The following is a 140,111-nucleotide window of genomic DNA, read 5'->3' as shown; positions in this document are numbered from 1 at the left end:
ATGCTAAGAAGGTGACAGACAGGAACGAAAGGCCAGCTCCTTAATTATGGGCACAAACCGTCCAGAAAGATTTTGAGACTTTAACTTTCTAGCCGCATGTACCGTTTTGATGAATGAGTGCAATGTGTTAACTTTGAAGGACGTTTTTTTTATTGATTGCTGCTCTTTTCAATTATGCATATCTGTTTATGCCCATTTCCTTGATTAAATGTGTTTTTTTTATCACTGGTATTAAACTGACTACGACTGTCTATGTGTGCGTCAGTCGCGAGACTATACGTATACATCTGCTGTCTTTTAACCTACTGATTTGTTTTAAACGAAGCTAGAACAGCCCACATCACTAGACAACTGAAATTTTAACTGTATGCGTAAACTTTTGTTCCTTACTCTGAATCTGAGACGTGCTATGAATTTTCGTCAGTGCCTCTTTTGCTCTAAACGAAAACGGCAGCGGTTGACAGAATACTTGGAATATCCACCGAACAGTTTGCCATGCACTAGCGTCAGGTCGCGCTATACCTGCTTACAGCTTTCAAAGGCACACTGCATAAAATGGTACATATAGTTTTGTGAAAAATTTAGAGGCAAAAAGTGTTGATGTAGGTGCACCCGAAACTTCATTCGACCGTGCGCGATAGCACTGACGAAGGCGCGCGCGCACTCGCGCGCACGCGCATTATTGACTATTTTTTGCTCATACATGATAAATCAGACACTGATTACGGCTTCTGCCTATAAGCCATAAGGGGTGAAGCATCAGGACCTGCCGGTTGCAACCGATCGATGCGGGCGGAGCGAAGAGCGAGCGCGCGTTTCCCTTGCGCGTGAGAGCAGCAGTGGGGCGGTGGCGACCCCACCGAGGCGCGGAGGGCGGTGGAAACAGACCCCATTGGAGAAGCCGTAAGAGAAGAGAGAAGCGCTCTCTCCCTCGAGACCGGCCGTGGCAAGAGGCGCCCATTTTCCTTCCGTTCGCGCCACTAGAAAGTATTCTAGTTCACTATAGTTACTAGCTTCGCCCAGAGAGATGTCCTCGGTGGCGGTCACGTGAACTAGCGGCGCTGCAGTCGACTCTTGCTTCTAGCCGGGAGCGTCGTCTGCTATGAAGCATGGAGCGGCCGGCATACACGTAGCTGTTTCGTGCTATCGTTGCAATCTACACGGCTGCAGTGCAGTTATAACTACATTATGGCCGTTTTGGCTTCGAAGGCATGCATTACCTGAGAAAACGCGATTCTATGATGCAAAATTTAATGCCGTGAAACAAGTGTGACAGCGTTGCCAACTTGCTCGCCAGAACCAGCGTTCTAGTAACGTTGTCTGCTCTTCGGCTTCATTTCTTTTTATTACGCGATATCGTGACGCGCAAGTCATTTCGTATTAAATTATGACGTAGCCGTTTACTGTGCAGCGTTCAGCGTGCTGTCATACAAATTTTTCGTTCGCTTCTTATTTAGCATCCACCTTCTTTTCCAGTTTCAGTCCAATTTGGGACAGCGATTCAAGCCGCCAACATGTGTGCCTCCAATTCTATGCCGTTCACGGCAAACGTAGGGTTTGCGCCTAGAAGATGCAGTGTCTTTACCTAGCTAAAATTAAAAAAAAAATTTGGAGGACGCTTAAGCTTCGCCTTTAAAAATGGAACGCGATAGCACAAGAGACATCGTAGTGCGCCCGGCACTGGTAGACGCAACCGCTTTCATTACACTTCTCTCAAGAGCGAGCTCATGTTCCGACGCTTCATGATTGGTTGATTGAAACTTTCATTTCCACCGATTTAGGAGGCCCCCTACTCCCCGCTCCTGGCACGCAGGCCTGAGGAACGGGGGCTGGAACCTCCGCGACTAAGGACTGGCGAATATACATTGGTTATTCGCGGCCTCAGCCGCCAGGCGGACGGCTTTTTGCTGGTCAGCGGGGACGTCGCTTTGCAGCACTGTCTCCCAGGCTTCTCTACTTTTAATGTTGTCTCTCTAGCGCCCGGAGACTCAGGCCATTCCCAAAGTATATGGTCGAGGGTCCCCCTCGCTTCGCAGGCTCTACATTTATAATTTTTTCTCTCATCTATCTGGGTGTGAAACAACCAGACAGGGTTCGTGATGATGATGATAACAACTATTTTTCCACCAGATAAGGAGGCCCCCAATTCCCGCCCCCAGCACGCAGGCCTTAGGGACGGGAGCAGGGACCTCCGCGATCAGAAGCAGGCAAAGAGGTCTTGGCTCTTCGCGGCTTCTTCCGCCAGGCGGATGGCTTGTAGCTGTGGAGCAGGGATCTCGCTCCGCAGCAGGGCTTCCCAGGCTTCTCTACAATTTATATTTGTTTTAGCCCCTGGGGAGCTAGTGCATTCCCTAATTATATGGTCGAGGATCCCTCTCTCCCCACAGTGCTTGCATTTATCGTTTCTCCTATCGTCCATTTGGACATAATATGCCCAGACCGGGTTTACAATGTTCCCAGCTTGCAGGCGCCGCCATGCGACTGCCTCCATATTGTTTAGACTTTTATCTGGTGGTGGAACCAGTCTCCTGCTTAACCTGTAATTTTGAAGAATCTACGTATGATTTTGCAGACGTTCGTCCATGTTCCGGCAATCGGGCGGCTCCACAGTTACCCAGAAGTAGAGAGCTCGTGCTAACTCGTGGGCCGCTTCGTTTCCAAGAACGGACGTGTGTGCAGGGGTCCAAATTAGGCGAATTTTCCTGTTTAGTCGTCTACTGGCCAGAATCCTTGCCGCTTCCGGCGAGACCCTACCCTTTCCAAAATTCCAAATAGCCGTTTTGCTATCGCTGATTATAAAATTGGCTTGCGTTCCGACGCAAGCGAGTGCTATTGCAACTTCTTCAGCCGTTTCGGCGTTGCGGCTTCTAATGGTGGCGGCTGATACCGGGGCACCTCGGCCGTCGACCACCGAGGCGACCGCCTCCCCCGTTTTGCCACTTGCTGCATCCACGTACGCAACCGACTTACTGTCCATCGAATCGAAGCGTCTGATCAGTGCTTCTGCTCTCTTCTCCCTCCTCTCTGTGTTGAATATGGGATGCATGTTACGAGGGAGGGGGGGAATGATTAATTTTCTCGGCAGTCCTGTGGGATACTTGATTTTTCCCGTAGTCCCCTATCTGTCTGCAGGCCTACCATTTCGAGTATAGTTCTGCCCGTGGTCGTTCGACTTAATATTTCCAGCTGCGAAACTCTAACAGCCTCCGCTATTTCGTCCCAGCTATTGTGCACTCCCATAGAAAGGAGCTTCTCTGTGGATGTGGTAATTGGTAAGCCCAGGGCCCTCTTTATGCACCGTCGAATGGGAGAGTCTAACCTCTTCTTTTCTTCCGACCTGATATTTAAGAACGGCGTGGCATAGCTCACGCGACTTATTACGTAAACTTGGATGAGTTTAAGCAAGCTTCTTTCCTTCAGGCCTCTTCCTTTCAACGCGATTCTTCTAAATATTCCAATGGCTTGTGTGGCGAATCCCTCTAGCTTTCTGATTGTTCCATCATTATATTGACGCGTATAGAAGACGACGCAAAAGATGACATCGGAGACGACAAGCGCGAGCCTGGAAGTGAAAGAAGCTTGAACGCAAGACTTGTTCTGGTCGACCATTCAAACCATCTCTCGCTAGGTTCTCCTTGGTGTTCTACCGAGACTTGACACTGGTGGAGCGCGCTGGGGTATGCATAGGACTCCTTCCGGCAGTCCACAGCGGATCCCAAACATCGACACGCCTGTCCATCGTGCTAGCCGCCGCCTTCTAGGCCTAGCGCCGGAGTACAGCCATCTGCCGAACGACTCCTCAAACGCCCAAGTTCCTCAGACCTCCAAAGCCATGGCACATACCAACCCTACGCCGGTGACTCTACAGAACACCAAGGTGCCAGAGTGCTTTCGCGGGGAAGCGTTTGAAGATGTGGAGGACTGGCTCGACCAGTTTGAGCGAGTGGCCAAGATAAACCAGTGGAGCGCAGACCAGAAGCTTTGTAATGTTTATTTTGCCCTTCAGGATAATGCTAGGACGTGGTTTGAAAACCACGAGGCCAGCTTGTCCACATGGGACGACTTCCGCTGCCAGCTGGTCGACACTTTCGCGAGAACTGACCGACGGGACAATGCGCTGCGCCTGCTTGAAGTGCGCATCCAGAAGCCAAATGAGAGCGTGGCTATGTTTGCGGAAGACATGGCTCGCCTTTTTCGCCGTGCCGACCCTGATATGAGTGAGCCAAGGAAGCTACGGCATCTCATGCATGGTGTCAAAGAACAAGTGTTTGCCGGCTTGGTACGCAACCCACCTAAAACGGTGAGAGAGTTCGTTAAGGACGCTACTGCTATAGAGCGAGTCCTACAAGACCGGTGCCGCCAGTACAACCGACCCGTTAACTGTGCTTCGACGACTGCGGCGGCGCTGAATGCAACCGATAGGACCGCTCTTCGAGACCTCATTAGGGAAATTGTTCTTGAGGAGCTCCAGCGAATCACGGCTACGAAGGCTCAGTCATCACAGGCCCTCGTGGAAACCGTCAGGAATGAAATTCGGTATGCCTTATCACCGTCTGCACCATGTAACCAGTCTCACCCCGTCGACAACGCGGCAGCTGTTTCGGAGCCATACCACGCTCCACAACCGGTCAGCTTCACGGCCGACGTTCCTGCACCTTACCACGAGCCGCAACATGAGAGCTATGCCGCAGTCCTTCGTCGCCCGCCTCCAGACCACGCCCCACCGAGCTCATCGAGCCGTCAGGAGACGCGACTCTTCCATGGAGCTCAGTGGGCGCCTTCCAGGCGCTTTCAACCACGCCGAACTGACAGGTGGCGCAGTTATGATAGCCGGCCACTCTGTTTCTACTGCGGACAGCCTGGCCACGTGTATCGGTATTGCCGCTACCGCGAAGAAGGGCAAGCCTTTCCGCCTGCTTCTGCTCGCCAACACTTCAGTGCCGACACTGCTCAAGTCGAGGACGACCCTCCGGTCAGCAGGGAAAGCAAATCCCGGGGCTTCCGCCGCCGCTCCTCACCATCACCACAGCGTTATCCTTAGCCGATGCGCCGTAGCATTGCTGACGTTAGCGGACAGCGGTCCCCGAGCCCTCACCGGGGAAACTAACAGCCGCAACCTCGCGAGGGGAGGTTGCAACGAGTCGAAAAGTGCCAAACCCCTCACCACCGCCGCAACTGCCGACACCTTGTGCTTCTGACGCCGCTGTTAACATTAACATTGATATCGCCGCACTACCGCCGAAAATGCCGCCTACATTACCGCCGAAAATGCCGCACCAGATGAGCAGCCCCGACGACGAAGCTGACAGCGCCGACCTTGCTGCACTTCCGCCGCAAATGCCGAAAAACACGAGCAACCTGGACGAAATTGTTAGTGCTGACCTCGCCGTTTCTATTGACGGGCTGGAGGTACATGCTCTAGTGGATACCGGAGCGGATTTTTCAATTATTAGCCAGAAACTGGCTGATACGCTGCGTAAAGTAAGAACCGAATGGACTGGGCCAGTAATTAGAAGTGCTGGGGGTCAGCTACTGGCACCGACAGGGAAGTGCACTGCCCGGATAGGAATAGGAAACGCGGTGTTTGTTGGCAGTTTCGTTATTCTGCCTGACTGTTGCAAAGACCTCATCTTGGGCATGGACTTTTTGCGCCTTCATGGGGCTGTAATCAGCATTCGAGATAGCGTCGTTGCCTTCACCAAGAATCATGGAGACCTTGGTTATGCGGAAGTACCACTGATGCCCTTACGCGTCGCCAAGGAGACGGTGACATTACCTCCGCGATCATGCTCTCTTGTTCAAGTGAAGTGCGACGTGGCGCATACCGGCGATGGAATCGCCGAAAGGGCAGCCACCCTGGTACTAAGCCGAGGTGTTTCTATAGCTCGGGGGCTAGTCAACTTGACCGATGGACAGACCGAAGTGCTGTTGACAAACTTCAGCGACGAGCGTCAGCAAATTCCGAAAGGCACAACTGTGGCCTTTTTCGACAGCATCCTAAATGCGCAGCACTGCTTCTCACTGCAACAGGAAGGGTCAATGTGCAAGACGCCCGTAACCATCGTCGATGTGAGTCCAAATTTGTCTTCTTTAGAACGGGACCGCCTTTTGGATCTCATTGATCAATTTCGAGACTGCTTTGCTTCCGAATCACGGGTCGGCCAAACGCCCTTGACAAAACATCGAATCATTACGGATGACTCGATTCGCCCGATTCGACAAAATCCTTACCGTGTGGCTCCGAAAGAACGTGAAGCCATTCAGCGCCAGGTGGCCGAAATGCTTAGAGACGACGTTATCCAGCCGTCACAGAGCCCCTGGGCTTCCCCCGTGGTGCTTGTTAAAAAGAAGGACGGCAGCTTACGATTTTGCATAGACTACCGCAAGCTCAACCAAGTGACTAAAAAAGACGTGTACCCTCTTCCTCGCATCGACGATTCCCTTGATTGCCTACGAAATGCACGTTACTTCTCATCAATGGACTTGAAAAGTGGATATTGGCAGATAGAAGTAGATGAAAGGGATCGGGAGAAGACAGCATTCGTCACTCCCGACGGATTGTATGAGTTCAAGGTGCTTCCGTTCGGTTTGTGCTCGGCACCAGCAACATTTCAGAGGCTGATGGACACGGTGCTCTCGGGACTTAAGTGGCAAACATGCCTGGTGTATCTTGACGACGTGATTGTGTTTTCGGCCACATTTGAAGAGCATCTACGCCGTTTGCTAGCTGTGTTTCAGGCCATACGATCTGCAGGCCTCACCCTAAAACCCGAGAAGTGTCACTTCGGTTACGAGGAGCTGCAGTTCTTAGGCCACGTCGTTAGCCAAGAAGGTGTCCGGCCTGATCCTGAAAAGCTCTCCGCAGTCGCCAAGTTCCCAACACCTACGGACAAAAAGGCATTGCGGCGCTTCCTGGGTCTTTGCGCCTATTACCGTCGGTTTATTGCTGGCTTCTCACGAATTGCCTGGCCATTAACTTCGTTGACGCGTGACAACGCTGTCTTTAGCTGGGGTGAAGAACAGCAACAAGCTTTTAATGAGCTGCGGAGGCGTTTACAGACACCACCTGTTCTGGCACACTTTGATGACGACGCCCCTACACTGCTTCATACGGATGCCAGCAACGTGGGCTTAGGTGCTGTGCTGGTGCAGCGCCAGGATGGTGTGGAAAAAGTAATTGCTTACGCCAGCAGGACCCTATCTAAAGCGGAAGCGAACTACTCGACAACCGAAAAAGAATGCCTTGCAGTGGTATGGGCGGTTATGAAGTTCCGCCCTTATTTGTACGCTCGCCCCTTTGAAGTCGTCAGCGACCATCACTCTCTCTGTTGGCTGACGAACCTAAAGGACCCTTCAGGGAGACTCGCGCGTTGGAGCCTTCGATTACAAGAATTTGACATGACGATTATTTACAAATCTGGAAGGAAGCACACGGATGCTGATTGCCTTTCCCGAGCGCCGGTCGAACCTTCCGCTATGACCGATGAAGGCACTGCGTTTTTAGGTGTCGTAGATGACGCAACGCTTTCCCAAAAGCAGCGAGAGGACCAGCAATTGCTCCCTCTTATTGATTTCTTGGAAAAGCGAACTACGGTTGTGCCTAAGATTTTCGCCCGAGTAATGCCTTCGTTCTTTATTCGCAACAACGTACTTTACAAGAAGAACTTCCGCCCAGGGGGAAACAGTCATTTACTCGTCGTCCCATCAGCTCTCCGCAGTGAAGTTTTGCAAGCGTGTCACGACGAGCCAACCGCCGGTCACCTAGGCTACACCCGCACTTTGGCTAGAGTACAGCATGGATACTACTGGCCAAAACTGCCGGCGACAGTGAAACACTATGTACGTACGTGCATAGACTGCCAGCGCCGTAAATCACCCCCTGTAAAACCAGCTGGCCTACTCCACCCTCTTCAAGTGCCAACGACACCTTTTAAACAAATCGGTATGGACCTCCTGGGACCATTTCCGACGTCCACAGCCGGGAATAAATGGATAATTGTCGCCACCGATTATTTAACCCGCTACGCGGAGACCAAGGCTCTGCCAAGGGGTACCGCCGCTGAAGCAGCTCGGTTCTTCGTTGAGAACATTGTCCTGAGACATGGCGCTCCGGCACTCATTATAACAGACCGAGGAACTGCATTTACGGCCGAACTTTTGGAGACCGTTCTCCGCCTCAGTGGCACCAGTCATCGTAAAACTACAGCCTATCACCCCCAAACCAATGGGTTGACGGAACGTCTCAATAAGACCATCGCTGACATGCTTTGCATGTACGTCGACGTGAACCACAAGAATTGGGACGAAATTCTTCCCTACGTCACGTTCGCCTACAATACGGCACGCCAAGACACCACTCGTATGACACCATTCAGCCTCCTTCACGGGCGACCAGTAACAACTATGCTGGATGCAATGTTGCTCCCGAATGCTGACACCGATGATCTCAATCAGGACGCCGAAGAATTCGCTCAACGTGCAGAGGAAGCTCGACAACTAGCGCGTGTGCGGATCAAAAATCAGCAAGAGCTTGATGCACGACGCTACAATCAGAGACACCGACATGTCATGTACGAACCTGGCGACAAAGTATGGGTCTGGACTCCTATTCGCCGCCGTGGACTCTCCGAAAAACTATTGCGGCGATACTTCGGGCCCTATGTTGTTCAGCGACGTTTAACCGACGTCACTTATGAGGTGGTGCCAGACAAGGTGTCAACATCAAAGCGACGCCAGCAACAAGCAGACGTCGTCCACGTTGTGCGTATGAAGCCCTACAACTCGGACTGACCTCATCGAGACGATGCTTCCTGAGGAGGGGGGCAAATGACGCGTATAGAAGACGACGCAAAAGATGACATCGGAGACGACAAGCGCGAGCCTGGAAGTGAAAGAAGCTTGAACGCAAGACTTGTTCTGGTCGACCATTCAAACCATCTCTCGCTAGGTTCTCCTTGGTGTTCTACCGAGACTTGACAATATCCATTTTCCTGAATGAATAGTCCTAAGATTCTGATTTGATATACCTTTGGAACTGGTTTTCCTTCTACTTTAATGTCAAATTCCCAGCTGCGCTTGCATCGGAGTGACTTTGGGTTATAGACGAGAGAGAGAGAGAGAGAGAGAGAGAGAAAACTTTTAATGAGCATATAATCAGTAAAAATTCGCAGGAGCTGGGTGGTCGGTGCCCCTAGTCCAGGGCTCCGCTGGCAGCAGCTGACTTGCGGACTAGCTGGATAATCCAGGCTTGCCGGTCCAGGTTGTCGCTGGTCAGGGCCGCCTCCCACTGCTCGTGTGTCGGGCATGGCACTATTAACATTGGGTCAGGTTTGTCCTGGCATTCCCAAAAGATGTGATAGAGTGTGGGGCTTGCACCGCACCAAGGACAGTAACTCGTGTATTTTGTTGGGCTTATCTTATTTAAAATTTGAAGATTAGGGAATGTGTTTGTTTGCATTTTTCTCCAGTCTATAGCGTCCGAGGAAGGAAGGTGTTTGTGTGGTGGTGAGAAAATTCTTTCTAACCGTAGGTGTTCCAGCCTGTCGCCGTAGGGTCCTAGGAGAGGGGTGAGGTAGGGATGGAGATCCGCCCGGTTTGTGAGAGCTCGGGCTAGATCATTCTGATTTTTGCGGCGAGCATGATAGACCCCTACTAGCAGCGTAGTCTACGACAATGTCCGCCGCCGCCTGCAGGCGCTCCTCAATGCTCGCATCACTACCCTGGTTAACCAAGAGATTGATGTCATCCGCATAAATACTGAAATTTAGCCCCACACGACGGACCACGGACTGGGCCGCGGATCGGTCACGTGGTGTCGATCGCGCATGGTCCGGCTAGGTCCGGCCCGCGACAGCATCCACACGGCGGGCCAAAATAGCAGCCGACAAGCCGGACCACGAGGCCGGCCAAAGGTATACGCTATTTACCTTGCCGTTTCGCGATGCGCTCGTTGGACACTGCCTGCGTTTTTCTTACATTATTTCACAATGCGGAATTTGGCGTGCATTTTGGCAATATTCAGGTACTGCCTTCGTCTATAGGGGCTTCATATAAACATGGATGGACGCACCTGTGCAGCCCTAAGAACGTACCTGAGTTGACAGCATTCCACTTAATCCGTTTAATTCCAGACGCAAAGATGATGATCAATAAGGACCACATCAACATACGCGGACGCCTTAACTGAGGACCGAACTTAGCCGCAGTTAACGCGAATAGCACCTCACCACTGCCGCACAGCGCGCTACCGTTGCATAACGAAGCTGCGGTTACAAATATCCTAATTATTTATAACACAGTGAGTGGAGCTGCGTCCGACTCGGGCGTCAATAGCGCGCTCAAGCATCGTCCTACCGCCGCGTCGAGGCGTGCTACGGCAGCGGCGGATATCTCTTGCGCCAGCGTGCGTAGTGAAATAGTCTTTCTTAGAATAACAAGCCTGACATAAAGGCGTATCCGAACTGACCACTTCGTGAGAATCACTGTGATAACAAGCACGTTTCTGCATAACAGCTGCCGTCTGTATAGCGCTGGCTCACCTGGCCTTCTGTACGCTATCTCCGCTGCTAAGGCTTGGCCCATATATAGCCATATCCTTTTTTTTTTTACAAGACAGTAGGTAGACCTTTTTTTTTATTTTTTACACTGGGCAGGCCATTTACAGCAGTGCTGATCAAATCGAAAGCACCGTTCGCGGTGGCTTCGATGCGAAACAATCTAGGCCTAGTGACGACTAGGGCCAGTGCGCCGTCGTCCACCGCACTAGCGGCGGCACTACTCCGGCAAACTCGCGGCATTTGGCGTCGCACTTGTTCATTTGGGAACTTCTCTTTCATGATGTAGCTGGGGCCCGATGTTTTTTGACACTTCTCACTAAACACGCCGCTGTAAAACACTTGTCCGGGACGTGACGAGGCAGCAGTATAAGTAGTGCTGCACGCACCGTGGTGCGCGGTACTCGAAGGCTGCATAAAAACACCGTCGTACGCCACTCTAGACACTGCCTATGTTACTTGGTGCTCTTCAAAACATGCTCGAAGTGCACTTTGTTGATGTGGGCGAGCTCATGCGCTTTAATCGGGCGCAAACGCGCCTCCTCTGTTCACAGACGCCGCCAGGTCAACACGAGGTGTTGGCCAGGTCCGTGGTCCGCGGTCCGAGAAAAATGCCCAGCCATTTTCGCCTGCTCCGGTCCGCGGACCTGGCGCGGACCTCATAAACCGGAAGTGGAACGTCACGTGACGCTTGGTCCGCGGACCAAAACAGGTCCGTGGTCCGTCGTGTGGAGAGCTTCTGGGAGGCCCCTCATCGCCACGTTGAAAAGGAATGGGGAGAGAACCGAGCCCTGCGGCGTCCCCCTGCTCCCTAACTTCACTGTGGGGGACTGAATGCCTTGAAACTTTATGCAGGCAGTTCTGTTTGACAAGAAGTCCTTGATGTACTCATATGTTCGTTCACCTACTCCGATTTCTTGGAGACCGTGGAGGATCGCTTCGTGTTTAACTTTGTCAAAAGCCAATTTGTCAAGTCCAGGCCGAGAATCACTTTGGCGTCTCTAGAACGCGAGTCGATTATGTCGTATTTGAGTCGGAGCATCACGTCCTAAGTGCTCAAACCCGGTCGAAAGCCCACCATACCGTGCGGCCACAGGTCGCGTTTCTCCATAAAGCGCGTCAGTCGTGTCTGGACTACATGCTCCATCAATTTTCCCATACATGAGGTTAGAGAAATAGGTCTTAGATTTTCTAGTTTCGGGGGTTTGCCCGGTTTTGGGATTAGAATTACGTTTGCCGACTTCCACTGCCGAGGCAGGTGCCCTTTAGTCCAAATTTCTTGCATATACTCAGTAAGAGCGCTGATGGAGTCATCATCCAGGTTTCTTAAAATTTTGTTAGTTATCCCGTCAGGGCCCAGGGCCGCTTTTGTTTTTAGTCCTAATATTTCTGCCCTGACCTCCGCCTCCGTGATGGGTGCGTCCAGCTCCTCGTTGGGAGCTCCGTCATACTCTGGGAGGGGGCACTATGAGTATCGCCAATGTACATGTTGACTAGTGCATACATAAATTCCGCGTCTGTACCCTTAAACGCGTGCCTGTCTTTTGATAATCTAATTCCTGACTGGGATTTCTAGTTGGTCGGTTCTAATAGGTGCCTCAGCAGACCCCACGTTCTGAAAAGGCTCATGCCCCCTTCCATCTCGTCGCATCTGCTGCACCAATTCTGTTCGCATAATTTAACAGCATAATTTTCAATTTCTTTATTATGTCTAGCTATCCTCCTTCTAAGATTACGGTTCCACTTTTGCTTCTTTAGTATGCACTCCATACCATGTTTTGCCTCCCACGTGTGAAGCAGTTTGCTATCAACTATCTCCGGGGCATCGTCCCCTTCAAGATTCTTTGTTGCCTCTCCAACGTGACGCATGAGGGTTCTCGTCCATTTTTCTATGTTTGTAATCTTCCTTTCGGCAGCCTTCTCTCGCTTTTCCCTAAATAGTTCCCATTGCGTAACCCTCGGCTGACACACACGGCGCGTCTTTACTCCTTTTTTAAGGATCGAGGCCAGAATAAAATGGTCGCTGCCAAAATTTTGCTCCGAATTTTGCCAGTTCAGATCTTTCACATTTTTGGAGAAGGTCAAGTCAGGGGAAGTGTCTACGTAGACGCTGTTACCCGCCCTGGATGGAAAACTAGGGTCCGTGTGCAAGGTGAGTCCCAGCTCGTGCGCGTCCTCCCATAACTGCCTGCCATTATGATCTTGTTTAGCGTAACGCCATTCCGGGTGCGCCGCATTGAAGTCACCGACTATTAGCAAGGGGTTACTCCCGGCTGTGATTATCGCTTTGCGAAAGAGGGCCCTGAATCTCACCTTTCTCTGCTGTGGCGTACTATATAAATTTAAGAGGAACAGGCTTGGTTGCTCTTTTCATCCCGTAAGAATTTACAATAGCACTGCCTCAATTTCTTTCGAATTGATTTCGTGCATGATTGCAGCAATATTCCTCTTAACCAATGTTGTGACGCGAGATTTCTCACCTTTGTCACTTGAAAAAGATTGGTATCCCGAGAGTTTTGCTGCTTTACCCGTCTCTTGCAGGGCTATAGCTAGTGGTTTCTCATTTAATAGCGTCAAGTACTGTTGCACTAACGCACGCTTGCGTTGGCAGCCGCGACAGTTCCACTGCCACATTAAAGACTCACTTGATGCGCCTCTGGCCATTATGGCGCTGATGAAATTTTTCCTCAGCTTTTTGCTGCCATTCTCTGGTGGCAACTAATTCTGCCCTTTGAAGTTGTGCTTCGCCCGTAATGGTTTGGATCTGGCTTTGAATTTGGTTTATTGCTCTCATAATTTGGGTCATGAAAGATTCAAATTTAGCTTCGATTTTGGCTTCTAATCTTCTGTCTAGTGCCACCAATGGATCAGCGTCTTCCCCTTTGCGTTTCATTGGGGGCGGTCTAGCCGATTCTACAATCATCTTTTCCTCCTCCGGTGCCGCAGGCTGCGTGGAAGTCACAGCCTTAGGGGCCAGGGCAGTTGGTTTCGATACCAATTTCGGCGCTCTATGGGGGAGAGGGACCCAGTACGCGCTTGCCCTTTTGGTCTATGCAACTCTTGAGTGAGCTTATTAATGATATCTTTAAGCTCATCAACTTCTTTCCTTAATGTATAGATCTCCTCGTCCTTCTTATCATTTGCCTGGCAAGCCCCACTCTCAAAGCTTACATTTTGACGGTCCCTGCTCAGGCTCCGCTTCTTCGTCCACGGGTTCTCCGGGTCCCTGGAACTCGATCTCCAGCTGCGTCTGGATCCATAACGCCCCCTGGAGGGGAACTCGACCGGTCGCGCAGCTGTCGCCCTTCGGTAGTCTCCTCCAGCCTCGGGAAGGAGTCGTTTCTGGTGCGAAAGTCCTCGTTTCCACGCTTGACCTTGGAACGACCTCGGTAATTTTGCTCGACGATCGCTTCGACTTGCTGTTGCTGCTGCTTTTGCATGTTGACCTTGCGTTCCCATTTCCTCTTCTTCACCTCGTATGGAACGCGGTAGAGTTCTCGACATTTTTTGTCACCAAGCGGGTGTCCTTTCCCGCACAGTTGACACTTGCACTAACAGAAATGGTCTTGTGGTGGTTGTTCCATGCCACAGCCACGGCATTTCACATTTGCGGGGTCCGGGCAGACGTCTTCGCGGTGTCCGAGTCTGCCGCAGGCGTTGCAAACTTCTTACGGTAGAGAATGCAGTGTTGCGCCACGGGCGTGAGTCTCACCCACCGCGGCACCTCTTTGTCTTCAAACAGTATTAAAACTGTCCTCGAGTTCCTTCCCAGTCTTCGCACCCCCAGGACCGGATGATTACCGTAGACTTGCAGCCTTTTCAAAATATCTTCGTCCGAGAAGGACAAAAGGACTTCAGGTATGGCGCCTTTCCCGCAGTCCTCTGGCATAGCAATGTACGTAAACCGTTCGACTTTTTTCCCCTTCAAACGCGAGGAGTTTCAAGTCGGCGTACTTTCTCTTCCTTTCCGCGCTGACGGTGGCGACAAGAATGGAATGTTGCTTCACATTCAATGAGATGACATCTTCCCCGGCCGCGTCTAGGCTCACGCCAGCCGCCCTAACTATTACGTCAGCCAAATACGCACTTCCGTATTTCATCAGACGTACGAGACCGCCGCGCGGCCTCATTATTATTTTCTCGGCGCCGTCCGGAATGCGGGCAAATTGCCTTTCAACCGACTTTGCCGCCATCTTCCTGCCTGCGAGCTTCTCGGCGGCTCGCTGGCGTTCCATATTGCGTGCCTCGTCGTTCACTAGGGCAGCCGCTTTCCCTTTCTTCTTACTAACGTACCATTGTCCCGACACGTTCAATTCTTCTGGATCTATCTCTGTACCTTGTACGGTCTCTCTCATGGATAAGGCAGTCTCCGAGCGGAGCTTCCGCCGCCGGTGGCTTCTCACCGCTAGGCCTAATCTCAGGCTTAGCTCACTACGTGGCTCGTCGAACACATCAAAGTCCCAAAAATCGTAACGAGATGAGGAAGGCCCACCTTAGAAGAATTGATATCCTCGGCGTCCGTTCGTCGAATATAAAAAATCCGTCGAATCCAACTTGTGCTCGAGCGGCCGTAGTCGATGGAGACCATCGAACGCACCTCCGCCCTAGTGGTGACGTCATCGCTTCCCCTAGTGGCCTCTGCGAGAGAACTTTACGGCTCCAGTTCGCGCGTACAAGCGAATTCCTTCGCTTACAATGCGGCTTGTGAGTCTTCTTTTCTCGGAGGGAGAGTGATTTTAATCCAAACAGTCGATTCACCCTCCTGGGAGAATGTGGCCTTACCTCTAGAAAGATCCACACATAGATTGGTACCACCTCTGCTGAATACGTGTCCAGAAATGTGTCCAAGGGCCCTCCTGCCAGCTCCCTCTGCGGAAAGCTGGCACCAACTCCTTACCAAGCCAGACAGGAACACACAACTTTCACTCATTTCGTGGGCCCAGGATATCGTCCCCACCTGGGGGCCACACAGGACCAATCTGCTCTAATTCACGAGATCTGGGGCAAATAGTTGTTTCTCTCTCTCTTACAATGCGGCTGAGGCGTGCACTGAGAATGGAGGCTCTGTTTCGAATTCTTACATAGAGCAACTTGCCAATGTTGTTGTTATGAACTTTATTTTTCCACCGATGTAGGAGGCCCCCCACTCCCCGCCCCCGGCACGCAGGCCTATGGGACGGAGGCCGGGGCCTCCGCGACTAAAGACAGGCGAAGCGACAGTGTTTCTTCGCGGCTTCAGCCGCCAGGCGGACAGCTTGCTGCTGGTTGGCGGGGGGCTCACTCCGCAGTAGCAGTTCCCAGGCTTCTCTACTATTTATGTTTTCCTTGGCGCCAGAGGAATCAATTGGGCATTGCCAGATTATGTGATCCAGAGTACCCCTTTCTCCGCAGGTTTCGCATTTATCGTCCGCCTTTTCCTCCACTTGCGTGTGGAAAAGCCAGACGGGACTTGGGAAATTCCCAGCTTGCAGGCGCCGCCAAGCGACGGCCTCCTTGTTAGTTAGCGTTCGGTCCGGTGGTGGCAGGGACCTTCTGCTAAGTCTGTAGTGTTCTAAAATTTCCTTATAAGTTTGCAGCCTCTCGTCCATCCCATCGCAATCAGGCGGCTCTACGGCTGCCCGGAAGTAGAGAGCTCGGGCTAGCTCGTGCGCCGCCTCGTTGCCGGGGACGGACTCGTGCGCGGGGGTCCAAATAATTCGAATCTTTCTTTCAAGTTTTCCTTTCTCTAAAATTTTGGCTGCCTCCGTCGAGACCCTCCCTTTTCCAAAGTTCCATACAGCTGTTTTGCTGTCACTAATAACTATGCTGGCTTCCGTTCCAACGCAAGCGAGCGCTATTGCAACTTCTTCAGCCGTGTCTACATTTCGGCTTCTAACGGACGCGGCGGCGGCGGGCATGCCGCGTGCGTTGACGACCACAGCCACCGCCGCCCCCGACTTCCCGCTAGCCGCGTCCACGTAGGCGACCTCCCCCGGCTTCATTTTCCCCGCTTTCTTTGCGAGAGTCTCCGCCCTCTTTTGTCTCCTCTCCTTGTTGTACGTAGGGTGCATGTTTTTAGGTATGGGGGGGGGGGGGGGGCACTATTATATATTCGCGACATTCTCGTGGAATGCCTACTTTGTGGCTTGTTCCTCTATCTGACTGCAGTCCCACCCAGCCGAGGATGGTTCTGCCCGTGGTGGTTCTGCTCAATCTTTCTAGTTGCGCCATGCGCACAGCCTCCGCTAGTTCCGTCCAATTGTTGTGCACCCCCATTTCGAGGAGGCGTTCAGTCGAGGTCGAGATGGGTAGTCCCAGAGCCCTCTTCGCGCATCGTCTGATGAGTGCGTCTATTCTCTGCTTTTCGTCTGATCTAATGTTTAGGAATGGTGTGGCGTAACATATGCGGCTAGTGATGTAAGCCTGCATTAGTTTCAGGAGGCTTCGTTCCTTAAGGCTCCGACCCTTGAGTGCGATTCTCCTGAACAGACCCGTGACTTGCGTGGCGTACGCGTTCAGTTTCTTTACCGTTGTATGGTTGTACCCATCTGCTTGTAGAAACAGCCCCAAGATCCTAATTTGTTCGACTTTTGGCACTATTTGGCCGTCTACTGTATCGCTGATGTTTATCTGGCGTTTACACCTGAGCGCCTTCGGGTTGTAGATAAACAGTTCCGATTTTTGTGGAGAACACGAGAGGCCCCTTTCGGCCGCGTAGGACACCACGGTGTCCGCCGCCGCTTGCAAGCGCTCCTCGATGCTCGCGTCACTCCCCTGGGTGGCCCACAGGTTGACGTCGTCCGCGTACATGCTGAATTTCAAGTTTTCCACTTTCATCAGTTCTGCCGGGAGGTTTCGCATGGCAACATTAAAGAGGAACGGGGACAGCACCGAACTCTGTGGCGTACCCCTGCTTCCTAGTTTGACGGTGGAGGATTCAATGTCCTGAAACTTTATCTTTATCGTTCTACCCGACAGGAAGTCTTTTACGTAGTCGTACGTTTTCTTTCCGACCCCCAATTCTTGGAGGCCAGAAAGAATTGCCGCGTGTTTTACGTTGTCGAACGCCTTTGTCAGGTCTAGACCTAGTAGTATACCATCGCGTCCCTGGTTTCGCTTTCTATGATGTCGTGTCTCAAGCGGAGCATTACGTCCTGTGTGCACAGGCCGGGCGGAACCCTACCATTTCGTGCGGCCACAGGTCGTTAAGCTCCATGAAACGCGTTAGTCGCGTTTGGACTACCCGCTCCATCAATTTCCCTATACAGGATGTTAGAGAGATTAGTCGTAAGTTCTCTAGTTTAGGGGGTTTGCCTGGCTTCGGTATCAAAATTACGTTTGCCGTCTTCCACTGTTGTGGGAGGCGGCCTCTGTCCCATACGATTCTCATGTATTTGGTGAGCGTGCAGATGGAATTATCGTCCAAATTTCGGAGAACCTTGTTTGTGATTCTGTCTGGGCCGGGAGCAGATTTTGTTTTCGGCGCGAACCTCCGCCTCCGTGATCGGCGCGTCTAGGGCCTCGTGTAAGGGTCCTTCGTAATCCGGCCGGGGTAAGGTTTGTGTGTCGCCTACGTACATGTTAATTAGTTTCGCCATGAGTTCCCCGTCCGTGCCCTCGAACGCGTGTCTGGCTTTCGTCAGTCTTATGCCCGACTGAGTTTTCGAATTGTCAGGATCAAGTAGGTGTCTGAGTAGGCTCCACGTATTAGCAAGGCTCATGTTCTCTTCCATCTCGTCACACCTACTACACCAGTTTTGGTCAAATATTTAGGGGAATCCCCCAAGGTGGAGTAGATTTGTAATAAGGGAGTAATTACTCATTGCATCCACCCAAGCGCAGCCATACGGCTACAAAGGAAAGCTATACAGCTTTCTCAGAAACTTCGCAGTTAAAGAAAAATTCGTCCTGATCCGGGAATCGAACCCGGCACCACCGCCTTTCCGGGGCAGTCGCTCTACCGACTGAGCTAACCAGGACGGTCAGCAGATCAGATGGTAGGGCGAGAGCGAATTGATCTATAACTCGAAGTGGGAATGGTGTTGGTCAAATATTTAGGGGAATCCCCCAAGGTGGAGTAGATTTGTAATAAGGGAGTAATTACTCATTGCATCCACCCAAGCGCAGCCATACGGCTACAAAGGAAAGCTATACAGCTTTCTCAGAAACTTCGCAGTTAAAGAAAAATTCGTCCTGATCCGGGAATCGAAACCGGCACCACCGCCTTTCCGGGGCAGTCGCTCTACCGACTGAGCTAACCAGGACGGTCAGCAGATCAGATGGTAGGGCGAGAGCGAATTGATCTATAACTCGAAGTGGGAATGGTGTTGGTCAAATATTTAGGGGAATCCCCCAAGGTGGAGTAGATTTGTAATAAGGGAGTAATTACTCATTGCATCCACCCAAGCGCAGCCATACGGCTACAAAGGAAAGCTATACAGCTTTCTCAGAAACTTCGCAGTTAAAGAAAAATTCGTCCTGATCCGGGAATCGAAACCGGCACCACCGCCTTTCCGGGGCAGTCGCTCTACCGACTGAGCTAACCAGGACGGTCAGCAGATCAGATGGTAGGGCGAGAGCGAATTGATCTATAACTCGAAGTGGGAATGGTGTTGGTCAAATATTTAGGGGAATCCCCCAAGGTGGAGTAGATTTGTAATAAGGGAGTAATTACTCATTGCATCCACCCAAGCGCAGCCATACGGCTACAAAGGAAAGCTATACAGCTTTCTCAGAAACTTCGCAGTTAAAGAAAAATTCGTCCTGATCCGGGAATCGAAACCGGCACCACCGCCTTTCCGGGGCAGTCGCTCTACCGACTGAGCTAACCAGGACGGTCAGCAGATCAGATGGTAGGGCGAGAGCGAATTGATCTATAACTCGAAGTGGGAATGGTGTTGGTCAAATATTTAGGGGAATCCCCCAAGGTGGAGTAGATTTGTAATAAGGGAGTAATTACTCATTGCATCCACCCAAGCGCAGCCATACGGCTACAAAGGAAAGCTATACAGCTTTCTCAGAAACTTCGCAGTTAAAGAAAAATTCGCCCTGATCCGGGAATCGAACCCGGAATCGAACCCGGAATCGAACCCGGAATCGAACCCGGAGCTTTCCTTTGCAGCCGTATGGCTGCAAAGGAAAGCTAAACAGCTATGGCTGCGCTTGGGTGGATGCAATGAGTAATTACTCCCTTATTACACCAGTTTTGTTCGCAAAGTTTTACTGCGTAATCTTCAATCTCTTTGTTATATCTTGCTATCCTTCGACTAAGGTTCCTGCCCCATCTTTGCGACCGGAGACGCCTCTCCATGCCGCATTTTGCTTCCCACGTATGAAGGAGTTTGCTGTCAACCGTCACCGGCGCATCGTCCTCCCGTAGGGTCGTGGTTGCTTTCTCTACTTGTTTCTTAAACGTCTCTGCCCATTGCTCTATGTTTTGGATTTCATCTCCCCATTCGCATTTTTCTCTGATTTGCCTAAACCTGTCCCAATCGGTGATTTTGGGTTTTTTGAGGCGACGCGTTTTGACGCCCTTGCTGAGGGTGAGAGCCAGAACAAAGTGGTCGCTGCCAAAATTTTGAGCTGTGTTTTTCCAGACTGCGTCTCCCGTGTTTTTTCTTAGGGTAAGGTCCGGGGTGGTGTCTGAACAGACGCTGTTTCCCATCCTGGACGGACAGCTAGGGCCCGTCAGGAGGGTGAGGCCGAGCTCATGTATGTCCTCAAACTGTTGCCTACCCTTGGGGTCGTGTCTATTGTAGCCCCATTCTTGGTGGGCGGCATTGAAGTCTCCTAGAATTATAAGAGTATTGCTTCCTGCTGTTTTGATCGCTTTGCGGAAGAGGGCGCGGAAACGTACCTTTCTCTGCTGGGGGGTGCTGTTCACGTTTAAGATGAAGAGACTAGCCTCTTCCTTGCGACCAGTGATAATTTCTATTATTACAGCTTTGATGTCTCGCGAGTTGACCTCATGCTCGACTACCGCTATGTGTCTTTTAACTAGCGTGGAGACGCGGGATGTTTCTCCCCGGTCACCGTGGAATGCCTGATATCCCGATAATTTTGGTAGACCTTTTCCTGTTTCCAGAAGGGCTATAGCTAAAGGTTTTTCTTCGCTCTGCTCTAAGTGCTGTTGCAAGAGCGCTCGCTTTCGTTGGAAGCCGAGACAGTTCCACTGCCACACCAGAGAATCTTCATTTTCACGGCGCCTGTCCATTTTGTTGCATTTGGGTCACAGTCTTTTCTAATGTAGTTAGCCTCTCGGTGAAGGCGTTCTGCATCGCGGTGAATTGCGTCTGCATTTGATTTACCGCACCCATTAATTGGGTGAGGACGGTCTCGATTCTTTCAAATCTTGCTTCGTATTTAGCGTCCAGTCTCCTTTCTAATGCCACCAGCGGATCCGTCTCGTCCCCTTTACGTTTGTGCGGGGGTGGCCTGATTGTTTCAGTAATCATTTTCTCCTCTTCATTATCCCTCGGCTCAGGGCGCGCGACTGCGACCTTCGTAAGCGGGGGAGAGGGCATCTGTTTCTGTACCTGTTTTTGGGGTACCAGTTGGTTCCTCGGTGGTGGAGGGGGGGGGGTACTCTTTTCCATTCTTAAATTTTGAACCTCTGTAGTGAGCGTGCTGAGCATGCTCTTGAGCTCTCGATTCTCTTTTTCTAGTTTTTTAGTTCTATCGTCTGCCTCCCTATTTACCTGGGAACTGCTAACCTGAAGCTTACCGTTTTTCGATCTCCGCTCGGACTGCGTCTGCGTGCAGGTGGTCCCCACGACGTCTTGGGGTCCCTAAAGCACCTGGAGCTGCTGGCAGTGGATGAGTCGGCCAAGGTCCTCGAACTGGAGCGCCTTCGTCCAGAGCTGGATCGGTCCCTGGTACCGGAGCTCGAGCGGCGTCGCGTAGAGTTGGCGGTGGCTCCTTCCTCCAGCCTTGGGAAGTCCCCCTCTTTGGCTGTGAAGTGGTGGCAGTCCTTGCTGTTTGATCTCGATCTCCTTCTTAGTAGCCGGGGGTCCTCTTCACCATTTCTGGTTCTTGAGCGTCCCTCGCGCTCGCAGTTTTGCGTTGCATCAGCCATTTTCAGTTGTTCCTGCTGACCCAGTTTTTTTCTCCCAACGTCTTTTTTGGTGATGTATGGGGTTCTATATATCTCCCGGCATCGCTTGTCGCCGAGGAGGTGATTCTTTCCGCATAGCTGGCACCTCTGTTCGCACAGATGACCTTCTTTCGGGTTTTCCATGCCGCATCCGCGGCACTTTTTATTCGTCGGATCCGGACAGACGTCGTCTCGGTGTCCCATGCGCCCGCACGCGTGGCGAACTTCATATTTCTTCTTGTACAAGACGCATCTTCGCGCCAAAGGGGATAGGTACACCCTGTTACGTTTCTCCACCGAGAAGTGGGACAGCTGACGCGGCCACCGCATAGCAACAGGCAGAACCGCGAGCGGATCGGCCATTTCGACGCCGTTCATCGGCCGCGCAACGCTTCCTCTCGCCGACAAGTCTCAGCGTGTTCCTGCCACGCGCCAAATGTGTGTGCGTGCGTGTGTGTGCAAAAGCTGGCCAAGCCTGGAGATCGAGGGAAAGTGCGTCGCCCTCTCCTGTCTGCAGGAGGTGGAGGAGATGAGGTCGGAACACCTGCGATTGAGTCATTCGTCGTGAACCAACATGTTTGGCTCTCCCTTTCCTGTGAGGGTTTACCCTTTCCCTGTGAACTGGAAAAACTATAAAAAGCAGCGGCCGACTCCGCTGAGATAGAGACTACTTTGACGCGCCGTTGGTACGCCGCTAGACACCAGCTGTGTGAGAGTGTCTGTAATCTCTCCGGGTCAGCTTCTCTGCCCGCTTCTTCATGATGTTGCAGTAAAGGTTGTTTCGTTAAAAGACGCCTTGTCTTTGCTGGCACCTTTGATGCCGTCCACGGAGCCGCCAGGCCAACGCCACCGAGGGGTGCACGCCCAAATGTAACAACTGGTGAACAGCGGTGGGACGACGATGACCAAGCCGTAACCGTGGTTGGAGGGACGAGCCAGGTGATACCGTCATCCAACAACTGGTGAACAGCGGAAAGCGGATAGACGAGGACGACCAAGCAGTGACCGTGGTCGGTGAAACGAGCCAGGCCTGACAGAGGTACAACATCTGGTGGGAAGAGCGGAGATGTCCGAGGCGTTACCCGTGAATCAAAGCAGCTCAGCGGAAAGGCGGGAGCAGTGCAACGAGCCCTGTGTGATGACTGGTTGCCTGCAGCGGAACGACTGCGTTGGATTCTTGGCTGCGAGGTTTGGTGAGTGCGGGACTTTCTTCTACTGAGTTTTGCCAGGCTTTTGTTAAGTAGAGAACAGAGCTGGTAATTGTGTTGTCGTTGTTGCTGGGTTAATTGCAGCAAGGCAATAGTGGGTAGTAGAGAAGGCAGCACTCGGAACAGCCATGAATGTGGATTTGAAGTCGTTGCGCAAACCGAAATTGCTGGAGCTTGCGGAGGAGTTGGGTCTGAATTTGTCAGACAAACTCAGAAAACCAGAAGTGTTAAAGGCTATTCTTGAGTCGAAAGCTGAAGATGACGAGCTTTTGGAATGCCTTGAGATCATTGACGAACGTCAAGAAAAAGAGGAACGTGAACGTAAGGAAAGGCTAGAAAAAGAGGAACGTGACCGTAAGGAAAGGCAAGAGAAAGAGCAGCTGGACCATCAACTCGCTATAGAAATAAAACGTATCGAGGTAGACGCGGGACGCGGTGGTAGTGCAAGTCGGGCTCACGGTGCAGGAGAACGGGAATCGTTCAAAATGAGGGACCTAATGCGGCCGTTTGAGCTTGGAGGGGACATTGGTTTGTTCCTGGTTAACTTCGAGCGAACGTGCGAGAGGCAAGGGTTTTCTCGGGAAACGTGGCCACAGCGCTTGCTCACTTTGTTACCCGGTGAGGCGGCAGACGTAATCGCTCGCTTGGCAAAAGAGGAAGCAGAGGATTACGGCAAAGTGAAATCGAGTCTGCTAAGAAAGTACAGGCTGTCAGCAGAAGCATTCCGTCGGAATTTTCGGGAGTATGAGAAAAACAAAAGTGAGTCGTATACAGAGTTTGCCTACAAGCTTATGTCAAACATGTATGAGTGGCTCAAAGACGAAAAAGCGTATGGTAACCACGATAAGGTTCTGCAGTGTTTCGGGCTGGAACAGTTTTACAGTCGGTTACCCGAGAACGTGCGGTATTGGGTCATGGATAGGCCAGATGTTAGTACGGTGGATAGAGCCGCCGAGCTAGCTGAAGAGTTTGTGACGCGTCGGGCTTGTGGAGCTAAGGGCGGTCAACAGGTGGAATTCGGCTCTAAGTTTGAGAGGCCGAAGTTCAAGTCCTTTAAAGCTAAGGAGAATAAACGTGGTGCGGATGCGAGTCAAAGCAGTCCGGCCGACGATAAAGCGACGGTGGTAACCGAAGCCGAACGGAAAAAGAGGTTCGAGGCAAGGCAATCGCGCGTCTGTTATACGTGCCAGAAGCCTGGTCATTTTTCGGCACAGTGTCCAGAGACAAAACCAAAGATCGTGTTTTTGTCATTATGCCGAAGTGACGAGAACATGAAGCTTCTCGAACCGTACACTCGAGACCTCCTCGTGAACGGGAAACAGTGTCGAGTGCTTCGCGATTCTGCGGCTACCATGGATGTGGTTCACTCCTCTTACGTAGAACCAGAGATGCTCACGGGTGACTGCGCGTGGATCAAACAGGCCGTGGAAGCTCGCAGCGTGCGTTTGCCAATAGCCAAAGTGCTTATTGAGGGACCTTTCGGGGCACTTGAGACAGAAGCGGCGGTGTCATCTGTGCTTCCTCCTCAGTACCCGTACCTATTTTCAAACAAGTCCGATCACCTCTTGCGCGAAAATGGGCTTGTGTTTGGAGAGGGTAGCGTACAGGCCTTGACCAGATCTAGAGCTCGGGAGCTAGCTGCAAAGGCGGTAGTACCGGAGAGGTGGTCAAGCAATGAGAAAGGGTCGAAGGTACAGCACGCTGAGATTAAGACCACGTACGCTGTAGACACAAGTGAGCCTGAAAAGTCAAAGGTACCAGAGTGTGAGACACAGCTTGGGGAAGCGGCCGAGCAATGTGACCGCAGTAGCGAGCCGACCGAGCCTCTAACAGAAGAGCATCGTGTTACCTTGGTCGAGCCACTAGCTGAGACGGCTAGCACAAGCTTAATCGGCGAGAAGTCCGAAGTGACGCCGTTAATCGAGGTGAACTGCATGCCAACCCAAGTAGCTGCAGGAGATACAGTTCCATCAAATGAGTGTGGGGAACTGATAATAGCTGAACCGCCTCTCGAGTTAAATGCAGAAGCTGGTCTAGAGCGTGGCGGAGATGGAAATCAGCTAGGAAATGAGAAAATTTCGGTTTCCGAAATCAGCTGTGTCGTAGAGCAGGGCACACCGAAAAACGAAGTGCCGATCAGGGAAACTGCGCAGCCCGCGAGTTGCGATCACCCAGGACAGACCGACGAGGAGTGCGCGTCCGCTGTAGAGAGCGAGACTTGCGAAGGCGACAGCGAGCGACCAGAGCAGAGTCAGAATCGTTCGAGCCCCAATACCATGCTAGGTTGTATTCGCGAAAGCAACCCCAGTGCGAACGCGGACGTAGCACACATTACCCTCACGCTATCCGAAGCGCCCCAGCTGTCGAATGAGCTTGATCGTGCGCCGGTTAGCGCTGAGCAATGCGGCCCATCGGAGGACCCGTGTAATGTGAGTGGCGAGCCGCCAGAGGAAATGCCTAGCTTGAGGGCTGGCATGAGCGGTTGTTCGGCTTTGAATGAAAGTGAGTCAAGCGATGCAACCGCGGCGCTGCCAGAGGAAATGCCTAGCTTGAGGGCTGGCGTGATCAGTTGTTGTTCGGACATGTCTGGAGGTGAGTCATGCGCTGCTGGCCACGATGCATACGCGGCACCACACTTTGACCACTCAGACAACACCGGTGTCCTACTAGCTCCGGTTACCGCTAGAACGTTAACCGCTAGCTTGTCAGAGATTGCTCAGAAAGAAAGCAGAAGGCTAGTGTTTCAGTGCTGCCGTAGAAAAAAACGGAAAGGCAGGCGCGAGAAAGAATGGAACAAATTGAAGCTATCGCGAAAAAGAAAGCGACTATCCCAACGGCACAAATGCGCCCGTGCCGAGAAAATGCGTGACTGGTGCGCAACCCGTAAGGAGAGGGATAGGTTGTTCATGAAAGTGAGTGATTCATCCTCATGTAGGTATTTGAACAGAAACAGAAAGGTACGGTTGTTCCGTGAAACGGACAGCCGAAGTTTTAGTGAAAGGGCTGATCTCAACGGTAATGCCGATGGCTTAAGTCGGAGCCCATAACGTGAGAAGAAGCCTCAGTTTTCACTTGTTGGTGTTTTTCTTCCTGGCCGAGGATTTTAAACATATTGCATTGTATTATTTTTGTTTGAGAATGACGTTTTTGAAAGCGCGATTTTCAAATTTGTGGACGCGTTCCAAGTGCTGCTAAGCTGCCCTTTAATGTAGATGGGGGCATAAGAGGGAAATAGTCTGGCAAAACTTAGTGAAGTTTGTGCCGTGCTTGCTGGCTGACCAGCTGAGTTTTTAGCGTGGTTGTGATGCTGTAGGTTGTCAGAAATCTCTCCTGAAGACAAGTTGCAGAGTGCCTTGGAAACCCGGACTTGCCAAGGAATTCTTCAGGCTGACTGGCTCAAGAGAAACAGAGTCGGATGACCCCGGCTAGCAGCAACATCCCGATCCCTCCGGACAGCGGATGCAGTCCCCTGCCCTTCGGGATCTCCCTTCCCCGGCGGGGCAGTCTGTTACGTTTCTCCACCGAGAAGTGGGACAGCTGACGCGGCCACCGCATAGCAACAGGCAGAACCGCGAGCGGATCGGCCATTTCGACGCCGTTCATCGGCCGCGCAACGCTTCCTCTCGCCGACAAGTCTCAGCGTGTTCCTGCCACGCGCCAAATGTGTGTGCGTGCGTGTGTGTGCAAAAGCTGGCCAAGCCTGGAGATCGAGGGAAAGTGCGTCGCCCTCTCCTGTCTGCAGGAGGTGGAGGAGATGAGGTCGGAACACCTGCGATTGAGTCATTCGTCGTGAACCAACATGTTTGGCTCTCCCTTTCCTGTGAGGGTTTACCCTTTCCCTGTGAACTGGAAAAACTATAAAAAGCAGCGGCCGACTCCGCTGAGATAGACTACTTTGACGCGCCGTTGGTACGCCGCTAGACACCAGCTGTGTGAGAGTGTCTGTAATCTCTCCGGGTCAGCTTCTCTGCCCGCTTCTTCATGATGTTGCAGTAAAGGTTGTTTCGTTAAAAGACGCCTTGTCTTTGCTGACACCTTTGATGCCGTCCGCCGTCCACGGAGCCGCAAGGCCAACGCTACCGAGGGGCCGCGCGCCGAACCTAACAACTGGTGGCAGCGGTGCGATACCAGAGCCACGCGACCCAAATGTAACAACCCAGCGCGGTACCTTCTGATCTTCGAAGAGGATTAGTATTGTCTTGGAGGTTGCTCCCAGTCTGCGAACACCGAGCACTGAAGGGTTCTCCTTTCTCCTGCGTATTGGTTCAAATAGCTCTTCGTTGGAATAGCGTAGGGGGACGTCGTGCACGACTCCCTTGCCGCAATCTTCAGGCATAGCGGGATAGGCATTTACTTCTATATTTTCGCTGCCGCAAAGAACTACGCGCAAAGCCGCGTACCTTCTTCCACGCTCTTCGCTAGTATTGGCCATTAGTATGGACTGTTGCTTTATATTTACCGAGAAGATGTCGTTTTCGGTTTCCATGAGCTCGATACCGGCGGCGCGGGCGATCGATTCAGCCAGTTCAATCATTCCACCTTCTATTAGGCGGCTGACTCCGCCCCGGGGGCGTATTATTATTTTTTCGGCGTCCTTCGGTATCTGCACGGACTGCTTCTCTACCGATTTTGCCGCTAGCTTTCTTCCGATGGCGGCCTTGTGACCTGTAGTCCGCCGCTCTTCATCTTTGGTTGCGGTTCGCGTTTCCTCTTCGAGGGGCACTACGCGGCCTTTCTTTTTCGTAATAAACCACGTACCCTTAGTTAGCTACGCGGCCTTTCTTTTTCGTAATAAACCACGTACCCTTAGTTAGCTCCGCGGGGTCGATAGTCTCTCCCTCCACCAGCTCCATTGCGTTGCTCATGCTCTTCTGTGGCTCCCGCCGCCGAGAGCGTCTTTCTTCTGCTAGGCCTACGGGTAGGCCTAGCTGTCGCGCGTGGGCCGCCGAAAAATAGGCAAATTAGTGTGCCTACCTCCGAACTTGCGGTCTCCTCGGACTCCACTTCACGTGTGTAGTCGAATCGAGCGGTATAATGCACGCCGTAGGTCGAAACTTGGACTTGAACTGCTGCGTTCGACGGTGCTCATCGAACACGCGGCAGCTCACTCCTGCTGCCTGACCTGGAATCAGCAACTTGCCAACACCGATATGTGACGTAAGCACGATGCGGTGGCGCTTCTATCGCCAGTGTGGTCCGACTGGGGCTGAAAAATAGGCTTAGCGCCCATAGGAATACATGGAAGCGAAATATTCCAAATCAGTTTTCTAATTTCACGGGTTATTTGTGATGTCGTTATTCGGTACAGAGCAACCATGAATGAACTGGAATAGATCGTGGAAGTGTGAAATCTCATTACCGAGGCGAAGTATTTTTAAAACACCGCGAAACGTATCGGGGTTCGCGTTGAGAGGGCGACCCATAGAAATACATTTAAACGAACTTATCCGCAACATTTTGCTCTGTTCAGCAGCGTTGAACCCTTCTCATTTTTTGGTGAACGTCTTGTACGACGCCCCGACGTCATGTTGCATGACACACTACATTCTCTTGCAAGTAATGCAAGTCTGACGACTTGCGGGACCGCTCACAGCACGATAAACCACGGCCGATCAAGAGGGAGAGCGCGCGCTCTCCCTCGAGACCGGCCGTGGATAAAGTGACCGCGCACAGTTGCAGTTGCAGACGACCATGCACCACCCGCTGTCGCTAGCAGACGCTCCGGATCTGGAGGCGGCCGCGGTGGGTATCGCCAGCTACGCTGTCGTCTGCTGCAATGCGCGAATCTCGTTCGGCTCATATTGTCGTATGGCGTTTGACAACTGCTTTTGAAATGTAATTCTGTCTAGCACGTATCACTGGAGCGACAGTATTATCAAGCTTATCTACCCTATGCGACAGCATATCAAACTGTAAGCAAAACTGCGCGATTCGCTACACCCAGCTTGCCTTTTGGCGGTGTCTGGATTCATAACACAGGTTATTCAAGGAGTTTAAAAGTAGACTGCCTTCGTAATGACGCACCATACTTTATCACACACTTCTTCAAAGCACTGGTCAACGTTTAACGACCGGCCACCACTTCTGATGCTCTGCGAAATGAGAAAAATGCTCCGGTAAGTTGTGTTACATGTATTTTTACGGGTCGCCCTCCCAAATCGCACCCCATCATGTTTCGCGGTGTTTTAAAAATACTTCGCCTCAGTAATGAGATTTCATAATTTGACGATCTGTTCTAGGATGTTCATAGTTGCTTTGTACCGAATAACGACATCACAGGTGCCCCGTGAAATGAGAAAACTGCTTTAAAATATTTCGGTTCTATGTATTCCTATGGGCGCTAACCCTATTTTTCACCCCCAGTTGGCTGCGACGCCGCGAGCGCCCCCTTTGTTTGCAAACATGGTGTTGGTCTATACTCATTTTTATTTAATAATCCTTCCGGAACGTAGAAGCGCTAGTGCCAGCCACCTTGCCGAAACGCGCGCGCCTCAAATTGCAGTCGTAGTTCGTCGGCAACATCGTTATAGTGTTCTAGAATTGGGAAGTGTGCCGTCTTCGGCGCGCGGCAATAGGAGCGACGTGGTCGCCAGAGCGATGAAAGGCGTAGGTGGCGCTGTCAGCCGTAGGAGCGCATCACAAGCGCGCGCGCCTCAGAGGAAACGCTCGGGGCGTCTGCTTCTGCGGCTCGTTTCCTGCGTGAATTTTGTTGCATCGCGTTGCTTCTCTGGCTGTTGTACTATGGCGCGTTGTTGAGCGAAGAGCGATGATTGGTCAAGCAGGAAAACACATGTTTGCAGAGAGCACAGTAACAGTTCCGTCCGTCTCGTATGACTCCCCCCCCCCCCCTTTATTTACTGAATGCTCTTTTCCTTCCTTTCGTTCTTTCTTCTTGCTCATTGCGCGCTCTTTCTGCTGCCTTCCCTATTCGAACCCTCCCTTCTTGAAATACACTCAAAGCATGGTTGACTCAAAGCATTGTTTCCTCAGCAACAGCACCGCGGAAGGCCTGCGGGTAACTTTGCAGTCCACAGTCGACCTCGCTGACTACTTATCTGCAAAATGCGGTTTTACATACATTATCACATCGAGACTAAGCCAAGACAAACTAGAAAACCTCTTCGGCATCGTGAGGCAATTTAATGGCTGCAACGATCATCCCACGCCGGCTCAATTTTTAGTGACAGTTAATGCCCTGGCATTTTACAACTTAGCGAAGCCCCCAAAGACAGGAAATTGTAATGCTGAAATTGTAAATGCCTTACTTGGAATTAGCCGTACAAGCGAGAAACCTACCCAGCTTCTTTCAAATCCTATTGATGAGCTTGACCGTTTGGTTGACGTGAGGTAAGGCTCGAGGACGTCGAAGCTACTTTGAATTCCCTTCCTTCAGATGACCACATATACGTCACTAGGCACAGTTCTAGCCGTCTCATAGCTTATATTGCAGGATATGTCGCTAGAAAGTTCATGAAGAAGTCAAAATGCAGTACTTGCTCCGCTTATCTCATTTCAAGCAAATCGTGCGCGGCACAAAAAGAAGAAAATCAATTTATCTCAAACTTCGACCACGGAGGTCTTCTTTATCCGTCTTCGGAGCTTGCAAAGCTCGTGCACACGGTGGAAGAGTCTTTCACGGTTTTTTTTTAGTTCAAGAAAGATTAACGCAAATAGCATGCGTGAATTTGCTTTGTTTTTGCAAAGCACAGATATTAAGTTTGGTTGCCCTACTCATGACAAAGAAATGACACTTAACATAGTGAAGTTCTACGTCCTCGTGCGATTGCGTTTTTATACCAAGTCGCTAAACCAAGAGCAGACCTCTAAACCAGAGCAGGTAAAGCACTTAAAGCTGAGGAGGTGCAAGTAATCGTGTTTGAGGAGTTGAATCATTCTGCCTTTCTCTTGTGTGTTTTCAAATTTAGAAGATTAATTTATTGACAGCCTAGTACAGTTCATTAATATTTTCATATAGTTCTGTACAGTTTTATACGTTTGTACCATATTCTTGCACTAAGTCGCGATATTTTTTTTTTTTTTTCACGTCGTCCATTATGTGGTTTCGTTCATTGCTTTGTGCTCTCATTCATTCATTTCGTTTTGAGTAGGACTGCTAGTTCATATGTATTCGCCCACATTTAAATAAAGTCATCAGTAAGCGCTGGCATAATTTCTGTCTTCAAGCAATCTTCGCATACCTCTATTTACATGTGGCGCAAAAAGTACGCTAGCCTAGCCTAAAACACCATTCACTGCGTTTTCAGTACGTGGAAGCATCGACGGAAAACTTCAGTCTAGCCCGCATAAACCGGTGCATCCAATATTAAAAATTAACATGATCATTGAAATACGTTAGACATTCGTCATTGAAGCTCCCGCTAGTGTTCGAGAAATAAAGCATCCAATACGTTCAGGAAATATATCTTGCCGTTGCTTGTCAGTTCGTCGGCAATCTGTATCTTACATTGCCTGTATTTATATTGCCGTTCCCTGACGACGACCGCTTATTTTGCAGGGAACTAGTTGTTTTGTTCATGAACATAACCGTTTTAATACAAGCGTGTGGGAGCGACACAATTTATTGCGCCTTCGGAGTCCGATTGAACTAGCGGTGACGGTTCACCCAGCTGTCTGCTCCGCGCTCACTGCGCTCCTCCTGCACACAGCGCCCTCTCTTCAGTCATCGCTGAAACGACCAGCTCGCCGGCGGCAGACGGCACACTTCTCAATTCTAGAACACTATAACATCGTTGCCGATCCGAGCCCGCGCGATGAAGATCTCGCAGGCCATGCCCTGTCCATGGCCTCCGAGATCACCTCCGCGCGCACGTTTCTCTCCGGCCGAGCGTAAGTTGGAAAAGGGGCGTGGCAGCGTCTTTCGCCGCACCGCGGCGCTCGCCACCTATGCATTAAAGGCCCACTGTCCACCCTCCGGTCGAAAATATTTTCTTCCCCGGTGACTGTGAGACTTCGCCCCTAGAACGCAAGGCCGCAAAATGTTTTTGAAAAGAGTAACTAATAACGCAGTTACAGCCACCGCAATCACCCGATTCTGTCATGCTTCTCTCCTTCCGTTCCCTCGCAAGGGTTTTTCACTCTCCTGCCCGAGGTCGTCTAGCCTCCGCGAGACAAATTTTCCTTCCTCCTTCGCGTTTGGCGGGAGGTGGGGCGTGGCACTCTGCGAGCGCGAAAAAAAAAAAAAAAGAAAAACGGCCGAGGGAGCGCGCGCCGCTGGATTCAGTCTGGCCGTGGCGAGGGAAAAGCGCGCAGCGAGCGGTAGACACCCATCCTTCTCCCGTCAGTCAGCGAGACGGATTTCATAATTGGACGTCGTTCGCGGTACGTACGTCATTACTGTGGCCCGTCGGACCAGCGCAGGAAACGGGGAAGCTGGCTTCCCAAAGGAGAGCATGAGAGAGCTTTGAATTGTATTTTCGATGCTTTGCGACGCGCGTGTCACTGTAGCATTTTGCACAGACTATCTCCGGTACCTGATCGAAACACTGGGCTCCTTTGCTTTAAAAGGGCCTTCTTCTTCAAAGCACTGGTCAACGTTTAATGACCGGCCACCACTTCTGATGCTCTGCGAAATGAGAAAAATGCTCCGGTAAGTTGTGTTACATGTATTTTTACGGGTCGCCGTCCCAAATCGCACCCCATCATGTTTCGCGGTGTTTTAAAAATACTTCGCCTCAGTAATGAGATTTCATAATTTGACGATCTGTTCTAGGATGTTCATAGTTGCTTTGTACCGAATAACGACATCACAGGTGCGCCGTGAAATGAGAAAACTGCTTAGAAATATTTCGGTGGCCCTGGACAGTGGCCCTTTAAGTGTTCCGCCGCAGCTTGGCGCAAACTATAAAACACTAGTTTCCTCAGCTTGCGCTCGTACCGCAGTCGAGCTGCTAGCTTTACAATGCCACGGGCAAGACGGCAGCGAACAATTTCGCTATCGTTAAAGTACTAATAATATAAGGCCCACATGCGCAAAGTTAGGCAGCGACTACCCGAAGCTGCATGCCTGCCCGAAGCATGCATGCGTGCTCTGGCGCTCTCTGCTGCGGTTCCGCGTCTTTTTTTTTTTTTTTTTTTTTTGTCAGTGTGTATATACACGCCGTACTTTTGCGAGTTCATTAACTCACTAAATACAGTATTTACGAGTGCGGCGACTTGCATAAACATCCATCCCACGAATGCAATTCTCTAAATGGTTCCGCCACACCCACATGATTATTGCTTACTTAGATGCATGTCACGATAGCTATTTTTTTTTCTCGCACGATTTTAAAGCAGCCTTGGAATATCGTAAGCACGCAAGTTCGATAGAGTCCTTACAGAAAACAATTTACATGGGTTTTTATAATATGCTTTACGGCAAGCTTGCGTAATAAAAAAAAGTTCGATAAAGGTGAAGGGTAATCGGGGCACGTTCAGGCACCTCTGCCGTCATATGAGTATATGCGTGGTTTTCGGAAGTGACGCCGTTAAAAACGGATCAGCTTATACGATCGAAAGTGAGGAGAAGCAATTACCTCGTTTGTAAACTACGCGGCCCGCCATAGCATAAATGTGCGCAATTATCACGCGAGTTCCAGCTTATTTCGTGTTTTCACTTGTTTGCATATGCTACAGACTGGGTGCAGTGTTTATTTTTAATTTTTACTCCTATGCCTATACACGCAAAGGGCCAAGCCGAGCAGATGGGTTAATTCAAACGAATTATGATTAGACTATAGAATGGCACTATCATACACGCCTGCCACACTAGTTAGCTATTATTCATTAACTTTCAATTATATGCGAAACTTATCAGAACATTTTTGGCACTAAACATCCGCCTGTTGTAATAATACTAGCCACTTTCTGAACAAAATTACGAGGCAAACACTGCGAGCAATTTAAAAAAGACATGTTTCTTTATAATTACTGAACTTATGAGGTGGAGAAAGAGAAAAACAATATGGGCAAGCACAATCAAGAATTACACACAAACATTTCGTTATTTACACAGTTCAATCACCACATGATGACTACTTGCGTAGTTTTCTATTCGAAAAGATAAAACTCGCCAGACTAAACACGCAGCTCATATATCTTGCTCAGCAGTTTTCTCTTTTTCTTTTTTTTTCCGGTAGGCTGCTTCATAAATTACTATTTTTCCTGGGTTGATAAGCTGTGGCCTAACTTTTCTATGATTATCTTCGTTGTTTCAGTGGCGTGGTCCTTTCTTGCTGCACAAAGCTAGAAGAGAGCACCTCTCGAAGTAAGCGACATAAGCTAGCGACATGCACGCTGCACATGGAATGTAGCGATGTACGCTCCACTGGAATTTGTTATATTTAAAAGCAAGCGCAGAAGCCTTAGGATTAAAAATGGGGAGGAAAACAAATGTATCATCAACAATGTATCGGCTGCAACAAGACCTTGCAGCTGAGAAACATGCATGCCTTTGACCACTCGAGCATACGCTCGTAAAGTTGATTGACTGCCGGCTTCACGAGTGACCGTTAGGCACTCAAAAACTACCACCTACACGAGGTAGTCTTGACGAGTAACTGTCTCACAAGCAAAGAAAACTATCTACACGAGCACAATGCGTAAATTCTAAGTAGAACGGAAAGCATTATGTGAACGCAGCAAGAACATCAACACTCCGCTTCGGTAGTAAACACAACACTTAAATTGTGAAACATTTCAGACACACCTTGCGGTCAGTTTTTGCTGGAAAACCAGCTAAAAATGAAAGGCTACGTGACACGCTCGTAACAAATTTTTCGTCAGTGTACACGCGCAAAAAAAACGAGAGAACCGCCAGCGGAGATACGCCGCGAGCGGGCTGGACGATGCGTGAGTGAAAAACTTTATGAAGTATATTTAAGGGAGGGGGATATGTAGGTGAGGTCCCTAGTCCGGGACTCTAGCGGCTGCCGCTGCTACCCGCGCACGTGTCACGAGGGCCCGTTGGGCCTCTAGTCCAGAGCTGGATAGGGCAGCCTCCCACCCCTCAATTGTTGGCACTGCATTCGGATTATCTGGAGGATTGTGTGGGCAGGTCCACACCATGTGGTGCAGGCCTGCCTTTTCCCCGCAATATTTGCATTTGGGGTCGCAGAACCCGGGGTGTATTGTGTTTAAACGGGCTGGTGTGTTATATGTACCTGTCTGTAGGCGTCGCCATCTGACTTCCTCCGCTTTGGAGAGCCCCTTGGCTGGGGGTGGATATTTTCTGCGAGAGAGTCTGCAGTGCTGTAACCTCTCCGCACACGTCGCCAGAGCGCCGGGATAGGGCGGTGTGGAGGATGGAGGGGTCGAATCCCGGGGGAGGAGAGCTCGGGCAGCGGCATGGGCGCACTCGTTCCCTTCCACGCCTTGATGTCCCGGTGTCCAGACGAGGCATTTGTCTTGTTCGGGGTGTCCATAATTTTTCAATATTCTGGCAGCCTGGGGACATATTCGCCCTTTGATGTAGTTGCGGTAGGCAGCCATAGGGTCTGTTATTATATAGGCGCAGGTGGTATGCGTGGCGGCTAAAGCAATGGCCACCTCCTCCGCCATTTCTATATTGTCATCGCAGATGGTGAGGGCATCAACCAGTTGTTGTTGGTGAATCACAACCGCTGCCATGTACCCCGCTTCTGACTTTGCTGCGTCTACGTAGTAGGATTCAGTGTCCGTCCCGTACTTTTCCTGGATGTATTTGGCCCGCGCCTTCCGGCGCCCTTGGTGGAACAGAGGATGCATATTGCGGGGTAGGGGATTGGCTATGAACGAGTCTGACCACCCGGGCGGTATAGCCTGTTTCTGTACGGGACCTTGCGGGCTAGTCAGGTTAAGGTCCATAAGAACGGTCTGGGCCGTGCGGGTTGCTGCTAGTCGATTTATCTGGGTGGCGCGTTGGGCGGCAAGGAGTTCTTCGGCTGTATTGTGCACCCCTAATTGCAAAAGACGTTCTGTGGAAGTGCTTTGGGGCATCGACGCATTAAAGCCCCTTGATACTTTGAAAGTTACGCCAACGATTGAACTTTGCCGCCGCCGCGCTACCTCCTCGCCTCTTCCTCGCCCCTTGCGCGCCCCTTCGCTGAAGGCCGGCTCTCCGCCCGATTTCCTGAGCGACGATTGGTCTCCCTGCCGTTGCCATTGGAAACCGACGCGCGTCCGGCGTTTTCCTTGTGTTTTCTTTTTCCTTCGCGCCATTTTTCCCCTAGTCTCGGCGAGCGAATACTGCGCGCTGTGCTTTTATTGCAGCGTGCAAGCTCTATGCCGTGCTGTTGCGCGTACAACTGCAGCAAGCGACCTGAAGATGGTTATACGGTATTCATGATATCTCAAGGCAAGCGTGACGGCTTGCGCACGAGTCAATGGATTCACAAGATTAGTCGAAAGACGTTTATTCCTAGAAACAACAGAGTTGTTTGCGACGTCGAGTGCCTTTCTCACTCCCCGTAATAACGCGTCACCTGACGCTGCGTTTTTTATTCCTGCTTGCTGCTCAATATTTTTGCGGCGGCAGCATGTTCATTGTATAAAAATAAGGTTGTCCTCTGCAGCATGCTGAATATTCTGCGAGGCTCCAAGGCTCCATCATTTAACACGCTTCGACTTCTGTACAGTCAGAAACAGGGCGCTATAATCTGCTTTTTGCTGTCAGAAATAACTGGAAAATTACAGTCTCTCGATTGCATTTGTCGCGATTATGCTAGGATCCCTGGCCTCCTTCACTAAAAATCAAAATTCGGGCTTGTAGAGGAGCTAGCCTTTCCAGCTTTTACTTGTAGTGTGCGTCGGTTACTCGGGAGCAATGAATGCTGGCCCTGAAAAACTCTTTGGCAAGTAAACCCGAGGTATTGCGGGTAATCTGCACTAGTTAGGTCGTATGGCATTTTTTTTTTTTTTTTCAATTCTTGAATGTGTCTTGCCATGCTTCGACGCACGCGTGGGTTAAAAAATATGCGTTCGTTTTATCAGGGATACGGCCAATGTGCAGGAGGTGTTCATATGATCACACACGCTTCACTTTGACCATGACTACTAGGCGTTGGCAGGTTACCTTCGCTTTGAAAGCTGGAGCTCTAAAAGCGCGATTCCGCGTATTCATTTATTGCGAGAAAAGTTATCCCATCGATGTCAAATCAGCCGGAATCATTGCATCAATTTTCTGTATTTACGAAACTTAAACAATCAATGATGATTATAGTTATTATGTAAAAATAGGGGAACATTTTGCGAGCAACAATTCTTAACACTGTAACATATTACTCATTTCAATTGTATGCAAGATTTTTTTTTTTTCACCTAGCCTGAGTAATTATCTCATCGCTCTATGTTCTAGCTACATTTCACTGAAGACCAGTTTGAGCCTCCAATATTACAAGAACTCGAAAAAAAAAAACAGACCAAACGCAGTTCCATCAATTTTCTCTCACCGACCTGTCCTGAAGTAAAGGAAGCCTCCTCGACAAGAGACATGAACCTCGCGCTGATAGTAGTCAGTTATTTCTGTGGCTTGCTCTTTTCCCACCTCCATTTATGAGAAAACAAGAAAGTATAAGAATTAAAAGTCAATGTATAGTTGTCTCGTCAGATATTATGAGATAATATTGAGATATGACTGACAACGTAAGTCAATGAAAATTGAAGTATATCAATGGGTCATGGGACGGCATCAGATTAAATAGTGATGGTTATGAATAGTGATAGGTAATGATGGTGACTGTTACGGATAATAATAGTAAATTATAGTAATAGGCCCGGATAGTGAGGTGATAGTGTTCGTTGCGGATAGTGACAGTTACGATAGGTCTCTGGCATTAGTAGATATAGTGATAGATAGGATAGCGATAGTTAATGAATTGGCAGTTATACGCTTTCTCATTTCCGCACGTTGAAGACCTATGTGCACCTTGTAATTTTTTTATTTGATTGTTGCGTTCAATGAAATCAAGCTCTTTTACACAGCGCATGAGACCACAGCATGCTTGCCCCAGAACTTCAGTGTATCGGCAATAGGGCCCACCACTTCTCCCAGTGTACCCTGCTGTCTTTTAACCACACGCGAAGTCAGTGAGGGGCCACGTACTCATCATCATCATCATCATCATCATCAGCCTGATTATACCCACTGCAGGGCGAAGGCCTCTCCCATATTTCTCCACTTAACCCGGTTCTGTGCTAGCTGCATCCACTTGACCCCTGCGAACTTCTTAATCTCATCCGCCCACCTAACTTTCTGCCTCCCCCTGCTACGCTTTCCTTCCCTTGGAATCCAGTTTGTTACCCTCAGCGACCATCGGTTATCCTCTCTTCGCACTACATGTCCTGCCCATGTCCATTTCTTCTTCTTAATTTCCACTAGAATGTCATTAACTTGAGTTATTTCTCTGACCCACTCTGCACGCTTTCTATCTCTTAATGTTACCCCTACCATTTTTCGTTCCATAGCCCTCTGGGTTGTCCTCAACTTAAGTAGAACTCTCTTGGTTAGCCTCCACGTTTCAGCCCCATAGGTGAGTACAGGCAAGATGCAACTGTTGTACACTTTCCTCTTGAGCGATACCGGTAAGCTGCTGGTCAGGTCATAATCTGCGAGTGCTTGCCAAATGCGCTCCATCCCAATCTTATTCTTCTTGATATTTCCTTTTCATGGTCTGGATCTGCGGTTACTACCTGTCCTAAGTAGACATATTCGCCTACTATTTCCAGTATTTCGCTACCTAATGTAAACTGCTGTTCCTTCCCGAGGCTGTTGAACGTTACTTTAGTCTTCTGCATATTGATTTTCAAGCCTACCATTCTACTTTTTCTGTCTAGGTCATCAATCATTATTTGCAGTTCATCCACCGAGTTGCTTAGCAAGGCAATGTCATCAGCAAACCGCAGATTACTGAGGTATTCTCCATCTACCCTTATCCCTAACTGCTCCCATTCCAAGTCTCTGAATACTTCCTCTAAACAAGCTGTGAATAGTACTGGGGAGATTGTGTCTCCTTGCCTAACACCTTTCTTTATGGGAATTTTATTGCTTTCTTTATGTAGAACTATGGTTGCTGTGCAGCCACTATATATATCTTCCAGCACTTTCACGTACGGCTCGTCTACCCCCTGATTTCGCAATGCCTGCATCACCGCCGAGGTTTCAACTGAGTCAAATGTTTTTTCGTAATCAATGAATGCTATGTATAAGGGCTGGTTATATTCCGAGCATTTTTCTATCACCTGGTTGATGGTATGGATATGATCGATAGTAGAGTACCGTTTCCGAAACCCTGCTTGATCCTTTGCTTGATTGCAGTCTAAGGTTGTCCTGATTCTATTGGCGATTACCTTAGTAAATACCTTATACGTAACAGACAGTAAGCTGATTGGTCTGTAATTTTTAAGGTCCTTAGAGTCCCCTTTCTTGTGAATGAGGATAATGTTTGCATTCTTCCATGCTTCCGGGACCGTCGATGACACCAGGCACTGCGTATACAGGGTAGCCAGTTTTTCTAGCACGATATCCCCCCCGTCCTTCAGCAAATCTGTAGTTATCTGATCCTCTCCAGCTGATTTCCCCCTTTTCATAGTTTCTAGTGCTTTCTTGACCTCGTCCTTCGTCACTGGTGGAACGTCTGACTGTTTTTCCCTACCACCAATCTCACTACGGTCCTGACTACTTTGGCTACTGTAGAGATCTGTATAGAACTCCTCGGCTACTTTGACTATCTTGTCCATATTAGTGATGACGTTGCCCGCCTTGTCCCTTATCGCATACATCTGGTTTTTGCCTATGCCCAATTTCTTCTTTACCGCTTTAAGGCTTCCCCCGTTCTTTACAGCATGCTCAATTTTCTCCATGTTATACTTCCTTATATCGGCCACCTTGCGCTTATTGATTAGCTTTGATATCTCGGCCAATTCGATCTGGTCTGTTGGATTGGAAGCTTTCATATTCTGGCGTTTCTTAATCAAATCTTTCGTCTCCTTCGACAGCTTACCGGTATCCTCTCTAACTATCCTACCGCCTACTTCTACTGCGCACTCAGTAATGATATCTCTGAAATTATTGTTCATTGCCTCTAGGGTAATGTCGCCATCCTCAGTTAGAGCTGAAAACCTATTCTGTAGCGAGATTCTGAACTCTTCTGCCCTCCCCCTCACCGCTAATTCGTTGATGGGTTTCTTTCTTACTAATCTATTGCGTTCCTTCTTCAGATTTAGGCTAATTCGGGACCTCACTATCCTATGGTCACTACATCGAACTTTCCCGATTACCTCTACATCCTGCACAATGGCGGGGGTTGAACACATTATGAAGTCGATTTCATTTTTAGTCTCTCCGTTAGGACTTTTCCATGTCCATTTCCGGTTCTTCCGTTTGCTGAAGAAGGTATTCATGATTCGTAAGTTATTACGCTCTGCAAACTCAACTAGTAACTCCCCCCTGCTATTCCTAGAACCAATGCCATAGTCACCTACTGCCTTGTCTCCTGCCTGTTTTTTCCCTACCTTGGCATTGAAGTCGCCCATTAGTACAGTATACTGCGTCTTTACTTTTCGCATTGCCGATTCTACATCTTCATAGAAGCTTTCAACTGCCTGGTCATCATAACTACATGTAGGTGCATAGGCCTGTACAACCTTCAGTTTATACCGCTTATTAAGCCTAATTACGATGCCTGCAACCCTCTCATTAATGCTATAGAATTCATCTATATTACCCGCTATATACTTATTGACAAGAAAACCTACCCACGTACTCATAAAATTATTTAATTCCTCCATCAGCATCATATCAAGACTGCCGTGGCAAACCTGTTCCTTGCCTCGAAGCAGCAAGGAACAGCTCAAAATTTGATTTTATACAAAATTAACTAATGAACGCAGATTATCGCGGATCGCTAACTAGCACAGTGCCATTACACTTGGCCTAAGCTTTCCAACGGTATACGGTTCGGTGTTGCAGCTAAAATTTAGATTTTAATTGCAATTTACTAAATATCAATTAATTTGGCCCAGTAATTGATTGAAATACATGTACAATTAACCAATAATCCAATCTCATGGTTGATCACGTGACATATACTATGCTTAGAGAGATAGCTTGACAGTAGCGAAATAGACTAAGTCCTGCTTTAACCTTCTCTAATCTTGAAGTTCAAAGCACCAGCCTGGATCGTTTTCTGAAGTTTTACCGCGGTGACAGATTTCACGCTCTAAAAAAAACAAACACAAAGTCAGAGGCAGTACTAGATTAAGTGCACAAAGTAAAACCTTATCATGAGACTTAAAAAGTGTCTGTAGCACAGAACTCGCCTGAAAGCTTTGTTTATCAGTATTCCCCATTCAAACAGTTCTAAGAAGAAAGCAATCAATTCATGAACTTTACTATCGGCATTCTCAATGCTTTTCTCGCAATTTTTCAAAAATTTTGTGCACTCCTGGAGCGCAGACCTGGGCCAAAAGCTCGCGCTTCACTCACTGCTGCGGCCGGCCGGCGGGCGTCAGGGGGAAAAAGCATGTCGTGCGCAGCGCTCGCCGCCGCCGCGCGAGGAGAATCGAGGAGGAAAGCGCGGCGCGGAGGAGAGTGTCGCTACTTTCAAATTATCAAGGGACTTTACGACGCATAGGCGCGCACTGCCGCCTTGTGGCGCCTGGAGGAACTGACCAACTTACAACATTTGGCTGGGGCGCGCGCCGATTGGAACGGCCGGAGAGAAACACGCGCGCGAGGGTGATCTCGGAGGCCATGCCCTGTCTATAGCCCTGTCTATCTTGTTCCGTGCGCCACACGCATGATGGCGCTACGTGCACGCCAAGCGAAGAGGAAGTACAGCGGAAAAGTAATTTGCCACTCGCTTAACTGTGTGTTCTGTAATTCTGTAATTTACATGCTCATAATTATTATTATACGCCACAATACTCTTCTCTAAGGGACATTTCTGAGACAACACCGCAATCAATAGACGCGCCTTTGTCCATTTCAAACCATCCAGCTGGCGTGGTGGAGTGGTTAGCGTGCTCGTCTCGCACCCCGGAGGCCGACGTTCGATTCATGAGGTCGACGATTTTCCTACTCGTTTTTATTTATTCATGCTTCTGGGATTTTTCGCTCACGGCCAACGCCGGGTGACGCGGGACGGCGGCCACCGATGACGACACCGACTTTTCTGCGACACGGGGCCCTTAACGCTACCGCGTTAAAACAAATAGACGTACGCCTGCCAATTACCGGCAAGCCTATAGTAGATGCCTAAAATTGGCGGAACGCCAGCGCACTTTCTAGCAGAAGGCAGCTGTGGCGTCATCTGGCGTCGCTGGAGGAAAGCGCTGCGGCTCAAAAGCTCCGAGGCAACCATGGCACGCTCCTGTAATGGTGCCAGATGGCGCCACCACTACTTTTTGACGGAAAACTTGCGTTTGCGTCTTTTGCTCCTCAGTCTCGTCTCAGACGGTTGTGGTTTCTCGTCATATGCGCGGCCAAACCAAGAAAGCACAATGGTCAAACTTAACTTGTAAAGAAGGGGACAACTCACAAGCTTTGTGCGCAGTTTCGGCGCAAATGAGCCTCCGGTTGAGGCGGGAGAATTTTACAAAAGAGGGTGCGATAAAGTTGCAGAACACTGTACAAGCTAGGCCTTCCAGACTTGCAATGGTTGTACGTCAAGCTCCTTCCTGCCTGGACTGAGGTGTGACATGTCGAACGGCTTCGTAACTGCATTTTTGTGAGGCGAGCAAGCACAAAAGCGTATACGCTTCTGAATGAGCTCAAGATATGCTACCAACCAAGCATATGAGCTCTTTCAGGCACGGAATTTTTTTTTTTTTTTTTTGCAGAGCCACCTGGTGTTCATGAGAAAAATAAATGCAGACTTTTTTTTTTAGTGTTCTCTGAGCACCCGCCAGATGGCGTGAGATGTCTGTAGAATGTAGATTTTCTTAAATATGGTTTTCAGAAAAATGAGCATGATAGCTACTGCTACCACCCCGTTTCAAAGGAGACGCTCCTATATTCCATCCACCCATCCATGTAGTGTTCCTGTATATGCATGGCGGAAGTGGAATGGTGGCGAAGGCTGGGCTATGGTGGGTAGCCACCATAGCTGGGCCATAGCTGGGCCCATGGAGGAAGGAAAGCTTATGTTGTTGTTGTTGTTGTTGTTATGAACTTTATTTTTCCACCGATGTAGGAGGCCCCCTACTCCCCGCCCCCGGAACGCAGGCCTATGGGACGGAGGCCGGGGCCTCCGCAACTAAAGACAGGCGAAGCGACAGTGTTTCTTCGCGGCTTCAGCCGCCAGGCGGATAGCTTGCTGCTGGTTGGCGGGGGACTCGCTCCGCAGTAGCAGTTCCCAAGCTTCTCTACTATTTATGTTTTCCTTGGCGCCAGGGGAATCAAGGCATTGCCAGATTATGTGATCCAGAGTACCCCTTTCTCCGCAGGTATCACATTTATTGTCCGCCTTTTCCTCCACTTGCGTGTGGAAAAGCCAGACGGGACTTGGGAAATTCCCAGCTTGCAGGCGCCGCCAAGCGACGGCCTCCTTGTTAGTTAGCTTTCGGTCCGGTGGTGGCAGGGACCTTCTGCTCAGTCTGTAGTGTTCTAAAATTTCCTTATACGTTTGCAGCCTCTCGTCCATCCCATCGCAATCAGGCGGCTCTACGGCTGCCCGGAAGTAGAGAGCTCGGGCTAGCTCGTGCGCCGCCTCGTTGCGGGGACGGACTCGTTCGCGGGGGTCCAAATAATTCGAATCTTTCAAGTTTTCCTTTCTCTAAAATTTTGGCTGCCTCCGTCGAGACCCTCCCTTTTCCAAAGTTCCAGACAGCTGTTTTGCTGTCACTAATAACTATGCTGGCTTCCGTTCCAACGCAAGCGAGCGCTATTGCAACTTCTTCAGCCGTTTCTACATTTCGGCTTCTAACGGACGCGGCGGCGGCGGGCACGCCGCGGCCGTCGACGACCGCAGACACCACAGCCCCCGACTTCCCGCTAGCCGCGTCCACGTAGGCGACCTACCCCGGCTTCATTTTGCCCGCTTTCTTTGTGAGAGTCTCGGCCCTCTTTTGTCTCCTCTCCTTGTTGTACGTAGGGTGCATGTTTTTAGGTAGGGGGGGGGGGGCACTATTATATATTCGGGACACTTTCGTGGAACGTCTACTTTGTGGCTTGTTCCTTTATCTGACTGCAGTCCCACCCAGCCGAGGATGGTTCTGCCCGTGGTGGTTCTGCTCAATCTTTCTAGTTGCGCCATGCGCACAGCCTCCGCTAGTTCCGTCCAATTGTTGTGCACCCCCATTTCGAGGAGGCGTTCAGTCGAGGTCGAGATGGATAGTCCCAGAGCCCTCTTCGCGCATCGTCTGATGAGTGCGTCTATTCTCTGCTTTTCGTCTGATCTAATGTTTAGGAATGGTGTGGCGTAACATATGCGGCTAGTGATGTAAGCCTGCATTAGTTTCAGGAGGCTTCGTTCCTTAAGGCCCCGACCCTAGAGTGCGATTCTCCTGAACAGACCCGTGACTTGCGTGGCGTACGCGTTCAGTTTCTTTACCGTTGTATCGTTGTACCCATCTGCTTGTAGCAACAGCCCCAGGATCCTAATTTGTTCGACTTTTGGCACTATTTGGGTTGCAGATAAACAGTTCCGATTTTTGTGGAGAGCACGAGAGGCCCCTTTCGGCCGCGTAGGACACCACGGTGTCCGCCGCCGCTTTCAAGCGCTCCTCGATGCTCGCGTCACTATCCTGGGTGACCCACAGGTTGACGTCGTCCGCGTACACGCTGAATTTCAAGTTTTTCACTTTCCTCAGTTCTGCCGGGAGGTTTCGCATGACAACATTAAAGAGGAACGGGGACAGCACCGAAACCTGTGGCGTACCCCTGCTTACTAGTTTGACGGTAGAGGATTCAATGTCCTGAAACTTTATCGTTCTACCCGACAGGAAGTCTTTTACGTAGTCGTACGCTTTCTTTCCGACCCCAAATTCTTGGAGGCCAGAAAGAATTGCCGCGTGTTTTACGTTATCGAACGCCTTTGTCAGGTCTAGACCTAGTAGTACCCTCGCGTCCCTGGTTTCGCTTTCTGTGATGTCGTGTCTCAAGCGGAGCATTACGTCGTGTGTGCACAGGCCGGGCCGGAATCCAACCATTTCGTGCGGCCACTGGTCGTTAAGCTCCATGAAACGCGTTAGTCGCGTTTGGACTACCCGCTGCATCAATTTCCCTATACAGGATGTTAAAGAGATTGGCCGTAAGTTCTCTATAGTTTAGGGGGTTTGCCTGGCTTCGGTATCAAAATTACGTTTGCCGTCTTCCACTGTTGTGGGAGGCGGCCTCTGTCCCATACGATTTTCATGTATTTGGTGAGCGTGCGGATGGAATTATCGTCTAAATTTCGGAGAACCTTGTTTGTGATTCCGTCTGGGCCGGGAGCCGATTTTGTTTTTAGGCCTAATATTTCGGCGCGAACCTCCGCCGCCGTGATCGGCGCGTCTAGGGCCTCGTTTAAGGGTCCTTCGTAATCCGGCCGGGGTAGTTTGTGTGTCGCCTACGTACATGTTAATTAGTTTCGCCATGAGTTCCCCGTCCTGCCCTCGAACGCGTGTCTGGCTTTCGTCAGTCTTATGCTCGATTGAGTTTCCGAATTGTCAGGATCAAGTATAGGTGTCTGAGTAGGCTCCACGTATTAGCAAGGCTCATGTTCCCTTCTATCTCGTCACACCTACTACACCAGTTTTGTTCGCAATGTTTTACGGCGTAATCTTCAATCTCTTTGTTATATCTTGCTATCCTTCGCCTAAGGTTCCTGTTCCATCTTTGCGACCGGAGACGCCTCTCCATGCCGCATTTTGCTTCCCACATATGAAGGAGTTTGCTGTCAACCGTCACCGGCGCATCATCCTCCCGTAGGGTCGTGGTTGCTTTCTATACTTGTTTCTTAAGCGTCTCTGCCCATTGCTCTATATTTTGGATTTCATCTCCCGATTCGCAGTTTTCTCTGATTTGCCTAAACCTGTCCCAATCGATGATTTTGGGTTTTTTGAAGCGACGCGTTTTGACGCCCTTGCTGAGGTTGAGAGCCAGAACAAAGTGGTCGCTGCCTAAATTTTGAGCTTTGTTTATCCAGACTGCGTCTCCCGTATTTTTTCCTAGGGTAAGGTTCGTGGTGGTGTCTGTACAGACGCTGTTTCCCATCCTGGACGGACAGCTAGGGCCCTTCAGGAGGGTCAGGCCGAGCTCATGTATGTCCTCCCACAGTTGCCTACCCTTGGTGTCGTGTCTATTGTAGCCCCATTCTTGGTGGGCGGCATTGAAGTTTCCTAGAATTATAAGAGTATTGTTTCCTGCTGTTTTGATCGCTTTGCGGAAGAGGGCGCGGAAACGTACCTTTCTCTCCTGGGGGGTGCTGTACACGTTTAAGATGAAGAAACTAGCCTCTTCCTTGCGACCAGTGATAATTTCTTTCAATACAGCTTCGATGTCTCGTGAGTTGACCTCACCCTCGACTACCGCTACGTGTCTTTTAACTAGCGTGGAGACGCGGGATTTTTCTCCCCGGTCACCGTGGAACGCCTGATATCCCGATAATTTTGGTAGACCTTTTCCTGCTTCCTGAAGGGCTATAGCTAAAGGTTTTTCTTCGCTCTGCTCTAAGTGCTGTTGCAGGAGCGCTCGCTTTCGTTGGAAGTCGCGGCAGTTCCACTGCCACACCAGAGAGTCTTCATTTTTACTGCGCCTGTCCATTTTGTTGCATTTGGGTCACCGTCTTTTCTAATGTAGTTAGCCTCTCGGTGAAGGCACTCTGCATCGCGGTGAATTGCGTCTGCATTTGATTTACCGCACCCATGAATTGGGTGAGGAGGGTCTCGATTCTTTCAAATCTTGCTTCGTATTTAGCGTCCAGTCTCCTTTCTAATGCCACCAGCGGATCCGTCTCGTCCCCTTTACGTTTTTGCGGGGGTGGCCTGACTGTTTCAGTAATCATTTTCTCCTGTTCATTATCCCTCGATTCAGGGCGCGCGACTACGACCTTTGTAGGCGGGGGAGAGGGCATCTGTTTCTGTACCTGTTTTTGGGGTACCAGTTGGTTCCTCGGTGGTGGAGGGGGGGTACTCTTTTCCATTCTTAAATTTTGAACCTCTGTAGTGAGCGTGCTGAGCATGCTCTTGAGCTCTCGATTCTCTTTTTCTAGTTTTTTAGTTCTCTCGTCTGCTTCCCTATTTACCTGGGAACTGCTAACCGCGAAGCTTACCGTTTTTCGATCTCCGCTCGGACTGCGTCTGCGTGCAGGTGGTCCCCACGACGTCTTGGGGTCCCGTGTAAAGCACCCGGAGCTGCTGGCCGTGGAGGAGTCAGCCAAGGTCCTCGAACTGGAGCGCCTTCGTCCAGAGCTGAATCGGTCCCTGGTACCGGAGCTCGAGCGGCGTCGCGTAGAGTTGGCGATGGCTCCTTCCTCCAGCCTTGGGAAGTCTCCCTCTTTGGCTGTGAAGTGGTGGCAGTTATTGCTGTTTGATCTCGATCTCCTCCTTAGTAGCCGGGGGTCCTCTTCACCATTTCTGGTTCTTGAGCGTCCCTCGCGCTCGCAGTCTTGCGTTGCATCAGCCATTTTCTGTTGTTCCTGTTGACCCAGTTATTTCTCCCATCGTCTTTTTTTGGTGATGTAAGGGATTCTATATAACTCCCGGCATCGCTTGTCGCCGAGGAGGTGATTCTTTCCGCATAGCTGGCACCTCGGTTCGCACAGATGACCTTCTTTAGGGTTTTCCATGCCGCATCCGCGGCACTTTTTATTCGTCGTATCCGGACAGACGTCGTCTCGATGTCCCATGCGGCCGCACGCGTGGCAAACTTCATACTTCTTCATAAGACGCATCTTGGCGCGAAAGGAGATATAGGTACCCCCAGCGCGGTACCTCCTGATCTTCGAAGAGGATTGTTATTGTCTTGGAGGTTGCTCCCAGTCTGCGAACACCGAGCACTGAAGGGTTCTCCTTTCTACTGCGTATTCGCTCCAATAGCTCTTCGTTTGAATTGCGCAGGGGGACGTCGCGCACGACTCCCTTGCCGCAATCTTCAGGCATAGCGCGGGATATGCCTTTACTTCGATATTTTCGTTGCCGCAAAGAACTACGCGCAAAGCCGCGTACCTTCGTCCGCGCTCTTCGCTAGTAGTGGCGATTAGTATGGACTGTTCCTTTATATTTGCCGAGAAGATGTCGTTCTCGGCGTCCTTGAGCTCGATGCCGGCGGTGCGGGCGATCGATTCAGCCAGTTCAATCATTCCACCTTCTATTAGGCGGCTGACTCCGCCCCGGGGGCGTATTATTATTTTTTCGGCGTCCTTCGGTATCTGCACGGACTGCTTCTCTACCGATTTTGCCGCTAGCTTTCTTCCAATGGCGGCCTTGTGACCTGTAGCCCGCCGCTCTTCCTCATCTTTGGTCGCGGTTCGCGTTTCCTCTTCGAGGGGCACTACGCGGCCTTTCTTTTTGGTAATAAACCACGTACCCTTAACTATAGCTCCGGGGGGTCGTAGTCTCTCCCTCCACCAGCTCCATTGTGTTGCGCTCATGCTCCTCTGCGGCTCCCGCCGCCGAGAGCGTCTTTCTTCTGCTAGGCCTACGGGTAGGCCTAGCGGTCCCGCGTGGGCCGCCGAAAAATAGGCAAATTAGTGTGCCTACCTCCGAACTTGCGGTCTCCTCGGACTCCACTTCACGTGTGTAGTCGAATGGAGCGGTATAATGCACGCCGTAGGTCGAAACTTGGACTTGAATGGCTGCGTTCGACGGAGCTCATCGAACGCGCGGCCGCTCACTCCTGCTGCCTGACCTCTCGAAGGAAAGCTTTGGAGAGGCCCCGACGTCATTTTTTTGAAGCCGGCGCGGCCGCGCCGCGACCGGACGCTTCAACGCTCTCCTCCTCCTTTACCTTTTCTCCGCGACGCTCACATACCTAGGGCACTTAGCAACGCTGTTGCTAGTGGCCCGAGTTTTCATAGCAACAGCGTCGCCGTTGCTAATGGCCCGACTTGGCTAACCCTAAATTTTGACGTCACTTCCGCCACACTTTCTCCAATGCATTGGGAATAAGGGCCGCTCCTAAGTTGTTTCCCAAAAGCGGTTCAGCGGTACCGCAGCATAGCCGCAGGTCGGGGGGCCAACCACTCAGATTGAGAAATTATATTACTAAAATTAAAAAGTATCAATCCACATAAGTTCGATCCCGACCTCGGCGGCTGCGTTTCGATGGAGGCGAAACGAAGAGGCGTCCGTGTGCTGTGCGATGTCAGCGCACGTTAAAGGTCCCCAGGTGGTCGAATTTACTCCGTAGCCCTCCACTACGGCTCCTCTTTCTCTCTATCCACTTTCACTCCCAACTTCCTCCCTTCCCTTACGGCGCGGTTCAGGTGTCCACAGCTACAAGTGTGACAGATACTGCGCCTTTCCCTTCCTGTGAACCATTATTAATTATTAATTATTATCAATCCACATAAAAAGAATAGGCATTTTGATAACTTCGCTTGTGAATGAGGTAAGGTATTTTATAAATACATTCTTAATTTTTTTTTTTTTTAAATCTTGCAACACTCTTATCGCCCCACCCCCTTGATATTGCAGGGGGCTGGGGCGATAAGAGTGTTGCAAGATTAAAAAAAAAATTAAGAATGTATTGCAGTATGCTTTACCCCGCCGGGGTGGCGCAGTGGTTACGGCGCTCGACTACTGTTCCCAAGGACGCGGGATCGAATCCCGGCCTCGGCGGCAGCTTTTCGTTGGAGGCGAAAAGCAAGGCGCCCGTGTGCTGTGAGTTGTCAGTGCACGTTAAAGAACCCCAGGTGGTCGAAATTTCCGGAGTCGTCCACTACGGCGTCTCTCATAGCCTGAGTTGCTTTGGGACGTTCCCCACAAACCAACCAACCAACCTTGATATTGCATCGGTCAGGAGGCGCTGCCAGAGGTAACCAAGGCAACGAGATAACGAAGCTGACGAAGCACGAGACGGTTTCTTATCGCTGTCTGCTGCTCGTCTGCTGTGGTGCGGGCCTTGGTGCGCCCGGGTAAGCGTAATTTAGTTCGCAAGTCCGAAAATGTTCCTTTTGCGAAGATTTCGACGTCCTTGCTGGTCGCTGCTCTGTCGCCGTTTGGTGAGATTTAATATCCCCTGTAGTCGGGTTTTTTTTTTTTTCGTCCCCTTCGTGGTACGGGCAGTGCGAAGTCTTTTGGCAGCAGTGTATTGCGCTTAGCGTTTTATCGCAAGATGAGCCCGCACAAAGTGAGGAAGCGATGCTCTGTGGCACGTTGCGAAAGCGTGGACTCAACCGTCGGTGTCTTACCGCTTCCCGGCTGACTTTCACCGGTGAGCAGATCTGGAGGTTGCACACAGACTCAATGTATGCTCTAATGCTCCTGTGTTAAGCACGTTTGTTGATGCTAAAGCTGTCTGGACTGGTGCAACCTTGAAATTGCCTTGAAAACTGCTGTATACTTTCTGCCGAAGCATTTAAATGTGAAGAGTGATCCCAGTTCTCTATGCTCCACGTATGTTTGGATGCATCTACTAATTCATGACATTTTTATTTCAACTGCAGCTGTCATAGCTTTGTTTTCTGTACATGCATGTTTCTTATCTGGTGATGTTTTGTGGCAGGCACTTCAAGCCTTTTCTATGCCTCGGCTGTGATCATTAAGATGATTAGCTGTTTAAACAGCGCTAATGTTTGTGCTGTCTGCGACATGCATTATTATTGTTGTGATTTGTTGCTGTATTTTGTTGGTTGATGCAATAAACCACGGATATGAAAACCATAATTATTATGTTCACTTGGTGTACTCTGTTGCGAACTGAGTACGACTGCCCCATTGCACCAGTGATTCTGGACCGCACCTTACTGTGCTGAGGGGGCAAAGTAAATGGCCAGAGTACTTGTATGACTTGCAACAGTATTTGTATTATGAATTTGCATGCGTGGTCTCTATTTGGAAGTGTTGCTGCCTTTCTATGCCGCCACCTTTGCCAACCACTTTCATTGTGCTGGAGCAACTGCTTATAAACAAGGGCGTAAACAACAGAAACTCGAGTTCTTTTAGATGGCAAAGGTTGGCGCGCGCTGAAAGGCAACAACCTTCAAAAGATGTAGGTTCGTCATTGCAACGCGGCGTTTTTTTTTAAACTTGTTTATAATTGGCGCCAAAGTGAACGTATGCGTGACGTCATTTGACGTCATGGCTCCCCAATTTTCATTGGTCGCTGGAGCCCATGAGCCGCCATGTTTTGTACGTATGGGCGTCTATGGAGCCTTCGCTACCGTAGTACATATACCTTGGTATATGCTCGTAGAATGCCAAGGTATATGTACAATGGTAGCGAAGGTTCCATAGGCTCCCATTGGTCCAAAAAATGGCGGCTCATGGGCACCGCCATATTGGGGGGCAACTACGTATGAGTGACGTTGAATGACGTCACGCATACGTATGTTTTTAGCGCGAATTTTAAAGTGGTCTTTTTAAAGAACCCGCCTTTTCAAGCCGGTATCTCATGAAGGTTGCCTTTCAGTGCGCACCAACCTTTTCCAGTCAAATGTGCTCGAGTTCCTGCTAGTTATGGCCTTGGTAATGTGCAATTCGGAACCCAATGAAAGTTACTGGCAAAGAAGGCAGCATAGAAAGGCAGCAACACTTTCAGACGCTGGCTTATCTTGGCTGGCTAAGAATGCAATCATGCATGATTCGTAGGGGAAACCTTTGTGGAAATACTGGTGCTACTACTTTTGAGTACAAGGTATGATGCACAAAGCACAGGCTCAAGTGCACAGTTTGCAATACAGTGTACGGCAAGTATGGTTTTCATATTCATGCTTTATTACAGCAACCAAACAAATACAGTGATAAAGCACACCAACAAAAAATACACGTCACAGGCAGCTCAAGCAGTAGTTTCTTTAAGCTGGCTATTCATCTTAATGGTCACAGTGCGGATAGAAAAAAGCCCTGCAGTTCCACGATCGTTGCCAGGTAGGAAATTGAAAAGCATAGAAGACAGTGCTGCTTCAATTGAGGCAAACATGACATGACATAAGTAGGCGCATCAACACGGGTCGCAGCTTTTTTGACGACAGATACGCAGACGGTTCGAAGTGCTTGAAAAAAAAACCCCGCAAGTCTCGCAGCTGCCATGGTGTCTTCTTCTCCAGGCTGACGTTGTGGTAGCACCCACGCTCGGCACCTGGACGTGATGCAACGTGCACGTTATTCACAATTGCGCCGTAAGGAATACTGCATACTCCTAACGCCAATGCGTCATTATTCCTGTCAATGCTAACTGCAGTACATTATATTTCCATTATATCTGAACTATGGTAGTAAATGCTCGCCCCAAGCTCTCAGCGCCTAAGAGTGCGGTTACGTACGCTCGTCCTCATGGCATGCGGGTAGCTATACTTTTCTATGGTTAAGATTGACGAGAATGAAGTGCGTTTAAAGTTACCCTAACGGTCATGCATATGCAGGATAGCAATAAGAAGACAGGCAGTAACTCCTGAGTGAATTCAGTTAAAGCACCCTCAAGGCCGCGCATATACACGTGGCTGAATTTTGATACTACCAGTTGCGAGGGTGAAATTGGCTTCGCGGTGTTGGAAAACTATACAGTGTTGTGCTCAGACTTGTCAGGCAGCACAATTGGTTTTAAATTGGCCTTCCGGTCAGTGGCATGCGCGTGGTTGTCCTGAGAGCCCGGCATCAAGTTAACGCTGGTGATAGCCGGCTGCATGAAACTCACCATAAATCAGACAAATGGTGGGCCTGGGGAGCCCCCTTCGCACAGCTCAGCACTTAAAGTGTGTGCCCTGTAGTGTATTACATAAATATCACCGAAAAAATGAAGCCACGTGCGCACGAACTGGTTACAGAAACAGAAGCCCAAACAAACAGAAACAGAAGAAACAGCCCAACGAAAGCATTCGGAGCATACCTAGAGCAGACGCCTTGTAGCAGACGACACTGACAACAGCTCACCTGTGAAAGTCCAGCGGGAAGCGGTGTAGCTTGACACCGACGCCACTGTCCATGCTGTCGCAATGTGCCACGGCGCATCGTTTCTTCACACGCCGCAAGCTCATCTTGAAATAAAGCGCTAAGCGCTTCAAAAGAACAGCGCGAAGCGTGCAAAGACGGAAAAAGACTTCGCACTGGCCGCACGTCGAAGGAAACGACAAAAACCGAGAAAACTGCCGCAGCGGTGCGGCGGGGTGCAAATTTTACAAAACGGTGACAGAGACGCGACGCGCAAGGACGACGAAAACTTCGCAAAAGGGGCATTTCGAGACTGGCGATAAGAAACCGCTTCGTGAGCTCCCGCGGCCACTGTGGCTGGGTGCCGAAACAAGGCCTGCAAAGTCAAGCTGCAAATGCACCGCACACTCATCAACAGGGGGCGTAACAAGAACGTTGCAAAAAATTAAAAATGGGAAGTAATATTTTGCTAAAATAGTTTACCTATTTTATAAAACGTGGCATTAAAATGTGTATTTCTTTATGTTGTTTTATAGCGTTTTTGTTTGTGCTTTTGAATTTCATTATCTAAGTGTTTTGGCCCCCCCAAAGTGGCTGTGCTGCTGTCGCGCTGGACCGTTTTTGGGCCCAGCCTTCGCTACCATTGTACATATACCTTGGAATGCAAGGAGGTTATATAGAACTTCTGGAGTGGAGGGTGCGTGAAAAGTGAAGCCGGCGTCCGCCATCTTGCAAGGGGCAAGAAAGAGGTATCGCCAAAGGGCGCTTCCATATATAACGTCCCATTTGCGGCTGTACGCTACTTTGTACTTGTCTGGATAACTTCACGCTCTTTTGGATTGCATGGGATAAAACTTCTGCTAAAAAGTTCTGAAAAAAAAATGTGTATATTAATGAGCAGCATTATTGGATCCTACGGCACAGCGCATTTATACACTGTGTATAAATGTACTGTGTTGATAATGTCGAGTATAAGAGCCTCAAGTGTTATGTCGTTGAATAGCTTATGTCTAGTATAATTGTCCTAGACTTATTGTAGTCAAACAATAAATAAAAATAAATAAATTAGTTCTTTGTAATAAATTCAACTTTCCGCTACAGCATCAAGTCATATTTCGTTGAATAGCTTGTATTGAGAACGAGACATTGCACTATACGATTTGCTGGTATTAACTAATGAGCTTTAATTAGGTGATTTCATTAACAATTGAACTTTAGGCTACAACAGCAAGTCATATATCGTTTAAAAGGTCTCTACAAGTAGAATTCAAAATCAAATGGTAAATTACGCAAAACGATGTAAAACCGAGCTAACGCGGGTCTCACTTGGTTAAAATAAGCGCGTGATAGAAGCGAAACTGTCTCAATGTTTATGAAAATTCGCAGCACCTAAGGAGGGCTAAGGGCTCCCGTTATTTTTTTTTTTTTTACCACTTGAAATAAACCAACATCTGGCGTTGGGTGCGTCCCCTCGGTCAGCTATTGGCAGAAACATCTGAAAGATGACACGATCATTCGTTTCTTTCCTGCACTTCATAATTTCTGTACCATCATCATAACACTTTTGCAGCTTGAAACAATTTTATTAAAAGGCTGTCATTGTTTTCTCACAGTGCTACCCAAAAGAGTTTGAAAGATGTTGCACTAATTCTAGAAGTCGCAGTGTTAATATAGTTTTCAAATGCTATTACTGTCATTAAAGTAACAGACTTAGTTGCTTCAATGTTGTTAATGCAGGCAACGAATACCGCTCATTTGGACAGCAAAATTCCATACTGTCAGCGAAGCATAAGTGCTGTAAAGCAGATTTAAGGGCATGTTCTCATACCGAAACAGTGTTCGTCAACTGTGTGCTCTAAATTTGAAACTCAGTTTACGGATGTGCTAGGTGCGCTACAACACAGGAGCGTTTTTTGATCCAAGAAGCAGTGATAAAATCTGGAGAACATTATAACAGTCCGGCCCCGATTACATCCACTCTTGTCACAATGTAAGGAGTATGAAACAAGAAATTAGCAGTCTAAACAATGGATTTTGACGACAAGATGATTTCATTCAGATTTTCGTAAATTCACATGCGCGCAAGTGCTCGTGAAACGCGCGCGATGCGCTTGCGCTGTCCGGCGCCGCGTGCTTTTTGCCCCTTGCAACATGGCCGCCGCTGGCTCGGCCGGCTTCACCCGCTCGCATTGGCGTCCATGGGAGACCGCCACTCCAGAAGTTCTATATAACCTCCTTGGTAGAATGTGAGTGCTGTACGCGCCTTTGTACCCGCCGTATCAATTCCCGCATGCTAGGCCACCCTAACCATGCGTTACCATGCATGAACCATGTGTTATAGGTAGGACTCTATATTTTATCATCCAAATTCAACATAAATGTGAATTTCGCGTTCAAACCTGCCTTTCAGATGTTGAATATGAGGATATTCCATTTCCAGGATATTCCGCAGGATATTCAGAGATAAACAGAGTGATGAAGGTGTGCCATAGAGACCCTTCCAGCATCATTAAGTAATTTTTTTTCTACTTTCTGCAATATTGTTTTTGTGATCATTTTTTTACTATTTGTGCAATAAAATCGAAAATTTAATGAAAACTAAACTGTGCATGAAAGAGTTAAAGGGGCGCCGTGACGTTCGCCAGACCACTAATTCCAGTCGGCGTCTAGGTTCTTTACACCTTCCCGATGCTCCGAAGCCCAATCGTAACGGCGAAATCATAGCGCCTTATATTTTAATCGGCTTCAATAATCAGTGTTTTGGTACCGATGTCAGCTACACTCGACGGCGAATTTCGTTGACGGATATGACGTTTCCTTCTCACTTGGGCGCTCATTCACCGATTGTTTGAGCACGCACTTTAGATTTTACAATCGAATGTTCTTCAAGTTGCTATGCAGAAAACAGATAAAAGGTGTTTTAATTCTGCTTGTGTTCTTGAAGTGCTTGTAAAGATAGGGACTGTAAACTCGGGTAGATACGGTGTTGTAAACAAGCCCTCAAATCTCAAGGCAGCTGACAACGTTTGTACCTAAAATCAGAGGTACAGTCGACATTAGAAATAAATCAGAGAGCCGTTGGACAATTAGCACTAGGTGCCCACGGCAAAACCACAAATGAGGCGGTACAGGGAGATATGGGCTGGACATCTTTCGAAGTACAGGAAGCTCAGAATAAAATATTATATGAGGAACGTCTGAGGAAATTGGACAGTAACAGATGGGCAGCTAAAGTAATTAAATACCTGTACTTAAAAAGCGTTGACTCACAATGGAGGAAAAGAACTAGGAAACTAACTAGTAAGTATGCTAGTAACAAGGACGGAGAAATAAAGAGCATTAAGCAACATGTGAAAAACACAGAAGGTAAAAATTGGATAAATTCGATGGAAAAGAAACACAGTGGGAAATTATACCGAAAGTGGAAAATGCAGATCAGGAAGGAAGATTTCTTTGATAACTCAAGAGGCAGTGCCCTACTTTTTGAAGCTTGATCAGGGTGCCTTAGAACACGCAGCTACAAAAAGAAATTGAACAATGGAAATGACGCATGTGCTGTATGTGGTAACTCCAGTGAAACAATTGACCATATTATACTCGAATGTAATGGTATCCATCCGGAAGTTGATGCAGGCGCAGTCACTGTTCCTGAAGCTCTGGGGTTTAGAGATACCAGTGGCCGGGTGAATAAACCGGCGGTGGAAACTAGCAAAAAACGACTGGAAGATTGGTGGCTTAAAAGCAGAGAAGTGACATAATGTTAGTAATGTAGAAACAAAAATTTAACAATATTATGGTTTAGTTAACCAATCTAAAACAATAATTAAGATATAGGGAGAAAAATGAGCATGATAGCCACTGTTATCACCTCGTTTCAAAGGAGACGCTCCTATCCCATCCATCCAACCCAGCGCCGCCTGGTTTCAAAATGAGCAAGTGTATAGTAGGATGGAGAGTGCCGCTCGTCGCACTCGTGGCTGTGCCCATCGGCGGATTTTGTGATTTATATTACGTGCATAATGCTTTTATCGCAGGTTTAATTTTTTGATGAACTGGTAGTTTCCTTTTCGATTGCTTAAAAGCGCTACCTGACCTCCTCAGCTGCACCAATTTGGCTACAAGCCGTGCCGCTGCTGCATTATGGAAGCTATAACGTCGCTACCCGTAATATTTAAAATGGTTGTTGTGAGTTCAGTATTTATTTTTGTTTCTTGCTATGGGGCGCTTGCAAAGTACCGCGTCTCTTAACGGTGAATTATGGGCACACTTTCCAGCAAATAAGATTCACCTGCAATGAAGAAGAATTGCTAGAGGAGGGTAAATATATCACAGCAAAATGAAACGACCTCCCTGCTATGTTAATATTCAGTATAGGATTTCGCAATACTGCGCGCTTTAAGCGCATTGAACGCGTGCAGTACTTACCTATTGCCCATTTGAGGAACAGTAATGATTCAACTAGCTTCATAATGAGAATATTTGTCGACCAAAATGGTGCCTCGTGTGTCGCGAAATATAATGCCCCGTATATAGGGCGACGCCGCTGAACGCATCTGTAGAGAAACAAAGGCCTGCAGTTGCGTTTCGGCGCGTGCCTAGTTACGACAGCAACGACAAGTAACTGACGGGTTTAATTGTCTTTTGTTTATTCTTCGAAGCGAATAACACCGAGATCCACTGCGCAGCATGCATCTAAAATGCTCACACTGCTAGCACTGCAAAAAGTTAAGTGGGCGCTACTGTCCTTTTGATAAATGCTGGGCGGACATTATTGGTGCCCTACAATGTGAGAGCATGGGGTAGAGTTGCCATACCTTAAATTTCCTTAGTCTAAACCCACGCTATTATAAGAGCCAAGAATGAACTGCATCGAAGGATGGGGTTAGCTCCTGAGATTGTTAATACAAAAGAAAGATCAGTGCGAACTTGAAACAACAAAGTTGCTATGCTTTGTTCCTCGCACAGAACGAAAATTGTAGCAGGCACCATTTAACGGGCTGATGGGTGTGGTTATACACTGCCGTATCCCCCACCCTCCTCAACCCGCCTCGTGTACCGACTGCGACTATAGAACGGTGTATATATACTATTTCATGCAAAAAAAAAAAAAAACAAAAAAAAAAACGAGCAATTATGGTCAGTTAGCAGCATGCGTGCCTTACAACAATCATTCATGGTGAGGCAGCTATCGTACAGCGCGATATTCACAGTAGGCAAGTTCTGGATTGAATACGAAGAATATCTATATATACCTTTTAATTTGTACATGTGCTAAAACAAATATTGCACTAATGTTTTCAGCTATACTGTAGCTACCAACTTCACTCAACCTTCCACTCTATAATTGTTCAGCCACCAAACTAAAACATCCAACTTAAAAACAAAAAGCGCTTTCTGTGAAGCAATACATCCTTTATCCAAAGCAAACAACGAAGAAATTTTCTGATTGTGAAGCTTTTTTCAATCACAGCTCACTTATTGACCCGTTGAAAAATTGCTGAATGGCGATAGCCTAATGCAGGAAGAAGTCTGAAAGCATGCCAGTTGAGGCATTACCCGACTATTTGCAATTCCTATAAAATACTGCGTATTCGGATAGATTGTTAACTTTCTCGGTTTGTCATCTAGATGATCGCAATATGCATACCAGGATGTCACTTACCTTCGCCTTTTGTTGACTTTGAGTTGCCGTCCATCTTGCAATGCCCCCACTCATGCCCAACGTTCTCTTCATCATCATCATGATCATCTTCATCCTGACTGTACCCACTGCAGGGCGAAGGTATCCCCCATATTCCTCCAATTAGACCCGGTCCTGTGCGAGCTGCATCCACTTGACCCCTGCGAACTTCTTAATCTCATCCGTCCACCTAATTTTCTGACGCCCCCTGCTTCTTAATCTCATCCGCCCACCTAACTTTCTGACGCCCCCTGCTACGCTTTCCTTCCCTTGGAATCCAGTTCGTTGCCCTAAGCGACCATCGGTTATCCTTTCTTCGCACTACATCTCCTGCCCATGCCCTTTTCTTCTTGATTTCCATTAGAGTGTCAGTGACTTGAGTTATTTCTCTGACCCACTCTGCACGTTTCCTATCTCGTAACGTTATCCCTACCATTTTTCTTTCCATAGCCCTCTGCGTTGTCCTCAACTTAAGCAGAACCCTCTTTGTTAGCTTCCACGTTTTAGCACCATAGGTAAGTGCAGGTAAGATGCAACTGTTGTATACTTTCCTTTTGAGCGATACCGGTAAGCTGCTAGTCATAATCTGGGAGTGCTTGCCAAATGCGCTCCATCCCAGTCTTATTCTCCTTATTATTTCCTTTTCATGATCCGGATCTGCGGTTACTACCTGTTCTAAATAGATATATTGTCACGGGTTCTATCGCTACCCGGACGGCAGTCCAGAAGGACAGGGTCAAAGGACGGGGTTGAGGCACAGGAGGCAGAGAGCAGGCGCTTGACCAGGCAAAAGCAGCGGCGTCCCAGTACCACGCGCACTCCGCAGAACTTCGTCGTCTTCTCCCTTGTCGTGACGCTGGGGCTACGTCGACCCGGCCTTCACTTGGTAGCGTGCAGAGACTCGGGGTTGAAGTAGGATTGAATCTTCGAAGTTGGTGAAATATGTGCAAGCAGGTTTAATGGCACTTTGAGAAACTTATTTACAAGATTATTTACACGAAAAAGAAGGGTACATCAGCAAAATGGCAAGCGTTTAAGAGTTCATAGCGAGAAGCGACTGGATGAGCCGTTTACCCAGGGCTCAGAGCGACATTTCGTGCTCTGCAGCGTCCTTAAAACCCCCTATGTCCAGCCCCTCTCTGAAGATGCTGACCAACCAAATCCAGGGCACGCCCCTCAGATATCGGCATCCAATCGAACACATCACTGCACTGATGGTCTGAAGCACTGACTGGCCCGGCATTGTTTCGTTGAGCCTGGTCACTTGTTGGCGGGAAAAGCTTGGGAACGGCGAGGAGGTACATTTCTATTCTTCAGCAAAGAAACCACAGGCTGGTTCTGACAAGTGGGTTTACTTCTCAGAAACCCAAGTGCACGTGGGCGCCGCATACGCTCCCAGCATTGTCCGTTTTCGACAATTGCAAATCTTTCCTGCATTCCTGGGAAATCACTTAATGGCTGTATGCGTCATGCTCCTTTCTTGTCCTGCACGTCAGCGGACATGTCACTCTGTCGTCTCCTTTGGAAAGTAGGCATTCCTCACTGGACGATAGGGCTTCTCGACTGGAAGGGTGAACAAAAGAAAGAAAGCACTTCCTGCATTTCCCGCAGGGGGACGTTTCTTTGTGTTTTTCCAGACGTTCTCTTGACAGGGTCAGTTTGGCATTTGCAGGGTGTCCACAAAGCAAAACAGGCTTACAAAACAGGATTCCTGGAAACAGGCTCACTTAGAGCCATTGGACCATCACCACATATCCACAACACTTATCCATGCCCACAGGCGAACAATAGAGCGCGCAAATGCGGATGCACGGTCGTAACAGCCTCCTCCCCCGCCAGAAGAGTCTCGGAGGGCAGCAGTCGCAGCTGCTGCATGAAGAGACGACTTAATGGCCTGCACGTGAACGCTTGAAGCTCGCTGTTGCTTGTCGCGTTGTCTTGATTGTCGTAGGCCAAATTGCTTGAGCTATCTGAAACTCAACCACATGTCCAAGCAAGCACTCGGCTCCCGTCTGAAGAGACCAGGTTAAAAGAAAACTGCCATCATTGTTCGAGAAAAGCCCACACTCAAGACGTTAGGACCTACGTATTCCTAGAAAACCAAACGTGCTGCTTTACATAGTCACACATATACAAGCGCACGAGAAAAAAAAAATAAAAACCTGATTATCAATTTGGATACATGGTGAGGAACACCTTGGACTGCTTGGAAACAGCGGCTAAGCGCGTCCGCATTCCCATTTAACTTCCCCTTTTTGTATCTTATTTCAAAATTGTACTGCTGTAAAATCAAGCTCCACCTAAGAAGGCGACTGTTCTTCGATGTCGCAGTTTGCAGCCAAGCCAGGGGACAATGGTCCGTCTCTACGGTGAATTTGGCCCCTCCAAGATAGCACTGCAATTTTTGAATGGCCCATACAATGCAAGCGCACTCTTTCTCTGACGCGCAATAAGCCCTCTCTCTAGAACTCAGTTTTCTGCTCAGGTAGAGCACGGGGTGCTCATTACCGTCGTCATCTCTCTGGCAGAGAACAGCACCTAGCCCTCGATCACTGGCATCACACTGGACCGTGAATTCTCGGTCATAGTCTGGAGCTCGCAATACCGGACGGCTAATCAGCACAGCCTTCAGGTTTACGAAGGAGGCTTCCTTTTGTTCGTCCCAGACTACATTTGTCGGTTCTGTCTTGCGGAGAGCGTCGGTCAGAGGGCTAGCCAAAGATGAATAGTGAGGGATGTAGTATCCCGTCAGCCCTAAGAATGCCCGAATTTCCGTCTTCGTGCTCGGCCGCGGGTAGTCTGCTACCGCAGAAATCTTAATCTCGCTGGGTTTCCTGAAACCTTGACCTACATTGTGACCCAAGTAGTCCACGGTCGCCCTTGCCAGGCAACATTTCTCGGCCTTTACGGTTAGTCCAGCTTGACGCAAAAGGCTCAGTACAGCTCTTAGATGTACCATATGGTCCGCCCATGAGTCGGAAAAAACCGCAATGTCGTCTAAATAAGGCACCGCGAATGTTTCACACCCCTTTAAAACCCTATCCATGAGTCGGGAAAAACAAAATGGAGCATTTTTGAGCCCGAAACTCATCATTGTTGGCTGGTAGCTGCCCGTCGGAGTGACGAAAGCCGCGTATCTGCTGGCGCGTTCAGTGAGCGGTACTTGCCAGTATCCTCGAGTAAGGTCCAGCGTAGTCACATATGCCGCTCTACTGACCTGTTCTACTCTCTCCTCAATATTCGGAATAGGATACACTTGATCCCTGGTGAGAGAATTTAGCTTTCGGTAGTCTACCACAGGCCTAGGGTCTTTACCTGGAGCTTCTACTAAGATCATAGGCGAAGCATAATCGCTTTCCGAGGGTTTTATTACTCCTAATTCCAGCATGCGAGTTACTTCCCTATCCAGAATTTCTCTTTGCCTTGGAGAAAATCGGTAGCACCTTGATCGCACTGGCACGTCTGAAGTCAGCTCAATATCGTGCTCAGTCAAATCAGTCCTGCCTGGCCTGTCCACGAAGCAGGCCTCAAAGTCTGTTATTATCTCGCCCAGATCGGACAGCTGGGATTTCTTTAGTTCTCCTCTCTGCTCTGTCTTTTTGAGAAGCTCCTGAGCGTTGCTTCCTTTTCCGCTGATGCAAATCAAGTTGTCCCCCATCTCCTCGGGAAGGTTTAACGTTAGATTTACCACGGCTTCCCTCTGCACATAAGGCTTCATAGCTAAGTCCTCTCGGGTTCCACTTAAAAGTCTCGTGAGATTATTAGACACTGGCGGCAAGAGGTTACTCTCAAGAACGTCCTCATTCCGCGTCTCACCAAGCTCACTTTCAAGTAGACTTATCTGAGATGCCTCGTTCTCAAAGTTTTCTGACCCGCTATCTTCCGCATCGACCACTGTTTTAACTGCCGTTTCCTCCGCTGTGGATTTTTCTCTAATGAGCAGTGTAGCTAGTTCTCGCGCCTTTGAACGTGTTAAGGCCTGCACATTTCTGTCTCCGAAAATCAGAAGGCAAGCCTTGACCTTCTCGTAGTTGTCCGCGTCCTCCTTGCTTAGCCGCGCGACAACCTCCGCTGCCTCGCAGGGCAGAACCGTCAATAATCTCTGAGACCACTGTCTCGCTGGAAGGACAGTTCTTCGCAAGTTCGCTCAAAGTTACCCAGATACAGACCGATATCCCCTGATATCACATATGGCTGCATGTACTTTGACATCTTGAAATCTGCCTCCTTGTTGAGAAGAGGTACCGCTAGCTGGGGACAATTGCCCGACCTCTTGCTCAACTCTACTTCTAATTTCCGGAGCTCAATTTCTAGCTCCCGCTTTTTTGCTTCTCTCTCAATTTCACGCTCCCGCCTCTTTTCCTCTTTTTCTCGCTCTTTCTGCTGTATGAGCTGCTCCTCCTTTTTTTGTTCGATGAGGTTCCATGCTTCACTGAGCTCCTCATCATCGGTTCCCAGATCAGTGATTGCCTTTATAATCAAGGGTTTTCGTGCCAAACCACTTGTATCAATTCCCAATTCCTCACATAATAGCAACAGGTCCGGTTTCTGCAGCTTTTGTAGGTCCATGATCGCTCCGAGTGTCGGCTACTTCCAAAACAACAGTGCAAACTACCAAACCTAAAGGCGTTTCAACACTTTTTACCAGTTCTAAAATCTAACCCTGTTCTAGAACCTGGTCCACATCAGAAGAAAAGCCAAGCACTCACCCACACATGCGATCGATGTTCCGAGCTGCTTTCTTGTTGGCCGATTGTTGCTCCTGCTTGTTGCTTGAGATGCCACCTCCGATCACCAGATGTTGTGGCTTGTAGATTCTGATCCACCTCGAATCACCAGATGTTGTAGCTTGTAGATCCAGATCCCAACGCTGGTCACCAGTCTCTCAGGAGGCGTGGGTTCGAATCCCACCGCTGCCACCAGTTGTCGTGACGCTGGGGCTACGTCGACCCGGCCTTCACTTGGTAGCGTGCAGAGACTCGGGGTTGAAGTAGGATTGAATCTTCGAAGTTGGTGAAATATGTACAAGCAGGTTTAATGGCACTTTGAGAAACTTATTTACAAGATTATTTACACGAAAAAGAAGGGTACATCAGCAAAATGGCAAGCGTTTAAGAGTTCATAGCGAGAAGCGACTGGATGAGCCGTTTACCCAGGGCTCAGAGCGACATTTCGTGCTCTGCAGCGTCCTTAAAACCCCCTATGTCCAGCCCCTCTCTGAAGATGCTGACCAACCAAATCCAGGGCACGCCCCTCAGATATCGGCATCCAATCGAACACATCACTGCACTGATGGTCTGAAGCACTGACTGGCCCGGCATTGTTTCGTTGAGCCTGGTCACTTGTTGGCGGGAAAAGCTTGGGAACGGCGAGGAGGTACATTTCTATTCTTCAGCAAAGAAACCACAGGCTGGTTCTGACAAGTGGGTTTACTTCTCAGAAACCCAAGTGCACGTGGGCGCCGCATACGCTCCCAGCATTGTCCGTTTTCGACAATTGCAAATCTTTCCTGCATTCCTGGGAAATCACTTAATGGCTGTATGCGTCATGCTCCTTTCTTGTCCTGCACGTCAGCGGACATGTCACTCTGTCGTCTCCTTTGGAAAGTAGGCATTCCTCACTGGACGATAGGGCTTCTCGACTGGAAGGGTGAACAAAAGAAAGAAAGCACTTCCTGCATTTCCCGCAGGGGGACGTTTCTTTGTGTTTTTCCAGACGTTCTCTTGACAGGGTCAGTTTGGCATTTGCAGGGTGTCCACAAAGCAAAACAGGCTTACAAAACAGGATTCCTGGAAACAGGCTCACTTAGAGCCATTGGACCATCACCACATATCCACAACACTTATCCATGCCCACAGGCGAACAATAGAGCGCGCAAATGCGGATGCACGGTCGTAACACCCTCCAGAACTGACACGGTTAGCGCGGGTTACACTACTCCTCCCCCTGAAAGGCGCATCGTCCCGATGCGCGCTCCAGCGTTACTGAAACGTTAAATCGAGCAGAGCTCAGAGTCAGAATACGTGGTTCTAGCGTTCACAGTAAGTTTTGAGGCGAACCACATGCACCACTTCAGGATGAGGGGGCCGACGAGATGTGCTCGGAACAATCGGAATCACCTCGTAATTCACGTCGCTTATACGGCGAACGACCTCGTATGGGCCAAAGTAACGTTTTAGCAGCTTCTCGCTGAGACCGCGACGGCGAACGGGAGTCCACACCCACACTATCACCAGGTGCAAAATTAACTTCACGATGCCGGAGGTTGTACCTGCGTGCATCGACGTGCTGGCGGTCTTGGATGCGTAGTCGTGCCAACTGTCGGGCTTCTTCTGCGTGCTGGGTTACCAGTTGGACATCGTCGTAAGAGTAGGCCTCCGGCTCATGGGGAAGCATGGCGTCAAGCATGGTAATCACCTTTCGGCCATGCACCAGGCGAAACGGCGAAAACCCGGTTGTTTCCTGAGTTGCGGTGTTAAAAGCGAAAGTTACGTAGGGAAGAATATCGTCCCATGTACGGTGCTCGACGTCCACATACATAGATATCATGTCGGCCATAGTCTTATTAAGGCGCTCTGTGAGCCCATTCGTTTGGTGGTGGTATGCGGTAGTTTTGCGGTGGTGCGTGTTGCTTAAACGCAAGATCTCTGCCATTAGCTGGGACACGAACGCGGCACCGCGATCTGTGATCAAGACTTCGGGAGCACCGTGACGGAGGACGATGGACTCGACGAAAAACTTCGCTACATCAGCCGCTGTTGCAGAAGGTAAAGCTCGCGATTCGGCATACCGTGTGAGGTAATCCGTAGCAACAGCAATCCAGCGGTGTCCCGAGTTGGACGTAGGAAAAGGTCCGAGCAGGTCCATGCCTACCTGCTGGAACGGAGTCATAGGCGGCGGAATGGGGTGAAGATGTCCTGCGGGCTGTACGGGCGGAGTCTTACGTCTTTGACATTCGCGGCAGGTCCTGGTATAGTGACGAACAGTCTTAGCAAGTTGAGGCCAGTAATACTTGGAACGAATTCGTGCGAGTGTTCGGCTGTATCCCAAATGCCCGGAAGTTGGGTCGTCATGACAGGCGTCCATAATTTCATTACGCAGGTCAGCCGGAATAACCAGTAGCCAAGACCTCGCACTCGCTGCGAAGCTCTTTTTGTATAGCACATTGTTGCGAAGACGTAATACGGGCAGAACGCGCAAGAAGACGCGTGGAATGGTGCCTTCTTGACCTTCCAGATGGGCGATTACTTCACGGAGTTCAGTGTCGTGTCGCTGCCGCGCCGCCATATCGACCGTGCTTATGGTACCTATAAAAGCATCTTCATACTCGTCGTCTTGACCGTCAGATACTGATTCTATAGGGGCTCTGGAGAGGCAGTCAGCATCTGTGTGCCTGCGACCGGACTTATAAACTATTGTAGCATCGAATTCTTGCAACCGAAGGGCCCACCGTGTAAGTCGCCCTGAAGGGTCTCTCAGAGTGCTGAGCCAACACAGAGAGTGATGGTCGGTAACCACCTGAAATGGGCGTCCGTACAAGTAGGGTCTGAACTTATTAATCGCCCAAACTACCGCGAGGCATTCTTTTTCAGTGGTCGAGTAGTTAGTCTCCGCCTTCGATAACGTTCGACTTGCGTAAGCGATTACACGCTCGGTCCCGTTCTGTTTTTGAATGAGCACGGCTCCGAGGCGCTTGTTGCTGGCGTCTGTATGAACTTCAGTCTCGGCGTCCTGGTCAAAGTGCCCGAGTACAGGGGAGGTCTGTAAGCTTTGTTTAAGGCGGTCGAATGCACGCTGCTGTTCATCCGACCACTGGAAGGCGACGTTCTCTTTCGTGAGATGAGTAAGCGGTGCAGCGACATGAGAAAAATTGGGAACAAAGCGCCCATAGTAAGCACAGAGGCCCAGAAACCTCCGTACGGCGTTCTTGTCCGATGGTGTAGGAAAGGAGGTGACGGCGGCTGTTTTATCGGGATCTGGACGAACACCCGCGCTACTGACGACGTGGCCAAGAAATTTTAATTCATCGTAGGCAAACTTGCACTTTGTTGGCTTCAGAGTGAGGCCTGCGCTTCTTATAGCTTGTAGTACTGCTCTCAGGCGAAGAAGATGATCGGAGAACGTGCTTGAGAAGATTACAACATCGTCAAGGTAGACCAGACAAGTTTGCCACTTCAGTCCGGCCAAGACGGTGTCCATAACGCGCTGAAAGGTTGCTGGGGCGGTACAGAGGCTGGACGGCATCACTTTAAACTCATATAGACCATCCGGGGTGATAAAAGCAGTCTTCTCTCGGTCGCGCTCATCCACTTCGATTTGCCAGTAACCACTTTTCAGATCTATGGATGAAAAGTAACGGGCATGTCGTAGATGATCAAGTTCGTCATCAATGCGAGGAAGGGGATAACATCCTTCTTGGTGACGTTGTTGAGACGGCGATAGTCAACACAGAATCGAAGAGTGCCATCCTTTTTCTTTACTAGTACCACTGGAGCTGCCCATGGGCTGTGCGAGGGTTGGATTATATCGTCGGCCAGCATTTCTTGCACTTGGTTCTGAATAACTTCACGTTCTTTGAAAGAAACTCGGTAAGGCGACTGACGAACAGGGTGAGCAGCGTTATCGGTAATTATTCTGTGTTTGGCAATGGTCGTCTGGCGAACTCCGGATGACGTAGAGAAGCAGTCTTAGAATTGTGCAAGCAGCGCTATCAATTTGGCCCTCTCGCTCACAGAGAGATTAGGTGCAATGCTTACACCCAAAGGTGCATCGTTCTGCTGCGAAGAGGAGGAGAAAGCACCTTCGGACAGGGCAACAACTTGAATAGGGACGGTAATGCTCTCCATGGTACCGAGAGCCGTGCCTTTCGTAAGGCGCTGTGGAGTGCCACAAAAGTTGGTGACTAGGACGTGTACGCAGCCAGTATCCAGCTGCGCGATACCTCGAGCAACACCAAGACCCCGTTCAAGAAGCAGCTGAGCACTTCCTTCCAGCAGAACTTCGCCAGAAGCAACGTGGTCGGACGTGACAGGGAGAAATACGCTAGACTGGGGCGGTACGGTTACGTGCTCCGCCAAGACGCGTGCCGTGCAAACTTGGGGCTTTGTTTGCGCCGAGGTATATCGAGGTTGACGAAGCGTGAGGCGGCGGTCGGTAAAGTCGATTACAGCGCTGCAATCACTCAAAAAATCCATTCCGAGAATAATGTCTCTGGAACATTTCGATAGTACAACAAAGGTAACCGGGCACCTGAGACCGTTAATCTCAATACGAGCAGTGCATCTGCCGATTGGTCTCACGAGGTGGCCTCCAGCGGTTCTGATATCGGGGCCATCCCACTGCGTCGTTACCTTGCGAAGTCGGCGGCATAGCTCCCCACTCATAACAGAATAGTCTGCACCAGTGTCAACGAGTGCCGTCACGTCGTATCCGTCGATCACAACATCAAGGTTATTGTACACTGTGGCGCGACGGTCGTCGGAAGCTCCGTCGGGGAGTTCGTCGTGAAGTTCGTCAGAAAGCTCGTCGGAAAGCTCGGCGGGAAGCTCGGCGGGAAGTTCGGCGCGAAGTTCGTCGGGAAGGTCGTCGGGTTGATCGTCGGGTCGCGTGGGGGAGCGGGGCGAAAAACGTGGAGGCTCTTTAACAGGAACGGGTTCGGCAACGTCACCTCCAGACGTCGCCGGGCTTAGTTTTCCCGATGAGGGGACAGGCTTTGCCGTCGATTGCTGCGAAGGGGAGAATCGTATCGGCGGGACGGTGTCGAGCGAAGGTCGCGACGTGAAGACCGGTCGGGTGGTGGTGAACGGCGCAGATAATCCGCGATGTCGCGGGGTTGCTCGCCGAACTCCGGGCGGGGAGCATTCCGCTGGAAACCGCGAAGACCAAGCTCGCGGTAAGGGCAGCGACGGTAGACGTGGCCTGCTTCTCCGCAGTGGAAGCATAGTGGACGTTGGTCGGTTGTCCTCCACACGTCAGCCTTGCTCATCCATTGCTGCTGCGGACGAAGATCGTACACAGGGGTACGGGGTTGTGCAGGCAAGTACTGTCGGCGAGCAGGCGGCGGTGGTGGCTGCTGCGGCGGCGGGCGACTAGCAACGGACGCGTAAGTCTCAATGGGCTGAGTAGGGGGCTGAGTAGGTGAAGAAGCAACGGAGCACTGTGGATAAAGGGCACGCTGTACTTCTTCGCGGACAGCATCCGTGAGGGCGCAGGATGCCGTACCATCAGCAGGTGGAAGCAGCTGCCGTATTTCCTCGCGTACAACTTCGCGGATGATCTCGCGTAGGCTTGCGGTGTCGAGGGAACCAACAGGGAAACGAGCAGCTGAAAGGTTCGAAACGCTGGGACCTCCAGCAAGGCGACGATAATGGTCCGCTCGCGTAACCAAGGCTCGCTCGATGTTCGTCGCCTCATTTACAAATTGTGCCACTGTAGTCGGCGGATCACGAATAAGCCCGCCGAAAATGTCACTCTTGACGCCCCGCATGAGTGCACGCACCTTTTTTTCCTCGGTGGCACGGGGGTCGGCACGGGAGCTAAGTCGTAGGACGTCTTGAACAAAACTCGTTACAGTTTCGTCGGGTCGTTGTACTCGTGTTTGCAGAAGGTCTTCTGCTCGCTGTCGCCGATACTGATTGGCGAACGTCCGTCGCAGCTCTTCCTTACAGGTGTCCCAGGATGTAAGGGAGGCCTCGTGGTTTTCGAACCAGTGCCGAGCCGTACTGTCCAGGCAGAAATACAAATTCTGAAGACAGTTTTCGGCATTCCAGCCATTGTGGCGGGCCACACGTTCGTACTGCTCCAGCCAATCCTCCACGTCTTCCGAGGCATCGCCATGGAACGTGGCAGCCGCTCGAGGAGCCATCGGTAGGTACACCACGGACGGTGCGAGAAACGAGTCCGTCTGTTGACATTGGGTCGTGGTACTCCGGGCCATTGTAAGGTGTGGAGAGCCGGAGTTCGGCAACAGACCAAATTCAGGAGCAAGTCCTTGAAGTCGCCGGCTGGCACGTATCTCGGCCTCCTCGTCGAAGGGGCGGCGGCTGAGACTTGGGGGCGAACTCAGAGTAGCGGGTTTTGAGGGGCTGTGCTGCATTTACCCCGCGTCTCCACCAGAATGTCACGGGTTCTATCGCTACCCGGACGGCAGTCCAGAAGGACAGGGTCAAAGGACGGGGTTGAGGCACAGGAGGCAGAGAGCAGGCGCTTGACCAGGCAAAAGCAGCGGCGTCCCAGTACCACGCGCACTCCGCAGAACTTCGTCTTCTTCTCCCTCCAGAACTGACACGGTTAGCGCGGGTTACAATATTTGCCTACTACTTCCAGTGCTTCGCTACCTAACGTAAACTGCTGTTCCTTCCCTATAAGCCTACGTTTTTACTTTTCCTGTCTAGGTCATCAATCATTCTTTGCAATTCATCCCCTGAGTTACTTAGCAAGGCAATGTCATCAGCAAATCGCAGATTACTGAGGTATTCTCCATCTACTCTTATCCCTAACTGCTCCCATTCCAAGCCTCTGAATACTTCTTCTAAGCAAGCTGTGAATAGTACTGGGGAGATCGTGTTTACTTGCCTAATACATTTATGGGAATTTTGTTACTTTCTTTATGCAGAGCTATGGTTGCTGTGCACCCTCTCTACCCTCTCTCTCTCTCTTTCTCTCTCTCTCTCTCTCTCTCTCTCTCTCTCTCTATATATATATATATATATATATATATATATATATATCTTCCAGCGCTTTCACGTACGGCTCATCTACACCCTGATTTCGCAATGCCTGCATGACCGCCGAGGTTTCTACTGAGTCAAATGCTTTTTCGTAATCAATGAATGCTATCTATAAGGGCTGATTATATTGCGAGCATTTTTATATCACCAGGTTGATGGATATGATCGATAGTAGAGTATCTTTTCCGAAAACCGGCTTGATCTTTTGCTTGGTTGCAGTCTAAAGTTGCCCTGATTCTATTGGCGATTACTGATGCGATTCCTGATTCTATTGGCGAATATGATCGATAGTAGAGTATCTTTTCCGAAAACCGGCTTGATCTTTTGCTTGGCTGCAGTCTAAAGTTGCCCTGATTCTATTGGTGATTACTTTGGTGAATATGTTATACGTAACAGACAGTAAGCTAATTGATCTGTAATTTTTTAAGTCTTTAGCGTCCCCTTTTTTATGAATTAAGATAATGTTTGCGTTCTCTTCAGGCTGCGCAGATGATAAACAGAACACGATACGTACGTTACGGCAGGTGAACCCAGGTTATGAAGCGTGACAAGTAGCACTCAAACGAGAAGCTCAACAATCCTCCGTACTCATCCAGTCTCCTGAATGTAGCTGAGTTCTACCACCACTTAGTTTTATACAGCTGCGGTGGAACAGAATACAGAGCAATCTTGGTTGGTTGGTTGGTTGGTTCACAGGAAGGGAAAGGCGCAGTATCTGTCACACTTGCTCTGTGGGCAACAGAGCAATCTTTATTTAGCAACCGAGCGCTTTTAAACGCAGCAGCATGTCTTTAGTTTTGCAATAAATTAGACGCTCTTTAGTGCCTCCAGCCGCGGCAGTCTCAGCCGTCCTACCAAAATAGTGGCCCTACGGCCACTAGGTGGTACTGGCAGAACGCGGAAAACCCCAACGCAGGTTCCCTCATCATCATCATCATAGCTCGTGAAGCGCGCTCCCCCCACACCCGAGTCCGCAGCTCCGCAGCACTCCGCAGCGGGCTTCCGCCAGTAGGCTACTGACCAGGGAGTTGTCATGAGTCGTTCCCGGCCAATGACTTCTTTGTACATGTACAGGGTAGGCTTCGCCTTAGCTCCTGTACGCCATTCTTCCGTCTCTGCCTTTCCCACTCGTTCTCGAACTTTCGCACAAGTAGCGTTCGAGTGATCCGCGGCAGTAGCAGCGATGGACGCCGGCGGAACACCAAAACGGCGACGTAGATTTGCTGACCGGCGGGTCCACCTCGTCGATACTCTCGCAAAGATGATGTGGAGCAGCGTCTGGTGGGCTAGGCTAGCTTTGGGTAGACGGAGAAGCCGGTCCTCTCAGCATAGCTTCGCAGCGTCGTTACAAAAGCACGCGCTACAGGTTGAGTTCTGATACGTCAGCAGAAAGCTGCGTTTCTGATATTTTCCGCCCAAGTCGAGCGCTGGGTGAGCGAATTGGGAGAGGGGCTCCCTCTCGCACCGGCTCAGACACGCTGCTCTTTTTTTTCTTGTATTTAGAATTTTATAAACCGAAAAACTGTCGTTCCTGCGCCCCGATTTTTGTAATTATTTTTGAATATGCCGGCGTCTGGCATATGACGTCATCAAGTGACGTCATCAACCAAAACGCAAATCATAATTCTCCTTGCCTGCCGTGAGGACGGGAATTAAAAGTAAATAAATCCTGCCTCCACCAGGAGCTGAACCTTCATCTCATGGACCCCAACCGAGCGCTTTAACGAAGTGCGCCACACCTAGGATCGTGAACCGTACATCATAATTCTTCTTGTTTACCGTGAGGAAGATACTTAACAATTCAAAAATCCTGTCTCAACCGGGAATCTAACCTCCATCCTTTATCTCCATCCGAGCGCTTTAACCAGCTGCGCCACACCCGGGATCGTGAAACGCGCATCATAATTCTTCTTGTCTTCCTTGAGGTTGATAGTTAAATGTCTCCACCGGTAATCGAACCCCCATCCCTTGGATCACCAGCCGAACGCCGAAGCCTGGGATCGTGAAACGCATGTAATAATTCTCCAATGTCTACCTTGAGGAAATACAGTGTACTTGAGGATGACAGTAGCGGTGACTGAAGCGGAAATTAGTGATAATTACGTTGATGACGTTAGTAATGATAATGACGGTGCATTTAGTTGATAATGATAATGAGAGCAAACGTGATATACCGTCACTAGCAACGCTTCTGCTTTCGCATTTCTGCAGTGTAGACTCCAGAGTATACCACAATATTCAGTTACTAGCACACAATTACGGCTTTAACATGATACTGCAGAAAAATATAATGTTTGTATCGATTGGTTCCCACTTTATAATGGACGGAAATTTTGTTTATGGGTATTATTATTATTATTATTATTATTATTATTATTATTATTATTATTATTATTATTATTATTATTATTATTATTATTATTATTATTATTATTATTATTATTATTATTATTATAGCTAGAGAAGTCCGAAAAACGAACTAAAGTGTCGCCACCGGCGATTGATTTTGGAAGTACCCCACTTGTGTCGTCACGCTAATTTTTTTTGACGTGGATCCTAGAGGTTACGCTGCGTCGCCATTCACTTCGACACGATTGAAATCCTCTTTTCTTTTTTTCGTAATGATGTTTCTAGTTCGAATCGACTGGCAGGAAAGTATTTAAGTCGCTTTTTTATGCCGGTAAGTTCGAATAACGCCGACCGGCTTAACATGGTAAAAAGAGCGAGAAAACCAATGTTTACTGAGAACAACTATTAGGCGAAGTTGTCCTCAGTGTCCCTTTAAAGAAGAGAGGGCTGGCACAAGGCTGAATAGAAGGCGACTTGCCACAGAATGAAATTATATTGTGGCGGACAGCCTCCGCTTCTTTTGACAAATTTCACCATTGCGAAGTGCACCTGAAACAGTTTCGGGGGCACTTAGCTGCTTCCAGCTGTTTCCACAAAGGATGAATGCGCACCGTCAGGACATCAATTTCTGACAACAATTGTCTCAACCTTGCATGGATCCTCTGAAGAACAATCACATGTTGAAACCTCCGGTAACTTCGAGAGCTGCGCCCGTGACGTATGAACTGGTGGTTGGACGGCTGAGGAACTTGATGGCCTCCGCAATCTCTCGAGGTTGGGCGGGTCTCTTGAGTGGCGTCCTCAACAGAATTTCATCTTTGCGCCTCTGGGTAGCACTGTCCGCCATTGGGGTATCCGTCCAACCGGGTAGCACGGCGTTGCAGCGGATGCCGTGAGCCGCTAATTCTTTGGCCGCAGTCTTGGTGAGTGCCACGATGCCGGCTTTGGAGGCTGCGTATGCCGAAACAGACGGAGATCCGCTCTTCGCAGCAATGCTAGCTACGTTAATGATAGTTGCTCCTCCCTCGGGTAAAGGTACGCCAGATCGCAGTAGATAGCGGCTCGCAGCTCGTGTTACCAAGAAGGAGCCCTGATAAAAAAAAAAGAGAGGAAGGTTTGTAAGGCTGTTTCTCCCATTAGGAAGGGTTCAGTGGAAATTTTTTGCAAGACGGAATAAAACATGGTTGCCTCACTGTGACGATGACGGGGCCAGCTTGGATCTGAGGGAGTTCCGTTTACAATTTACAGAGTAAATCCGGTGTTTTCTTTTGAGCATTTTGAGTTTATGATCGCACCACATTTCTTAGAATCCTCTCTTTCCAATAGAAGAAAGAAAACGCTCTTCAAATCAAGTTGAAGAACCTTAAAAGAGAGAGAGAAAAATTACAAGGGTTCAATGCTGCTGAACAAAATATTGAGCGAAAGCATTAGCTGCGGGTGACCTAGCGTTCTTCTTCTTCTCTTTTTCTTCTTCTTCAGCCCACATATAAAGCCCCGCTTTAACCAACCCATATGAACGTGCCTTAGTGGCCTATAGGGGTAACGTGAACGCCAGGGTCCTAGCAGGCTGATTCTGACATAACCGTCCCATGTGAAACGAGAGATCCAATTTGGCAGCTCCTGCCAGCCCGTGTGTCACGTGGGGTGCGACTTCACAGCGTCACGTGGGTAAGACGTAACTGCGGCCGGGTCACGCCAAGGCTTGAAAGTGCGAGTAGTATTGCTTTCGCAATAAAAATCAAAACCCACAGTATAATTCTACCAGCCTGTGACCTCTCGACAGACCATCTTATGACGTCCCGGATTTGGCCATAGAACTAACATTGGGCACATTGATTTCCCTAACCGGTGAAAGCAAGTTACAGCTTGAGTCACGTTTTTCTGAAATGATCAAAAATGAGCTCAAACTTTGTCTGCTAGCAAACACAGAGTGAATATAGACGGGCGTGCACCCAGTGACGTTATACACCCGAGGTTGCCCGTAGAGATCTCCCGATACGATCGAGGCTAGGAAATGGGGAATTTTAAAATTCATATGCGCTGGAACAAAAAATCGCACCGCTGCGAATTTAGTACAAATGACCAGAAAAATGAGGGAACGTGCTGCGAAATTAGAAGTAAAATTCGTGGAGGCCGGAAAAACTACGGCGTTACCTTTAAAAATCAACTTATGTTCTGATGTGAGCTGTTCGATTCCCCTGTGCGCCAATGTTCTTTGTGTGAAATTTTTGTATCGTAACTGACCACCCCTGCAAGGTACTGCTTGTAAGACATAGCCCTCTTAGAGTGGCAAATTTTCATTTAGAAAAAGTGGAGCAAGTTCGTTTCCACTTTACTTTCACTTTATCACTTTTGCTTGCCTCAGCTCGACAGCTTGAGTCTTTTATTAGTATTTCGCTAATTATTCTGAAGCCAGGATGGTTGGGTACTGCAGCCAGCCACGTTTTAGTCACGACCGTGGAGAAAATACAATCAGCAGCTGATAGGTGCAGCTTAAAGCTACCTCTGCTGTTATCTCACCCTGAGGTTTACTGCTGTGACGTCGTCAAACAGTTCGTCGGTGCAGTCGAGGAGGAGAGCGGTGCGTAGTATGCCGGCGCAGTTGACGACGATGCTCAGCGGCTGCGGGAATATATCTCTGACGCGACTGAAGAGCTTGTCAACCGACGATGAATCGCTTACATCCACGTACTTGGCCTGGGGCTCAGTGTCACCTGCGCAGCAGTGGCCCTTGATCAGGTCGAACGGGTGCATATTAAAGCTGCCCCATTTAAGCAATGCCACCTAGATATAAAGCCTTCCTCCATGATGTAAAGGCAGCTAGGTCAGTACTGCGGTGATGATAGGCGTGTGGTCGGCGAAAATCGAGCAGCATCATAGGGACAGACCTAGCGACCTAGCCTACCTAGCTTACCAGCATCTTTCTGCTGTGGACAGTGACGTTTCGCGTTCACACTCTCTGTGCTTGTTATCATGGACGGACGAGTGCCGAGCGCATCTTTTGAGACCGCCAGCTTGGATATTTCGGTCCGCATTTCCTCACAGCAAGCAACAACGCGATGGAGCGATCAAGCTTTAGGCTTAATTTACGTTGATGGCAGGAGCCTTGAGCTGTGTGCGAATGAATGGTGTGCGAAAGCAAAGAAACGAACATGGATATGTGCTCTGGTGCATTACCCGCCTAGCTGGTGAGGGCAACAAGCACGTCACACTTCCGCAGCAAATAGTCTTCTTTCAATAAAATATCTTACTACTGCTATGTGCAGTAGTGGAGGGAAACAGCCTTACAGCACCGGCGTTTATACCCTGAGGCCTCGGCTGGCGTGAACCGTGCAACTCACTGTGATACTCGAAATCAAGTGTATCCACAAATTACCTGGGTGCGGATTGTGTCAGGCACGTTCCCCTTTAGTGTGCATTGTATAGTGATTGAGGCTTCGAAGCCATCTTAAGATTTTCTTAAACTATGCGAAAATATTGCCGCGAAGCATTCAAAGCTCTTTTTGTTATTGGTTTTTTTTTAGCAGCCGTCGGCATATACGGCCTTATCACTGTAGCTGTGGCACGCGAATGAAATCTACATTCTGTGTTTGCTCATGCTTCCCAATCAAAAAAAAAAAATAATCAATGGGTCCAATTGGGACGACCAGTCAGATTGAATTGGTTCTGCCAATCCCAGATGGTTTGTCCAATGGGTACTGTCCAACCCAACTGGTTTCTTCACTCCCAATTGGGAAGCCCAATGGGTTTCTTCAATCCCAATTGGGATGCCCAGTTGGTTTCGTGACTCCCAATTGGGAATGAACAAACCAATTGGGCGTCCCAATTGGTAGTGAAGAAACCAACGGAGCTTCCCAAATGGGATTGAATAAACCCATTGGGCTAATTGGGAAGCCCAACGGGTTTCTTCAATCCCAATTGTGATGCATTCACTCCCAATTGGGGCGCCCAATTGAAACCAACTGGGCTTCTCATTGGTTTTAATCGGTCCTAAGGAAACATTCCCAATTGGGAAAGTCAAGTCAGTGATATCCTTGATTGAGATGTGCACACATATATGCATACCTCTATTAAGAGACAACAGTGAAAAAGTCAAGTTCTTATAAAAAGTATATGCCACTGATTCTTAATGATTTTATCGTGTCCACTGTAAGTGCAGGCATAATTAAGTTAACTCTGAATAACAGAGATGTGTCACTGGTCCCAGCAGCACTGTTCAATGAATGGAGTATATAAGAAGTATCCTGTGGATATATATATTGAATCTGTGTTAGTTTTGTGTGTGTGAAGTATGCTTGTCTCTCATAATTTCTGTAAAAGCTTGTAATTTCATACCACTTGTATAAAAGTCGGCTCCCCTATAACTTCTCGACAGAAAACATTGAAATTGCATCTCCTTTTTTTTTTCTTCAGCTTTGTGAGTTCAAACCATTTGGGCTCAATGGGTATGCCATTTGAGTTCAATTGGTGAACCATTTGGTCTTCATGGGTGACCCATTATTTCAAATTGGGAGCACCAGTTCATATCGAATGGTCAGGCCCAATGGGTGGCGAAAAAACAAGTAGTATTTGACCAATTTATTTCAGTTGGGAAATTCCCAATTGGACCCATTGAATTTTTTTGACTGGATTGTTCTCGCGAGGCGCAGCTTTTTCAGTTTCTTTGTCACGCAAGATGTGCCGAGATGTTTCTCGAAGATTCCGACCAGTAGTGTTTGTTTCTGCAATGTTCCATTTGTGCTAATCACCATTTGCGTCCTTATCTCGATGTTTCTTCGCAGCCTTTAAATTGAGTGTTGACGGGTGCGACGGGAATTCTTTGACGACCGCCGAGTACGATTGTTGATAACGCTGCCGTCGAATCACTTAGTTCTTTTGCAAGCGCAAGTCAGCCAGTTTCTTCAGGGCGCTTCCAGACACTTCATTTGTGTCATCGCTCTTGTCACCACCACGCGACAATATTGTGAGACAGCACTTGCACAAACGTCTGTTCTTTTGCAGAACCAGCTGGCACACAGCGCGCGACGCTCCGAGCAGCAGTCAGCGATGACGATGATGATGATCTATACAGATGAAAGAGGTGAAAGTTCACGCGCTGCGCTCACACAAATCCCCCCGACAAGAGAGCGGCCACCCTGGCCGCTGATTACAGGGATGAGGGACGACGGGCATAAGGCTTCATGCGCGAGACGTGGACGATCTCTTCGGAGCGACGACGTCGATCTGCGACGGTGTGCGAGGGAGTAACGCGGTAGTTCACCGGAGACGTTTGTTGGAGTACTGTATAAGGGCCAATGTAACGATGGAGGAACTTCTCACACAGGCCAGGAATGCGGATTGGTGTCCACAGGAGAACTTCATCACCGGGGTAAAAGGAGGGAGTTCGATGGCGTTGATCATACAGGGCTTTGCGTTCTTGTTGAGCATCTTCAGTGTTCAAACGGGCAAGTTGGCGACACTGGGCCATACGAGTGGCAAATTCTTCGCCCAGAGATTCAGACGTAGAGGGAGCAGAGAAGAAAGTAGTGTCGAATACTGTCGATGGTTGACGGCCATAAACTAAAAAGAAAGGGCTATAACCAGTAGTGCGCTGAACAGCGGAATTGTAGGCGTAGGTGACGAAAGGTAAAACATTGTCCCAGTTCCGGTGATCAGGAGCGATATACATGGATATCATGTCGGACAAAGTGCGATGAAACCGCTCGATGAGTCCGTTGGTCTGAGGGTGGTAGCTAGAAGAAGTCTTATGGACGGTGTTGGCTGCGCGCAGTACTTCCTCAAGGACTTGAGAAAGAAATGTCTTTCCACGGTCGCTAATGAGAATACGAAGAGCACCATGACGCAAAACTATCGCACGCAGGAAAAAATCGGCGACTTCAGAGGCGGCACCGGAGCGAAGAGGTACGGTTTCAGCGTACCGCGTTAGATGGTCGATGGCAGTGACAACAAAACGGTTGCCGTCTGACGTCAAAGGGAGAGGACCAAACAAGTCAATGGCGACCGTGTCAAAAGGCACAGATGGGCAAGGTAGAGGTTGCAGTAGGCCAGCAGGAGGGGATGTTGAACGCTTGCGATGCTGGCAAGATGGACATGATGAAATATATTTGGCGACGCTGGCAGAAAGCCCAGGCCCACCTAAGAATCCCTCCCCTACCCAAAAACATGCACCCTGGGTTTAATAGGGAAAGGCGACAGAAAAGGGCGGAAGCGATAGAAACAATATATCGGAGCAAACCCCCAAATGAAGTTGCCTACGCAGATGCGGCAGGAAACAGACACAGTCGATACATGACCATAGCGGCGGTAGATGGGGGAGGCACCCTCATCACGGTGGCTACCATACTAGGGAAAGAAACCGAGATAGCGGAGGAAGCTGCGATAGCGATCGCTTGCGTTGGCACCAAAGCTATATTTATTATTATCGACAGTAAAACTGCAATCCAAAATTTCAGTAGGGGGAGGGTAAACCCCCTCACCACCAAAATTTTAACACAAGGAGTGATTGATAGGACGATCAACATCATCTGGACCCCGGCGCACGAATCTGTCAGCGGTAACGAGGCGGCCCACAGTGCAGCTCGAGATCTCTACCTCCGAGCTGTACAGGATGGCTCGGCTCAGGCAGAACATAATAGAGAAGGGCGATTAATCTCGTATCAAGACATTACAGAACACTACAGGCAATGCCGGAGGCGTTTTCCCCCACCAAACACGGCGTTAAATAGAGGTCAGGCAATGGCGTGGAGACGCCTGCAGACTGGAGTATACCCAAACCCAGTACTAAATAAACATATCCGATCGGACTGCGAGGACGATAAATGTAAAAAGTGTGGGGCGAGAGGAACCCTCGACCATATAATTTGGGAGTGCGCTTACTCCCCAGGCAGGGCGCAAAACATTAGCAGTAGGGAAGCCTGGGAAACCTTATTGCGAAGCTCGGACCCTGAGCTCCAACTCACCGCCGTCCAACTGGCAGCAGAGGCCGCCGGCGAAACCAAACCGGCCAGCATCTAATGCGACCATCCCGTGCGGCTGGGCCGCTAAGTCCCCTCCCCCTTACAGGGGGGTGAGACAGAGCGGCCCAGGCGGTGTGGTCCTTCTCTGTTGGACAATAAAAGTTTTCAACAACAACAACAACAACAAGCCCAGGCCAGAAGTAGCGGCTCTTGATACGGTCGTAAGTTTTAAAGTGGCCTAAATGTCCAGCAGTGGGGTCATCGTGGTAAGCCTCCATAATTTTAAAACGAAGGGAGCGAGGGGCAACGGGTACCCAGCGTTGACCCGTAGGGTGATAAACGTCGCGGTAAAGTGTTCCATGGTGAAATCGGAACCGACGAAGCTGACGGCGCAAGCGACTGTTTGGGACAACTGATTCTCCACGGAGGCGAGCGATGATTGTGCGGCAGTAAGGGTCAGTCAGCTGCAGGGACGAGAAATCACCATTGTTCTCGAGTGGAGCTGTAGCGATGGGTGCAACGTTCAGGTGGCCCGCAGAAGGCTGACTCGGATGGCAGGAGGGAGAGGAGACCGTATGTGGGGCCGCGTCAGTAGGTATCAATGGGCAGCGATAGAGCGCGTCAGCGTCGAGGTGTTTTCGCCCAAATTTATAAGTGATGGTGAAGGTGTATTCTTGAAGACGTAGTACCCAGCGACCCAGTCGACCCGATAAGTTCTTCAGCGATGACAGCCAACAAAGTGCGTGATGGTCTGTGACAATGGTGAAGTGGCGGCCATACAAATAAGGTCGAAATTTTTGAACCGACCAAACAACGGCGAGGCACTCTTGCTCGGTAATAGTATAGTTACGCTCAGCTGCAGTAAGCGTACGACTGGCGTATGCGACGACTTGCTCTTCAGACACTGCGTTGCGTTGCAAGATAACCGCGCCAATACCGTGGCCACTGGCGTCTGTGTGAAGTATGGTGGGCGCGTCAGCGTCAAAATGGCGAAGCACAGGAGTGGAAGTGAGTGCCTGCTTGAGAGCTTTGAAGGCGTCTTCACATTCAGTGGACCAGGTGTAAAACACTTGGGAAGACACGAGCTTGTGTAACGTGGCCGCAATTGTTGCAAAGTTCCGAATAAAACGGCGCAAGTAGGAGGCTAAGCCAAGGAAGCTGCGAAGATCTTTCTGACGTTGGGGCCGAGGAAAATTAACGACAGCCGCAATTTTCTCGGGATCAGGCTGAATTCCTGCCTTACTGACGACATGGCCGAGTACTTTGATGGTCTTACTGGCAAAGTGGCATTTCTTGGTATTCAGCTGAAGCCCCGCCTGGGCAAGGGACGTGAGTACTTCAGTGAGACGCTGTAAGTGCTGAGCGAAGTTTGACGAGAAGACAATGATGTCGTCGAGATAACATAGGCATGTTTTCCATTTCATTCCGCAAAGCACGGTATCAATCATGCGCTCAAAGGTGGCCGGCGCATTGCAGAGTCCGAAAGGCATCACGTTAAATTCGTAGAGACCGTCGGAGGTAGAAAAGGCAGTCTTGTCCTTGTCTGCATCGTGCATAGGAATTTGCCAGTATCCCGAGCGGAGGTCGAGACTGGAGAAATACTCAGCGCCTTGGAGACAGTCTAATGCGTCATCAATACGAGGCAAAGGGTAAACATCCTTGCGCGTGATCTTGTTAAGTGCCCGGTAATCCACGCAGAAGCGGACTGAGCCATCTTTTCTTCGAACGAGAACCACAGGTGAGGACCAAGAGCTCGTGGATGGCCGGATTACATTTCGAGCAAGCATGTCAGCAACTTGATCTTCAATTACTTTGCGTTCTGCTGCTGAAACGCGGTACGGCCGTCGTCGAACAATAGCAGAGCCGTCCGTCTCTATGCGATGAGAGGTGACGGAGGTCTTCCCTAACGCTGAGGCGCACACATCAAAAGACTCTCGCTGCCGCATGAGGACGTCTAGCAGAGCTTTGGACTGCTCGGATGTAAGGTCAGGGCTGATGGCGGCTGCGAGCGCAGAGGATGTCGGAAATGGAGGCTTGGCAGCAGGCGGTGGTGCGCTGGAAAGTGTGTTGAGGAAACGGGATCGCAGTCAAAAATAAACCCAACTGTGGCTCCTCTGGGCAGTAAGAACGGCTGGAGAGTTGTATTGAGGGCCGCAACCACAGCGCAACCACAGGTGAAGGAGGTGAGGCACGAGGCAAGAGCTAGGCCGTCGGAGGTCCACCGAGGAGCGGGCATAACGAAGGCATCGCCATCGAGAGGGTAGTCCAATGCCACGATGATCAGCTGCTCGCGTCCTGGGGGCAAAACGAAATCAACTGCTGCGAACACGTGTGGTGGTGAACAATCAGAAGTCGGTAATATATCGGGGTCCGCAAGATGAATAAGGCGCTCACTGCAAGAGATGAGGGCGGACGCCGACGATAAGAAATCTCACCCCAAGATCATGACATGAACGCACGTGGGGAGCACAATAAATTCAATATGATGCCGCTTGTTATCGATGAGGACACGTGCTGTGCATTGGCCGGTGGGTTTCATAAGAGTTCCATTAGCTCCACGAAGTGGCGGACTGATGTATGGCGTTAGAACTTTGCGCAGGTGAGAACAGAGAGAAATGCATGACGGAATAAGCGGCGCCGGTGTCGATGAGGGCCTCAACGTACAATCCTTCAACAATCACTACTAACATATTCGACGGTCGCCCAGGAGGAATTGTAGATTTCGAACTCGAAGCAGCTTTCCCTCCAAAAACTGCTTCGGTTAATAATGCAAACACGGGGGCCAGTTGGTTGATCATTCTGTAGAATACTGCGCTACTTGATATACAGAGACAAATGGAATATGTACGTGTTTTGTCGATAAAAATAAATAGTTGTAAGTTTGCGCTTCATTCGTGTGTCGTCTTCCATTTGTCTCTGTATATCAAGTAGCGCAGTATTCCACAGAATGCTTCGGTTAGTTTTCCGTTGTAGGTTGGAAGGGTTGCGAGGCAGGACGAAGCGGTGACGTGCGGCGAAAAGGCGAAGGCGATCGGCGCCGGGAAGAACGCGAGGGCCGTGAAACATTGGTGGAATTCGGAGGAGAGGAAGAACGCCGGTAAAAGTCTGAGTAGGGCAGTGTAGAATCATCAGACTGGCGCACGCGGGGACATTCAAAGGGAGCATAACCCCGTTGCTCGTCTTGCTGGCGGCGGCGACAGATACGGGCAATGTGGCCACGTATCCCACAATTGTAGCACACAGGGCGGGAGGGGCGCCAGGCTGTAACAGGACGGTGCACTGGAGGATACGGGGCCATGGCAGCGACGTGACCGCACACGGGTGCCGAACAAGTCGGGGAAGGCGGGATGGGTTGACGTGAAGTAATCTCGGCATAGGTTGACAAGGTATGTTGGGAGGCGATGGGAGGCGGCGAGGGAGGTTGGGAGGCAATGGGAGGTGGGGCAGGTGCCACAGTGCAGTTGAAATTCGTCAATTCATCCTTGATGATGCTGCGCAAATTCACCGTTGCTGGCGGAAGAGTTGGAGAAACAGCAGAGGGGTTGGTCAGGCCGTAGAGCTCCTCTCGGATCATGGTGCGTATTAGGGACCGCAAATTTCCATCTATGAGGGCGCCGCTATCACTGGGGTCTTGTATGAGGCGGCACGACTGTAGCTGGTCCAGACAATATATACAACAGAGCTCGCCGTGTTGTCCCATCTTGCCCTGCTTTGCGATGGTATACATGTGAAACCTGTGAGTACATTTTTTTTTCACGTGTGTGACAAATATTAATTGAATTGGCGCTGCGATAACTGAAACGTTTAGTGCTCGCATTTATTCGTTTGTCGTCTGAGTAACGCTAATGTTGAGCACTTATCAAAATTGTTTATGATCTAGTATTACGGGCACTCGACCTTAATCTTTTCTTTTTCCGTTCGCCACTTCTATCACAACAGGCATATTTGCGAAAACAACATCCATAGTGGGAACGAGAGCGCTCTTCGTTGCTAATATATATCAGTTAGCGTTTCCTTTGAAGCAGCCTTGAAAGCCCTTTTACGGCCCTGTAAAACTCCTCTAAATGCCTTTTAATGACATCTCAACTTCTCATGCATGTAGTAGCAAAGATTTAGGCGTAATTGTGCTTTATATGGATATATATGGTGGCTGCACAGCAGCCATGGTTCTGCATAAAGAAAGTGACAAAGTTCCCATAGGGAGGGGTGTTGGGCAAGGAGACACAATCTCCCCAGTGCTATTCACAGTTTGTTTAGAGGAAGTATTCAGAGACTTGGAGTGGGAGCGGTTAGGGATAAGGGTAGATGGAGAATACCTCAGTAATCTGCGATTTGCTGATGACATTGCCTTGCTGGGCAACTCGAGGGATGAACTGCAGGTGATGATTGATGACCTAGACAGAAAACGTAGAAAGGTAGGCTTGAAGATCAATATGCAGAAGACTAAGGTAATGTTCAACAGCCTCGGGAAGTAACAGCAGTTTCCATTAGGTAGCGAAATACTGGAAGTGGTAGGCGAATATGTCTACTTGGGACAGGTAGTGACCGCAGATCCGGACCATGAAAAGGAAATAACAAGAAGAATAAGATTGGGATGGAGCGCATTTGGCAAGCACTCGCAGATTATGACTAGCAGCTTGCCGGTATCGCTCAAGAGGAAAGTATACAACAGTTGCGTCTTGCCTGTACTCACCTATGGGGCTGAAACGTGGAGGCTAACCAAGAGAGTTCTACTTAAGTTGAGGACAATCCAGAGGGCTATGGAACGAAAAATGGTAGGGGTAACATTAAGAGATAGAAAGCGTGCAGAGTGGGTCAGAGAAATAACTCAAGTTACCGACATTCTAGTGGAAATTAAGAAGAAATGGACATGGGCAGGACATGTAGCGCAAAGAGAGGATAACCGATGGTCGCTGAGGGTAACAAACTGGATTCCAAGGGAAGGAAAGCGTAGCAGGGGGCGGCAGAAAGTTAGATGGGCGGATGAGATTAAGAAGTTCGCAGGGGTCAAGTGGATGCAGCTAGCACAGAACCGGGCTAAGTGGAGAAATATAGGAGAGGCCTTCGCCCTGCAGTGGGTATAATCAGGCTGATGATGATGGTGCTTTTAGAAAGATTAAAAATGCGGCAAAGCATGGCCAATTGTATTAGTTATGCGCAGTGTCCCAGCATTATGTTAGAAATAGAAGTCGTGCATGCAATGCATACCCCTGTCACACGAGCAAATTTAATGCATTCATATTGCATGACATTAGCATCTAATATCATTATTCTCTTGCTACAAGCGAAAATGTAATGTAATTAGGTTCGAATGACATTTTTCATCGAATGAGTTTGGGGAACTCATTCGCATTCGATCGCGAACCAAATGTGTACTCTTGACGCCAGATATGCAGCAGAAACAAAAAAACGCAGCAACATATTCTGCGCACAGTGAAATTAAAAAAAAAATTATATTTCTAGAGTCTTGTTCTAAAACCTGTTAATTTCGGTGTAACATTCGCACTGCAGGCTCTTGCGGAACGGCATTACTTTCAATCACAGCAGTGGTCCAGTCATGGTAGCGACTCACGGTCATTTTGGGCTCTTTGTTTCTTGGTGGCCGCATCTCCCCGTATGTTTATCTCGGAACCATTTAAAGTTGTGACTGAGTTTCTCACAGTTTGGACGTCAATTACATGCTCTACGTATCTCCGTGTGTCTCCGCACTGTATATCCGCGCTCAGCTGTGTTCAGCCATATTGTTTGTTTACATTTATTTGGGAGTGACTCGATGCTTGGCTTAGATTTTATGGCTAAAGTGCTACAGCACAGCCAAAAGTGATGTTTTTCGCTTGAATTGTCGTAAACAAATGTTTTGATCAGCTTTAAGATGTTACACAGTGATTTCAAACGCCTTTTATGCGCACTGATGTTCCTTAAGTGCAGTATTTTTTTTTATAGCTGATCGTAATTTCCACCATTTGCGAATGACATTGTATTTTACCGTGTAGCACCGAAAGAAACCGAATGACATTAGATGCATCGAATGACATTAAATCTGCTCGTGTGACAGAGGTATATGTATCGAATGACATTTGAATCGAATTTCATTCGGTTTCTGCATGTAGAGTTCATGTCTAAACAACTTCGTAGAAGCACAGGGGACGTAGGCGGTGAAGTGCGTGGTCGCATGCACTATCAGGACATTGTCTTCTGCAGCCATTTAACGGAGTAGTAGCTTGATATACTTTAAAACCAGCACCGCATACTAGCTCCCGAGCCATTCGATTACAATCTCATTGTGCGCGTTCACTTTACTTCACTTAAGGGCCGTCAGGGTGACTCGCAGGGTAATAATCTGACAGTGGCTTGACATCCTCCGTTGTCGTTCGCCCACTTCATGATGTGTAGCGTGCCAGGAAAAGTTTATGAGAGAGAACATTCTTGCGGTTGGCGGGACTCACGGTCGTCTGAGCGTCCGCACTCCTTTTCGGCATCTGTTGACAGAGCGATCTTGGTTGTATTATTTTAGAGCCGTGACGCGTAATCGTGAAGGCAAGACGTCTATCATGTAATGATGAAACAAGCAGCTAATAAAATCAGGTTTCGAGGAGCGATATCCAACCTCAGGAGAAATCGTCTGTAAGTTCGGCTCACGCCTGGGCTGCAGCTAGATATATAGTGCATCGGAGATACAGTGCCAGAGACGCCAGCAGCTTCTGTTGCTTCAGTCGTGTGAAGAGGAGGTTACGAACAGGCCTTGTTTATCTAGGTGCCATTGACCTACGCCACACAAAATAAGATAATGTAGGCAAAGTCATGAACAGGATACGTTTTGTTTATATTGTAACGAGTATTGCGTCAAACGCCCTGAGCCTAGAAGACTGACGAAGTCCGAGAGTGGTCCGAGCAGCGGTCTGAGCGCGGTTCCAGGCAACCAACTTCGTCGTCTACGCCAATCAGCAACCACTTCATCGTCTACGTCAACTAGCCACTGATTGTCTCCGCTTCGTCGTCGACTATAGTTTGTATCACTGCTCCCCTCCTCTGCAGCATCGACTCGATGCGACGCGGTGCTACTAGGAAGAAGGTAGCGAAAGGGTGCACAAAAGTGTCACAAGGACCCAGCGGCGTTGACGAAAAGTTCAGTCATGCACGATCATGATAGGGCTTCAGCCGAACCACGTGCACGACTTCAGGACGCTGTGGCCTTCGGGATGGAGCTGAAGCCACAGGAACAACGGCGTAGGTGACGTCACTGATACGGCGAACAATCTCGTAAGGGCCGAAGTATCGGCGTAGTAACTTTTCAGATAGGCCGCGATGACGAACAGGTGTCCACACCCAGGCGAAGTCGCCCGGCTCGTAAGTGACGATTCTTCGGCTGAGGTTATACCGAGCAGCGTCATTCGCCTGTTGTCGGTGGATTCTGAGGCGTGCTAGGTGCCGCGCTTCCTCAGCACGCTGAACAAAGATGTCAGCGTCAAGTTCGGCGTCAGAGACGCAAGAAGGACCAACAGGCATCATGGCATCCAACGGCGTGCTCACTTGGCGACCGAAGACGAGTTGGAACGGGGTCAGTCGCGTCGTCTCTTGAGTGGCGGTATTGTACGCGAAAGTTATATATGGCAAAATTGCATCCCAGGTGCTATGTTCTGCGTCCACATACATAAAAATCATGTCGATGAGGGTGCGATTGAGGCGCTCCACCAGCCCGTTGGTCTGAGGGTGATACGCCGTCGCACGTCGATGGCTAGTGTGAGTCAGAGTCATGACCAACCGGATTAGGCGAGCTGTAAAAGCTGCTCCACGGTCAGTGATTACCACGGCGGGGGCGCCATGACGTAGGACAATGTTATGAACGAAAAATTGAGCAACTTCGGCTGCAGTACCTTTAACAAGGAACGCGGTCTCTGCGTACCGTGTTAGGTAGTCTGTCGCGACGACTACCCAGCGGTTGCCAGACGAGGACTTCGGAAAAGGACCGAGAAGATCCATGCCCACTTGATGGAAGGGGGTCTCCGGCGGAGCAATAGGCTGAAGAAATCCAGCGGGTTTCAATGGCGGAGACTTCCGACGTTGGTAGTCACGACATGGGCGTACATAGGCCCGCACCGATGGGAGTAACCTGGGCCAATAATACTTTTGACGAATTCGTGCAAGTGTACGGCTCACCCCCAGGTGGCCGGCGGTGGGTTCATCATGACAGGCACTCAATATATCTCGGCGCAACTCGGAGTTCACAACAAAGAGAAACGTCTCTTCACTGTTAGCAAAATTTCGCTTGTAGGGCACGTTACCACGAAGAGTGAACGTTTGAAGCCCACGATGAAAAACACGGGGAATACGGGCGTCGACGCCCTGCAGATAGTCGACGAGTGACGCTAACTCTGGGTCCATTCTCTGCAGCTGCGCCATTTGGGTTGTACTAATAACCCCCAGAAAGGGAAATTCATCGGCCGTTTCTTCTGAACATATGGCGATGGGCGAGCGCGACAGACAGTCAGCACCCTGATGCTTCCGTCCTGATTTGTATACGACTGTTACGTCATACTCTTGTAATCTAAGGCTCCATCTAGCCAATCGCCCTGAGGGGTCTGTGAGGCTCGCGAGCCAGCATAATGAATCGTGGTCGCTTATATAACGCGGAAAGGTCGGCCGTAGAGGCATGGTCGGAACTTGGCGAGGGCCCATATTACCGCCAGACATTCTTTCTCAGTTGTTGAATAGTTGGTTTCGGAGCGGGTAAGTGTTCGGCTCGCGTAAGCGATGACCCGTTCTGCACCGTCTTGCCATTGAATTAGTACTGCACCAACCCCAACGTTGCTGGCATCAGTGTGAACGTCAGTTGCGGCGTTCTCGTCAAAATGGCCTAGTATCGGGGGACTCTGTAGGCGGCTGCGAAGCTCAAGGAAAGCGGCCTCTTGTTCACTTCCCCACAGGAACGGCGTGTCATCTCGAGTCAGTGTGGTTAGCGGTTCCGCGATGTGCGAAAAGTCTCGTACAAAGCGTCTGTAATAGGAGCACAAACCTAAGAACCGTCGAACAGCTTTCTTGTCAGTTCATCATCATCATCATCATCATCATCATCAGCCTGACTATACCCACTGCAGGGCGAAGGCCTCTCCCATATTTCTCCACTTAGCCCGGTTATGTGCTAGCTGCGTCCACTTGACCCCTGCGAACTTCTTGACCTCATCCGCCCACCTAACTTTCTGCCGCCCCCTGCTACGCTTTCCTTCCCTTGGAATCCAGTTTGTTACTCTAAGCGACCATCGGTTATCCTCTCTTCGCACTACATGTCCTGCCCATGCCCATTTCTTCTTAATTTCCACTAGAATGTCGGTAACCTGAGTTATTTCTCTGACCCACTCTGCAGGCTTGCTATCTCTTAATGTTACCCCTACCATTTTTCGTTCCATAGCCCTCTGGGTTGTCCTCAGTTTATGTAGAACTCCCTTGGTTAGCCTCCATGTTTCAGCCCCATAGGCGAGTACAGGTGAGATGCAACTGCTATATACTTTCCTCTTTAGCGTGAAGGCCTCGCCTTCAAAAAACGGGTCCGCGAGCCATGGTCTCGCCCGACGAGTGACAAATCCAGTCTCTTAAAAACACCGGTTTATTCCGGATAAACAAAAAAAAAAAGCAAAACAGAGAAACATAAGGCGCTACTGCGCTAAGAACAGGCTGTTCACGCGCGCGACAATAGAACACAAACGGAAAGCGGGAAGAATGTCAGGGCCTAATTACCGCGGCGAAACAAAACACACTGCGGAGCGAATAAAACGAGCAATGGGGCCAAAGCGCTAACGGCGACACAAGAAAGATTGCTCCTCGCGGCACAGCAACTCACAGAAATACGCCTAGGCTGTTCCTGCAGGCACTGCTTCCATCTTCGCGTCGGCGATCTTCTTTCGGTCGTCCGTGCACACCCTGCTGGCCCATGACGCTCGCCGGTTGCCCCGCGCCGGCCTTTCCGCCGGGCGAAAAAGGCCCCGCGCCTCGCTTCTGACGCGATTATCTACCCTCGTCTGTCGCCGCTATCATCACGCCCCCCAAGATTATCTGCTTGCTCATGCGCACTCGCGCTGCCCGTGCAAACACAATACAAATAGAAAGACGCGCGCGCGGTTTAAAACACCTAAAGGGGCTGCAGAGCCCCACAACCGATACCGGTAAGCTGCTAGTCATAATCTGTGAGTGCTTGCCAAATGCGCTCCATCCCAATCTTATTCCTCTTGATATTTCCTTTTCATGGTCCGGATCTGCGGTTACTACCTGTCCTAAGTAGACATATTCGCCTACTACTTCCAGTAGTTAGCTACCTAATGTAACTGCTGTTCCTTTCCGAGGCTGTTGAACATTACCTTAGTCTTCTGCATATTGATTTTCAAGCCTACCTTTCTACTTTTCCTGTCTAGGTCACCAATCATTATTTGCAGTTCATCCCCCGAGTTGCTTAGCAAGGCAATGTCATCAGCAAATCGCAGATTACTGAGGTATTCTCCGTCTACCCTTATCCCTAACTGCTCCCATTCCAAGTCTCTGAATACTTTCTCTAAGCAAGCTATGAATAGTGCAGAACTATGGTTGCTGTGCAGCCACTATATATATCTTCCAGAACTTTCACGTACGGCTCGTCTACCCCCTGATTTCGCAATGCCTGTATCACCGCCGAGGTTTCAACTGAGTCAAATGCTTTTTCGTAATCAATGAATGCTATGTATAAGGGCTGGTTATATTCCGAGCATTTTTCTATCACCTGATTGATGGTATGGATATGATCGATAGTAGAGTACCGTTTCCGAAAACCTGCTTGATCCTTTGATTGATTGCAGTCTAAGGTCGTCCTGATTCTATTAGCGATTACCTTGGTAAATACCTTATACGTAACAGACAGTAAGCTGATTGGTCTGTAATTGCTAAGGTCCTTAGCGCCCCCTTTCTTATGAATGAGGATAATGTTTGCATTCTTCCATGGTTCCGGTACCGTCGATGACACCAGGCACTGCGTTTACAGGGTGGCCAGTTTTTCTAGCACGACATCCCCCCCCCCCCCGTCCTTCAGCAAATCTGTAGTTATCTGATCCTCTCCAGCTGATTTCCCCTTTTTCATAGTTTCTAATGCTTTCTTGACCTCGTCCTTCGTCACTGGTGGAACGTCTGACTGTTTTTCCCTTCCGCCAATCTCATTACGGCCCTGGCTACTTTGGCTACTGTAGAGGTCTGTATAGAACTCCTCGGCTATTTTGAATATCTTGTCCATATTCGTGATGACGTTGCCCGCCTTGTCCCTTATCGCATACATCTGGTTTTTGCCTATGCCCAATTTCTTCTTTACCGCTTTAAGGCTTCCCTTGTTCTTTACAGCATGCTCAATTTTCTCCATGTTTTGTCAGGTTGGCGTCTCGGAGAGCTTTTAACACAAGGCGTAACCTTTCTAGGTGTTGGTCGAAGGTGGTGGAAAGTATGACGACATCGTCCAGGTAAACCAAACATGACTGCCACTTCAAACCGGACAGAACGGTGTCCATCATGCGTTGGAAGTTGGCCGGTGCCGAACATAGGCCGAACGGTAGCACCTTAAACTCATACAAGCCATCGGGTGTCACGAAAGCCGTCTTCTCCCGGTCTCTCTCATGCACTTCTATTTGCCAGTACCCACTTTTTAGGTCTAGCGACGAGAAGTATCGTGCATCTCGCAGTCGATCGAGTGCGTCGTCTATGCGGGGAAGTCGGTAAACGCCCTTTTTAGTGACGAGATTAAGTTTTCTGTAATCGACACAGAACCGCAGTGTTGTCCTTCTTTCTGACGAGAACAACCGGCGTAGCCCACGGGCTTGTAGACGGCTGAATGACATCGTCGGAAAGCATTTCGGTGACCTGTCTCTGAATCGCTGCTCGTTCCGTTGGAGAAACGCGATATGGGCGTTGGCATACGGGGCGCGTGGTCTCCTCTGTTATTATACGGTGCTTCGCGACCGGAGTTCGGCCCACTTTGGAAGACGTTGAGAAGCAGTCTGCAAAATCTGCCAAGACAGCCGAAAGCAGATCCTTCTGAGCCGGCGATAACTCGGTGTTTATTTCGACAGGTGGCAGAACGTGGCGAGGTCCAGTGTCGTCTTGAAGGGCTTCTTCCACGGTGCACAGATGTGGACACTCCGCGATGTCTTGGAGGAAGGAGATCACAGTGCCTTTGACGAGGTGCTGAAATTCGTTCGAAACGTTGGTGAGCAGAACGGTAGTGCAGCCATCCAGTAGGTGGACGAGACCTCGGGCAACAATGAGACCCTCTCAAGCAGCAGCGGGATATGACCCTCCGCCATGCCCTCAAAGTCATGAAATAGGTCATTCTGCACGCGCATTTCGACACTGCACCGTGGTGGCACCGTGACATCATCCTCCACAATACGCAGAGCATGGCTACAGGGATCGCGGGTGTCGGAGCGTGCCACTGCCCGTTTAGTCGAGAATGTGACTCGTGCCTCGTGTAGGTCGATCACAGCACCGTTTGCCTGCAGAAAGTCGAGCCCCAGAATCAAATCTCTCGAACATTCGCGCAAGACAACAAACTCCCCGACGTAGACGAAACCGCGGATGCCAATTCAAGCTGTGCACCTTCCGGCCGGGCTAATGAGGTGACCTGCAGCCGTGCGAATGCTAGGGCCCAACCATGGCGTCACAACTTTGCTCAATTCCTGGGCGAGGGCGTGGCTCATCACTGAATAGTCTGCACTGGTGTCACGTAAAGCGGTCGTGTCAGTTCCGTCAAGTGTCACGCTCAAATCAGAAGTAGCGCGTCGGATGCTGTCGCTACCCTGCCCCTGTGAGAAATCAGCGTATGGGCGTATTGGCGGCGGAGGATTTCAATGTTTCCGACAGTAGCGGCCCTGCCTCCGGAGACCGCTGGAATTAGTTTTCCCGGTGTGGACTGGGAGAACGCCGCTCACTATTGCTGGCGTCTCTGCGAGGGCTTGGGGAACGGTACCGCAGCGGAGATGACGATCCTGAGTCATAGCGCCTGTATCTCCCAGGCCTCTGACGGGCCGACAGATGAGCTTCAATTTCGAGCGGCCGCTCGCCGTTTCGTGGACAGGGCGCATCGGGTCCGAAGCCGCGAAGTTCCACTCGGCGATACGGGCATGCACGGTAAAGGTGACCGGCCTCCCCGCAGTGGTAGCAGATTGGCCTGCGGTCTCGCGTACGCCACACGTCTGACTTGCGAGGGCGTGGAACAGGCACCAGAGCTTGAGCCGACGCGTCATACGGACTGATGTGTCTAACCACCGGTGTCGGGTCAATAGGACCACAGGCAGCTGCTTGACGTGCAACGAACGCGTACGTTCGTTTGTCGTCGACCCGTGGAGGCATGGTAGCGACAGGTTCGTATAGGCAGCTGCCTGACGAACAACGGATGTGTGCGTGGGCATTTCATCGACGCGCTGCAGTACATTGGTGACCGGGAATTCACGAGCAGCCTGGCGTACTTCATCTCTGACGACTTCGGTCAGTGATGTTACTGGCGCACTCTGAGGCAGACGGAAACGTTGGAGTTCCTCTCGAAAAACCGACCGAATGAGGTCACGTAAGGCGTCCGCACCGCCTCCATGGCACGACGAAAAAACATCTGGGGCCAGACTGCTGACATCTCAGTTGTACTGCAGGGCCCGTTATTGGAGCGTCGTTTCCATGGTGGTTGCCTCCGCGAGGAATTCAGCAACGGTACGCGGTGGACTGCGAACGAGGCCCGCAAACAGCTCCTGCTTAACTCCACGCATGAGGTGGCGAAGCTTCTTCTCCTCTTTCATATTGGGGTCTGCGCGCTGGAAAAGACGGGTCATGTCTTCACAGATCATGCGCACACTTTCATTTGGCCGCTGGTTTCTGGACTGAAGTGCAGCTTCAGCTTTCTCGCGGCGGTCGGCGTTGGGGAAGGTGGCCAGAAGTTCACGATAAAATGCTTGCCAGGTGGTAAGGGCGCCCTCGTGGTTTTCGAACCACGTACGCGCAGACTCTTCTAGGGCGAGGTAAACATTATTGAGCTTTCGCTCGTCACTCCAGCCGTTGTACCGAGCCACTCGCTCGAAGGTCGCCAGCCAATCCTCAGCGTCTTCGAAGACGTCGCCGTGAAAAGATGGTGGTGTTCGCGGCGGGTGGCAAAGGATCGGAGCTGAGAGCCTGGGATCAGTGGCCATGTCGAGGTGGCTCGAGAGTTGCGGCTGCGTGATCCTTGTAGGGGTGGAAAGGGGCCCAACCTCAGGCGACTGTCCGCGGAGGCGGCGACTGAGTCGCTGGTCGACCGGAGTCAGATCCGTCGTGAAGCGTGTAAACGTGGGAAAGCGTACCCAGCACCTCCACCAGACTGTAACGAGTATTGCGTCAAACGACCTGAGCCTAGAAGACTGCCGAAGTCCGAGAGCGGTCCGAGCAGCGGCCTGAGCGCGGTTCCAGGCAACCAACTTCGTCGTCTACGCCAATCAGCAACCACTTCATCGTCTACGTCAACTAGCCACTGATTGTCTCCGCTTCGTCGTCGACTATAGTTTGTATCAATACAATTGTTGTGCATGCATAAAAAGCATGGCGTCGTCGCTTGCTCTCGCTAAAACTCAAGTAGCTAACAAAAATAAAACAAAAACAAAACTGCCTTGACTGCAGGGAAAACAGGAAAATTCCCCAGGGGAGTGCGCATTACGAACACCTAAGGCAAATGCAGAAGACGCCAGATCAAATTATCATGAATGCATTAGCGACTAGGTGCGACATATATCTGGCCACGTATCCGGAAATGCATAACTGCTTATGCGAGCTATACCTAAGGGAAGGCCAGACTAAGAGAAGGCCAGCGCAAGTCCCCCTTTCCACTAGTCTTACGTCACGACAGTGATATCTGGGGAATGGGATAGATCGGCGGCGCCGAGCGCAAGCGTACGCAAGCAAGGCGATCTGGAACGACTCGGCCTGAGTGTGCGTGTTTTCAGCCTGTGTTTGCTGTGTTCCTAATCCGTGCTGCATAGGCGCTTGCGAGCAGGGTATCTACACTGTCTTGGTGTTGTTGTGCGCTAAAATGTCACTCTAACTATGCTAATGGATCCAAAGCGCAAGTGTACAAGTTTCCGTCGGACTCGGCTCAAAATGCAGCGTGGACTGAGTTGTTTTTGGGCAGCCAACACAGGGAACAGGCTTCATCATCTTGGTATACATTTTCTTTTTAACGCTTTGCGTTCTAAGACAATATGATCTCGCTTCAAATAGAAGGCCGTCGCCTTTTGACTTGGCATCAAACGCTTCCTTCTCAATTTGGTTTTTTCATTTTTTATATAGGACCACAGTAGAATGATTTTACACCACCTTATTTCAGTTATTGCTGTGTGCTTATACCTGTTGTTTAAAGTTCTTTACTTTTCTATCCCGTTTCCCTACATGTTAACTTGTTAGTTTTCTAGTCCTTTCCTACCCCTGTGAGTCAACGCCCTTGCGGTAGAAGTGTTTAAATACCTTAGCTGCCAATTTATTATCGTCAAATTGGTAGTTGTTAGGTTCACGAGGCGTTCTTTATATATTATTCTGCCCAAAGCTTCTCATGCTTTGAAGGATGCCCATCCTATATTACCGTGCACTGCCTCTTTTTATAGTTTTGCCGTGGGTCGCTCCAAGTGCTAATCTTCATGCAGTTCTCTGGCTTATAGCGTAACCCCGACTGAACTGTCCTCAAGCATAAAACCGCGTCCCCAAAGGTAAGTCCTGGCATCACTATTATTTTCCAAATACCTCTAAGTACTTCATACCTGCTATACCCCCACAATGCTCTGTGCGTAATTAACGCGGTATCTTTTCACCCCTTTGTCGTGGTATAGTAGGATACAACTTGGGAAAAAAAAAATACAGCAGTTGCTAACTCTGGGCAGTGGTTCATGGAGTGTATATTACATCGCGGAACAGTAAAGAGAACTTGCTACTTGACAGTACCAAACAATCCAGAGGGATCACAATTTCTGAGCTTATAATTTTGTCTGATCTATAGTTTTATTTAGGTAACCAGAAAACCATTAACAGTGGACTGATTCCGTCATGGATTATATGTGTGTGACTCTTACTGCGCGCTTGAGTTATTCTACTGCTAGTCTATGCATGGTTTTCTATGTATACCTGTCCTTGATTTAGCCACACCCAGAGATGATATTTATATTTCGTCAATCTTGGTATCTCTTGTATTGCAAGCACTTGATCAGTGGGATCGTTGAGTAGAATAAGACCTGCCTCAACCGCGCTGAAAGTGAAGGCTCAGCGTCTCCTTCGTCTCATGGCCATCCTAGTAGTACCACCCCACAGAGTTGACTAGCTGAAATAAGGCGTGAAAATTGCTCCAATCACGAAGCGACCGGATAATGTGGCTGGCATTGAAAATGCAGCAGGCGGCGCCCCAACGTATTTCGCGTGTGGGAGACTTAACGCACTTCGCTGGGTGGTAGACAAAAATGGTTGCTCGTACGTGGTTATAGATCGGTAAGTGCGGCTTAGTTTATTTATTTATTTATTAGTACCTCACAGGCCCCGAAGAGCATTGGGTGAGGGGGGCAAATCGGTACAAGAATATCGTACAAGAACGCGGTACAAGTCAAATACAAGAAAGGAACACGAAATTTATACAAAACCGAGTTAAAATAACATCAGACACGAGACACGAAAAACAACGTTAAGAACAAATGAAACTGTTGTACATTTCGAACATCACTATGGCAGTAGATGTATACATAGATGTTTTTTAAACTCACCAGGATCAATGAAAGAGATTATGTTGTCAGGAAGATCATTCCAGAGTTTTATTGCTCTAGGTAATGCAGAGGAATTAAACGACAGGGTCTTCCCATATATCCGGTTGAAGCTGAGTTGATTGTGTTAGCGTTGTGAAGAGCGGAAAGGTGATGCCAGAGGTAACAACGAAGGACGGGTGTGAACATATTTATGGAATAAACACAGAAGTGAAATGGAGCGACGAATTTCAAGTATCTGTATGTCATTAAGGTTTTTAAGCTGGGATACACTTGCGAGGGGACTATAATTGCTAAAAATGTACCGGGCAGCTCTGCTTTGAATGGACTCGAGCATATCTATGAGATATTTCTGATGGGGAGACCATATAGGTGAGGTAAATTCCAGCTGTGGGCGAACAAATGAAAATATGCAAGTTTTCGAACAGAGCTAGGTGAGTTTCGAAGGTTCCGGCGTATGAAACCCAATGTCCTCGACGCTTTGTTGCAGACTGCAGAAATATGAGAAGACCATGAAAGATTTGGTGTGAACTGAATTCCAAGGTATTTGTACGACGTAACCCTTGATAGAGAGGTATTATTTATAGAGTATATGAAGTTAGAAACAACATGCTTGCGGCTAAAAGTCATTGATTTACATTTATTAGGGTTAAGAATCATTTGCCAGTTTTGACACCAATCAACAATAGTGTCAAGGTCATTTTGAAGGGTCAGGTGATCAGTCTAGTGATATACCTTGATAAACTAATCATGTGACGCTTTTCATGCCTTACGCGTAGAATTATTGCTTATACAACCTTGCGGGCTAAAATCACCCTCTGAAATAAAATAACATCTATTTATTCTCAATTGAATATATAATCGAGCATGAATACAGCAGCTGCCAATGGCATCATTGGCGGCTGCTGTATTCACTTATTGACCTGAGCCCTGTATTGACGTAGTGACACGTAATACGAATTTTCATAACAACAAAAAATTGATGTTTTGCAAGATGCTCTACTGCACACACACACACACACACACACACACACACACACACACACACACACACACACACACACACACACACACACACACACACACACACACACACACACACACACACACACACACACACACACACACACACACACACACACACACACACACACACACACACACACACACACACACACACACACACACACACACACACACACACACACACACACACACACACACACACACACACACACACACACACACACACACACACACACACACACACACACACACACACACACACACACACACACACACACACACACACACACACACACACACACACACACACACACACACACACACACACACACACACACACACACACACACACACACACACACACACACACACACACACACACACACACACACACACACACACACACACACACACACACACACACACACACACACACACACACACACACACACACACACACACACACACACACACACACACACACACACACACACACACACACACACACACACACACACACACACACACACACACACACACACACACACACACACACACACACACACACACACACACACACACACACACACACACACACACACACACACACACACACACACACACACACACACACACACACACACACACACACACACACACACACACACACACACACACACACACACACACACACACACACACACACACACACACACACACACACACACACACACACACACACACACACACACACACACACACACACACACACACACACACACACACACACACACACACACACACACACACACACACACACACACACACACACACACACACACACACACACACACACACACACACACACACACACACACACACACACACACACACACACACACACACACACACACACACACACACACACACACACACACACACACACACACACACACACACACACACACACACACACACACACACACACACACACACACACACACACACACACACACGCACGCACGCACGCACGCACGCACGCACACGCACACACACACACACACACACACACACACAGAGAGATGGAAATTCGAACTACACGGATTTCATCATGTACCCTTAATTCTAGTAAGGACCGAGTATCCGAATTAGAACACGAGTGCTATCACGAAGCTCGGCGCTTTAGAGGCTCGAAGTTTTCTCTTTCGGAGGCGTCTGGGAGCGCAGGATTTTTCTCTTCCTTGGACTTAATTGTGACATGCTTAAGACAGTGTTCCGCGGGAGAAGCTAGATGGCTTAGTTTAGACTTGATGTCAGGCCTAATGACGTGGGTGTAAATAAGCTATTACGCTAGAAAAAGATTAAACGTTCATACCTGTTTAAGTATAATATACTGCAATGTATTCCTACATGAGCTAACCGCGACTACAGTAGCAGAAAAAGTATTTTTTACACTCCCCTCTTTCTGCCTGTTCTTTGCGTCATCGGTTGTCCCGTCTGTAGCATGAATGCTTTCACTCAGCGGTCGGGTGATGAATCGTACGGTATAGCGAAAGGTTTCAGTATTTCCAACGCCAATAAACGGCTCAAAAGTAAGAAAATACCATGACTAAGTTGCAGAAAGCAAGGCTGCAATGTCTTTTAGGTTTCTCATTCTTCTGTGGAGATTTTTCTTTTTTCGGAGGCAGTGAGGGGGAGGATGTTGCGGTAAGGTGAACTACAGCGTCTTCAAGGGTTCGTCCGAAAGCCGTTCCGATGTGAAGAACTAAGTTCAACGATGCAGTTGAAACGGCCGTATTTGCTCGCTCATATATCGCTGACTATCCTGGAAGGAACTGTGCCACTATGCCGCTTTGCGAGCTTTGTCACGTTTTTGTCAGCGACGTGGCACACCCGGCGGTTAGGACGCGGCAGACGGCCTCAGCAATGCCGTTGGCGGGAGCCGCAGCTAATGCCAACCGTCCGTCGAAATACCTTTTGAAGCATCATATATTTCTCTGATTTGAGTGTAAGTGTACTACGTGAGCATCGGTAGGAATACAGCTGTTTTAGAACTACAGCGGCGCGGAATCGATGTGGCAAAAGGTGGCTTTTCCTGATAAAGTAGGCCACATCTGTTGGCAAGAGGACCGCGGTGGCACTGTGCTTGAATCGGCGCTGAATAGGCCAGGGATGCATCAGTGAAATGGGGCCACAGTGGAATGATGCAGAAGGATTACAACAGCACGAGGCGCCTTGAACGGGATGAGGAATTATCACAATGTCACTTCCCTTGGGGTACCATAATGTTCGCAGGTGACAGCGGGGACAGCTGTCATATCGAGCGTCACTTATGGGAATCTCTGAGCGGATAAAAGACGCGTGAAGCTGCCGCGGTCGCGGCCCCAAATGTCGAACAATTACTGACAAACGTTTGCCGCCTTAGTTGCCTTTATTACAAAAGCAACTAAGTTTAGATAACGCTCGTTGCCTACGCAGAACAATGAGCAGCTGTCGAAGTAATAATAATAATAATAATAATATTAATAATAATATTAATAATTGGTTCACAGGAAGGGAAAGGCGCAGTATATCTGCCACACTTGCTATGTGGAAACCTGAACCGCGCAATAAGGGAAGGGATGAAGGTGGGAGTGAAAGTGGAAAGAGAGAAAGGGGAGTCGTAGTGGAGGGCTACGGAGTAATTTCGACCACCTGGGGATCTTTAACGTGCGCTGACATCGCACAGCACACGAACGCCACTTCGTTTCGCCTCCATCGAAACGCAGCCGCCGTGGTCGGGTTCGAACCCGGGAACTCCGGACAGTAGTCGGGCGTCTTACCACTGCACCAACCCGGAAGTGGAACTATGAATCTTCACATCATTTGTCTAGAGAACATTGCGGTGCTTTTCGGAACTGCGGCTATACCCGGGGCAAAGCCTTGCCTTATTTGTATAGAACCTGTGATTGGTCAACAGCCCCATAACAACAGCTGTAGTTAACGTAGCAAACATAACAAAGCGGTGCCGAGGCAACGGCGTCACACAGTGTGGCGCATGCAATCGCACAGGCGATAAATGATAGATGTTTACGTGTTGAGAAATATGAGCTTAATTCCAGACAGCTGCAGAGAGCTGGGGACAGAATGATAAATAAAGAAAAGCTTGTGCAACGCGCTTTCGCCCTATGTTAAAATTTGGCAAAAATTCTTATATTTTCCGCATAAAACCAAATCAAGGCTCACAATACGCGACAGGAAGATTGGTGGAAATGGCACATTTTAATTCTGCCGACGTGCTGCAGTTATTGCACATCCGAATGGAAACTGCCTGCTCTACTGTGTCGTGTCAAGAGCTTTCTTTCGCGCCATCACTCTTGCATGGTTAATTAAAGTTATTATAATATTATTAAAATAAGAAAAAAAAACAGTTTTTATAGTGTGTTAGGTCCTGAAATACATATAATTTTTCAATTTCGAACACCCTACTTATTTTGAATTTTAACGAGAAAGCGTTAAATTCCCCGTTCACCGAAAATGCGGCGTCGGCGGCCCCTGCATCCGCCGGCGTTGGCGTTATGTGCGAAACATTACGAGCATGGCGCTGGCAGGCGGTAGCTGCTAGCTGACTATGGCCGCGCACTAATTGGACGTAGGGTTGCCTGATTTTACGTTTGGCAGGAGCTGCCAACTCGGGCATATCCTTTCATACGGGAGGGTGATATCAGAATCAGCCTGCCAGGAATGTTACCACTAGGCTACGCTGCAGGCACGTTCATACGGCTTGGTTAAAACGAAACTTTATATGTGGGCAGGTAACCTACGCTATCGCGTCATACCCTTAAAGGATGAGCTTAAATGCCCCCAATAATATTTTTGTAAGTATTCACCAAAGTTTACGCCGAAAGGTTGTATTCGAGCGTGGAGAGGTGAACATCTGGTCGTGTACGACTTTCCGGCCTATTAATAATAAGGCGGCAAGCACGGGTATAATTGCCACAAGCCCACTATGTAATGGGCTGATCGATCGCCGTTTCCTTCAGGTGTAGGTGGAAAATTTGCAAATATTTCAACGCTGAAGAAGAACACGAAAAAAAAAAAGGATCTAGTTTTTTTCGCCACATATCAAAATGATGACAAACAAGACAGCAATACACATACTATGTATTGATGAGAGCCTGAACTTTTGCAACCAGAAATGTTTTTTCATTACCTTACTTCCCACATATCCACAATAATCTGGGATTTGGCTTCTGAAAGACTGCCCCTGACGTGGCGACCGATTTTTTGATGAACGCAAAAAAGCAAGGCGCTCGTGAACTGTGCGATGCCAGTGGTCGAAATTTATGAAGCCCTCCACTACGGCGTCTCTTATAGCAGGAGTCGCTTTGGGGCGGTAAACCCCATAACAGCCCTCCACTACGCCTCCTCTTTCTCTCTATCCACTTTCACTCCCGCCTCCTCCCTTTCTTTACGGCGCGGTTTGGGTGTCCACAAAAACAAGTGAGGCAGTTACCGTGCCTTTCCCTTTCTATAAATCAATCAATCATAACCCATACCAAACCTAACCAAAGAATGCCCTTTCCTGGTGTCCGATATCGATGGTCGATACTTTTACACGCGCTTGCAGTCATAGTAAGGCAAACAAGTTACACAAGGATCGAAAGTGAGATGCGTCGGATGTGACCAGCAGATGACACATTTCAGCATATACAATATAGTGCGTCAAAGATCCTTTGTATCATGACAGGGAGCCTCACAAGATATCTGCAGCACTGCGAAATGCAGAGAAGCCCGCCCCTGCAATTGTGCTCCTAAGTGCCTCTCGCTCCTGCGCAGAATTGTGCTCCTACTGTCACCCCCCCCCCCCCCCTCCCTAATTGGAGGGACGAGAGGCGCGTAGGAGCTCAATTGTCTATTGTAGTGCGTGTGATCCTGATTGGCCCGGGGTGCCTCTGCCTTTCGCAGTGCTGCAAACATCTTGTGAGACGAAGTATGTAGTAAGGCTTTAAGGTCGGCAGTAAGGTGTAGAGAGCAGTCTGCACTCAGGAAAATGAGGAAGCTAACGAATAGCATGATTAGTGTAGTTTTTCGCTTTCTTATTTTGAAAGAATTCCGCAGCATTGTGAGAAGATGTTTCATGAATTCGTAGAAGAGACGATATACATACAGGTGGGATAGCTGTGTTGCTGATAACCGACACGGCTTGGCATCATCAAGCTTGGAAGGCTCCGTTTCGAGTCGCAGTCGATTTCATATCCTAAACGTGAGACGTTCGGTGTTTATATGACAGAGTTTATAAGGCAATTAGATTGTAGATTGAAGTCGAAAATAGTCTTCGCTCACAAAGAGGACAACAAAAAGTTGTGAGACAATATGTGAACCCTCCCAGGCTACAACACCCGTTGAAATGCAGAAATTTATTGGGATGTTTCGTACTGATTTTTTTTTTATCATCGCCATTTTCGGCTGTTAGCGACTGCTTTTTTTTTTCCAGAAATAAAAACTGTGAAGAGCTGTAATGTTATCAAGACTACAAAAGACTACATACGGAAGCAAATTTGTAGGCAATAATATATGGCAGCAAGAGAACAGCGGCTGATTAAATTATCTGGTTTTGAAACTGTCATTTCATGTTGCCGCATTGCCATGTAGAATCAATTCAGTAAAATATTTCTCATTTAGGCTTTCCTTACCAACAAGCAGTTCAGCATGATAAGCAGAAACACAACGCTAAATGACGCTCACGTTTTCGCGCCTTTTAGGTTTTGACCCAGGCATCTTCTACAACATCAATTTTCGCTTGATCGACTGCTATCTTTACAAACCACATAAACACATGTTTGCGTTGTTTTTTTTTTGCTCGTTTTAATCCGGTCCTCGACAAGGCAACCAAATAGAAAGGCATTCCTCAATAACCATGGTGCTCTTTCCAAGCCATCTCATCACTAGTCCTTCGATGTTCTTCAAGATACGCGTGGTCCCGATTCTTTCCTTCGTGGTCCCGATTTATTTATTTATTTATTTATTTATTTATTTATTTATTTATTTATTTATTTATTTATTTATTTATTTATTTATTTATTTATTAATACTGCAATCCCAGGAAGGGATTCTCGCAGGGTGAGCATACAGAAAATAGGTAAGTACAAATATTAAGAAAAAAAGTACAAAGGCCGCAAATTAATAATAAGCAAAAAAAAAAAAACACAACAGCAAAAATGAAAGGCTCAATGACGTAACACAACAAAAAAGTACACTAAGGTTTGGGGCATATAAATACACTACTATCAAGTCATCAGTGAACATGGTCAACAGGGAATTAATTAAATGAAGAAAGAGCACCAGAACGATCACAATATTAAATTCAGTTTAAAAATGGGAACCGGGAATGCATGACAGAGGACATTATTGTGCACTGAGGTAGCCGATGAATGATGTTACAGATAGCTGTAAGACTTCGTCGTTAGTAAGTTGATTCCACTCCGTTACTGTTCGCGGAAAAAAAGAATATTTAAAGCAGTTATTACGCTGGGTGAAAGGGGTGATTGTAAGATTGTGACATTGTCTTGTAGAATAACCTGAAGAGAAAGATATTAGTCCATCAATGTTAATTTTAAAATGACCTTTGACCAATTGGTATAAGAACTTTAGTCGAGAAACGCGATTCCTTTCGGCTATAGATATTGTTACGTGGAAGATTTACAGTCCCAAAGCTGTCCGCACAACTAACGTTGATGAGGGCACCGATTTCACAACACTCAGCGTCGTCGTCTTCTCGGAGTCTGTTGCACTTCTTCATCCTCATCACGAACAGCGAATACAGCTAAGTAACACTACCCCCCCGCGGGAAAAGCACAGTCCCGGTGCGGTCTATGTTAGCGAAATAGAACGTTGATGATAGGGCTTCAGACGGGACACATGCACTATTTGGGAGGTTGGAGCTGTGGACGTGGACTTCGGAACCACAGATTCAACTTCGTAGGTGACGTCGGTCACGGGGCGCAAAACACGGTAAGGGCCAGTGTAACGGGGCAAAAGTTTTTCACACAAGCCCACTCGACGGCACGGGAGCCACAGCAAAACGAGAGATCCAGGAGTGTAGTGGACATCACGGTGGCGGCTGTCGTACCGGATCTTTTGAGAGTCTTGGGATGCAGAGAGCCTGGCATGAGCTAACCGGCGGGCATCATGAGCACGGGTGACGGCATCACTGGTGTAAGTACTGGTGGCGTCTGCCGCGGGTAGAGAGGTGTCGAAGGGTAGTAACGGGTGTCGGCCAAATAATAAATAAAATGGGGAGTATCCAGCGGTAGAATGGACAGATGAATTGTAGGCGAATGTGACAAAGGGGAGATGAACGTCCCAATCTCGATGGTCGTCAGACACATACATGGCCAGCATGTCTGTGAGGGTACGGTTTAGACGTTCCGTGAGGCCGTTGGTCTGGGGGTGATATGCGGTGGTGAATTTGTGGCGGACGGAGCACGAACGGAAAATTTCGTCAACCACTCGCGACAGGAAACAGCGGCCACGGTCAGTTAGTAGTTCGCGAGGAGCACCATGATGAAGAATTACGTTTTCTAGAAGGAAGTCAGCGACGTCTGTGGCGCAGCTGGTCGGGATGGCTCGGGTAATAGCGTACCGAGTAGCGTAATCGGTGGCGACGGCGATCCATTTGTTCCCCGAGGTGGAAACTGGAAAGGGGCCAAGGAGGTCAACGCCTATACGGGAAAATGGGTCAGTTGGTATGGGTATTGGCTGCATATGACCTGAAGGCAAAATTGTGGGCTTCTTCCGACGCTGACATAGTTCACACGCGGCAATGTACTGCTGGACAGAGCGGTAGAGCCCCGGCCAGTAGAAACGTCGGCGCAGGCTGTCGTATGTTCGAGAGACACCCAAGTGGCCAGCCGTGGGAGCATCATGGAACTGTTCAAGGAGGGTGGAACGCAGGTGTTGTGGAACGACGAGCAAAAGGTCTGTGCCATCTGGTCGCATATTACGTCGGTATAGGGTGTTCTCGTGGAGCACAAATAAGGCGAGAGATGGGTCAGGGCGGTCGGAGGTAAGACGGAGGATAATGGAATGCAGGGAAGGATCTAAGTGCTGTTCCTTGGCAATGTTGGCAAAGGCGGAGACAGATAAGACATATGCATCATCGTCAGAGTCTGTAGGACTAGGGGAGTCGACGGGATGACGTGACAAACAGTCGGCATCTTGGTGAAGCCGGCCGGACTTGTAGACGACGGAAAAGGTGTATTCTTGTAATCGTAGCGCCCAGCGCCCCAAACGGCCAGTAGGATCTTTGAGAGAGGAAAGCCAGCACAAGGCATGATGGTCTGTTATCACAGTAAAATGGCGGCCAAACAAATAAGGGCGGAATTTCGTAATAGCCCAGACAAGCGCCAGGCACTCTCGCTCTGTAATAGAATAATTTTGTTCGGGCGTTGACAGGAGGCGGCTGGCATACGCAATCACCCTTGTACGGCCGTGTTGTTGCTGAGCGAGAATAGCTCCTATTCCATGGCCACTTGCGTCGGTACGGAGTTCAGTATTGGCGAAAGGGTTGAAGTGGGCCAAGACTGGTGGAGTAGTAAGAGCAGCAATAAGCTTTGAGAAAGCTGCAACTTGTTCAGGCCCCCAATAGAATGAAACGTCTTTCTTGAGGAGTTGGGTGAGCGGACGAGCAAGGACTGCGAAGTTCGGGACGAATCGTCGGAAATAGGAACATAGGCCAATAAAGCTTCGGACATCGCTGGATGAACGCGGAGTGGGAAAATCTGTGACGGCACGTATCTTGTCAGGGTCAGGCTGAACACCGGAAGCATTAACCAAGTGACCAAGCACTTTGATTTCCCGATGGCCGAAACTGCATTTCTTTGAGTTGAGTTGAAGGCCGGCGCGGCGGAATAGCTCGAGAATGGTAGAAAGGCGAGAGAGGTGGCTGTCAAAAGTGGACGAGAAAACAATGACGTCGTCTAAGTAACAAAGACAAGTCGTCCACTTGAAGCCGCGCAGCAATGAGTCCATCATCCGTTCGAAAGTTGCAGGGGCATTACATAGGCCAAAAGGCATGACTTTAAATTGATAGAGGCCGTCAGGGGTGATGAACGCTGTCTTTTCACGGTCTCTCTCGTCGACAGAAATCTGCCAGTAGCCGGAACGAAGGTCGATGGATGAAAAGTAGCTGGCTCCGTGCAAACTATCAAGCGCGTCGTCGATGCGCGGAAGAGGATATACATCTTTTTTGGTTATCTTATTCAAATGACGGTAGTCAACGCAGAATCTCCAACTGTTATCCTTCTTCTTGACCAGCACGACAGGGGATGCCCAGGGGCTACTGGAAGGCTCGATTATGTCGTTCGTTAACATCTTTTCGACCTCCGTTTGAATGACGCGTCGCTCGGCAAGCGAAACACGATAGGGCCGCCTGTGGATAGGACTGGCGTCCCCGGTGTCAATGCGGTGGGTTACAACTGTCGTTTGACCCAATGGGCGGGTGCCGAAGTCAAAAAGGTCACTGTAGGTAAACAAAATCTTGTGTAAATCAGCGGCGAATTCAGGTTGCAGATCAGCTGATATCATGCTGTCAAGCGGATCAGGGCGCGATGTGGACGACGAGGGGGTGTTGGCAGGGACGGCAGTTGTATGATCTGTAGACAGAGCTGAAATGGCACAATCGGTCATCGGGGACAGCGAAGCTAATGAAATTCCCTCGGGCAGAACTTGAGTTGAAAAGCTGAAGTTGAGGACTGGGAGAGTGGTGCGGTTCTGGGAGATGTGCACAATTAGATGAGAAAGGGTGACGTGCCGCTGCAGCATGACATCAGTAATGGGACAAGCGAGATAGTCGCCATCTGGGACGGGTGGGAATGGCGACATAGGGATGTAAACGGCAGTTTCTGGAGGAAGGCGGCTAAACTGTGCTGATCGAAGTCGGGGTGAGCAGGAGGGGTCTTCAGAGCAGAGCGGGAGGTCCAAGCGAAGTAGGCCACTAGAGCAGTCAATAAGGGCAGAGTGGGCTGTTAAGAAATCAATGCCAAGGATAACGTCGTGGGGGCATTCATGTAGGACGGTGAACAACACTGGGGCATGACGGTCAGCAATTGTAACTCGCGCCGTACACATGCCAACCACGGCAGCAGGGCTGCCATTGGCGACGCGAACTGTGGACGAGACGGCTGGCGTAAGGACTTTCTTGAGGCGACGACGAAATGAGGAGCTTAGAACGGACAGTTGGGCGCCTGTATCAATTAGAGCAGAAACGGGAACTCCATCCACAAGGACGTCGATACGGTTATTTTGTAGGGCAGGGGTCAACAGAGGCTTTTCAGTCCGGGTCATAAATGCAGCGTCACCTCCGGGAGCTGCATTGGCTAGTTTTCCGGTAAGTGGCCAGAGTAGGACGTTGGCGAACTGCGGCGAGGATGAGGAGAACGCGAACGTCGTGCTTGCGGGGATGGTGAACGGTTGGCAGGACGGACAGTGGAACCGGGGTCAGCAAGGGTCTGGTCGGGGCGAGGTGGGGAATAGCGAGGGGCATAGTCTCCGCGGCGGTCAACGTAGGTGTACTGACGAGATGGCGTGTACCAGCGACTACGGCAGTGGCGGGAAATGTGGCCAACACGAGAACAAGTAAAACAGATGGGGCGATTGTCGTGGGTACGCCATTCATTTGGGTTGCGGTAACGATATCGGGGCGAGAAACCGGCGTTGGTTGAGGTGGCAGCAATTACTGGAGTGGCAGGTACTGAATCCGTGGTGTCGGTGGTGCTGGTAGAAGGGAGGCCCATATTCGCAACCTCTTGGCGAACAACAGCCTTAATAAGTGATATGGTAGCCAGGGTGTTGTCGGGTGTATGCGACAGCGAGGCCGCGGGAGTCATTGCCTCAAGCTCTTGGCGGACAATGCGTGTCAAAGTGCTGTCGTTCGCAGGCGGTCGAGGAGTCGGGATATCGATACAGGAGGAGCTAGCAGCCGTGTTCGGCAGCCGGTCGAAACGGTGATATATGCGCCTCTGTTTCGCCTGCTCGAAACGTCGGCACACCTGCAGCACAGAGTCCACGGTTGAGCAATCCCTGCACAACAGGAGGTTGAAGGCATCGTCGGCAATGCCTTTTACTATATGGCCGACTTTATCCTCCTCAGGCATGCCTTGGTCGACTTTGCGGCATAGAGACAGGACGTCTTGGATGTAAGTGAGATATGACTCCGTAGACGTTTGAGCCCGAGAGGCGAGCGCTTTTTTTGCGGCAATGTGGCGGCCAATAGGCTTTCCGAATAGGTCGTGCAGCTTTTGTTTGCAAATATCCCAAGATGTTAGCTCGTCTTCGTGGGTTTCAAACCACACCCGCGCGGTCCCAGCCAAGTAAAATATTACATTCGCGAGCATGAGTGTGGCATCCCACCTGTTGTGCTTGCTCACGCGCTCGTATAGGGCTAGCCAGTCGTCCACGTCGACGTCGTCGGTCCCGCAGAAGGTTCCGGGGTCACGGGGGTGGGCCATTACAACAGCAGGGGCGGCGGCTGTAGAGGTAGAGGCGTCGGTAGTCATCGTGGTGGTTCCGATGTGGCGGCCGCTGCGGAGATCCAGCTTGTGACAGGGGATCGAATAGATTAACCTCCACCAAGAGATGTTACGTGGAAGATTTACAGTCCCAAAGCTGTCCGCACAACTAACGTTGATGAGGGCACCGATTTCACAACACTCAGCGTCGTCGTCTTCTCGGAGTCTGTTGCACTTCTTCATCCTCATCACGAACAGCGAATACAGCTAAGTAACAATATTAAAGCAGCCCTGTTTAAGAGGTCACTTACTGATGTGCGTCCGTAGCTATTGTAAACAAAACGTACTGCTTTCTTTTGTATTTTTTTAATTTTATTTACGTTTGTTTTGGTGAATGGATCCCAAATTATTGCCGCATAATCTAATATTGGAAGGACAATCGATTTATACGCTAGAAGCCGAACTCGGGGTGTGGAAAGTCTCAATGCACGCCTAAGAAAAAAAAGTTTACGGTTTGCATTATTTACAGTTTGATCAATATGTTTAGTCCAGTCAAGGTTGTTAGTAATCCATAGCCCTAGATATTTGTAGTGTGAGACTTCGGAAAGAATGTTGTTATCAAGTGAATATTGGAACATCAGTGGACTTTTCTTGTGAGTGATTCTCATATACACGGTTTTTTGAAAGTTGATAGGCATCTGCCATGCATCACACCAGGCACTAATTTTCTGAAAAGCCTCATTAAGTTTTACCTGATCTGACATATGTTTAATTTCAGAGTATAGCACACAATCATCCGCGTATAGTTTAATATTAACTGGAATGTCTTTCACGATGTCGTTAATGTAAATGATAAACAAGAGTGGCCCAAGCACTGAGCCCTGAGGGACGCCAGAGTCAACAAAAACAGTTTGAGAGGAATGTTCCCCAAAAGAGACATATTGCTGACGGTTATTCAAATATGCTGAAATCCAATTAAAGATTTTGTTATTTCTGAGTGTGCTATTAATTTTGGAAAGCAGCTTTTTGTGAGAGACCTTATCAAATGTTTTGGCGAAATCCATAAAAATGGCATCTGTTTGGCTACCATTGTTAATAGCTTTCGCAAAATCGTGTATAGTCTGAACTAATTGGGTACAAGTAGAATAACCTTTCCGGAATCCGTGTTGGAAATTTGTAATAAAATTGTGTTGTTCAAGAAAATGGGAAATGTGGGTGTGTATTATGTGTTCCATAATTTTGCAAGCTGTCGATGTTAATGAAATCGGTCGGTAATTATTAATGTACTGTTTGTTTCCATTTTTATGAAGTGGTTGGACTCTGGCCGTCCTCCAGTCACTCGGAACCTGTCCTTTGTTGAGAGATCTAGAAAAAATTATAAACAAATACTTGGACACCCATTCTGCATACCTCGTTAGGAATGCATTGGGTATTTTATCAGGCCCAAGGGATTTTTTTTACGTTAAGATTCAAAAGCATTTTAGTTATACCCTGTTCACTGATGACAAGATCAGGCATCGGAGGTAAGCATGTTTCGAACAAAGGTTGTATGCCATTATCATTAGTAAAAACGGATTTGAAGTATTCGTTAAAGGCGGTTGATATTACTTTTCCGTCATGAGTTAATGTGCTATCGATTTCAAATGCACGGGAATCCCTAGATACTGGTGAGATTGTACGCCAAAATTTTTCAGGTGAGCTAGTTATAAAATTAGGCAACACATCGCCAAAATAATTTTCTTTATCAAGTGCTACTTGTCGTCGTAGTTGACTTGACAGAGCGGAAATTTTATCCAGCAGGCCTTCAGGATGGACAACTGCTTGCCTTTTCTTTTTCAACTTTTTTAATTTTCTGCGCATTTGTGTTGAAGTGCGGGAAATCCAGGGATTGCCACGTTTTGTCTTTTTAACAATGATTGGCACAAAACGGCTAATACACATCATAACCAGATCCTTGAAAGAAATCCACAGGTCGTCTACATTTGCGGTAGACCTCGAAAAGCTATCAAAATGAAAGGATAAGGTATCGATTATTTATGTGTCATCAGCGCGTGAGAAGTTGGGAAAACATGACTGCTTTGGATGCCTGTCAATAGCGGCATCAGATAAGGTAAGGAACACGGCCTGGTGATCGGAGATTCCTGGGATTATTTCGCATTTTGTTTTAGTACTAAGAAAAGGTCCAGTATAGATTTAGCGCTGTCGTGTACCCTGGTGTACTCGTCAACAAGTTGGGATAAATCAAATGCAAATGCTATGTCCAACATGGCATCACCTGTTTTGTCGTTATGGTTTTTGAGGGACATCGTGCGCCAGTCAATATTAGGCAGATTAAAGTCGCCAGCTAGAATTATCCGATCTCCAGGTTTTAAATATGTGTTCATGTAAGTTTTTAAATCATTTAAAACCGATATGGAAGAAGAAGGAGGCCTGTACAACACACCTATAATGTACCTGATTGTACCACAATATGTTTTACTGAAAATGCACTCTACATTAGGAACGTCAGGCATCCTTAAAACTCGTAATGATTTCTTGTGTATCATACAGACGCCACCACCTCTTCCAGTACGGTCTTTCCGGAGTACATTGTAACCAGTAGGCACGAATTCACTGTCGAAAATTGCATCATGTAACCATGTTTCGGTTAGCACAGCAATGTCTGAATTGTTAGTAAAAAGGAGCCTTTCAAGCTCGGTTACTTTATTGATTACACTTCTGCAGTTAATGTTTAAGATTTTCAAGGATGTAGGATAGTGTTTTTTCTGTCAGTTATTTTTCTTATTGACCAATCTGACACGCTCTCCTTTCTGGGCATCCCATACAAACATAACACTATCAATGCTAACTTTATCAAACACCAGCTTTACCTTAGCGCCATTTGCTTTTTCTTCCGCTGCGCTGTCCCAAAGAAGTTTACGCAAGTCACGCACGCGCTTTGAGAAGTCTTCCGAGATAGAGTACGACGATCCTTTTAGTTTGTAGGCTGCTTGTAAAATGGATGCCTTTTCCCGATAGTCAAGAAATTTTATGATAACCGGTCTAGATTTGTCACTGGATTTACGCCCAAGCCTATGAAGTCTTTCTATACCTGTAGGTGTTATACCTATCTTCTTTATTATTATGTCGTCTTTCACTTTGTTTTCAAGTTCTTCAAGCGTCTCGTTTCCTGACTCTTCTAAACCGTAAATTATAAGATTATTGCGACGGCTTCTGTTTTCTAAGTCGTCCACCTTATTCATCAGAAAGGACAACTGGCTGTCAAAATCTGCTATTGTTTTTTCTATTTCGCTTACTTGTTTTGTCAGCGTGCCAAGCTTGGACAACTGCTGTTCAATGCCATCTATTCTGTTGTTTAGTGAAACCATTTGCTCTTTTATTTCATTCTGACCGTCGATTATTCCTTCAATAGTTCCTTGCACTTTCTTTTGGCCGTCTAGCAGTTCCGACAGCAATTGCTTCTCAGTTGGTCCCGGGTTTGTCTCAATATCGCCCGAAAGAAGTAGGTTAGTAGGCAGTAAAGCAATGTGCGCCAGAATACATTTGAAACACTGTGGGCAGGGCGGCAGCAACGGAAACCGGTTGTCACTACGATAACAGTACATGGAAACGTTTTTACTAACCTGTAGAGCAAGACAAAAATGGTTGCTGAGCATGTTGCCGATACTGCTGCTGGCCTGCCCACTGAAGAAAGTCGATGTTGCTCGCTCTTTTAAAGGGGCTTGCTGAGCCATGTGATGTGACGTCACAGTTGTCGAGATGAAGCGATGCGCTGTCAGTTGCGGAACGGAAAGCGATGTAATCGCCGGGCACCTGGCACGAGCCATTATTTTCATTGATCGGCATTTTAGGAGAATCCACGTTGTTATAGATGGTGCTTTCGATGGAGGCGAAACGAAGTGGCGTCCGTGTGCTGTGCGATGTCAGCGCACGTTAAAGATCCCCAGGTGGTCGAAACTACTCCGTATCCCTCCACTACGGCTCCCCTTTCTCCACTTTCACTCCTACCTTCATCCCTTCCCTTACGGCGCTTTTCAGGTGTCCACAGAGCAAGTGTGACAGATACTGCGCCTTTCCCTTCCTGTGAACCAATTATTATTATTATTATTATTATTATTATTATTATTATTATTATTATTATTATTATTATTATTATTATTATTATATTATTATTATTATAGATGGTGCAGCACAGGTTCTAAAGGGAATCTCACAAGAAACGCTCAGCTTGTTCCTTTTTTCGTTTCCAAACGTTTACTGGGATGATTTCGTTCCGCGTTTCATAACCGCGAGGTAAAAATTAAAAAAAAAATAACTTTAAAATAAATGCTGCTTCATACCTTTCTTCGCAACTGGTTTTCGACGCAGGGTGTACCTAGAGTGCAATGTTTAAGCGATCGGGAGAATAGGGGGCCGCGAGTGGCAACAACCGACGAGAGGTCGGCAGCCCACATCTGAGCTTGGGTGTAGGCTGAAACTCTAGCACGTTCATCGAGTGAACAGCGGACGCTCACGTGATGTTTAGACTACAGGCGCGTGCATGCTGCCCGTTCCGGGGTGTCACAGATAACTAGCCTTATTCTTTTTGGCGGTATTTAGGCAGTGCTTTCCGTCGCTAGTTTGTTGTGCACAGCGAAGCAAGGACCTCTGGATGAAACACCGGGCATATGCCTGCTCTGTACTGGTGGTTATTATCGGTTCCCACATAATCAGGCCGGTTTTAAGACGAAGGCCTGTCTTTTGCTCATGGACTGCGGAAATTTCCGAATGGAATGTCCGCACGAACTAAGCAAAAAATAAAAAAGAAAGAAATCTGTCTCCACTGGTAATCGAAATGCTATCCCTCCCCAGCCGGGCGCACAAACCACTACTCCACACCAGGCTCGTAAGTTGTAGTACAAGTCATTTATTTAGGAAAATGTTTTATGGGTTAAGGGCGGAGCTTATCGGGTCCTCAGTCCGGGTTCGTTGGCTGAAGCCGCTTCCCGAGCTCTCGCAACCTTTGTGCCGCACCGGTCAAAGCTGGACAAGAGCCGTCTCCCAATCCTCCCACGTTGGGTTTTGTTTACGAGGTATGGCTTGGTTTTCTTGGTAAGCCCATACCATAGGATAAAGGTCTGCTTTCTGGCTGCAAAACGAGCATTCAGCTGACAGAGAACCCGAGCTAATTGCGTGCTGTCCAGCTGGGCTATTTAGAACAGTGTTAGTAACCGCTTGAGGTGACACTCCTCAGATTTGTCAAGTTTTTTTAGCGGGTGCTTGGAATGTTTATTTCGCTAAGCGGACGTGTTGCAGTATCTCGCGATATGTAGTAAGCTAGGGGCTGGGAGTGGTCATGTGAGGGGAGTTATGAGGGATCCCGGGAGAGGAAGAGGAATGCTCGGGCTGCGGCGTGTGTACACTCGTTTCCATCTACTCCTTGACGACCATGGTACCCATATTAGTTCTTTGTCTGAGGCCTGGTGCTGGCTTGAGGTAGGATTTTACAGGCCAAGGGAGAAACCCGGCCAATAATGTAGTTTCTGTAGGTGGTGTGGGAGTTCGGTAACGACGTACATGGAATCGGTATGTGTTGTGGCTGATGTGATCACTGCTTCCCCCATTTGTGCGACGTCTGATTTTCTAGCCGTCAGCCCCGCTACCGGACGGCATAGACAAGTGACGGCTACTGTTGTGATGCTTTCGCAAGGACCCGCAGCATCCACAAAAAAAGGCTTATTTGTCCCTAGAGTTGTTCTTATCAAACATCCTGGCTCGTGCTTTGCCTTCTGCCTCGGGATATTTGGGTTGCATATTGCGTAGTAGGGGCGTGCCGTATGGCTCCATTCATGCGGTATCGTCTGTCTCTGTTGCGTGGCGCTGGAAAGCCTAATGCCGTGCTCTTCAAGCATCAGCTGCCTCGTGGCGGTACAAGAGAGGCGGAAAGTGAGAAACCGACCGTAATTCTCTTTGTCTAGCGTGAGGATGATAGTATAGCGATGACAATGGCGATAAATTTAGTGCTAAGGGTCATAGTAGCAATGATAATGACGCTGCAGATAGTAATAATGATGATAGTAGCGATGACAATAACGCTTCATTTAGTGAAAAAAGTTCTGCAGGGTGGATTTCACCATTTCCGTTCTTACAAAGGCTTAAACGCAATCCTGAAATTGTTTTCTTATCTGCACGCGCGTTTTTCAAGGCATTCCGTATTCCGAGGGCTAGAGTCTAGTTTTTTAGCTGCCTAAGGAAAATGCAATATTAGATTTGATAAATAAAAATAGAACTTAATTTTTTATCTTTAATGAATTGTCCCAGAAGAGTGGAAATTAGAAATATTAACAATTTACACAAAAAAATCTCTTTTTAATATGCATCCAAAATCACGTATTCATCCCTTTAGAATCTCATAATGCCTTGAGGTTATTGCTGGGAAATCATGTTTTACTGTTTAAGCAGACAACGACTACATGCAGTTGCAGCTAGCGTTGCCTTGCCGACATGTAGCGAAAAAAAAATAGCGGAAAGTATTTGTAATCGAACACCAGTGGCCTTAATGTATACGCAATCACCTCTCTCTCTCAGACCCAATTCAACGTTTTGGACGTCGTACGAAAACTTCATCTTTTTATGGTGCTAAAGCCTCGTACATAAAATGTTCATCACTATCATCCCATAGTGTCCTCAGCTACATGCCGCCACGTATAAGTGCTTATGCTGGGTTTTTAAAAACTTAGAACACCGTAATTAGTGGACGCGTTGCTATGGCAGTTGGTTCCTTGTTCGTGTTCCTTTTGATTACGCTGTCACCTTATAGCGACTTCGCTGCTCTATGTAGATTGAAGGCAAGTATTCGTTTGGAGTCTTTCTTTATTGAATTCTTCAGGTGTAGGTATTGAATACATAATAAGCGAGCCTCGCATTTCCGCGTCTAGTCACTGTCGTCACGGACGCGACCTTTAGCGAGAAATTAATGTAATTCAATTACGTTGCAGGCAGCTCATCTGCATTTGCAATTCATACATCACATTGCGAGCCCTCCGGTAACTTCCAGCACTGCGCCCGTGATGTAGGAGCTAGCGGTTGGCAGGCACAGGAACTTGATGGCCTCGGCGATCTCCCGTGGTTGGGCGGTTCTCTTCATTGGTGTCATTGCTACGACCGCAGCCTTCTGATCCTCGGGCACAGAGTCATTCATGGGGGTTTCGGTCCAGCTGGGCAGCACGGCGTTGCAGCGAATGCCGTGCTCCGCCAGCTCCTGAGCCGCCGTTTTGGTGAGCGCCACGACGGCAGCCTTGGAAGCGGCGTATGCGCCGAAGCCGACACGGCCAGTTTTGCCTATGATGCTGGCCACGTTCACGATGGCAGCGCCTTCTTCGTGTCGCACTTCACCGGAACGGAGCATGTAGCGGACAGATGCGCGAGTCACGAGGAAGGTTCCCTGCAAAGCCAACAGCCCGCACTGTTACAACTTTAATTCAGTCATCCGAAAGTGGAATGTCTTATGCGGTATGACGAGTTTGACGCCACGAAGTGTTACATACGCTATGAGGGCCGCGTATCAAGTTTAGGCTACCCGTGGTTGCTTCACGTGCGCTGACATTGCGCAGCTAAAGATGTTTTCGCGTTGCGCGTCCATCTATATGCCGTCACTGCAGCTGGTCGATCCGGTGAACTTGGGAGCACCAGCATGAGTTCGTACGAGTAAGCCACCCGGCTAGGGTATTGTTAAAATGTCGAGCTTAGGAAACTTCGTTATTAGTTTAAAATAGAAATCATGAATAACAAATAGTATACTGACAGGTAATTACATATTTAGGGTTCCTTTCCTTGCCCCGCGTGGCGCAGCTGCATCATGTGCACAACTTTTCCGCTTGCATAAACATTCAAATTGAAAAGTTTTTCAGCTTGGTGCAAATTTATGCTCCTTTGATATAGCTCTCCTTTTTCCGAATTGTTGTGACTATTTTATGCACTCGTCTGTCTAAAACCCTGACCGCATAGCAATGGTCGCGTGACAACGTTAGAGATCTTACCGTGAGGGGTTATATTCTATACTCCGTCTTGATAGTATATACGATGAGTGGTTATCAAGTAAATGCAACCATTTCCGATTGGCTCTTCCTGCTCTGGCTACGCAGTTCAGCTCGCCGAATTATCCTTACTCCGCTGTAATCACAGTTTCTGATTACGTGCGCAGAGAGAACCTAAAAGAGATCTGTTTCAGAAGGTGCATCTCTGAAATCATTGTGTTCAGTGGAGAATAACTGCTTCTTCAAAGTGCTTATCTTTGCCTGATTGTTCGGGCTCATTTATAATTTTTTCTGTCATCTTCACTTTCTCTGCAAATGAAATAAAAATGGGGCAAGAGGAGACGTTTTTCTTACCTTGAGATTTACGTTGATGACGTCGTCGAACGCTTCTTCGTCGCAGTCGGCGATAGGTGCCGTGCGTAAGATGGCGGCGCAGTTGACGATTATGCTGAGTGGCAGCTGTGAGGCGTTCCTGACGCTGTTGAAAAACTGATCCACAGACGAGGCATCGCCTACGTCCATATGCACGGCCTGGTGACTGACGTCACCTGTCAAGCGACGGCGTGTACGTCTAGTCATTCCAGAATTTATCGATATGAAGCACAGCTCTTCCGGGCATAGCTTTTGATTTTGAGGCAGTCGTGTAATACGTTAAGGTATTCTTAAGAACGTATTGATTGGAATGGTCTAATTTTCCATGCGTAGGAAACTTTTGCTCGCAACTTTTGTCCTGCGTTCTCAAATATTACTGTAGAAAACATATGCGAGTGTTTTTTAACATCTCAATTTCAGTTTGGAACACGCAGCTGATTCATCCTTCAAGTGATAGATGCCAGCGTAAAATAAACGCAGACAAAATTACTCTGAAGAGGGGATTATCTCGTTCGGTCTCGAGTGTTCCTCTATCCACGCCTTTCTTTGCCTAGTCTCTAATGTTCCAAATAACAGAAATTTACAAGCGTCCCGAGGGAATATGTGAATACATTGGTTGTTGTGGCGCAATCTGATAGCAAAATATTGCATTTATAAAAGCACTTCTCGTGTAAACTTGCTCTGATCCAAAATTTCGGGATATCTTCCCTGCTTCTCCATAATAAGAAGTTTCTTGGCTGCTAAAAACAATATTTGCAGCAAAAAAAAAAAAAATAGCTCCATCCGTAGCAGTGCTGAATGAAAATTCTAGAAAGCTGGTGAATTTACTTATACGATATCATGTAACGACCCCTAAGGGGGATAAGGAAGTGAGTAGTTGTACCTCATTTAAATGCGAGCTCACGAATCTGGGTGTATTGTGATTCTAGCAAAAGTGCAACAACAGGGCGTAAGAGAACTATAGCCGAAACTACAGACGAATGGGGATTTTGGATGTTTTTCTTGGGTTAAATATAGCGTGAAATTGTAAAAGTTCGCTTTCCTGTAATTTCCATATTAGACGACGGTAGCTATTCAAATATGTCTGGGCATGTTGTAGTTTCTGTAATTTTCACACTAGGCAGCATCAACTTTTCAGATTTGTCTGTACATCTTGCATAGAAAGATACCCAGTAGTCAGAGTACTATTCCAGCTAGTTCGATCCTAAAGTCGACGCTATTTTTATTTCACAACACTGCAGGAAGCGAATTGTAGTGACAGCAGTATGCTCACCCCCGTAGAAACAAAAATGACCTTTGGATCAGGAAACGCATTGTTCCGAGCCAACAGTGCATATAACAGGGGTCGAGCAGAGGTTTGGAAAAAGAAGTGCGCCAGCTCCAAGACAGAGCTCGAATGTACCTACTGAACCACTGAACCCTGCCTCGGACGCAACTGCGAGAGTCCTCTTTTACTCGAGAATGTTAAAAACGAGGATAAGGAACGCTTGAGAATTTTTTTTTCGCATTCAGAATTGGATTCAGGTTGAAAGGCTAGGTTTTCACGACACAAACTACTATCTTGCGTTATGCACCTGAAAGATGTTTGAGCGATTGTAATTACGGCCATGGTAAAAAATAGGTTTGGGATGCTTTAAACGACGCGCCGTTCATTGAAGAAACGAGCCATTTATCGATAGGTTTCGTACCCCTTTGCAAACGCTGAATTTAAATGTTCAGTTAATGTGTATAGATTATTCTGCAGGTGTTTTTCCACCGTAAATCCAAGAAAAATAGCAAACAATGACCCTTTGTCTAAATGCGTACGTGCACATGAGGATATGTCTAAGCACTTTGTTTAAACGTACTAATAATTCTGTGTTGCGAAATAGCTTCTTTTCTGCCTGTGTGCCTGTGTGCTGTAATGAGAGGGTTTATTGTGCGGTTGAAGTTCTCTGTGTAGCATATAATACACGAGTGTCAACGACGATACCTGGTAAGCAAAGGGACATAATATTGGCGGGTGAACAGCGACAGTAACTGAGAAGCTACGTGAATGATAAAATGGCTTGAGAGGTAATAGGCAATTGACGAAGAATACAAAACTTCTAGAATCGGGGTATCAACTTTGCGCAGAGATCCCCATCAAAGCTCTGTTTAAGTGCGATAAGCTTAGTTGCGCCCCCCTCTCTCTCTCTCTCTCTCTCTCTCTATCTCTATCTCTCTCTCTCCCTCTCTCTCTCTCTCTCTCTCTCCATTTTTTTTTTTCAAGAGCGAAGCACAATAGGCTACTTCCTTTACATTCTCAGTGTCCCATCTACATTCCAGGTTCCTTTTCTCTTCCATTTCCACCTCTTTCCAAACTATCCGTTTCTAGCGCATCCAAAAAGACAGGCCTGTTTAACACCTGACCGCTCCTTTGCTTCTGTCTTTCTCATTAACCTATACAAACCTTATTGCTAACAGCAGATTACAAAGAAAAAAATCTCTTTGATTCAAACACAGAGGGCACATATCTTACAACGTACAATGAATGAAAAAGTAGCTACCATTAAGTTGTCACTGAAGACAGAAACGAAGTAGTCGTTCGTCTTGCTATGTGCATTATATTGGTGCTTACTACGGCAAAAGCAGCACGCTTAACATTACTGTTCATTGACTCACCTGGTAGAGACTCAGCAACTTTTTTAGCTTCCTCCAAGTTAATGTCGGCGACAATCACGGTGGCTCCTTCGGCAGCCAATGCGTGGCAAACGGCCTCGCCGATGCCGCTGCCAGCTCCCGTCACGATGGCCAGGCGCCCGCTAAGAGACATTGTCCACTGCAGCTTTCCTCGAGCGTGCTTTGACTCAGAATGCCTTCCACTTGACCTGGGGGCGCCAATTGTCCTCTGCACTGAAAATCTTATCGTTGCTCGTTACTCCAGGTGCTTTATCAATGTTCAGTAACCACCTCTCCGAAAACTCCACGCATGCAGCTCGGCTCATACACGAACAATGTCAAGCTCATTTGTGTAGCAGTGCTTCTGCCGATCTATCTCCGCAGATTTGAAACGGTTGTCAGTAATTCCAGGATAAAAATATCTTTAATTCAATTTTTATTCAAATTCGATGTCTATAAATACTTATCTTTGATTGTTGATCGTCGTATTATTCACCAGGCTTTGGTTGTTATCGAGTGACACTTGTGATCTTATCGTCCTTATTAGCGATTGCGTTATCATTGAGACGTTGACTGTATATTGTTACATGTATTGTGGAGCTGTCTGTGTGGCATCACTTCTTGCTAATAGTGTGGCGAATGGATGACGAACGGGGAGCCTGTAGAGTCTGGTAGCACTCTAGTATAAGTGGCCGTTGTGACAGGCATTCTGTCAGCGGTGGGACTCAGGTGCGCAGCCGATTCGAGTGGAAGACCTTGCAAGCGGCGGCTTGTTCGAGGGCTATAGTTGGCGCGGTGATGTCATAACTACGTTGGTCGCTTCCGTTCGGGACAAAGGGCATAGATCTACCCAGTACCTGCACCAATTGTCACAGGTGACGATAGAGAAGCAGGAACAGCCGGTTAGGCAGCCTGCGGTCACCAACGTACTTCGGTCTCTTTGTCTTCCCACGAGAGGCCACGCCCATTGGCATAAACTGATGCTACACAGACAGTTCCACAATGCATGTGGCATTATAAACCGCATATTAGTCAGTTTTGCATCAACAAAATTCAGGTGTCACCCTTCCCTCGTGAAGTACGCCTTTTTGTCAACGTGAAGGAACAAGGAACACGTCCAGACCAAGGACGCCCGAGAGGTTTTCGAGTGAACTAAAAGGGAGGGAGAACCGTCGGTGCTGAACCACGCTGAACAGCGTAAGGAACAGCTCAAAAGGATGTGCAATGTTTAGTTCCTGGCCATTATGTTGAAAACTAGTGCATTATGTATTAACGGAAAAGCAGCGTTTTAATTTACAAGTATTAGAACGTCTTTTGTTTGCTTGTATTACAAGCTCTTATTTGACCTGCTTTTGCTCATAATCCACCTTCATAATCTGATAATCTGTGTGCGGAAAACAGCGTTAAGGGAATCTAAACAAAAGTATTTCCACGAAAGGCTTCCTGTCTTTATGAAGTCCTCACCCCAAAAATTCTGGAGGTACTTCAGTGACAAAAAAGAAGCAATAGACCGGATTAAAAGTGGATCTGAAATCATTAGGGAAAATACAGAAGTTTCACACTGTTTCAATTCGTTCTTCAGCTCAGCCTTTGTAAAGGAAACGGCCGATCACACAGAAACAGCCAAGGTGATGCTTCGGGCGCTTGCGCTACAGGCCCTTTCGGAATCAATCGAGCAGGCATATATCAACAACTACTTACACTTGATGCGAAAACAACAACAAGAACAAGCTGACCAGATGGGATACCGAGTGAATTTTACCAAGGATATGAGGAATCGGTGTTTTTTCATCTAATCGTAAAGTCTTTGCGAACTGGTTGCCTCATGAGTGGCGCAGGTCTGTTGTGATTTCTGTTTTTAAACGCGACAGTCGAATAGAAGTTAGCAACTATCCCTCTGTTTCGCTCACATCCGTAATCTGAAAGATTATAGAGCATAATGTAACGAAGTACATCAGTGCTTTCCTTGAGGAGAATGACTTCTTCTGTGCGTCTCGACATGAGTTTAACTGAGTGAATTTTAACTTATTCGATAAGGTACCACATAACAAATTGCTTTTTAAACTTCGGAATGCTAGTATTGCTGCGGCTTACTTGAGTGGTCGTATACGATCCGGCTGCATCGGAAGTTGTATATATAATACACTAGATCTTTGGTCTGTAGTTCCACAAGGGTCAGTGTTGGGTCGGCTATTGTCTCTCATTTATATAAATAATAATCAGAATAATCTTGAACCCTCTGCTAACATAAAACATTTCGCCAACAATTGCCTAATCTACTATAGAATGGCCTATGCAACGGTTAAAATTAGAATCAATCGGTGCCTCCAGAATTTGTATGGCTGGTGCTTAAATAGGGAATAGAAATTAATTTCTCCATGCCGACTATTGCTCACATAACAATAAAGAAAACTGTGCTTTCTTTTGAGTATAAAATTGGTGATCATTTTTGGACGATTGTACGCAGCTTCAGGTATTTAGGTGCAATTATCGATTACAATCTCTGCAGACGTGCCCACGTGGAGGTCTGCTTTAAGGCGCATTGAAAACCGCGGTATTTGAGAAATAAATTGCAACATATGCACCTAAAGACTTGAGGCTAACTGCTTTCAAGACATTTACTCGTCCCGTTTTGCAGTACGACACCTTTGTTTGGAGCCCTCACCAAGTATATTTGCTAGAACAGCTAGAAACATTTCAGATGTTCGCTGTGCGCTTCATTTGTACGCGTCATCGCAGAAAACGTTTTGTAGATTTATCATATGCTGAAATGCTACGATTTGAATTATTAGAAACACATTGGGAAAAGCAACGTCTGCAGTTTCTTTTTTTAGAAAAACCAGAAAGCAAATAAAAATAAACAAACTTAATTAATCCTCCCTCAAAACAGAGTATTTGTCTGAACCACAGTGCCATAATACAGCCTTATAAGACACGCCTGAATGGCTTTTAAAACTCGTTGTTCCCTGCATTGTATAAATTTGTGAAATCGTCTTCCAGAATGAGCTGCAATAGCCCAAAATGTGAAAGAGTTTGAACATTTTTTTACAATTATTCTACAGGCAACGAATGATCCGAGAATTTATTCTGCTTCTTTTCTTTTTTTACTTGTTGACTTGTGCCTTCACGTACGCATGTTTGTTGATGTTGTTCATTGCCGTATTGATTCTCTGAACCTCTACTGTGACGATGAAGAGAGCGTTTTCTTTTTACTTCTTTTCCTGTAATGGCCCTCAAGGGAAGGCAACACTACATACACATACGTACATTCGAAAACACACACACACACACACACACACACACACACACACACACACACACACACACACACACACACACACACACACACACACACACACACACACACACACACACACACACACACACACACACACACACACACACACACACACACACACACGCACACGCACACGCACACACACGTACGCGCACACACACACACGCACACATGCATACATGCATACATGGGAAATGAAAGATTCTCCGCACTGCAAAGCAGCGCAAAATAAGGGCAGTGCCTGATATTTCGTGAATATATATCTATAAAATCTGCATGATAGTGCGCTATATAGTTAACAGAAATTGATGCACTAGTGCAATGAAAGGATATGCTGTTTTAGACCTGAATGTTTACTCTTCGGTTTCAAAGTAGTTGATTTAGCACCAGGAGACATTGACGCCATGTCAGAAAAAAAAAAAAAATATATATATATATATATATATATATATATATATATATATATATATATATATATATATGCCTGCTTCAAATTTTCTAGCAGTGTAGTAGCCCCCAAATGAATATCTATTTTTCAAGAGACGGTACATATATTTCGACACAGCCACTTTTATGCGCCGGTCTTTACTGCATCGGAATATAACCTTTCGATTCCTTTGATATTTAAGATGGTGTACTATGAAAATTACAGATTACGATATAGTAGCTGTTAAAAGTATGTACTCTTACACCTTGGCACTGGGACACCCAAGGTTTCTCCGTGGTGCAAGTGAATGGCTTACTCCCGGCTGTAATAGTAAATAAGGTGATAATTTGCACTGATTATAGAGTTTTCTAATTGCTTCTTGGGCTGTACACTAAGAAAAAGTAGAAAGGGAACTCCAGGCAATAGAGTGCTTTAACCTTTCTTGTGTGAGACGGATATCGAATGTTAGACTTACATTTGCGATTAGGAGTGCTTTCCTGATGTAGTTGTGTACCGGGTGTTTTGGCGAACACGTGGGCAAAACTATGCCATATTTGTATTTGAAATTAATAGCTCATTTTATAAAGCACTGCAGCACAAGGAAAGCCGACGAGTTTTTTCTTCGTGCGACACCGAAACTCAGCACAACAGACGCACACGAAGCTCTGTACAGAAGCGGTGGCGTCCGATGACGAGGTGAACAGAGGCTGCAGCACCAAGTTAGAACTACCTGCTCTCTACAACAGGCCATTCGTTTTATTTTCTTCAGTAGAGCACAAAAATGTCCACCACTGAGACAGCAATGACTGGCCTTTTTCTTTCGCTAAGATGCGAGGCAGAAGAGTTCACCGCAGCCACCGCACACGTAATCACCGGACTCCGCGAGAATGGCGGCGAGCTGTGTAACAACAGTGAGCCGCTACTCGCATTTTAAGTTCGGTAACTTCAGTTAAGCGTAACGATGGTGAAGCCAGCCGTGCAACAAGGGTATTAGGTGCGAGAACAATGACACAATGGCACCGGACTTCAGTTGCGTTGATGTTATTAGAATCCAGTGTGGCCACATGAAACGCTGCCAATGTTCGATAATAGTCATCGGTACGAAAATCATCAGTGCACAACACAGCTGGTTCCGATGGCAAGAAATTTTTCCTTTTTAAGACAGGACCCCATTCCTCTAAATGTATCTTATCAAGGAAACTATGAAGCACCACTAATGTCCGCACCATCGAAAGCAGTGCTGAGCCGCTTCATGTACTTTCGCAGAATGTTTGTTTTTTACTGACGCGTGGAAAATAATTTTCGAGCATTGAACGAATTTTATTTTACAAGTCGGCAAAAGAGGCGCACTGGTTGCAAGTCGTCGAAGCGCTGAGCGCGCTACTCCGCAATAGCTGCGTTTCTGCTGATCGACCTCGTGGAATCTTTGAACACGCGGAATTTTTAGCACAGAATGACTGAACTGGAGAAAACAAACTTCACTATCAGCAGATTGCGCTGATTCGTCGATCACCAAAGCGCTGGATGGAGCGGAGGAAGCGTGAAAATCGAGATTGACGTCACATACTTCTGTTCCCCAGTTTCAACGCCCCCCCCCCCCCCCCCCCCCCCCCCCCCCGGCTCCTGGCAGCGAAGAGGGAGTGCCCGCAGCGCGTTTTTAACAGGCGATTTCGGCTCTTCTTATCGACAGCATTCATAAAAAAATTGACACATGATTAGCAAACCCCCTTCTTTCTAACCGCTGAATTTCATGCCATTTGAAAACCGTTTCAGCCTCCCTTTAAAGACAATACGAGCAATAAAAATGTTATTCTATTGTCACGGACAACAGGGCTAGACTTGACTAAAACGCCGGGACGAAGCTGTACCAGCAGGCGAAGTTCGGCACACAGCACGCGAGAGTCAACTTCAGTGTCCTCTTCTTTCAGGCGCAGCAAGAACATGGGGACACCAGGTGGCATTACTCCCCCTCTTAAAAACGAAATAAGGGACGGAGCGCGAGCGATGGCCAATGTAAGCGAAACGAAAGACCAGCACATTGACAGCATAGATAACGGAGGCGGGGTAAGGTGCCCTACGCGACAGCGAAACAAGCGCATAGCGCACTACCGCGTGAAATAGGGCTTCATGCGGACAACGTGCACGACCTCGGAGCGTGGTTCCCGACGCGAGGGCTGCACAGTACCCACTGGACGAACTTCGTAAGTCACTTCCGTGACTCGGCGCAGAACTTCGTAAGGTCCGAAGTAACGAGAAATCAGTTTATCACACAAGCCGGGCCGACGCACCGGGGTCCACACCCAAACTTTCTCTCCAGGATGGTATGCGACGTGTCGATGACGGAGGTTGTAGCGGCGTGCATCCGTGCCCTGCTGTTGTTGAATGTGAATGTGGGCAAGTTGACGTGCTTCCTCAGCGCGCTGAGCAAACTGCTCGGCGTCTGGCGTGAGTGGATGATCATCTGTGCAGCTCGGAAGCATGGCATCCAACATCGTCTGAACGTCACGTCCGTAGACTAGGCGAAATGGTGTAAAACGCGTCGTCTCTTGGGTGGCCGTGTTGTAGGCATATGTGATGTAGGGGAGAATTTCATCCCAGTTTTTGTGCTGCGAGTCTATGTACATTGCAATCATGTCGGCGATGGTTTTGTTGAGTCTCTCCGTGAGGCCATTCGTCTGCGGGTGATATGCAGTAGTTTTTCGGTGGCTGGTATGACTAAGCTCGAGCACGTCATGCATGAGCTGTGCCGTAAACGCGGTGCCTCGATCGGTTACGACTAGGGACGGTGCACCATGACGCAACACGATTTGCTGCATAAAGAATAGGGCGATCTCAATTGATGTGCCCCGCTGCACTGCCTTGGTTTCCGCATAACGTGTGAGATAGTCAGTCGCGACTATAATCCATTTGTTACCCATCGATGACAGCGGAAATGGGCCCAGTAGGTCGATGCCGACTTGGTCAAACGGCGACCGAGGTGGAATAATAGGTTGGAGCAAACCCGCGGGCTTGAGAGGAGGCACCTTTCGACGCTGACACTCGCGGCAGCCTCTGACGTAGCGATGGACAGCGTCAGAAAGTTTAGGCCAATAATAGGCTTGACGAACTCGAGCGAGTGTGCGTGCAAAGCCCAAGTGGCCGGATGTGGGCTCATCGTGGCAAGCAAAAAGGATATCGTCGCAAAGGTCGGCCGGCACGACAAGGAGGTGCGCTCGATCAACAGTGCTGGAGTTTTTCTTGAATAAAACGCCATTCCGAAGACAGAATGCAGACAGGTGCCTTCCAAACTGACGGGGGACGTCAGCAGCGCGACCCTCCAGGTGGTCAATGACAGGTCGAAGTTCTGGGTCAGCTCGCTGTCGGGTCATTATGTCTGAGGCATTCACTAGTCCAAGAAACCCTCCGTCATCCGTGACGTTATCGACAAATCCGATGGGTGCCCGGGAGAGCGCGTCAGCATCTTCGTGCTTCTGACCAGATTTGTACACAATGGAGTAATCAAATTCTTGGAGGCGAAGGCTCCATCGTGCTAGGCGCCCCGATGGGTCACGGAGATTGGCCAGCCAACACAAAGAATGGTGGTCAGTAACGACTTTAAACGCACGGCCATAGAGGTAAGGCCTAAATTTCATAGTTGCCCACACAACCGCGAGGCATTCCTTTTCCGTAGTGGAATAATTTATTTCAGCGCGGGAGAGCGTGCGGCTGGCATACGCAATGACCCTTTCCACGCCAGCTTGGTGTTGTACGAGTACAGCGCCAAGGCCGATGTTGCTGGCGTCGGTGTGGACTTCGGTGGCAGCGTCTTCATCAAAGTGCGCAAGAACAGGGGTAGTTTGCAGTCGTCTGCGCAGCTCCGCAAAAGCCTCCTGCTGCTCGGCAGCCCACACGAACTGTGTATCATCCCGCGTGAGGCGGGTCAGGGGTGCGGCTATCTTGGAAAAGTCGGCGATGAAGCGGCGGTAGTACGCACACGAACCCAGGAAACGTTTTAAACTCCTCTTCGTGGCAGGAACGGGAAATTTGGCGACAGCGGCAGTTTTGTCGGGGTCTGGCCTAACGCCTGCGGCACTCACAAGATGACCGAGAAACTTCAACTCTTTGTAGCCAAAGTGGCACTTCTCGGGCTTGAGCGTCAAGTCAGCTGACCGGAGGGCGTCTAATACTGCGCGAAGGCGTTCGAGGTGTTCTCCAAAGGTTTCAGAGAACACGACAACGTCGTCGAGATAAACTAAACAGATTTGCCATTTGAGGCCGGCGAGAACGGTGTCCATCATGCGCTGAAAAGTCGCCGGCGCTGAACATAGGCCGAATGGCAGCACTTTAAACTCATACAGTCCATCTTGTAGCGATCGCGGAGAACCGCGCATCCCTCCGAAGCACCGCGCGCCGCGGAGGATGAAGGGGACAAAAGTATTCCTTCTCTTCCGAGGTTGAGTAACCCAAACGGGTTTCTCGATAGCGCCGCGTTTCCCTCTTCCCTCGCCGGGCGCAGGAGCGCACCGCTAGGCGTCGCAGACGCGACGCTCTTTGGCCGAAAAAGGACAAAGGGCAAGATGCGCCGAGATGGGCGGGAACCGGCTACCGCCGAGGAGAGACGACAGCGAGCCGCGACAACGGAAGGACGCAAGGTAAATACCTCCCCGCTATACTTCTTTTTTGTCGCCATCTTGCCCTTCGAAGTGTCAGGCCCCATCCAAAAGGATAGGGTCTCCAGCAAGACCTTCACCAGCGTTCTTTTTGGGAAGACCCAATAAACATCTGGTTCCGGGCAAAGTCCTGTTCTGCGTTGTGTCGTACTTCGCATTACCACTTTGCGGCCGTGAGAACGGCTGCCCGTGGTGTGTGATCGCGGGAGCTCTGTGTTTGCGGCCTAGACCTCAGAAGAGGCTCGACGGCTTAATAAGAACCCCCACAACTGGCGCCCCAACGTGGTTCTCTCGTGCAGAAGCACTTGAGCTACTCGCTCCCGCCGGACACAATGCCAGACCAGCAGAGTAATCTGCCTGATCTGATGTGGCTCGCAGAGCTCAGCCCCGGGTACAGGGAAAGCCCGGCCCACGGCTCGCTCGCCGCCAGCGCGACTCTACAGACGGGACAATTCGCCGCTGCAGGAGCAGCCAGCGAAACACGACGCCCGCAGGCAGATTCCGGCAGACGCCGCGAAATGCCGCCCTCAAGAGTTGGCGCGCCCCTGCACTACGCGCGAACGGATTGGGGAGAAGCACTAGGCACGCCATGTCCGCCCTCGCAGCTACCAAACGGCAGCACAGGGGCCGCGCCAACCCCGCCGACGATCTCGCCACTCGTCGCGGCACCCGAGAGCGAGGCAGCGGCAAACGCCGAAAACCTCGCAGGAGTCCTCGCCAACGCATTCCAGCAAGCGCTGCAGTCCTTGCAACCCAGCCCGCGGATCGGAACACCGATCCCAACGTACAGCGGCTACGGCGATCAAATGAGCGCCAACAGCTTTCTCCTGGCGTTAGACCAGTACGGCCAAGTCAACGGCTGCAGCGAGACCCACATGCTGCGAAGGGTGATACCAGTGGCACTGGTTGACCAAGCCGCTCGGTGGCACCGTTTGGTAGGTCACACAGCGAGCACTATGGCTGAATTCCGCAGTATGTTTAGGGAGGAATTCCTTCCTCACGACTACCAGCAGCGAATGCGGCGAGAATTGGAACTCCGAACCCAAGCTCCCGACGAGTCGCTCGTCGAATACGTCAGGGCGATGCAGGAGCTTTACGATTACGCCGATCCCAACGCTTCGAACACGGAGCAAGTGGAACGAGTAATCCGACAGAGCCACCCCACCTTTGCTCTTTACCTGCGGGGAAGTCGCTGCAGGAACCTGAATGAGCTTGCCGTGGAAGCGCGTCGGGTGCAAGCCGAAATTTCAGCTGCCCGTGCGTACCGGCCCCCGCCACCCCCATCGGATTGTCTGGAGCCCAGCTGCGCCTGGAATGGCAGTGCGCGTTCAAGGAGTGAAAGCGCTCGAACGTCACGTGTTTCAGGTGAGGGCGCTTTCCCGGAAATCTCGGATCGCGCTCTTGATCCCTACTCAAACGGGCCGAGGATCATCGAAGCTGCGCGAGAGGTAAAGTGGTCAACCTCACGCCGACCGCCCGACAGAGATTACCAAACACGGTCAAACGATCGAGCGCTGGTGACGCGTGCGGACGGGCAGCGTAGCATTGTGGTGGCACCGGCTCAACAAGCTCTCACGGACGGCCGTACGCGAGAGCACCCTCGTCTGCCTAGAGCCCGGAATCCCGGGCCATGCTTCTCTTGTGGCCAAGTTGGTCATTTGGCTCGTGCCTGCCCTGCGAGTCAGGGAAACGAGGTAGGCCGCCGGTAGCAGCGCCGGCGGCCGAAGCTGATCCGAGCGACGGAGCTGCAATAGTGGCACCCTCACTTCTCAGGATCGGAACACCGACCCCTACCAGGGCTCCGTTCATAGACCTTGCGATAGCAGGGACTACGTTCCGAGCACTGCTTGACACTGGTGCTAGCACTTCTCTAATCGGAGACGAAGTCGTTTCCCGCCTTCGACAGAGAGGCATTCGGGTGCGAAAACGCAGCCTGCCCCTCCAGTTGGCGAGCGGAGAAGTATGCTCCGGCGGTGATGTGCGCCTCGTCGCGCGTTGGAATCAGCGCACCCGGCGACAGCGTTTCATTCATCTGCCTGGACTCACGGTACCAGTTATTCTCGGACGAGATTTCTTGTCCCGTACGGGAATCGTGGTTGATATCGGCAATGGTGGCTATCGGGAAAGCCCGTTCGCGCCACTCAAGCCGTTCGTCACAGCACCGACCACGACGGCCGAAAGGACAGCTTCCGAGGTGGAAAGGAGGAAAACCTCCCGAGGAAGCGGCACTCCCCCTCAGCCGCTGAATACAGCAGCTGCGGCCCGTCCCCATGCCTTGCGCGTGGGCGCGGAAGAGCGTTTACGGGGTCTGCTGGCAAACGCCGACAACCTGACAGACCATGAGCGCGGCCGCGTCTTTTCGTTGTTAGGAAACTTCGAAGAGATGTTCACGGACCGCCCCGGCTGTACCAAGCTTGTACAGCACCGCATCGAGACAGGAGACGCGCAGCCTTGGAAATCCAACCCGAGACCGGTCAGCCCCGCCAAAAGGCAGGCGATTGACGCGGCGCTGCAAGAACTGATCGATGCGGGCATTGTTCGCCGCTCATCAAGCCCCTGGGGATTCCCAGTGGTGCTGGTCCCCAAAAAGGACGGTAGCTCACGGCTGTGCGTGGACTACAGGCGACTGAATGCGGTCACACAAAAGGATGCATACCCCTTCCCGAGCGTGGACGACATTGTTTCGAACCTCGGCGGAGCGCGGTATTTTTCTACTCTGGACGCTAGCAAAGGCTATCTCCAAGTAGAGATGCGACCAGGCGACGAGTGTAAAACGGCGTTCACCTGCCACAGGGGTCTCTACGAATTCGTTAGGATGCCCTTCGGTCTGTCCGGAAGTCCGAGCACCTTTCAGCGGCTGATCGACCGTGTACTGGGCGACGCCAAATGGCATCACGCTCTCGCCTACCTAGACGACATCGTCATCTACTTCCGCACATTCGAGGAACACCTCGAACACCTCCGAGACGTTCTGGGAAAACTCAGAACAGCAGGTCTCACGCTGAACCCCGCTAAAGCACAGCTGTGTAGGGCTGAAGTCAGTTTGCTCGGCTACCGCGTTCAGCGAGGAAAAGTAGCCCCGGACCCTGACAAACTTCGCGCTATCCTGGAATTCCCGGTGCCGAACGATGTAAAGGCCGTGCGCCGTTTTCTCGGCATGGTGGGCTACTATCGCCAATTTATTCCCAATTGCATCCGCCTGCAAACCCCTCTAACAAAATTGTTAAGGAAGGCAGCCTCATGGGAATGGGGAGAGGAACAGCAGGCGAGTTTTCGTCAGCTCTCGCAAGCCATCGCCGATACTGCGTCACTGAAACTCCCCGACCTAAATAGGCCCTTTTTGATCCAGACAGATGCCTGCGATTTCGGAGTGGGCGCAGTGCTTCTCCAAAAGGAGGACGAGAAACTGCGCCCCGTGGCGTTCGCCAGCCGCGCGCTGACGCCGGCGGAGCGCAACTACTCAGTGACGGAGAAGGAATGTCTCGCTATCATCTTCGCGCTCCGAAAATTCGAGATGTACGTGGAAGGTACAAGGTTCACGGTCGAAACCGATCACATGGCCTTGACATGGCTGACCCGCTTACGCGAGCCGAGCGGGAGGCTCGCGCGCTGGGCACTGACGCTACAGCGCTTCGATTTCGAGGTGCGCTACCGGAAAGGTGCCACAAACGTGGTTGCGGACGCGCTGTCGCGCGCGCCGGTGAATGACCCGTCCCCAGCCGCGGGAGAGGAGGCGCGGCAACTTCCCCGCTCGTCGGGAAAGGAGGGCCGAAAGGAGAAATTCCTGCCTCCGGAGCACGCGCATCTCGTGACAGCGAAAACGCCGATCGAGATTGCATTCAGCAGGGAAGAGCTTATCAAAGCTCAACAGGAAGACTCGTATTGTCGTGAGATGGTCGCCAGTCTGCGTGAAGAGACGGACCAATCGACACCGCTGGTCGAAGAGCGCCCAGAATCCGCGGAGAACGCGGTAGGCGCGAGCTCTAGTGCAGCTGGTATTGCTGCGAGTGAGCTGGAGAGCTTCCTGTTGGACGCTGATGGAGCTTTGCTGAAATACGTGCCTGGCAAAGAAGACTCAAGCGAGTGCTTCAAAGCCGTCATCCCCGGCCAACTGAGGCATGCTGCTTTGCAGCACTATCACGACGCAGACGGTCACGGAAGCGCACCAAAGACTTGGAAGAAACTATGTCGGCTCGCTACCTGGCCAGGAAGGAAGGCTGATGTATGTAAATATGTACGGACCTGCCACGTCTGCCAAGAAAGGAAGCCGCGAGGTGGAAAACCGCCTGGCCTGCTCCAACCGATTGTGAGCACAAAGCCATGGGAAACTGTGGCGTGCGATCTGATCGGACCGCTGCCGCGCAGCAAAAGAGGGCACAAATTTGTGTTAGTGGTGACATGTCACTTCAGCGGAATCGCTGAACTCTATCCGCTGCGAAACGCCACAACGAAGGAAATCCTGACGAAGCTCTCAGGATTGTTCTGTCGCTACGGGTTTCCGGAGAGGCTGATCACTGACAACGCCTCGTATTTCACGGCGAAAGTTTTTCGTGATACGTGTGCCGCCATGGGCGTACGGCAGCAGCGAACGACGTGTTATCATCCGCAGTCAAATGTGACCGAACGCCGCAATCGCGATGTGAAGCCACTACTCGGGGCATACGCCCGGACGCACAACGACTGGGATGAGCACCTCGACGCGATCACCTTTGCACTGCGAACAAGCGAGAATCGCTCCACAGGTTTCACGCCTGCCTTCCTGATGTTCGGGAGGGAACTAAATACGCCAACTGACACCATTTTGACCAAAAGGCAGGATGCTTCGTCAGGCGAAACGGCAATAGCCGACTACGCGCGGCGCATGCGTGATCGCTTGCAAAAAGCAGTGAGCGAGGCCAGCCAAAATCGCGCTAAAGCAAGGGCTAGCCAGAAGGCTGCCTATGATCGCGCGCATCGGAACGTGGAATTTCAAGTGGGAGACTTCGTTCTAAAGCGTAGCCATGTGCAGAGCGATGCGAGCACGGGGTTCACAGCTGGCCTTGCGCCTAAATGGATTGGGCCGTTCATAGTTGCTGAGAAGCTCTCGCAGTTGAACTACAGGCTGAAAGATCCGAATACGGGTCGACTCGGCAAGCCGATCCACGTCGGGGAGCTAAAAGAGTACTTCCAACGGGAAGTGACTGGCAGGGCGGCAGCGCCGATTTCGCGAAGACGCGGGAAAAGGTCAGTGCCCCCACCTACCCCCCAAAGCTCGCCCATACAATACCCGCTCTAGGCGAAAACGACCTTGACGGGGTGAGTTAAATATCAGGTTCTCCTTTTCTTGTTATTTTCTTCAAATTTCTCTCATCTCCCGATTACATGGACCAATCACTCTAATTGCATACAGAATTTATTTACACTATATACACATTGCAGCACAACTTCACTTCAGTCAGGGTGCGGCCTCTCGTCACGGCACCCGAAACGAGTCTCTCTTTCCCGCGTCGCTCGGACGCTTCCAAGTCGTTCTCCCCTCGAATTCCTCCTCGCCAGGCTCCCGGGGAATCTTCACTTCCCCCGTCGTTTCGCCGCGGCTGTGGCTGGTGAAGACGCCTTCCACCCCCGTTACAAATGTTGACCGCCAGCGCCCATCGAATTCTCAGAAGCGGACTCGCTGGCTCGGCGGGGATGGTTGCAGGCAGATCGGATGTCTTCGCGGGAGCGACGCTCTTCTGCTGGTCGTCCGTGCGGCGCCAGCTCGCAGGCCGCCTCACAAGTTGGGACAGTACAGAGGGAGGAGGCGTCTGCCACGGCCGCTCCGTTTGCTTACAAACACACACAAACGCCAGCAAAATACACACACACATGGCAGTCTTTTCGAGTTATCTCTGCCCGCGACCAGGGCGCTTCAGACGCGCGCTTAACACCTCCACCGCCACTGTGATGCGTGACTTCTTGGAACGCGTCACATCTCACACAACACCAGTGCGCGGCTGATGTCCGTGATCCCCCTCCGGCGCACCATGACAACACAAACTTAAAAATTCAAACTAAAGGGCCCTCGCTCCCTCTGAGCAACGGAGCTGGTACACAAGCGCCGGCAGAGTGTCAGGCCAGGCGCGGGATGCCTCCGACCCCCTGCGGCGGAGGGCGGTCAGTCGGTTCCGTGTCCCCCATACGAATCGTCTCCAAGATCGCGCCCCTTCTGGCAATTTGGTGTTTCCGCGTCCTGCTCTTTGTCCATGCACCGGACTTCATTCGTCGCTCGCAAAAGCTCTGATTGAATCTTCTTTCGCATTTGTTGCTTTCTGTAGAACGGAATTTGCGTCTCTTCCCTTGACGAGAATCTCTGTCACCCTTGCGACTGGTCCGCGCGCAATCATTCGAGGCCCGCCCCATTTTTGCCCGGCGCAACTGCCGTGGTGCCCGCGGCTCACGCGATTGACCTGTGACTTGATCTCCCTGGTCAAGCAAAATTTCTGCCGCTGCCTCATCGTGAACGGACGCACTCGAGCTGTCCTTTGTTTCGTTCGACGTACCGCTGCCAGTTAGCTTACGCATGAATCCATTGATTTCTGCAGCCCTGTCATGCGCGCAGTGCCCGTTTTCTGCACTGTCGATACCTTCTGCCTCTGCTGCGATGACCGTTAAAGCCACATCTGTCTCAGCACATATCTCACCGTCGTCACAATCCGCATCCCGAGCTGTCATTCCTACGCGCCCCGCGGGTGTCTCTTCTACCCTCTCCGGATTTGTGACATTCTCAACAGCATCTCCCTCGGATGCAGGCGTGCTGTTCTGAGCATCGAGAAGCGCAGTGTCAACCGTGTTTACGTCTGTTTCTTTTGTTTCTCCAGAACGCACCTCAAACACCTCAGCAACTGCCTCCTCCTTCTCAACCTCGGCCTCATTGCCGCCTCCCGACTCTGCCAGTCTGCGGTCCAAACTTTCCGCTCTCTGACCACCTTCGAGACTCTCCGCGATGCCCGTCCCTTTGTCTGGACTCACCGCTTGTTTCTTGCCGGCCGCCGCTGCCCTGACAGCTTCCTCGTACTGCAAATCCGCTGCTGCCAATTTCATTTCTGCAATTTTTAGTTTCAATTTTAACTGCGCCATCTCGTCGGCAAACGACAACCCCGAGCCTCCGCTGACGCCCCCTACCTTTGCGCCCGCCACCAGCTCTATCTGCCCATCTCCAGCACCCCGGCCCCATCCTTCCCCGCTACGGTCCCGCAAACTATGCCCCACAGTTGTCATAGTGCGCCGCGGAAGAGGGACCTACAAGACACCAACCTGTGTCGTGCTCCGAAGATGGCTTGGCCCGCTGGTCAGCGCCCGAGGTTCATGGCTCAGCCCTGGCTCTTTTGTTGTTCCGCCTCCGTCGATCCGATGGCCGGTCCGCTTCAAATCGGAAGATCCTGTCGGCTGCGCCAGTTAAATATCAGGTTCTCCTTTTCTTGTTATTTTCTTCAAATTTCTCTCATCTCCCGATTACATGGACCAATCACTCTAATTGCATACAGAATTTATTTACACTATATACACATTGCAGCACAACTTCACTTCAGTCAGGGTGCGGCCTCTCGTCACGGCACCCGAAACGAGTCTCTCTTTCCCGCGTCGCTCGGACGCTTCCAAGTCGTTCTCCCCTCGAATTCCTCCTCGCCAGGCTCCCGGGGAATCTTCACTTCCCCCGTCGTTTCGCCGCGGCTGTGGCTGGTGAAGACGCCTTCCACCCCCGTTACAAATGTTGACCGCCAGCGCCCATCGAATTCTCAGAAGCGGACTCGCTGGCTCGGCGGGGATGGTTGCAGGCAGATCGGATGTCTTCGCGGGAGCGACGCTCTTCTGCTGGTCGTCCGTGCGGCGCCAGCTCGCAGGCCGCCTCACAAGTTGGGACAGTACAGAGGGAGGAGGCGTCTGCCACGGCCGCTCCGTTTGCTTACAAACACACACAAACGCCAGCAAAATACACACACACATGGCAGTCTTTTCGAGTTATCTCTGCCCGCGACCAGGGCGCTTCAGACGCGCGCTTAACAGGGTGAGTGGCCTGACAACACCTCGACCGCTCAGACGAGTGGTCAAAGAAGCAACCGGTTGTGAGGAAGCGAGCTGGCTACGGGAGGGTCGTATCTAACAGTATTGTTGGTATGTCCCCTCGTGCCAAACAAAGGGGGGGAAGGAAAGGAAAAGCGGGCGGTGGCGAAGACGCTACCAAGCTGTCCCCCCTCTCCACTCGCTGCCGTAGGGACCTGGCCAAATGGCAGACAACTATTGGCTAGGAGCGCCAAGGGAAAACTAATCGGAAATCCGAAATGGGTCTCCCAGAAGGCGCTGCGAAGACAGGCGTCGTCTCCCAGCGACCTCGCTGACGCAGTCGACATCACAAGCATCGGATAGTCAGCAGCAACAACGCCTTGGGTGCCAGCGACGGTCGCAGCTCTAGCCGCCAGCACAGAAGCACGCACTCCCTCGAGACCGGCCGTGCCACAACCCAAGTCGCCGCCGCCCAGCCGTCAGGAAGCAGCGCTCGGCGACGGTTCTGGACGGCTGTAGGAGCAGCAGCTGCCGGCTGCAGTCCTGCCTCTCGAGCGCCGGATCGCCATGGAGGGACACTACTCGAGATAAGCGTTTCGGATATCGCCGCCGTGTTTCCTTCAAGTGGCGTGTGTGCGTGCGTGCGCGCGCGTGGATGTGGCCGCGGTCGTCGCAGTGGTGTGACAGGATTTCCATGCTGTCGGCGTACCGACGAGCGGCGCCATGTGATCATCGGAAGCTGCGAGGCAAAGGACTTAATTCGTGCTCACGGCAGACAGAGTAGCGGTGCAGCAGCGAACGGAAAGATTACGGCGCAACCAACCCTCCAGGCACTGGACGTCGCGAAACCGCCGTGGCGGCGCTTACACCTGCGCAGTGAAGAAGTGTACGGAAGACCGGACTACCATCCCAACTAGCCACCCGGACAGCGGCGTTGGAGCGTTGGATGCAAGACAAGGCGGCAAGGAAGTCGTTGCCGGCCTACCGTCGCCTGAAATCAGGCGACGTTCGGTCTTTAGGGAGGAGGAGTGTAGCGATCGCGGAGAACCGCGCATCCCTCCGAAGCACCGCGCGCCGCGGAGGATGAAGGGGACAAAAGTATTCCTTCTCTTCCGAGGTTGAGTAACCCAAACGGGTTTCTCGATAGCGCCGCGTTTCCCTCTTCCCTCGCCGAGCGCAGGAGCGCACCGCTAGGCGTCGCAGACGCGACGCTCTTTGGCCGAAAAAGGACAAAGGGCAAGATGCGCCGAGATGGGCGGGAACCGGCTACCGCCGAGGAGAGACGACAGCGAGCCGCGACAACGGAAGGACGCAAGGTAAATACCTCCCCGCTATACTTCTTTGTTGTCGCCATCTTGCCCTTCGAAGTGTCAGGCCCCATCCAAAAGGATAGGGTCTCCAGCAAGACCTTCACCAGCGTTCTTTTTGGGAAGACCCAATAAACATCTGGTTCCGGGCAAAGTCCTGTTCTGTGTTGTGTCGTACTTCGCATTACCACTTTGCGGCCGTGAGAACGGCTGCCCGTGGTGTGTGATCGCGGGAGCTCTGTGTTTGCGGCCTAGACCTCAGAAGAGGCTCGACGGCTTAATAAGAACCCCCACAATCTGGGGTGACAAAAGCTGTTTTTTCGTGGTCCCGCTCATCGACCTCAATCTGCCAGTACCCGCTCTTCAAGTCAATGGAGGAGAAGTACTGGGCACGGCGAAGCTTGTCGAGCGAATCGTCGATACGGGGCAGCGGGTAGGCGTCTTTTTTAGTGATGTCGTTCAACTTTCGATAATCAACACAGAAGCGAAGGGTACCATCCTTTTTTTTCACCAGCACGACAGGGGACGACCACGGACTGTTGGAGGGTTGGATGACACCATCACGAAGCATCTCCTGAACCTGTGTCTGAATCGCTTCACGTTCCGTCGTTGAGATGCGGTACGGCTGCTGGCGTATAGGGCGGGCATCGTCGGGAGTAATTATGCGGTGCTTCACAAGAGGCGTTTGCCGAATTTTCGATGATGTCGCGAAACAAGCACTGTATTTTAGAAGGAGAGAACGCAGATCGTGCTGCTGTGTTTCCGAGAGATCTGTACTAATATCCAGACGATCAAGGGATGGGCGCACATTTTCAACTTCTCCGAACGTAAAACATTCAGAAACGTCCGCTAAGGCGTCGGCGAATGCGATTGCAGTAGCGCGGAAAAGATGGCGGGGTTCGTTCGTAAAGTTAGTCACCAGGAGTTTAGATCGGCCGTTACGCAGATGGATGAGACTCCGCGCCGAGGTGACGCCGTGGGTGAGCAAAAGGGACTGGTTGCCCTCAGCGACCGCCGTTCCGTCACGTAATTCATCGCAGTTAACAGTCGCAAAAACACTAGAACGTGGCGGAATAGAAACGCTCTCGGCAGAAATTCGAAGAGGGGCACGGCTTTGGCGGTCTGCGGTGTCAGTATCATCAGCTTTCTCGGTCGAAAAGGTCACGGTGCGCTTCCGGAGATCGATAATGGCCCCATACTCCCGTAGAAAATCGACACCAAGGATACAGTCGCGGGAGCAGTCAGGTATCACAAGGCAGCTGACAACAAACGTGGAGTTGCGAATTTGGACTCTCGCCGTGCACTGACCGCTCGGAGTTACGACATGTCCGCCAGCGGTTCGAATCTGCGTGCCAGACCATGGCGTCATCACTTTCTTTAGAAGCGCCGCTAGCTTCCCGCTTAAAATCGAAAAATCAGCACCAGTGTCTACCAATGCGCTAACCTTATAGCCGTCGAGGAGCACGGGTATATCCAGCGAGAGTCTGTCTTCACGTGTACGAACTGTCGTCGGGGCCGTCAAGTCGCGGTCACTCACAGGTCGCGTTGTCGGGGGGTCTTCGTCGCGTCGATTTGAAGCTGCCTCGCCCCCTGAGGTCGCTGTCTTTAGTTTTCCCGGCTCGGACTAGGCGACCGTCGCTGCGCCATCCCGGATGAGCTGGGCTGCGAGGATAGTCGGTGTGGAGACGGAGATCGTGACTGTCGTCTAAAAGTTGGCGCCATGCGCTGCTGGGCTACGTAGTCCTCAATATCCCGGGGTCGTTGGCCTAAAGGAGGGTTACGCATGTCGATGGGGAAACCCTTCAGTCCCAGTTGTCGATATGGGCACTGTCGATACAGGTGACCAGCTTCTCCGCAGTGGAAGCACAGGCGCTGCCGATTTGGGGCACGCCACAGGTCTGCCTTTCGCTGGGGTGGTCGGCGGTTGTCGATGTACGGCTCGGGGTGGGCTGAATAAAGTGAGCCTTGGTCGGGTGGCAGTAATTGCGTGGAATCAGTCGGGAGACGTCGCAAGATTTCCGCATACGTTGGCCGAGAGGCCTCGGTGGAAAAGGATGGCGGGTTAGCAGCTGGTACCGAAGGCCGAAGTGCTTGCTGGAGTTCTTCTCGGACAATACTAGCGACAGAGCTGACCGTCGGCTGGGGAGCACCGAAAAGCTTCTGGAGCTCTTCGCGCAAAATGGAGCGGATGATGTCGCGAAGAAGATCCGGACTAGCCCCGAAGGCCGAAGGCGGCTCAGTGAGCGAAGCGGCGAGTACCGGCCTGTCGTAGGTCGCAGACCGCTGCTGGAGCATCCTTTCCATCGTGATTGCTTCCGAAACAAACTCGGCAACTGTGCTCGGCGGGTTGCGCACGAGCCCAGCGAACAGTTGTTCCTTAACGCCGTGCATGAGATGGCGTACCTTTTTCTCTTCGGGCATGGCCGGGTCAGATCGTCGGAACAACCTAGTCATGTCCTCCACGTACATGGTTATGGTCTCGTTCGGCATCTGTATTCGAGAGCGTAAGGCCCTTTCTGCTCGTTCTCGGCGATCCGGGCTGGTGTAGGTGTCCAGGATGCAGCGGCAGAACTCGCGCCAC

At 49.5% G+C, this 140,111-nt stretch overlaps 1 protein-coding gene across 2 annotated transcripts; it reads right to left on the bottom strand.

Moving 5' to 3' along the window:
• Positions 1 to 73,098: 73,098 nt before the first annotated feature.
• LOC146184924 ((3R)-3-hydroxyacyl-CoA dehydrogenase-like) lies at positions 73,099 to 120,040 on the bottom strand. 2 transcript variants are annotated; one of them, XM_084605450.1, is made up of 3 exons: positions 119,831 to 120,040; positions 75,096 to 75,289; positions 73,099 to 73,665 (listed from the first exon to the last, which is right to left on the bottom strand). In XM_084605450.1, exons 1-3 carry the CDS (start codon positions 119,979 to 119,981, stop codon positions 73,249 to 73,251), a joined length of 762 nt encoding a protein of 253 aa, XP_084461576.1. In that variant the 5' UTR covers positions 119,982 to 120,040; the 3' UTR covers positions 73,099 to 73,248. The 2 variants fall into 2 exon arrangements, with proteins under 2 accessions (XP_084461576.1, XP_084461575.1); XM_084605449.1 differs by lacking the exons at positions 73,099 to 73,665; positions 75,096 to 75,289 and adding exons at positions 115,635 to 116,223; positions 117,170 to 117,363.
• Between the last annotated feature and the right edge of the window lie 20,071 nt (positions 120,041 to 140,111).

The sequence above is a fragment of the Amblyomma maculatum genome, chromosome 6 (genome assembly GCF_055883805.1).
Source record: "Amblyomma maculatum isolate TAMU_Amacu chromosome 6, ASM5588380v1, whole genome shotgun sequence".
Classification (NCBI taxonomy): domain Eukaryota; kingdom Metazoa; phylum Arthropoda; class Arachnida; order Ixodida; family Ixodidae; genus Amblyomma; species Amblyomma maculatum.
Note: the sequence above shows the minus strand (reverse complement) of the source record. Positions and strands in the feature narration are given on the sequence as shown.

Coding starts and splice junctions, on each gene's coding strand:
- LOC146184924 (XM_084605450.1), bottom strand. CDS start 119,981: ATGTCTCTTAGCGGGCGCCTGGCCATCGTGACGGGAGCTGGCAGCGGC. Junction 75,290..119,830: donor AGTTGCTGAGTCTCTACCAG/GTGAGTCAATGA, acceptor ACTGCTGCGCAG/GTGACACTGAGCCCCAGGCC. Junction 73,666..75,095: donor TCACAGCAGTAAACCTCAGG/GTGAGATAACAG, acceptor TTTTTTTATCAG/GGCTCCTTCTTGGTAACACG.